General features: G+C 38.1%; 1 long non-coding RNA gene across 1 annotated transcript; it reads left to right on the forward strand.

Moving 5' to 3' along the window:
* Positions 1 to 34,081: 34,081 nt before the first annotated feature.
* On the forward strand, positions 34,082 to 111,651 carry LOC132440235 (uncharacterized). The gene is made up of 6 exons (XR_009522541.1): positions 34,082 to 34,294; positions 93,184 to 93,310; positions 102,309 to 102,362; positions 104,764 to 104,899; positions 105,154 to 105,259; positions 111,068 to 111,651. It is a non-coding gene; the product is annotated as an uncharacterized lncRNA (long non-coding RNA).
* Positions 111,652 to 144,179: the final 32,528 nt, after the last annotated feature.

The raw sequence follows: 144,179 nt of genomic DNA on the forward strand, positions 1-144,179 counted from the left end.
GAAAGGCAAGAAACAAGAGAGGCATGGACATATATACACTAACAAACGTAAGGTAGATAGCTAGTGGGAAGCAGCCTCATGGCACAGGGATATTGGCTCGGTGCTTTGTGACCGCCTGGAGGGGTGGGATAGGGAGGGTGGGAAGGAGGGAGGCGCAAGAGGGAAGAGATATGGGAACATATGTATATGTATAACTGATTCACTTTGTTATAAAGCAGAAACTAACACACCATTGTAAAGCAATTATACCCCAATAAAGATGTTAAAAGAAAAAAGAAGTTTTAAAAATTAAAATAATCTTTCTTCAGTCTGTGTAGAGAAAGGAAACTCTGGCTCTCAGTGTGCAGTCAGTCTATACAGGGAAGATTCTATTCTTCTTTTGTATTAAGTAATCAAACAGTTTAATAACATTTATTAGTCTTTAGTCAGGACTAAACTCCACAACTGACCTCCTTCCCCTGGTGCAACCACAAGCGGTGGCTGAGTTGTTAATACAGTCCTGCTCTGACATGCACATAATGAACGTGCCATGCCTGGAATTTTCTCAATATAGCTAGAAATTGTGTTTAGCAGAATTTTAAAAACAGAAAGACCCCAGCTTTTAATTATATAGGCAACTATATTTATACCAGCATCTGTATTTTATATGAAATTTCTTAAATTATTATTACAATAACATTTTAAATAATGAAGACTATAAAGCTAGATCTACGGAAATACTATATGAACCAATCCAGGCTCGAACCAAAGTGGAACTCAAGTGTCAAAATAAATCCCACTAATTTGATTCATTCATTTATTCATCAAACACAGATTGAGCAACATCTTTTTGCAACTATTCTAGGCATTGTGGGGGACCTATAAAGCTTACATCATCACATCCCATGGCAAAATGTAAAAAGTGCTTCTGGGAGGCATAAAGACAGTTCCTTCCCTGCTGCCCCTGAGAAGCCCCTTCCAAAGATTCTGATGACCTGGGAAACAGAGGTGAGGTCGTAGCTTCCTCCAGACTCTAACAAGCCTGTGCCAAGAAGGCATTATGACACCTTTGACCCAAAGATGGACGTCAACATGGATATACGGCTGGAGAGGAAAGCTGAGCTCACCTCAGGACAGACAGGACCTCTGCATGTAGAGCCAGTCCCTCAGCTGTTCGGCCCTGACCTCCCCTGGAATCCCAGAAGTTGAGAGAAATGAGACACCTCTGAGAAGCCATTACGAGAATAGAGAAGAATAGAAAGGCAAGAAAGAAGCCCTACCAATAAAATTAATCTTTCCTCAGCCTAAATCAAGACAGGATGATCTGCCTCTCAAGAGCTCATTCCATCCAAGAAGCAGAGAGAAGATGAAACACAAACTAACTCTGAGCTAAAAGAAAGAGGAGTAATGCTCTCTGAGGGGTGGCAGAAGAGGAAGGAGTAACAAAACGAGCCCACATTCCAGAAAATCCTGGTTTGAACTGTGGGAAGAAATAACACATCGGAGGGAAAAACAGAACAGCCCAAGCTGCCAATGAGTGACCAAGAGATTAAACAGCCTGAGGAACTGATGACAAGTAGATTTCCAATTACAGCAGTGATATAATTGAGCACACAGGATCACTCATCCCCAAAGACTAGAAAAGACTCAACTCAGTCTGAAGGCAAGTTTTTACTTTAGAACTCACAAGTTGCTCTTGCAAAAAATTCTGCCCCACCGTTTCTTCTCCAGCCAGATCAGATATGTGCCCCACAGACAGCCAGGAGGTGAAACGAGTGTCAGCAAGTACTGATGAGTGGCTTGAAAATCCAGCTTTTAGAACCTCTAAGTACAGAAGTCTCACACTCAAGAGAGGAAGATTAAAAGAAGTTGGGAGTGAAAGGACTCACCAGTTGTCTGTTTGGGCTGGGAATAGAAAGACACTGAAGAGCTGGAAGAGCAGAGAGAAGCCAGGAGTAGAAGTCTCAATGTTGGGCAGAATTATCATTGGCAATGGAAGGCAAGGCTGTGAAACACCGTGAGTCATAGCCTTAAAGTTAGAAGAGCCAAATCCACCCCACACCCCAAAATCTGCATTGCTCAGCTAGACCCAGCAAACAGACCCATGATCATCTTGTCTAGAAAAGCATATGATAGCACTCCCTGTGGGACATAATCCCTTTACTGATACTAGCTTTGACCCAATTCCATCCTCCCTTGGGTTTCCAGTAAAATCTTCTGAAACTGTAATTTTCAAAAAGTGAAAAACATGACTCTCATCCAAATATCAAATGAACATGTGTCAAAGATGTTATCCAACTTGTTAATTAATGAGGGAAACATTAAGATGGTAAAGCTCCTTCAAAGAGCATTTTCAGGATCTAGATTTTCATAAGCATGTGGAACAACATTTGAACAAGATCACGATGTTAAATACAAAACTGGCTAATGACCTAGAGAGCAATAAGCCATAACCTTTGGGGTTATCTATTATATTGGACAGAAATTATTTGCCAAATCTACATGTTAACATGTGACTTCATGAGTCTGGAAATTTTAATGAAAAATAATGGTTGGGATGAACAAAGCATATTCTCCTGCCTAAATACCCCTCGGGTGGAGCTGCTAAACTATGTCCCTAGATGATGTTAAAAGGACATATTACCTATCTTTCTGTCTTACTTCCAAGTTTTAAATAAGTTTTCTTAACTCCTTGGTGCTTTACTTTATAATAGAGCGTAGGCAAATCTCATTAACCACAGAAGCTAGAGAACCTCCCCTCCTCAAATTTTTTAAAACTGGACTGTCCATAGAAAATGTTGACCTTGGCCTTGACTGACTGGAAAGAGGAATGGTGTATGAGGAAAGAGAAGAAACTCCTGATTTGAAAGGTCACTCAGATGGCAATGGGAAACAACTAACCCCTGCTAATCTTAGCCATCTGCCGGCCTACCAGACCTTACTGACTATGTCACTCTTAAGTCTGGAATTCAGAAGGGGAAGTTGTTCACCTTCCTCTGTGCTGATCAACCACCTGAGTATAGTTCCCTCAAGATGGAGCCACTGCAGTTAGAAATCCAAAGGTATCCTCTGCAGAAGCAGCACTTCTCAGGTGGATGAGGTACAGACTACCCTTTGAGTGTGGTACAAAAAGCAACTCCAAGGATCCCTCAAAGAGATCAAGTGTTTAAATCAGTTGGTGTGGATCTCCAGACGTCTGTCCAAGAAGATGCTCTTGGTGCACCCAACTCCACATAGGACCAGGAGTAATTAACTATCTCACCTAGAACTTATACCAGAGAAAAGAACCCAGTATCTTTCAGTGAATATTGACCAAAACCAAAACACTTCCCTCCTTGACTCTTGGCTTTCATACCCTGTTTTGCATATGATTTTTTTTTAAGTATTTTCTGTTAGGACAAACAAAGGGTCAGTAAAAGACATTTCACACAAAGACACAGAGTTGTACCCTAGGAACAAGATTGAGACAGGTGTGAAAGTAAGTGCCAGGTATACAGAAGAGATTGGTGGTTCAAATGAATTTTGCCAAAGGATTTGCCTGGCATCTATTAGTTCTTGTACTGGCTTGAAGTGGTGGTAATATGAAAGGTACCTTGTTACTTCCTAAAAGTAAGACTCAAAACCACAATGAGGGACTTCCCTGGTGGTCCAGTGGTTAAGACTCCACGCGGGTTCAATCCCTTGTCGGAGAACTAAGATCCCGCATGCTGCATGGCAAGGCCAAAAAAAAGAAAAGAAAAGGAACCAAAACCACAATGAGATACCACTTCATATCCACTAGGATGGCTGTAATCAAAAAAACAGAAAGTAACAAGCATGATGAGGATGTGGAGAAAATGGAACCCTCATACATTGCTGGCGGGCATATAAAATGGTGCAGTGGCTGAGAAAAAAAGGCAGTTTCTCAAAAAGTTAAACGTAGAATTACCATAGCAGTTCTACTCCTAGGTATATACCCCAAAAAGTTGAAAACAGGTACTCAAACAAATACTTGTACACATATGTTCACAGCAGCACCATTCACAATAGCTAAACAACAGAAACAAACCAAATATCTATCAACCAATAAATGGATAGACAAATTGTGATATATACATACAACGGAATGCAACGGTATTCAGCCATAACAAGGAATGAAGTATTGATACATGCTACAATGTTGATGAACTTCAAAAATATTATGCCAAGTGAAAGAAGTCAGTCACAAAAGATCACATGTATGATTCCATTTATATGAAATATCCAGAAAAGGTAAATCCATAGGGAAGGAGAGCAGAACCATAGTTGCCAGGGACTAAGGGGAGAAAGGAATGGGGAGTAACTACTTCATGGATATGGGATATTTCATTTGGGGGCAAGGAAAATGTTTTGGAACTAGATAAAAGTGTTGTTTGTACAACACTGTGAATGTGCTTAATGACACATAATTGTACACTTGAAAATGATTGATTTTATGTTATTTGAATTTCACTGCAGTTTAAAAAAAGAGAGGAAATATCAACAATTATAAAAATAGTGTAGATTTCAAACAGAAAAGAGCAAGTTTACACAATGGCCTTCAAAACGTAAAAATACCCAGAGTAGGGTTTCCCTGGTGGTGCAGTGGTTAAGAATCTGTCTGCCAATGCAGGGGACACAGGTTTGATCCCCGGTCCGGAAGATCCCACATGCCGCGAAGCAACTAAGCCTGTGCACCACAGCTACTGAGCCTGTGCTCTAGATCCCGTGAGCCACAACTACTGAGCCCACGTGCCACAACTACTGAAGACCGTGTGCCTAGAGCCTGTGCTCCGCAACAAGAGAATCCACCACAATGAGAAGCCTGTGCACAGCAACAAAGACCCAACAAAGCCAAAAATAAATAAATTAAATTTTTTTTTAAAAAGAAAATACCCAGAGTAAACTAGAGTTTGGACAGAAGAGGGAGCAAGAAACACACAGACATACAGAATTTACATGAAAGAAAAGTTCTGAAAATACAATGATTTTTTTTTTTCCCCAGGATCATGTCACTACTCTCCTCCGTGGATGAATTGTTATATGTTCTAAAAATAGAATTTAAAAATAAATAAACTCTTCAATACCGAGAAAGAAATAGTGAACACTCATCGAATTTACAGCTTGAAGGGTTGGCCTGAGAGGTCATTCAGTCCAGCTGTCCTTATTATACAAACGGGAAAGCAAGAGAGACTCAGAGAGACTGCCTAAATGCCTTTCCCAAGGTCGCACAGCAGAGCTGGCGCTAGCAGCAGCCCACGGTTGGTTGGAGACCATGCTTTCCAATATAGAAGCTCCAATTATGTTCTCTGTGGTTTTATTTTTTTCTCTTGAATCACATATCTAAAATGTTTCCAGGCCTATAGCAAGTCAGTGTCAGCCACTCCCTCCTCAGCTTGCCAGTATTCACATCCAAGGACAATCAGGTTAAATTTAACATCGCTAGAGTAGCCTTACATGGAAAAGGCCCAAACACGCAGCCTAGCGTGTGTAAGAGATGTCAGCAGAGTACACCAGCGCACTCTGGCCTTATTCCTAGGGAGGGGATGGGGGATTGAGAGACTGTATGTATGTGCAGCCTACCTGTCAACTAGGGTCAACACATCCTTTGAGAGTCAGTCCAAAGGGCTTGACCTCCTCTCTCAGATCCTGTCATCCAGATCATTCCTTCCAGCCCTTGCCTTCTGCACTAGAGGGCTGATGAAGCAATTTTCCCAAACAATGACCATTCTCTCCCAAGCCCAGCTGTCTAAATAACGTTGCTGGGTTTTTTTCCCAACTGCATATATGTCCTGGGACTTCTTTTGAACTTGCTGGTGCATTCCCTTCCTCCCCTCCCTACACCAGTTACCAGAATGGGTCACTTCTTTATGGGGCCTCCACAGAAAGCAGAGTCTGCAGTAAACAGATATTTTGACTCAAGGTTATAATGCAGATAAGGAACGGTCACAGCCAAAGCATAACTTGAAAGTTTCCTACCCCAAGAGGGCTACCACAAACTGGATACCAGCGCCTCAAACACTGCTATTTAACTTTGCTAAAAGGGGCCATTTGTCTTCATTAAATTTTCAAACTTTTAGCTCCTGAAATACAGTTTTCTTATTAAATGTGGATTTATGTCAGTGCCATGAGGAGCACCTAATCCAGCATAATGTCGTGCCAGAAAGGCCTCTCTCCCCTAATTATTTAATTTCGAATAAAAGTGGGATTTTATTTTGGGATTAAGAGTGGGCTCTGGAATTAGAATATTCATGTTCAGATTTTGGCATCACTTATATCTATGTGGTCTTAGGCACCATACATAACCTCCTATGACCTCAGTTTGCTCATGTATAAGATGACATAACAATGAGCACCTACCTCTTCAAGCCACTTTGAGAAAATAAAAAGTTTGCAGTACATATGAGTGCCTGGCACATTCTAAGAGCTCAGTAACTGTTATCTATTGTTATCCTTCCCTAGGCGGGGCATGGTAATTACTCTTCAGTCAGGGAGAAGAACCCACCCGCAGTCAGGAGTACTCTACTGTTAATATTTTTTGGGCAACTGATCTTCAGGAACAGTTCATACACTAACCTGTCTGTTCTGAATTTCCACAGGCTCCAAAAAGATTCATGAGTTGGAGAGCCAGATCTACAGCCCTATGCAGATCTTATTCCCTTTCTAACATCCCAGAAAACCTCTGCTTGAATATCTCCAGCAAAAGGAAACTGCCCCTTGGCTGTCCATGTGACTTGTGGATGGCCTACTGTTTCTAATTTTGTCCTGTGGGTCCACCCAGCAGAAGGTACTTAGCCCTTCAAACACGTAAATACATTATCAAGTTTCTAGGCTGAATAACCCCATGTTCCTAAAGTGTTATCCCAGGGCCTGATTGATACAATCCCTTCTACAGGAACTCCTGCTTGTTAATACGCTTCAGAGCCGCCCAATTCCTGGATGGGAGGCTGCCCAGCTCTAAGGTGAGGTCAGGCTGGGGAGAGGATTGTAAAGAAAGCCAGAGGACCAGATCTTCTTCATCATTCTACCCACTAACGTGCACCCCCATCACTCTACGCTTCTGAGAATCTTCAGAGATATGGTATCAGCTTTTTTCAAACATTTCCTGAGTTGGATGAGATGTCAGTGATCTTGCAGTGGGGTACCCTAACTAAGCAATTTATCCTTTCCGTATAACTTTAGGAAGGGAGGAGAAAGGAAATACAGAGTGTTCAGAGAATATTATGTGTCAAGCTCCATGCTGAATTTTTTTAAATTGTATTTATTTTCACTATTTATTTATTTTTGGCTGCGTTGGGTCTTCGTTGCTGCGCATGGACTTTCTCTAGTTGGGGCAAGGAGGAGCTACTCTTTGTTGTGGTGCACAGGCTTCTCATTGCGGTGGCTTCTCTTGTTGCAGAGCACGGGCTCTAGGTGCGTGGGCTTCAGTAGTTGTAGCACGCGGGCTCAGTAGTTGTGGCGCACGGGCTTCACTGCTCCGCGGCATGTGGGATTTTCCCAGACCAGGGCTCGAACCCATGTCCCCTGCATTGGCAGGCGGATTCTTAACCACTGCACCACCAGGGAAGCCCCATGCTGAATATTTTTCATATGTTACTTCATTTAAATAAACAACAAACATAAGGGGCATTCTAATTACATTCCCCATTTTAAAGATGAGGAAACCGAGACTCAGGAAAGTCTAAAGCTTGCCCTCAATCACAGAGTGCTTAAGCAAGGGTATGAACTCAGGCCACCCAATATAAAGTCCCTTGTGCTTTCCTCTCTACCAGACCTGTCTTCCAGGGCTCATCTCAACTTGCTCAAGGACTCAGCTACTACACAAACTACTCACTTACACTGAGCCTGCAATTGCTGGCCTTGACTGGGCTCCACCAAGCTACCATAGTACTGAAATATTCCTCTAGACCAGGGCTCAGCAAAGCACAGCCTGTGGGCGAAACCTCACCATTGCCTCTTTTTGTAAATAAAGATTTAGTGGAACATAGCCACGCCCATTTATTTTCATACTGTCTATGGCTGTTTTCACACTGCAATGGCAGAGACTGTACGGTCTGCAAAATCTAAAATATTAATGAGGTAGCCCTTTCTTGCAGACAAAGTTTGTCAACCCTGCCCCAGACCCACATTATATTGACAAATATCTCATTATCCCATGGACAATCGTAAAACCACAAGCAACAGGAACAATGGAATCATAACCCTTTGTTATTTCTCTCATGGATCTTTCTTACATATATGTCTATAAGCTGGTACTTTTTCCACATTAACCATAATCTACTTTTCTAGGATAGGCTACACCACCTCAGAACTATTGTAACACCTGTTTCAATCTCTATTTTCATGTGGTAATTTCTCATTTGCCATAAGAGGTGGTGTGTGGACAGTGGTTTCTATTTTTCCAGCATCCAGGCAGTTACCTTTCCCACCGTGAGCAGCTTTGGTAGGACTTTCAGTCAAGGTGCCCTGCCCTCCTCTAACCAAAGATAGGCTTGAGACCCAAATGGCCCATTAGGACTCCTTTCCCACAATTTCACATCTGGAATATCATGACTCATGGACAGAAATTTAGTGAGAGTTGATTTGTACCTGCATCAGTGCCCTTCCAAGACTCTTCATTCCTGCTGCTCTGCAAATTGTCCTTTCCAAGCCTCGTTCTTCAGATGTAAATTCCTTTTTAAATTAAGTTGGCCAGATCAGTGTGTCACTTGTAACCAGACCCAGCTGATACAATAGGTCCATAAAAACCTGCAGGGTAGGAGAATTTGTCTCTAAGGAATCTGATTCCTTCTGAAGAAAATAGTACTAGGGGAGAAAGGTCTTGATTTGAATGTATAAAACCTTAGAAGAGGGCTTCCCTGGTGGCGCAGTGGTTGAGAGTCCGCCTGCCGATGCAGGGGACATGGGTTGGTGCCCCGGTCCGGGAAGATCCCACATGCCGCAGAGCGGCTGGGCCCGTGAGCCATGGCCGCTGAGCCTGCGCATCCAGAGCCTGTGCTCCGCAACGGGAGAGGCCACAGCAGTGAGAGGCCAGCGTACCGCAAAAAAAAAAAAAAAAAGATATTTTTAATTCAATTATCAAATGCAGAAACATATAAAGGAATATGAACACCATTTCACAGATATTAAATTAGTCCCAATAGTTAATGACAGTGATTTCCTATTGCTGACGTAATTTTAATTCTTTAGGACTAGCAGCTGATTTCTTTGTGACAACATAGTATACCATTAGTATTAAGCATCAGAGACTACCTCTCCATGGCTTCCACTTGGGGACATCTGCTCATCTGTGATGGCAAAGGCACAGGTGAGGGTTTTTAATGCCTTTAACATGTAACTGACAAGATAACAAAGCAGAGCTCACTACATCTGATTCTTGACATTCACACCAGAGGGTGTTTGGGGATGCTAGGAAGGTCCCCAAAGGAGAGAAGAAATGAAAATTTCCTCTGCGAAGGCAATTCCTGCATCACTTGAACTGTAGGAAAGAACTCTCCAGATCATTTAGCCCACCGACTATCTGAGGAAGGAATCCCCTTCAGAAAAAAACCCCTGAAAAATCACGTGTCACTAGAGCTGTCCAGGTGAATACCATCAATGATGGTGAGCTCATTACCTTTAAGGCAGCTTGATTGATTTTTAGATAGCACAAATTGTTAGAAACTTCTAACAACTCTGAATTGAATAAAACCACACACACAGAAAACGCTACTCCCTCTTCCTTGTGGCCATCCTTCACACCTACCTTGATCATACTTTTCATAGCCCACTAAATCTTCTCAACTCCTAACCTCACACCACAGAAGCTCCAAATCATTTTTAATGTGGATGCATTGAGTTTTTACTTTCCTACCTGTAGAGGTCAATCAGGTCCTGTCAGGAAAGGTATGGCTCACTGAAATTTAGTAACTTGAGGACAGTTTAACAAAGGGACCATTTACAAAAGTGTGAGCACAGGGTAGGGAAACTAAAAGGGATTGTACAATACCCCAGGGTATTACCACTCCAGGCTTGAACGAACAAGGAAAGCAGTTAGCAGAACTGGATACAGGGCCAGCCAAGTAAAGAGGATTGCCTGGCAGGAGCTGTAACCTTCAGCTTCAGAGGGCAGCCTCACAGGACAGGGCTTGGTGGAATAAATACCCCTCCCTCACTCTTCTCCTTGACTCTAATCTCCTGCCAGAGGTTTTCACTGGCTAAATGTAATTGGAAACTTGAGGGAAAGGGAGTGCATCAAAGCACTTTATACAAGTTAGATTCCTGGGGCACAGAGCAGAGCGGTGAGCAGACCTGAGGGGCAAATGGAAAATATCTAGCACAGAAGACATCTCATGTCTTGTCTGCCCAACATGCATTCACTTTTATTCTGGTAACAATACCTCAATTTTCTTCTAGGGAACCACTTCCCACCCACTCTCCTGTCACATGATTTAAGCCCAGTTGATCACACCTCGAACAGCAGGAGAGGTCATGTGACTCAGGACTCAGGCCTGTCCAATCAGCATCACAACCCTCTTAATAATAGTGATTGACTCAGAGATAAATACTAACTCAATTAAGGACAATGCAAAGCAAACACTGTTCTTCTGCAGGAGAGGAATGTTCTCCTTTCCCCCAGATTGGTGGATATTAGCCTGGAGCTACTGGAAGCCACAGTGCCCCCCAAAAGAAGAGCCTGGATAAAGAGAAAGTTAACTCAGAGGAAGGCAGAGCCAAGAGCAAGACTCAGCCCTGATAACATTGTTTGAGTTCCTGAATCCAATTGTGCCTGAAATCTACCCTGATTATCCCAGCCTGAAATTTAAATGATATTGAAAAGTTCCTATATTATAAAGACACTGTTGGGACATAAGTTCAAAGTCTGGCTCCATCACCTTCTAGCTAGGCGACATTGGGAAAACACTTCACTTTATGATCTTCAAGTTCCTTCACTTTAAAACAGGAAATTATAATGCCCTGCCACACTCCTAGGCTTATTGTGAGTACTAAACAAGACCACAGATTTAAAGGTCCCTTGTAAACTGCACGGCACTGTACGAATGTCATAGATTCTTCTTCAGGTCACCCCCACCTTCAGATGTGCCACACTCGGGACCTTGGTAATGCGGTGTTCCACAGTCAGGGGCACACAACATTCTAAAATTACTTCCAAGGCTGAGTAATGACGTATTGGAAAGCAGCTGTCAAGAGCAGTGGCAATCTCCACATTGCTAAATAGAAAAAAAAAAAAAAGAAAGAAAGAAATTAACAGAATCGGCTTTATTTTAAAGAGACAGACTGGAATCAGCAACTAAGAAATAAAATAATGAGAAAAATTCCACCGAATTAAAAACTATGTCTGAAACAATGTCAGGGCAGAGAAGATGAGAAACAGGCAAACTGAAGAAAAGTGGTTCATGCTCTGGGGTGCTGTGATTCAAGCTGCAATAGTCACAGCTGGGTAGCAACAGAGTCAAAATCAAAAACCATGGAACAGACAAGATGGAGTGCTTCCCTGAGGACAGAGAACTGTTGAAAGGAAAACCATGGAACAGACAAGATGGAGTGCTTCCCTGAGGACAGAGAACTGTTGAAAGGAAAAGCCCATATGTTACAACTATAAAATACTGGGAAAGAAATAAAGCCAGAGGCCAGCAAGTGCGGCAGTAAACCCAAGCTCAGAAAAACAGAAAGATATCAAAGGTTTCACTGCTGAAGCCAACCTGATGGTGAGCAGGGAAGCTGAGAGCACTTCACCAAGTGGCTAAACCCCATGTGGAAATTTCAAAACTGAAATGGGAAAAATCCAAAGCACAGCTAGGAAAATGTGTTACCACAGAGGCAAAAGAGAAAAACATATGTGCAAAATGCTTCAATGTGCTTCTCAGTAGCTCACCTCACAAATACAAATACCAGGCTTGGATAAAGCACTTGGCTTTTTGCTGGTCCAGCAACTCGATTCTACTGTAGATTAAAAGCAAAGAGCAGAGGAAAAATTAACTTGAATTTATAATCCATATGCCACGTGCACCATAGTTTACCAATGGACTAGAAACTGAAAGAAGGGTTAAGTCCAAAGGAAAGTGAAATCTTTCTTGTCCAACTGAAGAAACATTGCTCAAAAGAAATGTATATTTCAAAAATGATTTTCAGCATCTGAGCAAAGGACTGTGCTAAGTGCTACATAGGACGGGAGATGAAAGCAACATAGTCCTTCCCCCTGCCCTGCCTCACCCCCAAACAGCTAGTAATCCAGTTGAGAATGAAAATCCCACTAGACAAGACAGAATGTAGAATGGAACACAGTGAGTAAGACAAACCAGACTTAGGTGGCTATAGGGCAGGTTTCTGCTCAGTGAAAATCATGAAAAAAGAGACTCACATGACAATTTTCTTCCCTTGTTTGAGTGGGCAGAGGAAGTGAATAAATCAGCTTGAAAGCATTGGTTGATACTTTCCTCTGCCTCCCAACTACCCCTCCCCCAAACACAGCATCATCAAGTCCTGCCCCTTCCACATCCAGACTGTACCTTGAGTCCTTCTTCCCTCAATCCCTGTTGCTCCTACCCTTGTTCAGGCCACTGTACTCTCTTGCCCGGACCACCCAGATTATCAGCTTATTCCCATTCTCTTTCCCTTATTATCAGTCTTCTACCCAGCATCCGGAGTAATGTTTTTAAATGTAAACTAGAGCAAAACCCTTCCATGGCTGCCAAAACTACAATGAAGTATCAACTCCTTCAAGACCCTGTATCTTCCAGCCTCTGACCACTCCTTCAGGTTCATTTCCTCACTCACTCCAGCTTCACTGACTGCTCAGTTCTCTGAATGCCCCACACTCTTTGCCACCAAAATACTTTAGCATATGCTGTTCGCTGTCTGTGATGCTGTTCCCTCCCACTCTTCCCATAAGTCTTATTTGCCTGGAAGTCTCAATTTAAAAGTCACTCCCTCAGACAAGTCTTTCTGAGCCCCCACCATAAACTAGGTCTCAGAGCACCATGTACTTTTCTTTATCATAGTTGGTAATTACGTATTTATTCTGTGTCTGACTCCTCACAATACTAAAAAGCGAGGAAATTTTCTTCTTGCTCCCCACTATACACCCAGGTCCTAGAATAGTTTGTGGCACCCAGCAGGGGATCAGAAAATATTTGCTGAATGAACATACATGCTCAGCACTAACATGGTGTACAAGAGTAGAAATTATGTCCTCTTTATTCAAAGTGATTCCAATCTAATATATGCAAAACAAATGGAAGCAGAAAAAAATAGAAGAAAATCACATGGAGATCAGATTATATGGAAAGTGCCACAGAGGTGCATAGGCAGTCCATGTATCTTTTTTTTTTTTTTTTACGGTACGCGGGCCTCTCACTGTTGTGGCCTCTCCCGTTGCGGAGCACAGGCTCTGGACACGCAGGCTCAGCAGCCATGGCTCATGGGCCCAGCTGCTCTGCAGCATGTGGGATCTTCCCGGACCGGGGCACCAACCCATGTCCCCTGCATCGGCAGGCGGACTCTCAACCACTGCATCACCAGGGAAGCCCCCATGTATCTTAGAAAACAGAAAACACTAAATAAAGAAAAGGTATTCTTTTAGGTCATTTCTATCTTCAGGGAAATCCCCATGGAGTCATTGGTAACCACAATTTTCTACAAAGGTAGAACCAAAAATAAAGAAAAAAAAAAAAGCAAAATAAAACCCACCTACCTGTCCATAAGCAGAGACCAAAGGATCTCGGCTTACTAACCCAGGATTGCAACACACGGATAGCCAACTGTGCCAGCAGCACTGAAGCTGTGCTGGCCGCCAGTGCAGGTCCCAAATTTGCATCACCTGAGCAGTACAGAAATTAGAAGAAGAAAGTAACGCCAAAATTGGTTCCACTTGGAGACATAGCCTTGGAAAGCATCACACTCACACTTACAACAAGGAACAAGCTAGACAAACGGCAAATTAACAATTTTTCATGAACTCATCAGAAAGCGGAGGTCACGGAGCCAATAACCAACCCAGAATCTGAGGAAAAACAGGCATCCACAGGAAGAAACAGGACCCAGGCCTTTGCCTGGCTGGGACAAACACCTCTGGACACCACATAAGCCATTAGGAAGAATTGAGCTAGAAATGTTTAACAAATTGCTGAAGGCCAATCGTAGGCTTGCTAAGGGCTGCAGTAATAGGAAAAGCTGGGTGAACAGTATGTGGGACCTTCCTGTACTATCTTTGCAACTCTTCTGTTAAGTCTAAAATTATTTAAAACAAAAACTGATGGGGGACTCATGAACACTACTGAGTGTGGACAGAGGCAAACAGAAAAAAACATCTCATGGGAGGTCTCGCATCCCAGGCATGCATGGTACTCTCAAAAGAATATCCATGTAGATGACCTCACTCACCTAAACTATGAAAAAAAAAAAACAGGAATTCTAATGACTCAGCCCACAGAACCAACAACTATAAGTTCTTCACCCCTGAAAAACTACAGATATATTTATTTTGCATTCCTAGAAATTATAATAAAGGTTCACATCACATTAATGGAAATAAATTCAGAAGGGAGGTATGGGATGCATGGAGCAATGGGACGCAAAAAAACAGAACACCTGTTGGTAAATTTAAGTAAGAACTGACTATAAAAATAATGAGGATGGGGGCAAGGGGTATATGAGAACTCTCAATACTTTCCACTCAATTTTGCCATGAACCTAAAACGGCTCTAAAAAATAGTCTACTTTTTAAAAAAAATACATAAATGATAACTTTTTTGTACTGAAAAACAAAATGGAATTAAAATACTAGATAAAAATGGCACAGAAGATGGAAAAGCCTCTCACAGCAGACCATGGGAGGAGTATTTAAACGAAGTTAAAGCATTCTAAAAATACTAATCTTGTTCAGGAGGAAGACAGAAATATTGATTTACTATAGACTTTGTTAAAAAATATATGATTAAGTACTTCCGTTTAAAACTCAGGTTCAAGATGGCAACACACACACTGAATCTACAGATACAAATAGAACAACTTCCTCTGAAAAAACCTGAAAACTGAGCAACTTCTATAAATGGGGCCAAGGAGAAGGCCCACAGGCAGCATGTGGGAAGCGCTGGGACTCAGTCTCGGCATAAACGCCACCCCTACTCCTCCCCCACGCCCCCTCCCCGCCCCAGTCAGGAGGGAACTCAACAGCCAGAGTGTCTCCGAGGAGCAAAGGATCTGAACCCCACACCAGGCACCCCAACTTCCAAGACCTGCACCTGAGAGGCGAGCCCCCAAACGTCTAGCTTTGAAAACCAAGGGACTCTTATGCCCAAGACCCACAAGGCTGTAGCGACGTGAGAAACAGCTTTTCCGGGCCTGGTGCTGGGACTCACCTGCTCCAGGGCCCTGTGCGGAGCAGCCGCTGGGCGCCCAGACTTTGTGGTCGGGAGGCTCGTCTGCTTGTCCTGCAGCTTCGGCCTGAGGTCAGGCCTCTGATTTGACACACATCTGGGGCCTTAAGGGAGTGCTCTCTGCCTGGGAGACTGGCGGGCGCTGTCTCCAGACCCGTCCTCCGCCTAGCCCAGCCGGACACCAGCTTAGCGCCTGAGAACATCCACCGCCTCCCAGAAGGGAGCTCCTACGCGCCTCTGCTGCCCAGGGCGGTCTTTGCAGAGGCGGCCAAAAGATGCCCCGTGATCACCTGGCTCTGGGAGCAATTCCCCATTGGTCAGAAAAGTAGCCAGACCTTAGAAAGGTACTAAGCCTGCCAGGTCTCAGAGTTCGTAATGGTGGATAGTGGTGGAAACTCAGGATGCCAGAGCTCAGGCTTCCCTAGGTAAACACTTGCTTTCTGCATTTGTCAGCTTGAGTGAAAGGCCCTGCATGCTTTTTGCTTTGCAAACTTTCCCTCATCTCTCAAGTTGCACCCCTTCAAGAAGTGTTCCCTGGCCCCTCAGTCTGGGCTTCCACAGGACACAAGGCACACCTGAATCTTAGTCCTTTACCACACTGGATGTGTTACTTTACCTGATTCCCAATTAGACTGAAAGACCCCTGAGGGTAGAGGCTAATTCTTTTTTTTCTTTCTGTTTTTAACTTATAGTTGATTTATAAGTTTCAGGTGTACAACATAGTAATTCACAATTTTTAAAGGTTGTAATCCATTTATAGTTACTGCAAAATATTGGCTATATTCCCTGTGCTGTATAATATATTCTGTAGCTTATTTATTTTATAAAGAGTAGTTTGTACCTCTTAATCCTCTACCCTATCTTATGCCTCCCCCCAACCCTCTCCCAACTGGTAACCACTAGTTTGTTCTCTGTAAATCGGTTTTATTTTTTAGACTCCACATATAAGTGATATCATACAGTATTTATCTTTCTCTGTCAAACTTATTCCACTAAGTGAGATACCCTCCAAGTCCATCTATGTTGTTGCAAATGGCAGAATTTCATTCTTTTTTATGGCTGAGTAATATTCCATTGTGTATATCTACCACCTCTTCTTTATCCATTCATCAGTTGATGGACACTTAGGGTGCTACCACCATATCTTGGCTATTGTAAACAATGCCACTATGAATGTTGGGATGCATATATCATTTTGAATTAATGTTTTTGTTTTCTTCAGATATACAACCAGGAGTGGAATTGCTAGGTTATATGGCAGTTCTATTTTTAGATTTTTGAGAAACTGCCATACTGTTTTGCACAGTGGCTGCACCAATTTACATTCCCACCAACAGTGTAGAAGCATTCCCATTTCTCCACATCCTCACTCATATTTGTTATTTGTGGTCTTTTTGATGAGCTATTCTGACAAGTGTGAGGTGATACCTCATTGTGATTTTGATTTGCATTTCTCTGATGATTAGTGATTTTGAGCATCTTTTCATGTGCCTGTTAGCCATCTGTATGTCTTCTTTAGAAAAATGTCTGTTCAGTTCTTCTGCCCATTTTTTAATCAGGTTTTTTTTTTTTTTTTTGATGTTGAGTTGTATGAACTCTTAGTATATTTTGGATATTAACCCCTTAAGGGTCATATCATTTGCAAATATTTACCTCCATGCAGTAGGTCATCTTTTTGTTATGTTGATGGTTTCCTTTGCTGTGCAAAAGCTTTTAAGTTTAAGTAGGTCCCATTTGTTTATTTTTGCTTTTGTTTCCTTTGCCTTAGTCAACAGATCCAAAAAAATATTGCTACAATTTATGCAGAGGCTAATTCTTAATAGACTTTTTATTCCCAGGTCCTGGCACAGCTTGTTTGTGAATGAAAAAGAATTAGACACTCCTTATGAATCAACAGAAGATAACTCTATTTCTTAATAAGGCTCCGCACCCAATTTGTGTGGGTTTTTTCCTCACACCAAGCAGTCTTCCAACACCAGCTGGGTGTCCTACAATTTAACTCAGTCCTAACACTATCTACCTGGAGATAACATCAGATCCCACAAGTTAAGTGCTCAGTCCTACAAGAGTGCTGCCCCCCGCCCCGCACTTCAGATGCAAGTTCAGTTTGTCACTAGTGCTTCTGACAAACCAGCTATAAATTGGATGTTTCAATAAACCCCTCTCTGGGTTCAATTAATTTGCTGGAGTGGCTCACAGAATTCAGAGAAATGTTTTACTTACCAGATTACTGATTTATTATAAAAGGGTGTAACTCGGGAACAGCCAGATGGAAGAGATACATAGATAGGGCAAGGTATACGGAAAGGGCCTGGAGCTTCCATGCTCTCGCCAAGCACATCACTCTCCCCAAGTCTCCCCATGTTCACCAACCCAAAAGCACTCCAAACTTCACTCTTTGGGGTTTTTATGGAGGCTTCATTACATAGGCATGATTGATTAAATCATTGACAACGGATGATTCAACTCAGTCTCCAGACCCTTTCTCCTCCCAGGAGGTTGAGGGGCAGGGCTGAAAGTTTCCACCCTCTGTTCACACAGCTGCCTCCACTGGCAGCCAGCCCCCATCCTTAGGAGCTTTTCAAAAGCAACCTCATTAACATAACAAAAGACACCTTTATTGCTCTCTTCACAGAAAATTCGGAGGATTTTAGGAGCTCTGTGCCAGGAATAGGACAATGACCAAATATATATTTCTTATTATAAAGCACATTATCACACTTAATAATTACCATTACCACAAACAACATAAATTAAATGTTCTTAAGTCTTCATGGTCAAATTTTTAAAGCTGTTCTGAATTGCAGATCATTTGTAAATGAATTTCTTTTAAATTAAGAGGGTATTGACATTTCCTGAAAGGAAATTGACATTTCCTGAGAGGGTATTGACATTTAAATTAAGAGGGTATTGACATTTCCTGAAAAATGTTTTCAAAAATTTATCTGTATGTGTCCTAGTTGCATTCATTGTGCTAACAGAAATACCCTACATGAATTCTGTTTCCAAAGTTAATTTGGCAAACATCTGCTACAAGAAAATGGTCCAGCTGGTTTTTGACATGTAGTGACAATAAATAAGTGGCCCTTTTCACATATTGCATGGTGTTTGCTGCAGTTTTCTATTAAAGGGATGTGGTTTTTAAAAGAGAAAAAAGACCACTTAATTTCATGGCCACCCAAGGCACATGGAAACATGTGACTCATGTGTCTAAACGCCAGACCACTCTTCATAGATTCAAATGGGGTCACATTGCCAGTAATATCTCATATGTTACTGACCCATGTCTCTTATAATTTAACATCACTTACCACATGCCTTACATGTATTAATCTTTTCAACAACCCTATATAGTAAGTATTATCTCGATTTCCAGAGAAATAGTCCACAATTATTAGTTAAGTGGTAGAGCATCTGACACCAAAGTCCATGTTCCTACTGTCCACACACTCTCCACACCAGTGGTTTCTCCACTACCAGGTTTCATGCCCAGTGGACAAGGCCTTCTCTGTGCAAACTTGCATGAGGGCACCTTGTCATGCGTCTGAAGCCCATTGTCAGTCCCCTCCCATCAGACAGAGTGGCACATTTGTACCCACCCTGCAAGCTCTCAGGCACAGAAGAACCATCCAGAAGTGCAGAGGATGCCTCTCTCACCCAATCCAGTGTCCCTCTTTTATATCCAAACAGCAGTTTACCATAGTATCTCTCAGAGCATCTTCTGAAACACTTTCAACTCTGCCTCAGATCCCTCTCTCCGTATGCCGGACCAGAGGACTAAATCTAAGACAGACACTGCAATTCTCCTTCCCAAGGAGCAAAGGTTTTTATCCAAAACCCAATAGCAACCTGATCAGTGCACACTGAGCTGGGTTAAGAGGCAGGCAAGCGCTGAGTTATCATAGGAAATGTATCCAGACAGAAAACGCTGTATTCATCGAAACTCCTTCCATGAAGAATGTGACATGTGGTTGAGAGGAATAGGTTAAAAAGTCACTTGGAGATGGTAAGATCCCACAAGGGTGTGTAAAGGTGGTAGTTAAATGCCTGGTAAGAAGGGGTGGTGGTGGTGGGGCGTCTGGTTAGCCTCTGAGTTTGACTTGTTGGGGGAGGTGAACAAGCTTGGGGCTAGATGGGAAGTGTTCTTGTCAAGGGCTAAGAGCTGAGGGGGGTGGGTCTGCCTCTCCCACGAGGAGTGCTTAACCTTTCCCCAGCTGAACAGGAATTTGAAGAGGCACCATACTGAGAGCCTGAGAATGCCATACAAGCCTGCCCTATAGTTTCCAGCAGTAGGTGTGGCCTGGGCTGCTGCTATGATTCCTACCTTCCATATAACTATTTCTGGAAATGTTTAGCTTTCTTAAATTTAACTCATTTTGTACTTTCAATATTTATAGCACCTGCTTTAAATAGAGCCCTAGGCTATTGTTGTGAGAACACAAAAAACATTAGCATCTGGGAAGCTTCAAATGAAGGAACAAAACTATTACATACAAAACACTTAAACAACATAAATGCTTAACTTAAGTAACATTAAATAACACTAGTGAGCACTTAGTATATCTGACACTGTGCTGAGTGCTTTATATGCACTATCTCATTTAATGTGTGTGTGTGCATGCGCACGCGCGCACACACGCACGCACACACACACAGAATACCTTGAGGTAGGTACTAGTATTATCTCCATCTTACAGGTGAGAAACCTGAGACTAAGAGATATTAAATAATTTGCCCAAGGTCCTCCATCTAACAAAGAGCAGAGCCACTAGAAGTCAGTATGTGAAGGAGATCCACCAAAAGGTGTGGGCAGAACTCAATGGAAGGGATAAGAATAGAAGAGCTGTTGAAGAGGGTCAGAGTGAAAGAAAGCCAGGAAGACAAGACATGCAGTGGAAACAACTTGAGTAAGAGTGCAGATGTCAGAATAAAACTCTAGAATCCAAACTATGACCTGCAAGACAAATCCAGCCCACCATCTGTTTTTGTGCAGCTTAGTTTTGCAAATTAAGAATGGCTTTTGGCTTTTTAAGTGGTGAGAGGAGAGGGAGGATCAAAACAAGAATAATATTTGTGGTGCTTCCCTGGTGGCGCAGTGGTTGAGAGTCCGCCTGCCGATGCAGGGGACACGGGTTGGTGCCCCGGTCCGGGAAGATCCCACATGCGGCGAAGCGGCTGGGCCCGTGAGCCATGGCCGCTGAGCCAGCGCGTCCGGAGCCTGTGCTCCGCAATGGGAGAGGCCACAACAGTGAGAGGCCCATGTACGGCAAAAAAAAAAAAAAAAAAAAAAAAAAAAATTATTAGTACTAAAATTAGAAAAAAGGCCATAGTTTATAAAACAACAAAGAGGGAAAAAAGAAAATATTTACAAAACATATATCTATCCATTAAATAACTTTGATTTAAAGTATATAAACATTTCCCACAATAATAAACAAACAACACAATTTTTTAAATGGGTAAAATATTTCAACAGATATTTCACCAAAGAAGAAATGTGAGTGGCAGATAATTGCCTGAAAATATGCTTAAAATAATTTTACTCATTAAGAAAATTTCCATTGAAACCACAATGAGATACCACTACACAGCTTAAAAAGTAGCTTAAAAAAACAAACACACAAAGGAAAAACAAGTGATACAAAGAGTTTACAAGGTGAAGTGCCACTGGAACACATACATTTCTGGTGGAAATGCAAAATGTAACACTTTGGGAAAGAGTTTGGCTGTTTCTTCTAAAGGGAGACATAGGGAATTCCCGGGAGTTCCAGTGGTTAGGACTTTGCGCTTTCACTGCAAAGGGCGTGGGTTCAAACCCTGGTCGGGGAACTAAGACCGCACAAGCCAAGCAGTGCAGCCATAAATAAATAATAAATAAATAAAAGTTAAACATATGATCCAGCAATCCAAGCCCTGGGTATTTAGCAAAGAAAACTGAAAACACACGTCCCCACAAATGTTTAGAGCAGATTTATTCATAGTAGCCAAAACCTAGAATGAAGCCAAACATCCATCAACAGGTAAATATATAGATAAATAACACATGGCACATCCATACGATAAGATTCTCAGCAATGAGACAGAGTTAAACGAGCAATAAATAGAACCAAACTACTGATATATGCAAAAATATGGATCAACCTCAAAAACACTATTGTAGGTGAGAGAAGCCAGATACAAAAATCTAAGCACTATGTGATTCTATTTGTATGACATTTTATAGAAGGCAAACTACGGTATAGGGGTTGAAATCAGATAAGCGGTTTCCAGGATCTGGGGCTGAAGGAGTCAATCAGCGTTGCCTGGTTTTGAACTTTATGTGAATGGAATAATATAGTATATCTTTTTTCAGGTCTGGCTCCTTTTGGTCAGCAGTACATTTGTGATCTTCATCCATATTCTTGTACAGAGATATTATTTGTTCATTCTCATTTTTATAGTATTCTATGCATAACTATGCCATGATTTACTTATCAAATTGACTGCTGGTGTCACATTCACATTTTAAAATTACAACATAATAGCCTAATTGGCTAAAGTTCTTTTTTAGTTAGATTCTTAAAATTCTTAGTTTTAAATTCTTATTTAAGTCTTAGTTAAGCTCTACAAAATCTAAATGGGATTTTCCTTACCAAGTCACCTCTTAAGCAGATATTAAAACTCAGTATATATATCCATACCATGCATTGATTTTTTAATGAAAAATCCCCTTGATCATTTGGTCAGTTTGGGTTTACCCCCAAATATTATCACATCTGATTTGCCAGTACCTACCCACTCCTAGATTTTCCCCCATCAATGGAATTTCTTTCTTCTTCATGGATTTTCTAATTTAGAGCTGGAGATACTATCACCCTTCCCATTTATGACAGTCAATAATTTCAGAATATTTGTCTATTAGATTATGGTAGTCTTGGCCTTCTCCCCAAACATCATCAAGATACTCCCTGAAGGAAAAGAAAGAGGAGTGTTGGTTGTCAGTTCACACACAGTTTAGATGATAAGGGATTCTGCCCCAAACAATGACCATAATTAACTAGGGTAGCTGAGATAGAAGGCAAAACCTGTGAGTACATTACCTTCAATTACTGTGGTAGATGGAGCCACAGGTATATGAGTTAATTTTAAATGAAGAGGTTCTGGCAGGAGTGTGTTTCTGAGTCTCCGAAACCTGCACACATCAAGGTAACAAGGATAGGTTTAAACTTGGTTGAGTATTGAGTTTTTGCATTTTATTGTTGCAGTGAAAATCATGTCATGAACACTCCATTTATTTCTCTACATAAGGATGTTCCTAATTAATCTGTTATTCAAAAGCCACCAGTATTATATTAGTAGCTGCAATATTTCATGACACTGACTAAAGCCCAGAAGCAGGTTCCTGTGGCCCAATTAGGTTTTTTAAAACCTTTTACTCAGCGGGATGCTGCCTACCTGGATCTTTGAATGAAAGGAGATTAATGAAGCTGCAATGCAGATGATTATATTGAAAGTGATGAAGAATTTATTAGAAAGACAATCATCACAGGCTGTACAGTATATGAGGCATAAAACTGCTAAAAGTAATGACAGAGTATAGTTTAGGCAAGTAATGGGCAGTAGTGCTACAAAAGGAGAGCATGGAGATATATTATTTAGTAATAAAGTTCTCATAAAAATTGAAATATGAGGTGGAAAGATTAACACGGTCATAAAAGTCATCTTTAATGTTCATAGCCAAGTTCTGGCTTTTAGAAAGAGTAAACTGAATTTATGCTTGTGACAACATGTAAGTCAAAATGCTTATTTATACATTACATGCAAATGACTGCAGACCTTTGGTTTGCAGTTACCAAAGTAATGTTTAGTAGCATTTAAATTTATTACATTAACATTGGATCAGGAGCTGTATTTCTACCTGCCAAATGACTAACATTTGTAGGTCCTATCATCAATAAATAGACTATAGTTCACAGACCCCTGCACTGCTAGTCCCAAATCAATGAACAAAAGACTTCACTTTTTGTTTTTCCACCTTAAACTGAATATAGATGTGTTCTCGTTTACTCCATCCTAATATTCTAATATTATTGACACAAACCTTTCGGTCTTCTGGTATGTTTGCTTCCACGAAGGGGATGCATAGTGCTCTATTTAAGAGCAAGGGCTTTTGATGGAAGTAGACCTAAGTGAAAACCCTAATAACCAATTACCAGCTGGGTGACCTTAGTTCAATGACTTGATAACTCTGGTCTCATTTTTCTCATCTGTAATAGGGACATAATAATACCAGTCTCATGGTATTATTACAACAATTCAATAAAGTATATAAAAATGTATCTAGCCTATGGTAACTAACTCAATTATTATCATCATAATTATCAGTATCAATACATTCTGGGAGTTTCCATAATAGAAAGTGGCATCAAAATTCTTGAAGGAGAGGCAAAACATACCTTATTCTTCACATAGTCTCATCTCAGCTTCATTTCTAAAGTTAAAGGTCTGAAGGTTAACTTGTGTCTAGTGAGGTATGTAAGTAAATTGACAGCCATTTGGATTTAACACAAATGTTTTATAAAAATGTTTGTCTTTTACGATTTCTTAGAAGTGGGTATAAAATTGGAGCTGTAGAATAAAACCAATCTGAATTTTGAGAAAACATAAATATTTACAAAACATTTTATTCTGAATTTGAAACCTTTCCTATTTCATGTCAATCACGTAAAGAATGGGAATAAGATTTCCATTTTAAACACAGTAGTAACAGAGGCCTTAATAAGAAAATGGCATCTGAGTAAAGGCCTGATAAAAGTGAATATATAAGCCATATGAAACTCAGAGGAGAGATTTCAGGTAAAGGGAATACCAGTGCAAACACCCTAAAATGCAAAGGAGGGTGTGGTCAGTGGAAGTAGTTCACCATGGTTGTAGACAATAAGTTGTGCATTGTATACAGAACATCTTAAATCAATAATAAGACTGATTAAATGTTTATTATCTTCATGAACTGACAAGTGTAAACAATATCAGTGATAAAATACTCCTCCCTAAAAAAAAAAAAATAGTCTATTGATCTAAGATCTAAACAACTGCTGTGGTTTCTATCGAGCTCAATGGCCTGCTGCCACTGGCCCATCTTTGGAAACATACCAAGAAGGAACAGCACAGGACAAGTGTGTCTGGATCAGATTGAATGGGAACAGGAGCTGTAGATGAGTGGGTCAATGATCAATAGCGTGCTTAGAATATGTACGGCTTTGTAAGCTCTGTTTGGACTTGAGCTTTTACTCTACAAGATGGAAAGCCATTGGATGGGTTAGAGTAGAGGGTTTTCAAGATATTACTCATACGGGCTTCCCTGGTGGCGCAGTGGCTGGGAGTCCGCCTGACGATGCAGGGGACACGGGTTCGTGCCCCGGTCCGGGAAGATCCCACATGCCGCGGAGCGGCTGGGCCCGTGAGCCATGGCCGCTGAGCCTGCGCATCCGGAGCCTGTGCTCCGCAATGGGAGAGGCCACAACAGTGAGAGGCCCGTGTACTGCAAAAAAAAAAAAAAAAATACATATTACTCATGTTTTCAACACACTGATTGCAGTATTGAAAATAGACTTCGGGAGGGGAATGTGATAGTTATGAAAGAGAAAACTGAACTAGATGGTGATTGTTCTCACTACATCCTATTCACGCCACCGATGAAGGATGAGTCCCATACCCTAAATAGTACAAAATGGCTGAAGATATGACATTCAGCTTTGAACAGATGAGATTGACGGCAGTTTATTAGTCAAACATACTCATAACCTGGGAGAGGAGGACTCCACACACTATGCAGGGCAACACAAGAGTTACAAGAATCAGCAGGGGCTGTTGAAGGCAGACTTTGTAGTAACCAGAGACAAGTGGACCACCCCCATTCCAGTTCACATCTTGAGGATGTGATTGGTTTGTCTGAATAATTTTGCAGACTGACAGAGGAGTAAAATATATTAGGTTCAGATCCAGATGGGGTACAGCTGGTCTGGTTAACAGGGGAACTACCTGGGTGTGAAGTCTTTCCCACTGAGCATGGAGCATATTAGCAAAAGCAGAGGAACTCACAGATAAGCTTCTGGGGCTCTGTGATACTCAAAGATGTCAAGGAATACAGTGATAGCTTGGGATAGAAGTAGAATTGGTGAAATTAGTAAGAAAAGAATTGATGCAGAATATATTTTGAAGGTAGAGCCAACAAGAATTGTGGAAGAACTGGATGTGGAATTTGAAAGAGAAGAGTCAAATATGACACTAAAGTGTCTGACTCTAGCAAATGAAAAGATAGTGTCGATTACTGAGAAGGAAAACTATAGGAGTAGTAGTTCACGCTTTATCCACACAATTAAAAACTATGTAGATGTACAAAACATAAACTTTTAGTGTACTTATATGGAAATATCTCAAAATATAGTAAGTGAAAAAGCAAGGTACGTGGTATCCAATATAGCATTTAGGATTCATGTTTTAAAAGGGAGAGAAAAAAATAGATATTTGAACTTGCCAGGACACACATTTTAAAAATTTATATGAAGTGTGTAGGAAGCAAAAAACAAGTAATAATAAGAATTACCTGTTAGAAGGAGAGGATAGAAGTTAATTGGGCAGAGATTGGGAGCAAAAGAGGAATATATTCACTATAGTTTATGGTTTCTGATGTTTGTACAATGTGAATGTATTTTTTTAGATAAAAATAAATGCTTAAAAAGATATAGGGAGAAATTCTGTTTGAAAAATGTATATAGCTGACAGTCCCTGATACAGTATCTCCACATATATACCACTGTCTCTTGAAGAAACAATAATAAAAGGGAAAGACAAAAATAAGAAAGAGATGAAGGAGGAGGAAAATAAGAAAAGCAATTACAATAATTATAACAAAAACAATAACATATTAAAACTTAAGACTAAGGAAAAAAGCAGAAACTAATTACTGAATTATAAATATGGCAACCCATTACCTATTGCCATAATTTGGAGATGGAGTCCCAGGAACAGGACTGATAAAATCAGACTTTGAAGTAAAATTATCAGCTCATCATGTTTTGTCCTGAAAGATGATCACCTTTTAAAAAAAAGAAATAAGGCTGATATCACATGGGGGGTTGGTAAAAGTTTAACAAACTATTTGGGAATGTTAATTGCAGCTGTATGGCTGATTAGTAACATGCAAATGTACATACTTCCATTGTGGCTGATTTCAAATTACCAACATGACCTCATATTTCTTCGCTGCTCTTTCTTTCTTTATGTAGGTACAAGTTTCAGACCTTTATCATTTTCCTTCTTTCTGAAGAACTTCTTTTACCATTTCTTTCAAGGCAGGTCTATTGGCTACAAATTTCCCCAATTTTTGTTTGTCTGTGAAAATTAATTCTCTTTCATTTTTGTAGGATAATTTTTCTGGGTACAGAATTCTAGATCTTTGGGTTCTTTCTCTCAAAGTTTAAATATTTCACTCCAGTCTCTTCTTGCTTGCATGGTTTCTGAATAAAAGTTCTATATAAGTCTTATCTTGTCCTTCTATAGGTAAGGTGTTTTTCTCTTTTAAGATTTGCTCTGTCTTTAATTTTATGAAGTTTGAATATGATATGCCTAGCTTTTTTTTTCTTTTTAATTTATTCTTCCCTCTGTTCTGAGTTTCCTGGATTTGTGGTGTGGTGTCTGTCATTAATGTCAGGAAGTTCTCAGTCATTATTATTTCAAACATTTCTTCCATTCCTTTCTTCCTCTGCCATCTGGTATTCCCATTATGCATTATGCATTACACCTTTTGTAATTGTCCCTCAGCTTTTGCATATTCTGTTCTTTTTCATTATTATTTCTCTTTGCATTTAAATTTTGAAAGTTTCTATTGACATTTCTTCAAACTTGCTGATACTTTCCTCAGCTGTGTCCAGTCTATTGATGAGTCTATCAAAGGCACACTTCATTTCTGTTACAGTGTTTTTGACTTCTAGCATTTCCTTTTGATTCTTCCTTAGAGTTTCCCTCTGTCTGCTTACATTATGCATCCATCTTTGCATGTTGTCCACTTTTCCCATTAGAGCCCTTACCGTATTTATTAGTTATTTTAAATTCCCTGTCTGATAATACCAACATCTCTGCCAAATATGAGTCCAGTTCTGATATTTGCTCATCTTATCATGCTGTGTTTTTTGTTGTTGTTGTTTGTTTGTTTTTTGTCTTGTAGTCCTTCTTGTAATTTTTGTTAAAGGCTGGAAATGATGTACTGGGTAAAAGGAACTGAGATAAATTGGCCTCTAGTGTGAGGATTTAAGTTTACCTGACTGGGATTTAGGTTGTGCTTACTGCTTGCTCTAGCTGTAGGAGTGAGAGTTAAAATTTCCTCTGATATCCTTGTTTTTGTCACTCCTGTAATCTTCAGGTTTCCTTAGATACTTCTTAAATGAGGTCTGAGACAGGCAGTTCTTTCACTTGTATTTCCTGTTATTATACAGGAGTTTAAATGATGTGGTGGTAAGGTGTGTGGGAGAGGAAGTTTTCTATGGCTGTATGGTAAGGTCTTGGTCTTTTGGTGAGTCTGTATCCCTGCCTATGACTTTCAGTGGTATTTCTCAATTTTCTTCCTCTTAGGTTGAACAGGAAGCCTAGAGAGGGCTGCAGGTGGGTGTTCTCTATTTGGTCACACGTTGTTCTCATTCTTTCCTTTAATTCTTTATATATGCTTTCCCTTTAGTTCTTTTTTTTAAACATATATATTATAGCTTCTTGTTGACTACTTTTTTCCTGTGTGAGCACCATACTTTCTCATTATTTTACATGTCTCATAATTTGTATTGAAACCTTTAGAGTTTCCTTAATGTATCAGTTTTGGAAATCAGAACTCCCACTCAAAGTTTGTTGTTATAGCTGTTTGTTTTTTAGTGACTTTCTTGTACTAATTCTATAATGTATATATTACTTTCCTGTTTGGTCACTGAAGTCACCACTCAATTAGCTTGATGGTCAGCTAATGACTGAACAGATTTCTTTAAATATCTTTAAATATCCCAACTTTCGCCAAGGGTCTCTCTATGTGTATGGGGCATACCTTTAACTCTTAGGCAGACATTTTCTAACTCCACCTTAGACTTCACTTCTGCTTTTGCAGAATTACCAGGTCAGATGAAAGGAGAGCTTAGGGCCTTCTGGGGCCTTTCCCAGGAATGTACACAGCCTTTGTGTGCACAGGCCTATGCATACAAAGTGATCTTCTCATTTTCCCAAAATATGCTGAAGTTTTTCAAAGCCTCTGGTTGTTAGGAGATCACCGACTGAAACCCCCCCACTTTGACCAGGGCCAGTTACCTGAGTTGTGTCACAGCAGGAAGTCCAGATAAGGAACATGGTGCTGAAAATTAACCGGGAGAATTCGGGAGAGCTCAAAAGAGGGAGGAGACAGCCAACCTCCCAGAATACTTCATGCTGGAATCCATCTTGGCTGAGAGACGCACGTGCCACCAGGTAGGACCCTGAGTCACACTATGGGCTAAGCAAGATGATTGGCCAGAGGCAACCCAGAAAGTAATCCTCCTACCATAAAACCTGAGACTGCAAGCCACATGGCAGAGCAGTTCTCCTAGTTTCCCCTACCCTGCTGCTCTCTGCCCGGTGCCCCTTTCCTATACTAAAGTCTCTTGTTTTGTCAGCACGTGTGTCTCCTCAGACAATTAATTTCTGAGTGTTAGACAAGAGCCCACTCTCAGGCCCTGGAAGGGGTTCCCCTTCCTGCAACATTTTGACATCTTATTTCCCAGTTTTTCCTTTTAGGTTGTTTGGTGAACTTCTTATTAGTCCCAATGTTACTTCAGACAGATTGACATTAAACAATTGTCATTAATTTTCCTTGAAACTTTCCCTGTAGATAGGCTTGTTCATACAAGGTAAGGACTCTGTCAGATCATATCAAGACATGAGAATAGAGCTTTTCATAGACCTGCCAGGTAAGTCAAATAGTAATAATTCTATGTGTGGGGGGCTTTTGGGATACTTCAAATTGATTCTGCTCCCTCAAAAGTTGCTGCTAGATTGGTGGCTTTCCAGCTATAGTAGTTGTAAGGCTGTTCCATTTTCAGGACTACCACAGAGTTAAGGACAGGGGGATAGAGCAGGTTAAAGCCCTACAAGGCTTGTTCTTCATTTAAAGATTCAACCATTTTTCTTGGATAATCATTCCCTGGATTGTTGAAAATCATTGGTTAATTTTCAGGGTTCTGAAAATATTGATTTTGACAGTTTTTGCCGGTGTTCTCATTACTTCTATGGAGGAGTATATATTTGGAGGTCCTTACTTGACATACCTTTCATTAGTCAATATATACAAGAGTGTGTCCCCTGCCAGTGAAGATGATATAGGTAACAGAGCTGTTTGAAGATGGAGAATAGAGTATTGTTTTCCAAGGAGAGAAATATCTCCATAGCCACTCTCTTGTGGCCCGAATTCCATGAAGTTTATTTTATTTTATTTTTTAACACCTTTATGGGAGTGTAATTGCTTTACAATGGTGCGTTAGTTTCTACTTTATAACAAAGTGAGTCAGCTATACATATACATATATCCCCATATCTCCTCCCTCTTGCTTCTCCCTCCCACCCCTCTAATTACAATAGCCAGGACATGGAAGCAACCTAAGTGTCCATCGACAGATGAATGGATAAAGAGGATGTGACACATATAAACAACGGAATATTACTCATACGTGAAGTTTATGAAACACGGTATGCTCTGCAGCTTCTGATGCCCAGCTATACTTTGCTATTTTACTTGAGTAAGGAGGATAGCTTTCACTCTACTCTGACAGAAAAAAGAAGTACAGCTTCCTTGTTTCTTTATGCACTAGAGAAACCCAGGTTATAAAGAACACACACACACACTTGCTTTCATTTCAATATTGTAAATATAAAATTGTATCATAACAATGGGAATATGTTATTTTAAAAGCAACAGGTATGAACATATCATTGTCCCAGGGAGTATAATAGAAAGGAGAATTTTCCAGGGATCTTTGTTTTGAAAAATATAGTGATACTAGGAGAGAGTTCAAAAGTCAGGGAAAGAGAGAAAGGAGACTTCCCGGTTGGCTTCATGATTAAATATATTTATCTCCTCTCATCAACCCTGAGGCAGAGAAGAATGAAAATTAAACTCTGCCTTTACACTTTACTTCTGTTACAACACTCCTCAACCCAACCCTTCTTGCTCTGTTCATCCAAATCCTGCCCATTTTTCAAAGTGCAGCTCAAATCCTGCTTCTCTTGTAAAGTATTCCCTGACAATTTCATCTGGAAGCAATTTTTCCATCTTCTAAACTTCCACAAGACTTATTTTCCATACCACTCATTCATTACTTATTATTTACTGACTGGTACAGATGTAATATTTTCTGAATTGCTGCAGCTATTGTAGAGACTTTTTTTTATCCTTTTGTATACACTACATACATAACTTAAAGGAAGCACATCTGTAATGCTTACAGTATGCCAGATACTGTTTTGAGAGCCTTAGAGATATTAAAAGCTCTAACTACTTTACGAATATTAGGTAGCTAATAATAGATATTTTACGTGTGTATATATATTTTTGTGTGTACCCAAGTAAAATATATGTATGTATATGTATATGTGTGAGGTATATGTATATATGTATGTGCATATATGCATATACTATATATGTATATATGTGTGTGTGATTATATATGTATATATGTATGTGTTTATACTTATACATACACGTATTAAATCTTGTTTTTCTCATATGAATATCATATTGTAAAATTGAAATAAAACAATATTTATTCAGGAGTTTACTAAAAGACATCAATAAATTGTTAATAATTACAAATTTATTATTGAATTTATGTTATTTTTCTCACTTCTATAATAGATAAAGGTACAGACTGATAAATAAGAAACACAGTATATCTTAGTATTTTCCATCTTTGATGAAAATTTTAGAAGGGGAAAAACCCCATATATTATATTTAGAGTAATACAAAATTGGATTTTGTTTCTGAAATTAGGATCCTCTTATTTTTATTCGGCAGACAAAACGTGTTGGTTTTATTTCTCTGAAGGAAAAAAATGTGTACACAAACAAAAACTACTTGACAATTACCTAAGAGTCCTCCTAGATTCTAGTCCAGCATCACCGTCAACTAGCTCTAAGTATTAACCTTTCTGTTCCTTGGTTTCTTCATCTGGAGATGAGGGGCATCAGTTCAATTAACAGTATTATCTCCATTTCAAATTTCAAAATCCATGTATGATTTTGTCCATATAGAAGACAGTCTATTCAAAAGGATTTTGAACCATATCTATCATTAGTTTCTACAGTTATACAACTTAATGTAATCCAGGCAAAAATTTCCATTTCCAGAAGCTGATAAAGATGAAGTGATTAAAATAAAATTATAGGAATCTATCTATACCTACATTACCCTTTTGTAGGTGTAAATATTTCCTGAATTGACATCATGCTGAAGATAATGCAAATTATTTAGAGCAGACAAGCAGGAAAATGTCTTTTAAAGTGCTTGCCTCTGTGCTAGGTATATCCTTGGAAAAATCCCACATTTATTCTGGACTAATGGATACTCTACCATTTTTAGGTGCCTTTTCAACATCCAACAGTGAACGTATTGCTTTCTGTGCAGTTCAGTCAAATACAATCATACTTATACCACTATTATTCCATACTTCTGGATTATGTGGCTTTGAATTTGAAAGATATTTGTTAAAAACGTGTTATGAAACAAAGAGATGGCAAGAACATATCTCCATGCCTATATCAAAAGTCAGCCCACAGCAAAGAAGTCTTCAAACTCATTTTTCTTTTTTACATTTTTTGTTAAAAAAACAGTGACTTTGAAAAAGGAACTAATTTTTTAAATTAGTAATGTTCTGTGTTGTGTTATTAACTAATCATCTGGAACTATAGATTATTTCCAACGAAACAGAAAATCCAGAGTGAGGGTCTAAGCTAGATGAACACTCTAAGAATATATATATATATTATATATATATAATGCATACATAAATACATACATATGTATGCACATACATATATATTCTTAGCATAATATATATAGTAGGATATATTATATTTCATTATATATTATACTCTTAGAATTTTGAATATATATATATATATATATATATATATATATATATATATACACATACACACACAGACACCTCCAGACTTAACGATGATTCAACTTAAAATTTTTTGACTACTATGGTACAAAAGCAATACACATTCATTAGAAACTTTAATTCGAATTTTGATGTTTTCTCAGCTATCATGCAATATGATATTCTTCTTCTAATGCTGGGCTGCCACAGGGAACCGCAGCTGTCAGTCAGCAAGAGGATCACAAGGGTAAACAACCAATACACTTAAAAATATTCTGTACCCATACAACCATTCTACTTTTCACTTTCAGTACACTGAAACTGTTTGCTACACTACCTCCTAATTTTGGAACTGCTAAACACAGAGTTGGGAATTCTTCCTAGATTAAAAGTACTGCCTTGGCCTTGTGCAATTATACTGTTTAGGTTGCTGGACAAATCCAAGGATAAAACTGGCCTGGACCTAGTGATGGGCAATTCCAAAAGCAAGCTGAATGTGAAGTGCACTCACAGAGAACCTTAGTGTTAAAGAGCCTCTCTACTTGGGAATGGCTCAACACTGGGAAAATAAACCCTGGTTCAGCTGTAAAGAGAGCACATCCTTGGCCGTTTTTCCCCCTTAAGTCCGGAAACTGATGATCTGGTCAGCTTAGGAGAGGGAGAGAGGGAAGGAGGGAGGGAGGAAGATGAGAAAGAGAGAGAGAAACCTGTTAATAGCTGGTGCCAATTTAAAGAGAGAAGGAAAGGGCTTATTATATACGTATACACTAATATTATTCTTAAAGCTAATTCTGATAAATCCTTCGGGAAAGAAAGAGATGCAGCCATCTGTTAATGCGGCTTCAGCTTCTTGGTTTCCAAATGTTACAGCTGTCATCAGACCAGCCATTCCACCTGGGGCGGGGCCAGGAGGTTAGAGGTTAGAGTTGGGTTAGGGTTAGATCTGTCCACTAAGGACACAACTAAACAGCAACAAAATCTTGGGGCGACCCCTCTCTCTTTCCTCGAGTGCTTTCGCTAGCCGGTCCTACTTCCCCACTCCTTTGGGAGTTTCCTTTTCCATTACATAGGCAAGAGGGCGAGAGGTCCCAGCTTTCATCATTGTGAGTGGTTTGGCTGGGTGTGTACGTGCGAGTAACTCTGTGTGTGTGTGTATGTGTGTGTGTGTGCGTGTGCGTGTGCGTGTGTGTGTGTATGTGTGTTGGGGGAAAGTGGAGCTTGCTACAAGGGGCTTAGAAAAACTAGTCGCCAATTTAAAATATTTTCGGAGTGTTTGAATGATATCTTAAAAGCTAATCCCACTCTCAAATTCAGCGAAATGAACAGCACAGATAAGGAAGATGAAGAGGGTGGAAAACCCAAACAGCGGAATGGAGCTGTCCATGCCGCGGGAGTGACAGGGGAGCGCTCAGAGGAAAGCAGCTCTGCAGAGAAAGTCACTCTGGCTCTTCTCTCTCGGTCCACCAGCCGGCGACGCTTCTTCTATAAAAGCATTCCTAGAAAATAACCCTAAAACCGGGAAGGGTAGCGATCGTTGAGCGCAGTTTCCAGGAGCCGGTCCCCGAAGCCGGTAGAGGTCCCTCTCCCCCCGCGGCTGGCGCGGAATGTGGCGATCCGGCCCGGCGCGGGGGATGACTTCTTGCGGCCGGAGCTCGGCGGCGGAAGCAGCTGCTGCAGCTTGCAGGTGTGGTGGGGCCGGCCGAGCTGACCACGCACAGACCCGGCGCGGCGGCACTGCGGCTCCGGGGCAGCCGGCGCCGGGGACATGCGCTGATTCGATCCCTCCGGAGAAGGTAAGCAGCCCGGCTATTATTAGCGTCGGCCACACTGCGCAGTGCTTTCTGCTTGGTGAGTAATGGGGTTTGCAATACAGAGGGAAGACGGGGAATATCCCTGCCGCCTTCTGCAATGGGAAAAGGAGCAACAACTGGAATTGAAATTGAAATGTTAATCAGCCAAGTGCTTGAGATTATTGGAGGAGCGGTGTTACTGGGCAAACAAAGCAGGCGGTCAGCCTCTGTAATCTTAAGATAATCAACCATTGCTATGCCACACTCGCTTAGATATTGAAGAGGATTCAGAATGTAAAATAATTTGAGTTGCACTTTTACGTTGCTACCTTCAACCTTCGCTTGGTTAATTTCTGGTTTGCGAGCAGCAGGTTCTTGTCAGCAGCCTGGAGAAGTAATCGGAAATCTTCCCTCTCCTTTTGCCTTCCTCAGTCTTCTCCCTTTCCAGTTATCAGAATGGGTCTGCACATCTCAACGTCAAACACACCCACTTCAATACTGAACCTTTAGAAAGAATCTCAAATTAGAGGAGAAACTTACCTCCTGGAGTTCAGCTTGGGTTGAGCAGCACTTGTCCCCACTTCTCCGTTCATTTACCATCTTCTCTTGTCAATCATTTCGTTGATTTCCCCCCCACCCCGCTCCGGGGATGCTGTGCCCATTAACAAGCCAGCTCTTGTCAGCTCCTGTCCACCACCTCTGTTCTGTGACTGATTTTTCAAGGACCCAGAAAGGGCATTGCCTTATACCACGTTTGGACTATTATCTGTGTCCTTCCCCCAAATGCATGGCATGAAAAATCCTTTAAGCCCAGTACCAACATGGTTTCCGATAACTCCCTTCATTGTAGTCACTGCAGCTACCAGATGGGTTTGGAGGACAGCAGAATCTGTTGGGGTGTGAGAAAGAGGGCTATACCTACATATTTTGCTCCACGTGCATAAGAATAGGTGGAAGTAGAAATGCGAATGTCAGTCTATCCCGTTTTTCTTGAAGCTTTTTTAGTCCAGCTAGGTTGTGAGATACCTAGCTGGGTAGGGTATGGGGCAAGTCCTCCTGCAAAAGCAAGCAGTGTGTTTGTCCTAGGATTCCCCCAATAACCTCAAAAGAGTTTCCAGAGAGGCTTTTCCCACAGACAGTCAGAAAGCCAGGGGAGGTGGCCAAGGTAAACCTCAGGTTATTTGGGCATCCTCATGTTAGTCTCCCCTTTTAGGGGTTCTGACCTAGGATTTCCCCACAAACACCTTGCTGCTGAGCTCAAGTGCCCATTCTTGTTGCCCACCTAGGGATGTACAATTGAATGATATTCTGTGTAATGGTGAAGATTGCTATGGTGGGGATAGCAAATGTGCCACTTCACCAACAGAGAACAGTTGCAATAAGCCAGACTGCGTGGTGTCTGTGTGCCAATATTCCATTTAAAAAGAGATTTGTTATCTTTAAATCTGAAATTAAAGATACAGTTTGACTCAAAAGGCCATGGATTTTATTTTAACAAATTAAAATAGGAGATCAATGAAAAAGAGGGCCAGGGTTTATAGCTAACCTTCTTACCTTCTTTTTATTTATTTATTTATTTATTTTAGGCTGTGTTGGGTCTTCATTTCTGTGCAAGGGCTTTCTCTAGTTGTGGCAAGTGGGGGCCACTCTTCATCGCAGTGCGCAGGCCTCTCACTATTGGCGGCCTCTCTTGTTGCGGAGCACAGGCTCCAGACGCGCAGGCTCAGTAGTTGTGGCTCACAGGCCTAGTAGCTCCGCGGCATGTGGGGTCCTCCCAGACCAGGACTCGAACCTGTGTCCCCTGCATTAGCAGGCAGATTCTCAACCACTGCGCCACCTTTTTAAATATTGCTTTTAGGACAAGATACTGGTTCTGAAAAATCATGTTACTTCTATTATATATCATTATTGTTTTTCTGATTATAAATTCTATATTTATAAATACACTTTGGAAAGATTTGAGTTGGTTTCTTTGTCTCTATCTTCAGTACATGAGGCAGAAGGAGTGGAGGGGGGTGGGCAAATCCCACTCCAAATGGCCCACTCAAAGAACTGTTCCCCGGACCATGCAAACCTCTGGACCGAAATTTTTTTGGCTGGTTGTTTTTATTATCTTTAAATGTGGTTTGGGTTTGAAATATTGAATTTTCAGTATTCTAAAATTTTGACTCAGGCACACCAACTAGAAGAGAGAACAAAGAACAAGAATAGCAAGACTATTTTCCACCTTTCTTACCTAATTGTAAAATATTTAATTATATGAATAATTATTCTGAATAATAAGTGAAAAACATATTAAAATAATTCATTTTTAAGAAAGTAGCCCAAGGTTTATGAAATACAGGTTAGCGCAATTGATCTTAAGTACAGTAAAAATTTCTGTAATTTTAAAAGGTGTTTTTATGTTGAGTATTAGTACATGAAAATACACTAATGATGGTTAGAAATTGAAATGTCTGTTAGTTGGTTTCTGAAGAAACTGAATTCTTTGGCAAGAAATGGGACAGGATTAAGGGACTGGAGCCGCCAAAGCTGGCATCATACCTGCCAGTGATTTTATAGGTGAGATGGATGCATTAAGTTGTGGATTAGGGTTGGAGAAACCTTCTGGGGAAGAAAGAAAACAAGATAGAAAATATAATTTGTTATTTTAGTGCAACTAAGATAATTAAATTTAAGGTATTTCTGAATTTGGACTTCCTTATATTTAAACAATTTCTGAGGAAAGTTTCTAAATTCAAAGCCCTAGGTAGAAATAGTTGATTTCCTAACCGAAACTGGTTTATGACTCTATTTCCTTTTTTAAAAACATTTCCCAGAGAAAGGAAAAATTAATTGCCCCGTGTTAAGGAGGAGTAATACCAAATAGAAGGATGTAGGCTATTAGATGCTAAATGAACTGTAAGAACTTTTTTGTCGATTTCACAAGACAGAATTGAAATCAATCTGTTGCTTTCCAATCACGTAAAAAACAACATTTAGTCTGGTGGGTGGTCAGTGTTATCAGTAATTTAAGACTTGAGTACCGATTTAGGATTCAAAGTTGCCCTCTCCTTACAAAAGGCATTTTCTGGTGCTGCATTACTGCCATTAGCTACAATTGAAATAGACTTATCCTGAGATTTTGAAAAACAGAAAAAGAAATAGTAGGATTAATAAGGCTTTGCCTCCACTGAGAATGGGTAGAAAAAGTGCTATTTTGAAAGTTATCAATGGCCTCTTAATTGCCAGATTTCTGCGCTGTTTCAAACTGTTTTTATTGTTTGTTTTTTTTTTTTGCGGCACGTGGGCCTCTCACTGCTGAGGCCCCTCCCGCCACGGAGCACAGGCCCCGGACGCGCAGGCCCACCGGCCACGGTTCACGGGCCCAGCCGCTCCACGACACGTGGGATCCCCCCGGACCGGGGCACGAACCCGCGCCCCCTGCCTCGGCAGGCGGACCCCCAACCACTGCGCCACCAGGGAAGCCCTCAACCTGTTTTTTATGTCTTTATTTTTAAGTTCTCTTCTAAGTTCTGTTTTAAAAATTTTACTGCTTAGTGTTTTATTCACTAAAATAGCATTTTTAATTGAAGTATAGTTGATGTGTAATATTATATAAGTTACAGGTGTAAAATATAGTGACTCAATTTTTAAAGGTTATACTCCATTTATAGTTATTATAAAATATTGGCTATATTTTCTGTGCTATGCAATATATCCTTATAGCTCATTTTATAATAATAGTTTGTACCTCCTAATCTCCTATCCCTATACTGTTCTTTTTTTTTTAATTAAATACTTGTGTTCAAAAGTATTATAATAAGTAATATATAAAGAGATATCTCTTTATCTAGTTTCTCACTAATCCCCTTAAATTACCTCATGACCAGCCTAGAACAAGTGATATTTATTTGTAGTTTGTGCCTCATGATATCACGACTATATGTCTTCATTTGTTCCTTTCACTCACCCTGCTGCACGTTGAAACCTTGCTCACATCATACACTGCCTCTTCCATGAACCCTTCCCCATACCCACCTTCTTTCTCATTTCAGATGTGTTTCTCCCTTGTCTAAATTCCTATGGCACTTTCTATTTTGGTCTGTCCTTTAGTTTGAACATGATTTGCTGTTCTAAAATAACCCTAGAGAGCAGAGTCTTTGACTAACAACTTTTTATTACCTGCAACTCATAATACAGTGCCTAGCTCTGTATGTTCCAAGTAGTTGTTCAGCAATTTGATTTTAGTGAAGAAATTAGCTATTATTTTCCGGGGGTGTATATCCACCTACTCTAATATCCAAGTTAGGCTCTAAATAATGTGTGCAAGTACATTTTAGTTTTAAATCCCTATATAATAATATAGTGAAAGTACATTCAAACAGTTATGTTCAACAAAAGTTATTGTGAGCTTACATGCCCTTAAGTGGATATTGGCTCATCCGCATCAAACAGCATAGTAAGCATTACAAAACAAAACATTAAAGAAGACATTGTACCAGCTTTCAGTATGCTTTCATTCTACTGAAAACAAGTAAGCAGGGGAAGATGTCTTGCATAAATAAGTACTAGTTTTAAAGCACTCTGCTAGGTACTTTCATCTATGGTATATAATTTCATCCTTCTACTGTATGCTAATTTTACACTGAGACTCAGAGATCTTACCTAAATGGCAGAGATTCTTTCCACATTAACATGCTGTTCTTTGAAGTGTTAACGAGTGAAGGAAAACTATAAAAACATAATCAGAGTAGTTTAAAATTGTTTTGTGATCAGGCTTTCCAGCACTTTTTAAACTTTTGGGTCTTAACATCCCCTTGAATAATTCAATAAAGGCTATGCATCCACTCCCCTAGTACATACAAAACACACACACATAGAATTTTGCCTGTAAGTGCAGGTGTTTACAGACCTAATAAAGCCCTCCTTTGCAAATGCTTTAAGGACATCTACGCTGGGCTCAGTTTTTCTTTTTGCTTGTTCTATGCTTAATATTTATTTTTGTACCTATTAAAATTAAACAAATTGTTATCTGTTATAGAGATATAAACCTAAGCAGCTTCGTACTTTACAACTTTTCTTTTTGCATTTTTGTATTCTGTTCTTCTGTCTCACACAAATATAAAAATTTATATAAATGAGATCAAATAATACTTTTTTGTGAAGAGAATGCTTAGAATTTATTCTTAACGATTTTTCTATATATATCACACGTCAGTGTTAGCTATAGTCATCGTGTTGTACATTATGTCCATAGTATGTATTTATCTTACAATTGGAAGCTTGTACCTTTGACCATCTTCCTACAATTTCCCCTCCCCTGACCCTCTGTCTCCTGTAACCACAGGTCTGATCTCTTTTTCTACGATTGTTTTCTTTTTTTTTTTAGGTTCCACATATAAGTGAGATCATATAGTGTTTGTCTTTCTTTCTCTGACTTATTTAACTTAGCATAAAGCCTTCAAGGTCCATTTCTGTTGTCTCAAATGGTAGCATTTCTTTGTTTTCTTATAGATGAATAATATTTCTGTGTGTGTGTGTGTATGTACATATGATATGTATATATCTATAAATATATAAAACAACCTCTTTACCCATTTGTCCATCAGTGGGCACTTAGGTTGTTTCCATGTCTTAGCTATTATAAATAATGCTGCTATGAACACGGGGGTGCAGATATTTTTTGAGTTAGTGTTTTCATTTTCTTTGGATATATTCCCAGAAGTGGAGTTGCTAGACATATGTAGTTCTAGTATTAATTTTTGAGGATCCTCCATACTGATTTCCATATTGGCTTTACCAGTTTACAATCCCACCAACAGCACAAGCGTTCCCTTTTCTCCACATCCTCACGAGCATTTGTTATCTATTGACTTTTTGAGGATGACTGTTCTAACAAGTGTGAGGTAATATCTCAGTGTGGTTTCAATGTGCATTTCCCTAATGACTAGTGGTAATGAGCATCTTTTCATTTACCTGTTGGCTTTTTGTGTGTCTTCTTTGGAGAAATGTCTATTCAGGTCCTTTGCTAATTTTTTAATTGGGTATTTTTTTTTTTGCTGTTGATTTGTTTGAATATTTAATTTATTGTGGATATTAACCCTTATCAGATATATGGTTTACAAATATTTTTTTCCCATTCTATAGGTTGTCTTTTCAATCACTTTGTTGATTTTGTTTTTGTTTTTCTTTGCTGTGCAGAAGCTTTTTAGTTTGATGTAGTTCCATTTGTTTATTTTTTATTTTGTCGTTTGTGTTTTCAGTGTCATATCCAAAAAGTCATTACCAAAGCCATGTAACGAGCTTTATTCCTATGTTTTCTTCTGGCAGTTGCATAGTTTCAGGTCTTACATTTGAGTCTTTAATCCAATTCAAGTTAGTTTTGTGAGTGGTATAAGATATTGGTCCAATGTCATTCTTTTACATGTGAGTATCCAAGCATCCCAGGGTTCCCTTGTATGTAACTTCTCTCTTTCCTCTTGCTGGTCTTAAAATTCTTTCTTTGTTTTTGACTTTTGATGATTTAATTGCAATGTGTCTCAGTGCAGCCCTATTTGAGTTCAACCTATTTGGGCTTGATTGGGCTTCATGGATCTGGATGTCCATTTCTCATCCTAGGTTTGGGAAGGTTTCATCCATTATTGCTTTAAATATACTTTTTTTCCCTTTCTCTCTCTCTTTTCTTCTTCTGGAATTCCCATAACATGAACATTGTTTAGTTTATTGTGTGCCATAATTTCCATAGGCGTTCTTCACTCTTTTTATTCTTTTCCTTTTTGTTCCTTTCACTGGGTAGTTTCTAATGTCCTATCCTCCAGTTTGCTGATTCTTTCTTCTGCATGGTCGAATCCACCTTTGAAACTTTCTATTGAATTCTTCAGTTCAGTTATTGTATTTTTAAAATCTAGTGTTCCTGTTTTTTTGATGTTGCTATTTCCTTGTCAAACTTCTTGTCTTGTTCATGCATTGTTTTCCTAATTTCACTTAGTTGTCTGCACTTTCTTGTAGTTCACTAACCTTCCTTAGGAGGATTATTCTGAATTCTTTGATAGTTCATAGATCTTCATTTTTTTAAGCTCAGGTATTGGAGTTTTATGACTTTCCTTTGGTGGTGTCATATTTGCCTAATTTTTGTGATCCTTGATTCTACATTGGTATCTGCATATTTGAGTAATTGGGCTCTTCCTCCAGACTTTACTGGGTATTATATTCAGTAGTAGTAGTAGATGGGGCTACGAATTAGTTTCGTGGCAGAGAATCAGAGCCTGTATAGGACCTGGCTCTGGCCAGGACCCAGAGCCTGTATAGTTCATTGTTTGGGAACCCATATCAGGCCAGAGTGTGCACTTAATTCCCTGGTCAGGTGAGGACACTGGTTTTGCCCTGCAGATGGGGGAGGCCACAGGCTGTGCTGTCTGTTCAAGTGCCACTGTATCTAGGGCTGTTTAATGGGCTGTACAGCTTCCCATGCTCTCTGGTTAGGTTCCCCAGTTGGACATGCTGAAGGCTGTATTCAGTGATGAGTAGGGCTATGAATTAGATTTCCTGCCTGGGTGCAGCAGGAGAAGCAGCTCTAAAGCCAGTAAAGCTCTTTGTTGTCTTAACTCAAGCTGATCCACACCCCACGTTCTGTGGCTGAACAAGGCCACTGGCTTTGCTTTGCAGACTATCAGCTCTGCCTACCCTTCTCTAGGCTTGAGCACTGCTGGGCCGCACAGTTTCTAGGAGTTGTCACCAATCCTTCTAGTCAGATGGGCCGCAGCACATCCACAGCAGATGGGATGGGGCTAGTCCCAGTTCCTTTGCCTGGGTGGGATGAGGAGGGGCCACTGCAGGCTACTCTTAATTTCTCAAACAGGCTCCCCAGTTGGGAGGAGCTGGGAGCTACTCTCAGCCTTGGATATGAATTAATCTCCCTGCCTGTGCATGATACAGGATCCCTCCACACCTGGTACTGGCTCTGCTTTGTACCAGAGCCAGTGATGAGCTCTGGCTGCCTGCCACTTGGCTGGAGCGGCTGGACCACGACCGGGCCAAATAGCTTCCAGGATTTATTGCCAGCCCTTTCGGTCAGATGGCCAGAAGACACTCTCCACAGTGGGTGGGCTGTGACTCTGCTCTTTCCCTGGGTATGGGCAAACCAGGCTCAAGGGCCAGATGCATATCAGGTGGATCTGTACCCTGCTGAGTTCCCTGGTTGTAGTGCCCTGCCAACCTGGCTCTGTAGATAAGCAAAGATGCCAGCTGTGATCACTACTTGGGCACTGCAGGTATGAATTCCATCTGTCACAATCCATGTGCTGGCTGTTGCATGCCCCTTCCCCCTTCATCACAGTCCAACTTTTAGTGGTCAAACCCTGCAGGTTTCCCTGCAATCCCAGTGGAGCAGATTAGAGCAGTGGCTCCCACAAAGCAACCCCAATGCTAGTGGTGGTGCTTGCTGTCCCCCAGTTCTCTTCTCCTACTGGAGGAACCAGAGGTTCAGGGGAGACCTCACCCATGGTGCTCCACTGGCCTGGGGGAGGGGCAATGTGGTCAACGTGTAGCTCCTTCTCTCACCCTTCTAATGCAGTCTGTCTTGGTCTCTGTAGTGCACGGGGGTGCTTCAGCCTCACCTCCATGTTCTAGGATCCTCTCAAATAGTGTCCTGTTTCCAAATAATTGTTAGTTGTTCCTCCTTGGGGGGGGGTGCGGAGCCAGGAATGACCTTGGTGATGTCACCCCACTCAGGGCTTACTTTGACAATATGTGTGTCCTTTATAGCCCAGACATTTCTGGTACTTGAAATGAGGTTCTCCTTTTATTGTTCTCCCTGCTTTTGGACCTAAAATGGGAGGTCTTCATTAGCACTGGCACAAAGGCTGCTGAGATGACTAGGAAGCAAGTGCCAAGGAGAAGAGTGAATCAAAGAACGTTGATTCATGGAAAAGGAATCCCAGAAGGAGCTCTAAACGTTACACATGCCAAATGATTCATTCAGGGTTTTCCAATCAAAACCATTTTTACAAAAAAGAAACAGTTCTCAGACTTAGAGTACTATACTGCCAAGTATGTAGAAGAACATTGCCAGCAGTTGAGTGGTGTGGTCTATTGTGAAATATATTCAGTTTTCTTAGGATGGACATATGTCTACTTCAAAGTTACTATTTCTTTCTAGTAATGCTGTCTACAGTAATATATTTGTTTTTGCCAAGTTAAGAAAACAATGACATCCCTCCCAGGTTCTAAAACAATTACCAGCATAAAAATACATTAAAATTTTTAGCTGATACTTACGGAAACCAGCACTAGCTAGCATTCCTACTGATGCTAGTATTCAAAGAGAGGCGTGACAAAACCATTAATCTAGAAAAAACCGGGTTGGAAAGATGGAGAGAAAGAACTCAAGAGGACTACTTAAGCTGTTGATTTCTTTACATGTCCCCAAATATGGTAATAACCATATAAGCTCCTAAAATAAGTGCAATTTTATGCAAACTTCATAATACGCCTAGTAAGAGGTAAATTTTTACTTTATTTTATAGTATATTTTTATTTTGGTAAAATGTCCCATAATGTAAAATTTACCATTTTATCCATTTTAAGTGTATCATTTATTGGTATTAAGTACATTCACAATGTTGAGCAACCATTACCATTATCCATTTTAAGACCTTTCTTATTATCCCAAGCAGAAACTGTACTCACTAAACAATAACCCCTTATTTCTCCCCTCCCCTTAGCCTCTGGTTAACTCTATTCTATTTTCTGGGTTTATAATTTGCCTATTCTGACTACCTCATATAAGTGGAATCATACAATATTTGTCCTTTTGTGTCTGGCTTCTTTCACTTAACATAATGTTTTCAAAGTCCATCCATGTTATAGCATGTATCAGCATTTCATTGCTTTGTAAAACCACACAATGTATAGTGGTTTTTAGTTGCAAAACACTTTTAGTACATTGTGTTTCTATTATATTAATGATATCTAGCATATATCACTACCATATTACCTTTAGTAGATGCTCAGTTATGTGTACTATGAGTGAGCCATAATTTCATTCAGTCAAAACCCATTGATAAACATTTATTAAATTCCAAACAGTTTTATGATTTCAAGAAATGTGGTAATGGACATAGAGGTTCATGTCTTTATGTGCTGGAGCTTTTACTTTTGATGGAAGAATTCTTGGAGTGGCGTGGAATGGTATTGTTGGGTCAGAGATTATGCAGAAACATTTATAATTGGAATACATACATTGACTATAAAAACCATAAACTTCTTCAACAGATAGTATTCCTGTATTTTATGTAACCATTTATGACTATCTTAAAAATGAATGCAAGTAATATAAGGGAATCCATTTAATGTGATTTGAGCAAGGAAACATTCTCACTTTTTTCATTTCTAGTTCATGGAAGAAAATTCCTATACACAAGTATTGAAATATTTCAAGTCTCTGGATCACACATTTCATCATTTCAAAAATGTTAGAGTACATCACGGATGTCAGTCAAGTCTTGTAACAACACTGTAGAAAACTAGTAACATTTATAGCTAGTTTTTTTTTTAAGCTTCAGCAATGGATCATTTCCATCCAGCCTAATCTGAAATTTTAATTCGATTAATTTTTAAAATAAAAAAGATTAATTTTTAATCTAAAACTATTTTTAGTTAATATTTATGTACCTGCATTATGGTAAATATTTTATTTTATTTTATTTCTTAGTTTCTCTTTAGAGTATCTTTTAAAATTTATTTTGAAACAGAATAATTTGAGCCCAAAGATGAGAATGTCTCATTTCAGCTAAACTAAAGAATGTTGGAATAGCTGAAGTATGAACACAATTGGCAAAACTTTTCACTACCCTCCTTAGAAGAAGACTGTTTTGATTTGCATGGTCCCAAAAAGCAGAAAGAGATAACTTGCTGGGGATTGCATCCTGCTTTACTTAAATTAGACATTAACAGGCTAAAAGGGCAAGGGTGAAGCAACATGTTTATAACATATTTTTGAAAAGCTACTTAAAGGTGAAGGGTTGCAAGAACACAGACAGACACACCCTAGACATTTCACAACAATATTTTAAGGTATGCCTTTTCTTTGGTTGATAGGGATGGAGGGACCTATTAATAAACATTTCTCCTATTTTCTTTTGTCTTTATTGCTGTCTAATCAAACCCTCATTAAAAAGCAGGCATAAAACAAATAAGCATTCTGACTTTTGCCTGAATAAGCAACAACAAGCTCACATCTTAAACAATAGACTGCAATGGCTATGAGACTGAGGATCCTTGGTTATTGCAACAGTAGCGGCAACACAACCTGTTTTGTTCCTTCTGTTGTATACTGCAGAATCTGAGTAAATAGAGAGAAGTCAGTGATACCTTTAGTGCCATTTCTTACACTCCTCTCCATGATCTTTGACACTCAGGTTCTCTGGTAATCTCAATGTAGTGAAAAACAACCAGGATGCTAATACCCTCTATCCATTCACAAAACTTAATGCTTCTGAGACTTGCAGAAATAATGTTGAATCTGAATTGGTGGTACCCAATAGAGTCACTAACAATAATCCATCAGACTCAGCAAATCCAAATTCAGATTTAAAGGCGTCAAATTTTAAAGATTACGAAGATGTTAAGATTTCATTATTTGTTATATATGGTCATATGTAAAAATTTAGAAAAGTAAAATTATATGTATAGATTTTTAATTATAAGCTATATTCACTGGAGAATTAATGCATTTTTAAAAGGATTCATTCTGAAAAGATTACATTAGCACTTTTTTTAAACCACTACCCTCAAAAATAAATTGTGACAAATCATTGTTCATCCAAGTTTATCTCTCATCTCAAGGAAGTGAGTTGTTCTTGGCGAAATTGCTTTCATCTAATTTGTGCTTTCCTGCAGTGGATCAAGCTGAAATGAAATGGAGCTGACATTCTTAACTATTATTACGCGCCCACATTTACCAGAATTACCTAATGATCAGTACCGAAGAGTTTTATAATAAATAAATATGTATGTCCTGAGAGTCTCCACTGATAAAAGTTAGTTGAGACATGGCTGGTGATCCCGTAGAAGAGATATCTAGATTATATTTCTTACATCATCTCCATATTAGAAAGCAATCCAGGATTGCAAAGCAAGACATGGAATGGTAGCATTTGGTGTATTTTATAAATGTTTAGATTTCTAGGGAGCTTATTGGTATCATATATTATGGTAAGCACTCAAATGTAAACTGTTACTTTAAAATAGTAAAATATCAAGAACGTAAAAATCTCTGCAACTTAAATGGTCAGTTTAGTATTTGGCTTTATTACAGGCATTTGCAAGATATTTATTAAACAACCAAATGAACCAATACCATTTAATTTTGAAAACTGCCTTCCTAATACAAAAGAATTGGTATTCTACACAAGCTCCTTGTGATTATTTTTGTAGGTGTGGTGGGAATGAATTATGGATGGCACTACCCTTTCTCCTGTTTCTTGTCTGAGGTTTTGGTAAGGTGGAAATTAGAGGTGATGGACCTTAAAGTTTGAGCAGTTCAAGACACTCAACCAGTAAGTCAGAAAGAGAAAGACAAATACCGTATGCTAACACATATACATGGAATCTAAGAAAAAAAGAAAATGTCATGAAGAACCTAGGGTTAAGACGGGAATAAAGACACAGACCTACTAGAGAATGGACTTGAGGATATGGGGAGGGGGAAGGGTAAGCTGTGACAAAGTGAGAGAGTGGCATGGACATATATACACTACCAAATGCAAAATAGATAGCTAGTGGGAAGCAGCCGCATAGCACTGGGAGATCAGCTCGGTGCTTTGTGACCACCTAGAGGGGTGGATGAGGGAGGGTGGGAGGGAGGGAGACACGAGGGAAGAGATATGAGAACATATGTATATGTATAAGTGATCCACTTTGTTATAAAGCAGAAACTAACACACCATTGTAAAGCAATTGTATTCCAATAAAGATGAAAAACAACAACAACAGTGAGTAGAATTCAAATAAGTACTAGTAGATATAAAAATAATAAAAAAGAAATTTTGGCACTAAAAAAAAAAAAAAAAAAAGACACTCAACCAAGCACAGTCCATTTACCCAGGACAAGAAAACATATGATATTACTCTTATTTTTTCAACCACAATGGATTTGAACTTTTAGAAAATTGAAAATGCAAGATACAGATTTTATTTTTTTTAAGTTATTTATTTATTTATTTCTGGCGGCGTTGTTTCTTCGTTGCTGTGCATGGGCTTTGTCTAGTTGTGGGGAGCGGGGGCTACTCTTCGTTGTGGCGCGCAGGCTTCTCATTGCGGTGTCTTCTCTTGTTGCAGAGCACAGGCTCTAGGGCATGCTGGCTTCAGTAGTTTCGGTGCACGGTCTCAGTAGTTGTGGCTCGCGGGCTCTAGAGTGTAGGCTCAGTAGTTGCGGCGCATGGGCTTAGTTGCTTTGTGGCATGTGGGATCTTCCCAGACCAGGGTTTGAACCCGTGTCTCCTGCATTGGCAGGCGGATTCTTAACCACTGCGCCACCAGTGAAGCCCAAGATACAGATTTTAATAAGAAAATATTAGGCAACAGTTCTCTTATCTCTATGTCTTTTTCTATCTCATTGATTGTGAAGAATACAATCATAGAGAAAGCAAAATCTACATCAGTTGAAAATTTTTTCCACCTGCATGCATATTAGAGTGGATGTGTAACATCTTCACAGGGTTTGTGAAATCACTATTTCACCACAGAAATTAAATATGACACTAAAATGATCTGACACTAATTAGTCCATTGAATAAGGGGAGGAGGATTGGCATTTGGTCATCATTTAGAAGAAAAAAAAATCATTAACCTGTTAGGCAAAATACTTGTCTTTAAATTATCCCGTAATAAATATACTAGAAAATGAAATCAAATGGCAGTACAGTGTTATGAAAGGAAAGCAATTGGGTTGATCTCAAAGTGAGTGAGTATAAAAATCAATGTTTTTTGTTTAGTTTGTTAATAATTTTATTCTTAGAGCTCCAAGGCAGCTAGCTTTTGGTCATTTTTAAGATCAATCAAAAAGTTCTAAACATTATTTTTAAGGTATGCAGATCACTAGGCCCTCCCCGCCTCCTTTCTCTCTTTCTTTTAATTTTTAAATTTATTTTGGGGAGTTTTGGCTACCATTTATGTTCTAATCATGTTTTTCCGGAAGTGAATTTGAACTTTGAACCTCACCTAGTTTGAATCCTGCCTCTATTGTTTTCTATCTCTATGACTTAGGGTAAGTTACTTAACCACTGTGAATTGTTTCTGGATATTTAAAACAGGGAAATCACAGGGTTGTTGCGAAGATGAAAGAAGATAACATAAAAGGGAACTTATTGCAGTGTTTGAGACATAGTAAGGGTTAGTAAATATTTCCAATTTTTATCTTTCTAATTCTTGTGAGCAGTTTACAATGAGATCTCATTACCACAGATTTTCCCTAAAATTATGAACCTTTTCCTACCCCTCTCCATTTTAAACCAAACCTTGAAATGACTGAACCTCATAGGAAGATGTCTCAATGCAGGTAATCCCAGTAGCAGGAGAGGTTGAAGCTACCACAATGCAAAGTTATCAGGCTCTGATCTGGCAGTAGCTGTGGGAATTAGTCTTAGCTTCTATTTTTAACTCTGCAAGGAGTTGATTGGATGACCTGGGAAAACTCAGTTGGCATCTTATTTTCTTTCTGAATTTCTTTCTGCGTCTTATTTTCTTTCTGAATTGTACCATTTGTCTAATCACTCTTTTCACTGACTCATTATCAGAAATGATATGAAGGTTGTTGAATTAGGGTGTTGATTTCAGAAGTAATGTTATAGAAAATGGGAATTGTTCCCTTTCTTAAAAGCAATAGTTGACAATTTTATTTTATTTTTTTCTGATACAGTGTTGAAGTTCCTGGGAGAGGGCAACTTTAATTTATAAAGAGTCGTTAACATTCACTTCCTCTAACAAAAGCCTTTAAAGGTAATACTACTAATTATCTGCCTTGTACCCCAATCTTTTTTTTTCATGTGTAACTGTTGAAGTTTTTTAATGTTAATCAATATCATTAAGTTGTCCAAAAAGGAAAATTAATCTGTTACTCCATTGTACACCATATACAAAGGAATCTTCTTGGTATATGATATCTTTCTATTTTACTGAATCTCAATGAATTTAGAGAGTACATGTAAGAATATTAATATTCAGAGTCTTATTCATAAATGTGCACTACTGAGTAGATTCAATCACTAGCAACACCTTTAAACTGAAAGCAAAAATAGAGCCTCAATTAACGTGAAAACTTTAGTACCAGAAACACCTGCCTCTAAAAACTACACTGTTAGTATACAGACGAGCTTTAGTATGATAACCATTTTGTTGGGCTTTAAAAGCACATAATTTTACATTTTTTTCTTATTTGACTTTTTATCATTATGTGGACCATTTAGGTCTAAGGAAAAAAGTACAAAAACTGCCTAGAGCCTTCCATTTAATATGTAAGCCATAGTTGTCCACAAGAGAGAATTTTGTGGTAATCAACAACTCTAGCCAAATCGGCAATAATTTATTTCAGTTGGTAGAGTCTAATCATGTGTACCTAACTATGTTCTTTTAAGTAAAAAGTGTAAAACATTTTTAGTAGTAAGTTTGTCCTGAATTTCCAAATCAATATTTTTAATCCCTGTTTGAATACTGAATTCATTAGCTATTCACCAAAGGCTTGAGGCATAGATTTTGGGCATAGTCTGCTTCTAAGATGAGTTGTAGCAAACAGTCTAAATTCCTGTTTTAAATATACATGTGCATACACGTATATTATGCAAAAATTTATATACAGACATTCCCCGAATTACAACGGTTCGACTTACCGATTTTTCATCTTTACCATGGTGCGAAAGTGATACTCGTTTAGTAGAAAGTATAGTTTGAATTTTTTCAAAGTATACTTCGAATTTAGAGTAGAAACTATACTTTTCCCAGACTACTGATAAGCAGCATGATGCTCTCTTGTGATGCTGGGCAGCAGCAGCAAGCCACGCCTCCCACTCAGCGACTGGATCACAACTGACACACTTAACAGCCGTTCTGGTTTTCACTTTCAGTACAGTATTCAATAAAACAAATGAGATAGTCAACAGATTATTATAAAATAGGCTTTATGTTAGATGATTTTGCCCAACTTTAGGCTAATGTGAGTGTCCTGAGCACCTTTAAGGTAGACTAGGCTAAACTATGACGGTTGGTAGATTGGGTGTAGTATAAGCATTTATAATTTATGATATTTTCAATTGATGTTGGGTTTATCAGGATGCAATGCCAGAGTAAGTTAAGGAAGATCTGTACTTTATGTGTATTATATGTATTAATTATATTTAGCCAATTATGTGTGTAAATATATATATGCATATATATGCATGTATATATGTCTGTTTTCATGAACATTTGCCTTCTATTTCAAATATTTGATTATATTTATTTATTTTTATTTTTTTATTTGATTATATTTAAAATAATCAGACAAGTTCTTGGAGAAGCATTTGAAGAATCTGTGTTTCCAGAATCAACTTTTGCAAAGAAAACTTAGTTTTTCACTAGGTGTTTATTTTTCAATAGTTAAAAAAATATTTTTAAAATTTCAAAGTGATTCTTTAATATATGAATACGAATATGTATTTACTTCAGGCACTATATATGTGATTTATACATATGTGTATTTATATATATTTAAATGTTTTTAAACCTGATCTTCCTGGGTTATAACTACTATCCAATTATGTGAGAATAGTGATATTGTTGCCTTTCAGCTTGGAACATGCTTCTGTTTCATTTGATTATATTTTATCCATTAAGTGCTCTGGCCTTCCATTAGCTCTTTTGCTTTGAGGAATACATTTTATAGTGCATTAGAAATAGTCTTCTATTTTTCATGCCATAATTTTCCAGTGTCTTACAAAATCCTAATTTGGAATGTTCTGACTTGAATTGTGTCTCAGAATAGAGACTTTTCCCTTTTGGAATCATCAGATCTGTTGGTTAGGTACAGTATTTCTTATTTTTTCTGTTGGAGAGAGGGAGGAAGGAAACTGCCCTATGGAACTTTCCAGTTTTTTTTGTTTTCTTACGCTTATACCAAAAAAATGCCCTCTTCTAGTAAAACTAGAAACATGAGTGTGGCAGCTACATAGTTCCAAATGAGGACAACCTAATATACTGTAATTTTTTCAAGTAAGAGAATAACCCAGGTAGTATACTATTAACTAGATTTTTTAAAATAGCCATTTGTTGATTAATAATTCTATTCTTTTTCCATTCTTAGTTTCATAACAATTTTACACAAAGGCTTATATTAACAAATGCCATCAGTTGTATTGTTGGTTTCCTCCTGCTTTCTGATTAGTTCTATAATTTAAAAATGCTTAAAGTCCAGACTTCTCAACTAGAAAACATAAGCACAGTAAAAGCAGTGTTTTTAAAATTAATTCTGGAATACATTTCTTTTGATGGTAAAGGCATATAAGATTACAGATGTGTATGTTTGGATGCTATATAAATAAAAGTAATATGATTAATCATGTATTAATTTATACTATCAGAAATTCCCTCTAAATCCTTTGTAGGACACAAATATTTATGACATTTCTATATTGTTCTCAGTTTATTATTTTAATGAAATATTATACAGGTGGTATTTCATAAAAAACACTGCATCAATTGTAATACTAGTTTAGGAATTTTAATTTGGTATGTAAATATACTAACTTCTGTTGAGATTGCTATAGCTTAGGGTCAAAATGAATTTGAAGGTTATTAGTGTTATTATTCTGGTTTTTATTAGCTGCTGTCTCAAATTAATTATAAAGACAAAAATATCCCTGGCTTTCTGCACTATTAATGACATACTGAGATGTCTCTTGGGTATCAGTAAATGATATATTTTAGAGCATAACTTATGAAATGACTTGCCAGTTGGCAGACCACCTTTGACAATAAAATATATTTGATAGTCTACCTTTGCAAATTCATTGCACCACACAAATGTGATCTTGGTAATTGACATATGACTATCAAGCTTCAATCATTCTCCATAATATTCCTATTACCAATTATTAACAGAATAAAGGGGAGATAACAATTCTATAGTATTTATTCAGATTTTTATTTAAACTCAAGTATAATCTATATTTCTATAGTGCATTTTTTATCTAACACCTCACTTAAGCAGAAGGAAGTGTTCTAGAGGTTTGTTATCAGCTTTTAAATGAAGTAATCTTTAACTATCTTTTATTTAAAAATACTAAAAAAAGTTTCATGGTCTTTAATTAAATATAAATATTGGAATTGTCTATGAAACTTTTTTTTTTTTTTGTCTATGAAACTTTTGAAATGGTCAATCACATAAAAACATAGGGATATCCTTTAAAGCAGGGGTCCACAACCCCCTGGCTGTGTTAGGGACCCGGCCGACCAGCAGGAGGTGGGCAGCGGGCGAGCTAGCGAAGTTTCATTTGCTGCTCCCCATGGTTCGCCATCGCCGGCATTACAGCCTGAACCAACTATCCTCCCCCGCTCACCCTGTTGGTGGAAAAATTGTCTTCCACGAAACCGGCCCCTAGCTCCAGAACTGTTGGGGATCACTGCTTTCAAGCATATGAATTTCTAATATATTTATTTAGGTTATATATGCTGAACTACTTTTTACATAATAGCTCATAGGTAACCTTCACTATTAAGTATTTTATGATGCTTAGAATCGGAAACAATACAGAAACTAACAAATTAAAATTGTTTTTTGTAAAATGTCAAGTGAGAAGAGAAGAACGTTAAATAATAAATACAGCATATTCACAACTTGGTTTTGAATATCACACACATAGAGAAAAAAGACCCAAAGAAAATTTAAAAATTACTTATCAATGGTTAACTCAAGAAATAAGAGAGTCAGGTCAGGGTGACCTTTACTTTCTCCTGTTCTTATTCTGTATTCCCAAATTCATTGCAATATGTATGTACTACTTTTAGAACTGTTTAAGAAGAAATGTGCCAGTTTGGATAATTTTTTTTTTAACATCTAAACATTGCCGAGTGTTGTTAAAATGTTCAGGTTTTATGTAGCTTTCTGGAAGATCTAGCTGGCCATAAAAAACTGAATATATTAGAGGAGGGGGAGTTTTCCCATCTTGAAATAATAATGATAAATAATATTTTTAAAGCATTAAATAATTTTCAAAGCATTTTTGTATACATTTTCTCCTCAGACCATCCTAACTCTCTAGAGTTGGTAGAAAAAGGATTATACTCATTTTGCCCAGGGTGGGGAGTTTGAGGGTGGGAATTGAAATTCATGAAGTTTAGCAAATTGCCCATTTAAGCCGTGCACAGTTATTAAGTGGCAGGGCCAGAATTCTAACCTGTTTCATGCCATGGCCAATCTAGTGCTTTCCTCTATGCTGTAGGAACTGGACATATTTAAGAGGTAAGCACAAAAATGGAAATAGGTCTGAATCTTGCTTTAGTTACAAATTTGCCTATAGTCCTCACTGGAGCCTGAACCAGGAAAATCTATATGAATTTCTTTCTTCAACCCAAAGAAATGGCCATGTTAAATAATTCCTAGGTTTAATTTTAAAATATCTATACTGTCTGTTTTTTCACCATATTCCAGTTTGTGTATTTTGTGTCTATCAACTACTCCAAAGAACCATGCTTCCTACCTAAAGGGTTGCATTGCTTAATAAACAAACATTGACAATTCTGATGCTAACCTGAATTAAATAATATACCAATCATTTATGAGATCTGCCTTAGTATTTTTACACTCCTGAAATATCATCTCTATAACCTGCTTTTTAAAATAGTCTGACACCTACCAAGTACTCTTTCACTTCCTACAAGAAATCAAGAAAAAGAAAGCATTTGTGTTTTTAATTTTAGTGAAGGGTTCTTGATTTACGAATTAGTCATTTAGTGTCATTTGAATTTCAAGTATGTCTCAAGTAGTGGAGGTTCTTTCTGTATGACTTCTCCAGAGTTTTCACATATATATCATCATTAATTTCATCTTTCACTTGGGATTAGTAAAAGAAAAGGTTTATTTACTACTATTTCTTAGTTTTCTTCATTTCAAATATTCAGTGCCTTATCAAAAATAATATTATAGTCTTATTACTGTTCATTGATAACAGATAATACCAAGAAATTGTGATTCTGGTTTTCAGTTAAAAAAACAAAACGAGAAACTAAAGAAATAATTACTATAACAATTTTTTCTTCATTTAGCTAATCAGATATTCACATCAGTGAGTGTTAGATTTTGAGACTATGAATCCCAATACTAAATGTTTTATATATTCAGAGAAGTGAAAAATAATAATTATTATGCTTCCTCTGTGCTAAATACTGTTTTAAAACCAATTGGAATCCCCCCTCACAACAATCCTAAGATGTAGGTACTCTTTGCACCTATTTTACAGCCGGACAAACTGAGGCACAGAATGATTAAATTATTCATGGTCACACAGCTAGTAAGGCACAAATACAATATTTAAAATCAAGTCTGTTTTTGTGAGAGTCCACATTCCCAACCCCTGTAATGAAAGCGTGTGATCCCTACTATTTGCTATATACCCATTTACTTGCTTTGTGGAAAGAAAGGGAGTGAGGGAAGAGGAGGGAAAGGGAGGGAGGGAAAGAGGAAAAGAAGGTGGAATGGAGGGAGGCAGGAGAATTGTCAAAATTCTGCCAGTTTGTTGATACTGTGTGTTATTTCTTATAATAAGGTTGAAATTAAGGACTTGTCGAGATTTACCTGGAATAAATAATTTTAAATTTCCTTAAGGGAAGTCTCTGGTAATATTATCAGATGGAGACAGCAAGTGAATTTCTGTTTAATTCTATTCATAATTAAAATGCTATATCAGGCTCATATTTGGAACAAACACAGTTCTGGTAATTCTCATAGTAATAATTCTACATTTTCTTAAATTTGTTATCATTTTTTTCATCCTCAACACTCTCGGCTTAATTAATTTTAGTACCTACTCTTTTTCAAAAGTCCATAAATTTTAGTTAGGCTTAAATCATAGGAAAATTGAAGAAAGTTTAGAGCCTGTAACAGAAGGAAACCCCCCCCTTCCCACCCTGAGAGCCCAGCTCTGTCCATTTCTATTAGAGCTACACCACCAAGAAAGGAGGAATTATTCTGATTGGTCAGATTTATGACACATTCTATTACATAGGGTGACTGTATTTGTTTAGAGGTACACAGCAACAGTTCCACATTTCTTCTTGTCCGTTGCCTGGTTCTGTGAAAGCAGGTAAGTGGAGTGAAGATCCTCAAAACCTAGACCTCAGTCTCTTGTTTCTGTTCCATTCCATTCACCAGGGTGAGCTTAATCCAGCAGAAGAGTGAGCTCTTCTGTGTTTCGCTGGATGTTTCCATGCAGATGAGTCAAGTTCCATTTTGAGCCTGGAAAATCTTGCATGCTCTCTCATCAACTTCTTCCTTTTCTGAGTATGTACTCAGAAAATGGTAACATGCCCCCAGTAAGCCTTTACCACAGCTCTGACTCAGGGTTATTAGGAAGTAATTCCAAATCTCAGACATGTTCTGTATTTTAATCAACAGATAATTTGTACTTTTAGTTAACATTTACTCTCGATTATTCACGTGTTCTTATACAGTTGGAACCTATTTCTGTCTTCATGTGCTTAAACCTAGGATGAGTACGGATTTTAATCAAGATAATTTAGAAACTTTATTAAGTGTTTCTTATGTGGCAGGCACTGTTCTAGGTACTGGTGATAGAGTTTTAAACAGAGTGGTTACAATCCACACTCTAAGAAAGGGTACTTAACATTAAAATTCAAAGAGGAAAGATGTACAGAAATCATACGCAAAAAACAAGAGTCAGTTTAATATGCATGGTTGGCATCTTGGGGACAGAAGAAGTCTAACACAAGGAGTTTTACAAGACTGATGATATATAGTCACTTCAGTTGAACTTTGTTTTATTTAAAACAAGCAACTTTTTTCAAACCAAGTAAAAAAATTATTGACAGTAATTGTGCAAATTTATAGCTCCTTATTTTAGTAAAGAGAGGGTGCTTTGACTTATGATATGAGGCAATTTCAGTATTTTGATAAACTAACCTTCAGCATTTTAGAAATTAAGCTTTTACATTGATGGAAATTCTGATAATTGCCCATCAGTTTTATTTCAGGCTTCCGAAATTATATTTTCCAATTTTAAATGAAAAACTGGCATATTATCTGTTGACACTACAGTTCCAAGTCTTATCATAGGAAAAGGTGGGTGAGAGGAATCCCCAGCTCAAAATCCTATCCAAATTTGAATTCTGAAAGTCTTTTTTTCATTGATTAGTAGATGTTGGTATCACATTATTTGCAATGACAGAGGATATTGTCAGGTGGTTATTAGCATTCATTGCAGCACCGGCTTCTGAGAATGTAGTAGTTTTTTTTTTAAACCACGTTGTCTCCTCTTGATCCATGACTCCAACTCTAAAAATATCTTGACTCATTCATACATCATACATTCAAGAAATAATTACTGATCGCATATACTATTCCAGATACCAGGCTGGTCACTAGGGAGTCAAAATGACTAAGACACAGGCTTGGCTGTCAAGGAGACCCCAATGTAGTGAATCTTTGCTTCTTACTCTTCAAGTGGCATTGATCCTGTGTAATCAGAAGTAATAGGGAATTAAGTAGCATTCATATTGTAATTAAATGTAGATAGAGCCAGATGATTTTCCAAAATCAGGCTTAATCAGAGATAGGGCAAGAATGTTCTTTGGGATTTTTCCTTGATGAGCATTGTTAACTATCCTTGAGATGCAATAATAGAAGTCACTGAGTAATTTATCAATTTGGTTTCCTATGGGAACCAGGATGAAGGACGTTTCCTCCTTTAGTCATTGACTTTCTACAGAGATAGCGAAGGCGCTTCAACTTCCCCAGACAAGAAATCACCAGTAAACAGCAGTGATGGTAGAGGTGGGTTATTTACTACCATGGGGTTGAGAATATTAGTGAGCTGCATTTTGACCACTTGTCAAACATTTTGACATCTTGGAACAGAAAGTGTTATTTAAATATAAAAAGCATTTTCTGTTGAATTGTTGTTAGTCATCCCTATGAGGAAATGACCTATTAAGTAATAGATGGGGAATAAGATTGATTTCTGCTAGAGTCCTTAAAGTAGCTACATGTTTCAATTTGTGGGTGTTTTTCAACCATTTGTAAGTTACCACAGTAAAAACCCCATGTAAAAAGCTATCTGAATTTACTTTCCAGCATTCTTTCCTGGGCTTTCTCTATCTTTCCCCCTCTCCCTCTGTCTCAGATCAGGAGAGCAATGGGTCTGAAGCTTTAGCGAGAATCAGAAGGCTTGTCAAAACAATGATTTCCGGAGCCTCAGCTGGGAATTTGCATTTCCAACAAGTTTCTAGGAGAAACTTCTGCTGCTGTTACTTATTTGATGAACCACTGCTCAAGTAAAAGGAATGGGAATTTAGGAAGTAGAAAGAGGGAGAGCTATGAAAAGCTGAATGAAGTCAGCCTCTGATTTTCTTCACCAAGCTGCCCAAGCTATTGGGAAGATCATCACTAGTGCCCCAGGGAAGCGTATTGAAAGTCACACCAATTAGAATGGGCATCATCAGAAAATCTACAAGCAACAAATGTTGGAGAGGGTGTGGAGAAAAGGGAACCCTCTTGCACTGTTGGTGGGAATGTAAATTGATACAACCACTATGGAGAACAGTATGGAGGTTCCTTAAAAAACTAAAGTAGAATTAACATATGACCCAGCAATCCCACTACTGGCACATACCCAGAGAAAACCATAATTCAAAAAGACACATGCACCCCAATGTTCATTGCAGCACTATTTACAATAGCCAGGTCACGGAAGCAACGTAAATGCCCATTGACAGACGAATGGATAAAAAAGACCTAGTACATACATAAAATGGAATGAACTTGGGTCATTTGTAGAGACGTGGATGGACCTAGAGACTGTCATACAGAGTGAAGTAAGTCAGAAAGAGAAAAACAAATATCGTATATTAACACATATATGTAGAATCTAGAAAAATGTTACAGATGAACCGGTTTTCAAGGCAGAAATAGAGACATAGATGTAGAGAAGAAACGTATGGACACCACCGGGGAAAAGCAGGGCAAGGGTGGTGGTGGTGGGATGAATTGGGAGATTGGGATTGACATGTATACAGTAATATGTATAAAATAGATAACTAATAAGAACTTGCTGTATAAATAAATAAATTCATTTAATTTAATTAAGAAAAAAAGTAATTGGCCCTCCTCTGAGTAAGTGATTGGCCGAGGGCATCACGTAGAACACTCTTGACTGTCCTACTCTTAAGCCCAGCTTTGCAGTGAATGAGCCATTTAACCTCTCTTTACCCCAGTCTTTCTCAGATTCAAAATAGTAACAGTAATTTCCCTTCCCTCTTGTTAAAAAACAAGACAAAACAAAAATGCAAATCCTGATGGTGATTTCCCTTTGTGGAAAATTCTTTGGATTTATCCATCTATTTCTCTGATGTAGTAAAGAAGAAATTTAGCAAAATTTCTCTCTGTCCATAAAGATTTTAGGCTTTTAAGCTTAACTCTTTAGTGAAAACTCCCAAATGCCTATTCTCCACTGCCTGGGGCTAGACATTTCCTTGATTCTGTCTAAGAGGTGGGGAGCCACAAGGGAACAAGTACTTAAAGAGACTCTAAAAAGCCCTATCTATTCTGCACCCCCTTCACCACCACTAGCTCTCCAGTTTATCCACTGCTCTTCTCACTCTTTCCACACCAGCAACACCAGCCTCTTACCTTGTACTTTCAACACTCAATGTTCTCCCATCCAAAGGCCCTTGCATTTACGATTTCATCTTCTGGAAATGTTCTAGAAAAGTAGTCCATACACATATAAATAGAATATGATACTAGAGGTTATGAGAATAGATAGGGTATGACCCTCCAGTTTCTGGTCAAATGTCACCACATCAGTGAGACCTTGATCATCCTATAAAAAACAACTGTTGTGCATCCCCATGCAGGTGCACACATTAACCTACACATGCTCTATTCCATCTCTGATATATTTTTCTCCATATGTTTGTTCCCATCTGCCAAACAATACATCAGTATTTTGGTATTGGTTTATTTTCTGTCTCTTCCCTAGGTAGAATGCAAATTCCGTGCAGGTAGAGTCATGGTTTTTTCCCTGCAGAACCTACAACCATCATTGACACATAAGAGTCGCTCAGTAAATATTTCTAGAGTGAAAAAGAGAAAGGTGATATATCCTTACGTTAGATTATCCAGTGCAAATTTTGGTATCTTTTGCATTACTTGCTCAAATGATCTTATACTCCAGTCATACTTACCTATTGGCAGTTCTTTAGAACCACCATTGCTCTTTATGCCCTCTTGTCTTTTTTAAAATTTAATTTTATTTTTTTAACATCTTTATTGGAGTATAATTGGTTTACAATGGTGTGTTAGTTTCTGCTTTATAACAAAGTGAATCAGCTATACATATGCATATATCCCCATATCTCTTCCCTCTTGCGTCTCCCTCCCACCCTCCCTATCCCACCCCTCTAGGTGGTCACAGGACATATATACACTCACTACCAAATGTGAAATAGATAGCTAGTGGGAAGCAGCCACATAGCACAGGGAGATCAGCTCTGTGGTTTGTGCCCTCTTACTTTTTAAATCTTGCTGTAGCCTCTGCCTAGAATGTTCATTTCTGAAACCTTTTTGTTGTCTTTCACACTTCTACATTTCCTTCAAAACACAAATCAGGTGTCCTGTTCTTCAAAAATATTTCATGATAAACTCGTTCTTTCTCTGTGTCCTCCTTCCCACCCTGGCACCCTATCCTGGCACATATCTACTCATTATGTTATACTATTCTGTCCAGTTGAAACCCCTCCCAGCTTTACCAGAGACCACTTGAAAGCAGGGACTGCTTCTGACATCAAAAGCACAATGCCCCAATGCCTGGCATATGACAGCTACTCATAAATGATCAATAAATGAACAACAATCCACCTTATTCTTTTTTCTTATCATAAGAAGCTACCCTTCATTGCTTTAAACTTCTAAAATTGCCCTGAGGGATATAATAGTAATGAGTGTTCCTGAAAATCAAGAGAATGGGCACTTACGATACGTAGCTTGAAGATCAGCCAAGTGAAAACTGGAATAGCTCTCAAACAAGGAAGAGGAGTGAGGCATTCAAGCTTCTTTAGGAGTAGCAAGTAGCAGTGATGCTGGTGTTCACACTGCCATGAAGAAAACCACTGCCATGTGAAGCTCCTAACACGAGTAAATATGTAGTATCTCTGAGGTATGTGATAGTAGATCATGACAAAACTCTTCAGCAACCTTGTTTCTGGATTTCACCTCATCCAGCATCACTTGGTGTATGTTGAGGTAATGCAGAAATTTTACTAGGTAATTAGTCTAGGAATTATTCCTCTAGGGTAGAAAGATGCTATGTTACTCCAATCATGTTGCTATAACAAAATACCACCAACTGGGTAGATTATAAGAACAGCAATTATTGCTCACAGTTCTGGAGGCTGGGAAGTCCAAGACTGAGGTGCTAGCATGTTTGCCTTCTGGTGAGGACCTTCTTCCTGGTTCATAAGCTGACACCAACTCCCTGTGTCCTCACATGGTAGAAAGGGCAGGGGATCTCTCTGGAGCCTCTTTTATAAGGCATTAATTTCATTCATGATGGTTCCACTGTTACGACTCAAGCACTTCCCAAAGGTCCACCTACTAATACTATCACATTGGGCATTAGGGTTTCAACATAGGAATTCAATGTATAAAACATTCAGACCATAGCAGATACTTGGGACTCGAAGCTTGTTCTAAACTTTATAGCTGGGAAGACTCTGTGAAGCTAGTATGTGTGGCTGAGTCATGAATGTTTGAAGATGATAAAAGACCCATCCCAGCAGAAAAATCCTACACACAACTGAGAAACCACTGGGCATTGTGAATGAGTGTATGCCTTGGCAGAAAGATTTTACAGCTGTTCCTCCTCACATATATGAATTATGCATGATATTGCAAGAGGACTTTTTAAATATGAGCAATTTGGAGCAAAAATGACAGAAAAGAGAAATGCAAAGAAACAAGGTGAGTGAGTATTGAAAGGCAGAAGTGTATATTGGTAGGCCTGGAAATCAACTGTGAGTAATTTAAATTGATTAAATGTAGCATAGAAAATGTACAAGAAAAGGTTGAGGGGATCAAATTAACAGGCAAAAGAAACAATTTTCTCAACAGTAACATTTTTGCCAGATCAAAGTGAAAGCAGTCCATAAGAGATTGAGAAAATGAGTATATTTTCTCATTCCTTTGTCATGTGACCAAGGAATAAAGTAATTCCTTGGTCACATGACTAGATCTAAGGTGAAAATTAGAACTTTATCTCCATATAAGGAGGCAGTCATTCTTAGGAAATAACATTTAATTTGAACAAAAAAGAGGAGATCAGAGGCATGAACCAAGAGATAAGAACTTGTCTCCCTTATTCGTAAACTATGGGGCCCAACTGTCGAACAATAATCAGTATCGAGGCTGCAGAGAACAAAGTTGTATTTGGGGTCTTAATAATTGCAATCCTGGACACACAGATTCAGGTAAAACCCAAAGATGTTTTATGGAAGAGAAAGAGTCAGGGACTTATAAAGATGAAAGGTACAAGGTTGTTAAAGCTGTCTGGCAGGCATTATGATTGACTCTGATGCAGGAAAGGAAATATTTGTCCTTAAGGGATTCTCTGTCACAAGTTATTTTAGGGTAAGGGTCCGATAAGTATCTTGAGTTTCTGGAACGTGGGCAGATGCTCTGGATGCCTGTGTCAAAGCAATAGGTAGTCAAAGTTCAGATTCCATCTCGGCTGAGATGTGCCTAAGTCACTTCCGCAGTGGCTTCCTCAGAGGCTCCATTTGAGAGAGCGCTCCCTACCAATAATGACTTCATTTCTGTTTTCCTTTCACACAACTTACCTTCACTCCTCAGATTTGTTGGGAACTGATAAGCATATTCTCACCATAGTACTTGTTGTTGCTCACTTGCATTAGAGTGTACCATATCCAACATCAATAACTGATAATATTGAGTTTTGTTGTATTTTTCTCAAATTCAGAGTTATTTATTTTAAAGCATCAGTAAGCAAACTATGGCCTACAGGTCAAATCTATTCTTGGGCTAAGAATGGTTACTGCATTTTGAAAAGGTTGTAAGAAAAGAAAAAGAAAAAAAGGAAGAATATGTGTTCGAGACCTATGTAGGTCATAAAGACAAAAATATTTATTACCTGGAGGGCTTAAATTTAAGGGGACAAAGTTGATATTCACATTCATTATATATATATGAATAAATATATTATGAATATATTATATGAATATATATAATATATATTATATATATGAATAAATATATTATGAATAACAACTGAATATAATAAATGTATATACTGAATGCGAAGGTTTATATATACACAGTTAATTATAAGAGAACAATTTTGTCTTACACATTGTAGGATTTCACACCCTAAAGGGTGGATTTCTAGATAAGAGAAAGATATATATTTACCAGTTTATAGTTCATTGAGGACAAGAAGGAAGAGGATTGAGGCAAGTTCACTTCATTTTTGCAATTACAACATTACAGAGGAAAATGAAGTAAAAAATGTGAAACAGAAGCCTGATTGTGGAAGATGCATGAAGGGAATGAATAAGGCAATGAAAGGGTATAAACTACTTTGAGAGCTCTGATACCAGGAGGAAAGTGGAAAGTAGTAATGTATGTCCCTGCAGGTATTTGTAGATTGTCTTACACTCTGAGATTTCTCTGCTGCTGCCCCTCCCCTAAACAACTGTCAGAGAGGATTGGAGCTCTAGCTTCACAGCGCTTGCTGACTTTTCAAGAGAAACTTTGTACAGATAGACTCACAGACATACTTAAATAGATATCCACAGCTCTGTTGGATGTGTAGTATTTAGCTTCTTCGGTCTGTGAGTGAAACATTTCTAACATGCTTCCCCTACTCCAATGGCCACAGGGCCACCAGTTTTCAACCTGTTTTCTCTGTCCTGTTAAACACACCTCTTTTTCTAGCAGCTGAATGGGAAGGAAGACCCCCCCCCTTCAGTTGTTATCTTCCTCGAAACTGTTCATTCTAAACGAATTCTCACATTTCCCTTCCTAATCTATCTACCATCTCCCTCTATGTCCAAACTCCTCCTGATAGCCAAATTTATTGAGCGCTTAAATGTACACCAATTACCGTTTGTCAGTGGCATTTAACCCTCACACATATTATCCACATTACACAGGTAAATATTGAGACTTAGAGAAAGTAAGAAACTTGCCAAAAGTTGCACACTTAACAAGTGACATGTCTAGGATTCAGGCACAAAAGATTTGAGCCCAGAGGCCATGCTCTTAACCGTGAAGTTAAACTCTGGGAAGAAGTTAACACCTGTTCAAGGGAAATGGAGGGTCCGATACCAGCTCCCTTATTTATACCAGCCGCCAGAGGGGAAAGTTTAACAGAAAAGTGTTCCCATTTAATTTTTCTATTTCTTTAACCATTGAATTAAACAATAACACATCCTTCTTAAATGTAATCTCTCTTTGATTCAAGCTTTCTGATTATTTCAGAAACTTCAGTGCATAGTTTATATCTTCATAATATTTTTCTTTAATTTCAGAACTTTGTGAGAAGGAAAATACTATTTTCTTTTAAGTGATTAGATAATTTTGTAATATTCTATGCTAAAAAGTATACTTATAGATATAGTATAGTACATATAAAATTCTATGTATTTAATGTGTACTTTTGTTAAAGCATTGTAAAATAACAACTGAATTGTACTCAAATAAATACATCATTATTCCTCAACATTGACTTAATGTGCACTATAGTTCATATTTTTTTCTGATTAGTTCAGAATTATCAAATTAGAGAATTACCATTTTGAGACTGGTTTTTACTAACTCTAACTTCCATGTTCCTAATGAATAAACTAAGCTTTATTTATCCTTAATATTTTCTGACCTCTTCACTTCAACTGAAATCTCGATTGTTTCAAATGATTCCCTTACCATCTCCACCACAAATTTAGCTTTCTCTTTCTCTAGTGTAAGAAGAGCCAGCCTGCTTCTTACATTTATGCCACTTTCTGATTATTATTCTATAATCTCTGTATTCCCCTAATTTTAACTTACTGTTAGGAAGTAAAGTTGGCCCTCTCTCTATTCAAACCACTCCTGTATCCTCCAGAACCAGTGCCCACTTATACTTTGCTGAACGAGGTCAACTACAGTTCACCAAGCTTACCATTTTTTAATTTTAATTAATTAATTTTAAAATAATTAATTTTATTGAAGTATAGTTGATTTACAGTGTGTTAGTTTTACGTGTACAGCAGAGTGATTCAGTTATACATATACATATATCTATTCTTTTTCAGATTCTTTGCTCATATAGGTTCTCATAGACCAAGCTTACCAATTTTATAGTTTCATTGCCTGTCTTCATCTGTGCCATGACCTCATTTCTCATTCACATCTCAAAATTAAACTTTCAGAACTCTATTGCAACAACGATCAGTGGTCTAATGAACTTGTATAAGATGACCAGAAGTTGAAATATTGTAAGCATTAGTAATATAAAAGTCCAACTATTGTCTGTTCTGCAAATGAATATATGTTTAATACTAAATATATGTTTAATACGAAAAGTTTCACCATGGTAGTGTGAGTCTTTCCAAAATTTATTACATTCCTATTATATGCCAAGCACTGACTTACTCTTTGATTTCATTTTTCCCCCCATTTTGTTTTCCAAACACAGAATGACAACTTGGTGAAAAAAACCCTGTGGTATATACCAAATACCAAGATATGCATCCTCTGCCCATCCTCATTTGTGTATTCCCACTCATCCCATCATAATTAGATTCTGCCACTTTTCTCCTCAGCCCTATAACAGTCTCATGTCTACTCACTTCCCATCTCTTCCCCATTTTTAGTCTCAAATACAGTTCATTCATATGGAACGTCACCTGAATGATGTTCATTACTGATGGCTGCTTGCTTTCTTAAGAATGCTTAAAAGATGCAGTGTTGGAAGAGAAAACTGTCACCACCTGCTGACTTGTGCCCAAAGTCTCAGAGGCTGAAACTTCTGCTTTCATAAATGGGGAGGCCCAGCACAGAAGTGAAATGAAGAAGTGCCATAAAAGAGCTTATGAGCCTTTTAAAGACTCCCCAGGAAATATACACACACACATGCATGTACACAAGATGTGCAGTGTGATTTCAGAGAAATTCTCAGACACCTCATATGTCTTGAACACTGGGTAAGACCTCTGCTTCCAGACGTTCTAAAATTTACTCTTGAATATTGCAACCCAGAGAGCTGTGTACTTGGACCAAATTACTTATATTCCTTATAGTATTATTTCTGGCAAATTACCCCATCTGCTTTTGGCTTGCATAAGAGACAATTACAAGAATTTCTTTTCTATCTATTCGTAGAGGTCCTCTTCCATCACATCCTTTATACAAAGACTATATAAATGCACATAATGTCTTACATATTATTTCACAGGGTTAACAGATACTTGGTGTCCAATGTAGAATAACATGGACTATGGGCTAATAATGTTCTATAAAGAATAAAGTAGTTCTTTGTAAACTAGACTGTTTATATATTTCATACACACTCTGTTTCCCAGTTATTCTCTCTTATCACTTAATAAATTCTTTTGATGTCTTTTCTATATCATTTGTACTAAAGCGAAACATAGCAAGATGTTTCTGATTGCTCCATACCTGGACAAAAGTGTTAGAATGGAAGCCTAGAGGCTGTTATGGTGGTAGCAGTCATAATGAAAATGAGAGAACCCCTAAATGGATGTGGTTTTCCTGCTTCAATTACCTGGAGATTGTTTTCCAGTGCTGACACCAGGATGTTCTGAATTTTGCTTTAGTGAAAGGAATTAGTGTTTCCTCTACAGTTTTAATTATAATTTTGTTTCCTCTAAAATTGCTATGTAATTTCATTGACCATTGAATTAATACAAAGTGAACTCCTTGGCCTGGCTCTCCAGGCACTTTAACTGTTCTAACCTATCACTGCGGCTCCATCACCTCCCCTTATCCTACGCATGGGCCTGTGCTGCCATCAAACTGCACAAACCTCTCTTCTCTCAAGTGCTGGGGAGTTTTCTAATCTCTGTGTCACTTTTCATTCTGCTGATTACGTCAGGAATTGGATTTTTTTAGATGCGATGCATATTAAATCTACTTTACATGTATAACATGCTTATATAGTTAATAAATTTGACAAAAAATTATTAAATGATACCTAATGATGACTATGTCATAAAATCACATATATATATGCTTTTTCATATATATTTATGTCTTTCAACACTAACCTCACCCTCTACATCCTCATAATACTTAAAATATGCTTGCATTATGTTTTCCAGGCCATTGCATGTGGTACTCTCTTTGCCTGGAGTTCTCTCCTTCCTCCGTTCTTCTACTTGCCACCACTTCCCCATGTAATGACCCGATTTGGAGAAGACTTGTTTCTGCCCCTCTTATGGGTTCCCTTAGTACCCTATTCTAAGCTCTATTAATTCACACTGCATTGTAACTCCCTGTGCATTGTCTTACTTCATCATTGTGTCCCCAATGCCTATACAGCACCTAACGTTTGGAAAGTACTCCAATAAATGAAAGTTGGTGACATTGAAATACATGTATAACTGGTTTAGAAGAGTTAAATGATAATTGTTATTGAAAGTCATAAAGATACTTACACCTTTGACCCAGTAATCCAGGAGTCAAAAATTCAAATGCTTTGAGGGTCAAGCAAGTAATCTAAACGTGCAATGTTGGCCTGGGGGAAGGCAATGGGGAATACAGGTTACTGTACTTGCCTCACCTAAACACATTCAGATTTACACTTTTATAAATACTGTCGACACAAGCCAAACAAACCATAACCCCTGTCTCATTCTAAAGGAACAATTCTGTAGAGGAAAAAAAATATTCGTAATAATGTTTTTTGTGAATCTGTCTGTAATAAGGAAAAAAATGAAGACAAATAGCTAGTAATAGGGATCTGACTAAATTAAATGTAGATTGTATCCATTAAGTATCATGTATTCTTTAACATGAAAATAATCCCCCAATCGTAATACATGAATAATGCTTTCGTTATTGGAAATAGTGAAGGAATAACACAAAACCCTGTGTTTCCTATAATTGCAACCATGTAAAAATGTACATCCTTGTTTAAAAAAAAGTATTATGCAAAATGAAGATAACTATGTTAGGGTGCTCAGAATAGAAATGATTTTTTTAAAGTTCAGCATTTACTAATGCCATCATTTTTCCAATCCCAGTCTCTGGAGAAAACTTTGGCAATATCTCTTGGAGTCTTAGAAGATGATACCTAGCAAGCAGAACAAGGTTACTTTGGGTAAAAGCTGAAGAATATGAATTGTGGGCTGAGCTACAAATAACCTTGTCATAGCAACCTCCAAAGATTTCATAGAAAAGGCATGACTTGGATTTCTCTGTTGTTTTTTTTTTTAAGGAAAATGACTAACAAGATCCCTTTTGAAACAGTTCTGATACAGTGAGGGATAAGATACAATAAGTTTGATAAAGAGTTTTGTTGAGAAATTGGGATAAACTGGCATAACCTTGAGATCAGAAGTGAGACTCCCTAGTGTAGCCTTAACACATTTTTTTGTGTGTGTGTATTGATTAGTTTTCAGTGACGTAACACTTATGTGATGCCAATCTGCCTTCCCTGCAGATAATAATTATTTATTTAATAATAAAATATTAAGAACAATATAATATTCTATAATGATAATAATGGTTATTATAAGTAAAAAAGTTCAATTCTCCTTGTTAAGAGACATTTAATATATTTCTCTGATTCTTTATAAAGGCTTGATTATCTGTTCTCAGGGTTCTTCTGTGATACTATATATAACCTCCTGGAAACAGAGGACTGTGGAAATACTGATAGTATCAATAGAAATCATTGTAACTCTTTCCTTGGAAAGGCCGTATTCCATCAGTCTCATTGCCTCATTTGTTAAGCTGAATCACCATCCTAAGTGACAGATCTTTTCAGTGTCCAAACTTCCTGCAAGGATTTATGTATTAACCCCATTCTGTTTGAGTTTAGATCAGGAGTGTCCCTTAGGTTATTTTATGAACCCAGGTTTCCTGTAGTTTGCAAAAGCTGGCCCAGCCCACTGGCAGAAAATCTACTTCTGATAGCATAGTCCTGTGGTAACAACTTTGGTATCTTGCACAAATAAGCAGCCTTGATATAGGTCCATGTGGTTAAGGAGGAAGACATTGTCAGTAATTACTTTTATGGGGGAAATTCTAGTTAGCAATTTTTTTCCAGTTCGAGGTAAACATGTAAATCTGGGCTTATCAAAAATAGCAATATATCCAAAGTATCATTCTCAGACTACACACAAATTTTTGACTCTAGCTTTCTGTGTAACATTAGAAAAACAAACAAACAAAAAAGCGTAGTCAAATCACCTGTTACCTCAAAATAAGGAGCTGTGTGGCAGCATCAGGAAGCATAATGAGTTAAGCCAGAATTAACAAGTAGCAGGGCTGAGTGTGAAACCCCTGCAGTTCAGGCCTTATCATTGAAACTGGCACCTCATTGCCCTTACAAGTAATACCTGTTCACTCAGTTCTTGAAACAATCAAATATATACCATAAATATCATGTTTCTGCTAACACCTTTTGATGTTTTTTGAAGCCACTGGTAGAACTAACCTTTTTAACCATCTGCTGAGGACAGAAGTCATGTTATAAGTCAAATGGAACTTTGAGTTCTATTTACATTTCTGAACATTTGACCACAAAATTAAACCTCAGATTCTTAAAAGAGGAATTCAGTCTTCTGTGTAAGTGGAATCTGTCCACTCGTTCATTCAACATTTACTGAGCTGCTGCTTCATGTAGAACGTACAAGTGGGTTAAAAAATGTTTGAGGAGATTACTGTCTGGGTAGCCATCCAACTAATCATCATTCATGCTGAAGTTTTGAATCAGAAAAAAAAAAAGATTTGAACCAATATTTGTTAAATTTTGCACACAAATAGCCCTAGGGAGCACAAAAGGGAAGACTTTTTCCATTGAAAAAATGTATGACTTTTCTGAATAAATTAATATGTATCTTAATCATCTGTGTTTCAAATGAGGAAAATGTTAATTTAACAGAATCATTCTGTAAAACCCCTACTGCTTTGAATCATATGAAAACTTGTTGCTAATTTGAGGCTTTCAAATTTAAAGTCATAAGATAAGTTGATCAGTCAATAACCTTGAAATTTAGGAAAGTGACTGACATGGACTAGCCAGGACGTTTTTTGCAGTAATTTGATTTATAACTCTGCCCTAATCACTCTTAAAAATCAGCTAGACAGTAAAAAGTTGTCTACCTTCAAACCTCTTGATGAAGTTTTGCAGATTAATCTGAATGAGTTTAAAATGTGATGAAAGGATGGAGAGCATCTAAATTTAGTTTCTGTGGATAGCCACATGCAAAAGAATGAGACTAGACCACTATCTTATACCATACATAGATATCAACTCAAAATGGATTAGAGACTCCAATGTAAGACCTGAAACAATAAAAATCCTAGAAGAAAACATAGGCAGTATTTGCTTTGACTTTGGTTTTAGCAATATCTTTCTGCATATGTCTCCTCAGGCAAGGAGACAAAAGCATAGCTAAACAAATGGGACTATTATCAAGCTAAAAAACTTCTGTACAACAAAGGAAACATCAACAAAATGAAAACCTACCAAATGGGAGAAGATATTTGCAAATCATGTATTTAATATCCAAAATATATAAAGAATTCATGCAACTCAACAACAGAAAAGCTAACAATCCAATAAAAAAATGAGCAGAGAAACTGAATAGATATTTTTCCAAAGAAGGTATATAGATGTCCAACAAGCACGTGAAAAATGTTCAACATCACTAATTATCAGGGAAATGTAAATTAAAAACACAGGGTGATATCACTTCACACCCATTAGAATAGCTATTATCAAAAAGACAAGAAATAACAAGTGTTGGAGAGGAAGTGAAAAAAGTGGAACCCTTGTGCACTTTTGGTGGGAATGTAAATTAGTGCAGCCACTATGGTAAATGAGATGGAGATACCTCAAAAAATTAAGAATAGAACCATCATATGATCTAGCTATTCCCCTTGTGGGTATTTATCCAAGGAATACAAAAACACTAATCTGAAAAGATATATGCACCCCTGTGTTCATCACAGCATTATTTAGAATAGACAAGATATGGAGACAGCCTAAGTGTCCACTAATGGATGAATGGATAAAGAAGATACACACACACTTACAATGGAATAATAGCCATAAAAAGATGAAATCTTGGCATTTGGGACAACATGGATGGACCTTGTGGGTATTATGTTAAGTGAAATAAATCAGATAGAGAAAGACCAATACCATATGATTTAACTCATATGTGGCATATAAAAACAAGCAAAACAAAATGAATGAACAAACCAAACTGAAACAAATAGATACAGAGAACAGAGTAGTGGTTACCAGAGGAGAAGGGGGTGGAGGGAGGGCAAGATGAGTAAAGGGGTCAACAATATGGTGACAGATGACAACTAACCTTTTGGTGGTGAGCACACCATAGTGTACATAAATGTCAAAATATAATATTATACACATGAAACTTATGTGTTATAAACCCATGAAAATATAAAAAACTAAAAATTTAATAAATTTACTTTAATTAACTTATGAAACAGCAACATACTTTGCCCAATTTACTTAGCTTCAGAATTTTCATTTGTACAATTTGAACTAGAAGTACCATTATTCGTCTTTTTTTTCCCTAAAATTCTAAGACTAAATTGTTATTACAATGTCTTCATAAACTTATTAATAGAATGCTTTCATAATTATCTCACATAAATATTTAGATAAATAGCTATGTAATAGCTGAATTTTCTCAAACTGTTAAAGTATTATTTCTAAAGGTATTTCAAGTTAAGAAGGATTAAGCTGCACAGATATAATGTTTAATGATATTTCTCAAGTGATAAGAACTTACTATCAGAAGCATGTAATATATTAGTACCCTCATTATGGAGTTCAGATTCTCTCTTCAGCAGAAAATGCTCAGGGCATATGTGAGTGATGATTTATTTTTTTTTTCTATGCCTATATTCTTATAGCATTTCTTATCATGATCTCATTGTGTAACTGCATTTAAAGTGTGCTCTTAGGGACTTCCCTGGTGGCGAGTGGTTAAGAATCCACCTGCCAATGCAGGGGACACGGGCTCGAGCCCTGGTCTGGGAGGATCCCACATGCCGCGGAGTAGCTAAGCCCGTGCGCCACAATTATTGAGCCTGCGCTCTCTAGAGCCCACGAGCCACAACTACTGAGCCCGTGTGCCACAACTACTGAATCCCACGCACCTAGAACCGGTGCTCTGCAACAAGAGAAGGCACCACAATGAGAAGCCCGCACACCGCAACGAAGAGTAGCCCCCGCTCCCCGCAACTAGAGAAAGTCCGCTTGCAGCAATGAAGACCCAACGCAGCCAAAAATAAATAAATTAAAAAAAAAGATGATTCTTTAATAAATAAATAAATAAATAAATAAATAAAGTGTGCTCTTAAGCATTTGCCAATTAAAGAAACTCAACATAAAGACCCAAAGACCCCATCTGAGTTTGCTAAGTGATGCAGTGTTAATAAAACTGGCTCATTGGAATCTAGTGTGTTACAGGAATTTTTGCACACTTAGCTCTTCAACTGATTTGGTTTGGATTCTAGTCAAATTACTTGGCACCTTGGTTAAGTGGGCTTGTGAAAAATACCTGATGTATACAACCACTTCATATGGAGCTAATAGCTATGTGTTTGCTAAGTATTTTGTGAGAAGAAAAGATCAGAGAGCAAAGAAAGCTGGATTTCCTTAAAAGCCCTGAACTGTAACATGTATGTAAAGACTGGGTAATTACTGGGCAGAAACAGGCCTGCTAGTAAAAGCCAAATATATGCAGCTCCCTTCTTTTGCTGAAAATCTGTCCTAGTTTCATGTTAAATTATATATTAAAAGAATACTGCATTTTTCTATAATGAAACTATAGAAATTTTTTTTTATAATATAGACGGTATGTTTCTGACCAAAGACTCTACATCCACAATATATGATAAAAGCAAAGGTATAATTACAAAATATCATACTCAACTCATTTAAGTAGTAAAGTATATTCTAAACCTCATAATGGACAAATATAGGCACTGTGAGGTGGTTATATAAGTCTCCAATATATTTTAAAAAGGTATATATCATGTTCAAACCAATTTCTACTATATCTTAAATTATAAGTATATGAAATGAACACATTAACTTTAATTACCACTTATTTACACTAATATAAGTCTGTTCCCCAACAAGAAAGATGTACATATGTATATGGGTGTTTGTATGAGTTAGATAACTGGCATCTTTTTAAAAACTGTCCAAGAAAGTTTGAAGTAATGAATTTTCATGTAGCATGAGGAGGTAATCAAAATCATTCTCCCATATTTCCTTAATTCTAAGGTGCCATATGTTGTATATGACCTTAAGTTAGTGAAACCTTTTTTGGAAAGAAAAAGCAAGTACACCAAATGTGCACATTAGAAGGAAAATTCTGGTTTTATACATTTTATAATGAAAAAAATGAAAATGGAATACATATTTTTATTTACCTTAGAATTAAGTTTGAATTTAAGCTTCATTTCTACAGTAACCTTTAGAAATTTTTATTATGCAGTCTTTCTTGATGATAATTTGTAATTTGTTATGATTGATTTAGAATTTCCAAATTTCCATCCATTTTTAGAATTCAAAATTTTGGCTAAAACCATCAATTATTTGAAGTCCTCTCTCAATCTAGACTGCGCATGAGGCCAGTACCTGAGCTGATCCTCTAGAGAGCTTCATGGAGAGTATAATAAGGGGAGCCCTTGTTGAGTAATTTATAGTTGATTAACATCCTCATGAATTGCTCCCAACTTTATTCATGATTCTGAACACTTGAGATAATTGAAATACCAAAAGAATGAGTATAAAGCTTTTAGGACGAATGGATACTTGAGCCTACTCACAGTCTCTTTGAGGCAGAGGCTCATTTTGTGCATAAGTGTAAAGAAATATATTTTTGGAAAAATAATTCTAGTTCCAGTTAGAAGATGGTGAACTCGGAGATTTCATTTATCACTGCTCAAAGTGTTTAGAGCCATTGAAAACATTTCCCCCTAGACCTTGACATGATGGACTTATTTTAATCAGCAATTACAAAAGTTGACCAAGTGCCAGGCATCAGTGAGTAGATTATTGGGCAAAAATCAGTTTTTTCCCCTTGTACAAAACCTGGATGCATCCTGTCCAAGGACAGACTTAAACAGGCAAGGGAAAGTTTATTCAAAACTATTGCAATTGGAGAGAGAGATTAGACTAAACTCTGCTGAAACAAAAGGTGGGAGAGTTTATCAGTTCTGGAGTGAGCTAGTGGACTGGTACTGGAGGACATTAGGAGGAGACTGGTTAATGTGATTAGGCCATCTGTGTTTGCTAATCAGCACTTATTGAAGTTAGACTCTTGCCCTCCCACAGAGGATGCGGTGCTATCTTTCTTGATGATTACATTTTGAAAAATGGCTCCCATGTACTTGAGAAAGACATTCCTGGGTTGTAAATCTGGCAAGATTACTAGAAGAAGATTTATGTGTCAAAGGGGTGAAAAAAGAATTTGTATGTTTTTTAGAGTAAATGTTCTAAATAAGGGGAGGTCAAGGGCCTATAAGTCAGGAAGAAACCTGTCTAAAGTTTTATTAAGCTGAAAGGAATGTTAAGGCTGTCTTGGTCAATCTAAACCTTGAACACAGCTACAGATGTTTGCCAACTCTACAGAAAAGCCTACAAGTACGGCAAGCTCCTTTACCTTTAATCTCCCATCCTCCCTAATCTGATTTAGATATTTCACTTGTGTTGTCACAGGCTTACCAATATCACAGAATTTATCAGGTCAAATTGCAATTTTTTGTCTGTTTACTACTCTTGACACTAGACTATAAGGTACCTGAGAACAGGGGTCCTGTTTACATTTGTAACCACAGGACCTACTGTAATTCCCCTTACTTCAATTAATGCCTGCTAAAATAAACTGAATTCTAAAAAATTAACAGAAAAGTAGCTGAGATAGGAAATAAGAATGTGGGAATTACAAAAAAATGAAGAGTCTTTAGTTTAGTAAAATGAAGATGGTAAGGGAATATGATCAGAAGCCATATATTCCTAGAAGGTATGAAATTTTCTAGTAAATCCTAGAAAACTAGAAGTTGACCACACCCAGTGGAGAAAGGAAAGAGGGCTCACATTTAATGTACACCATATGGTAGACACTATGTTAGCATATCAAATTTAATCCTTTATCTGTGAAGAAAGCACTGCAAACCCTATTTTATAAGTAAGAAAACATACCTGGAGTGGCCATATACCACCTACCAAACAGTGAACCAAGATTTAAACACTCACCTTTATGGCCCCAAGTCATAAAGCTATTAAACTTGGCTGCCTTGAACATAAATTATAATAGTTTAAGTTTAGGAGAGAACAATGATCAATACTTTTAACTTTGCATATGAGATGATATCCCTAAGAAGGGATCACCCTCAAAATATAAATAGAATCAATAAGTATCAGATGTATCTTTAAATACTAGAGACAAGCAAGGTTGTAAAGAAAACTGGTGATGTTTGGGGGTAACTTCCAAAACTTTTGAAGGTGGTGTCACCACAAGGAGACTGTCTCTTGGTAGCACCATCAGCTCTGCTTCTGGATTGGATGGATATTGAGATGACATTAGAAGTGCTCTTCTCTTAGAGTTAAGACATTCTCTGATTCTTTAGTAATGAAATACCTTTGATTCTTTGCTTTATCACCAAAAAAGATTGTTTAAAGGAACAACCTTTCTGTTTTTCCAGATACACACTGGGAATGCTATTTACTAACTCTCACTACATGCTAGAGATATGATGGTAGTCCCCTTATATATCCCAGTATACCGTACAGAAAATATTAAGGCTTCTGGCATCAGCCCCATATGGTTAAATAAGCTATTTAAAGGAGGATATTCCTGAACTGGAGAGGGATGTCTGGGACAAGAGCAAGCAGGATGGAGAGGATTTAATCAACAATTTAGTTTTATCTGGAAGCCTGATAAAATTCAAATACCCGTGTCTCGCTTACATGGGACTTATTTTTCAACATAATATGGCTTGACGATTTTTCTTAAGAATTTGGGATGAGAAGGAAAAATCAGTAATTTAATCTAGTCAATAAAAGGAATACTGATGTTCCTCATATTTCTTTGAAATCCTTTGGTAAATTTCTTGACTTGTCATCTGACTGATTTTTACCCTTTTCTAGAAAAACATACCGGGAGGAAGTAAGACCTAGTGCTTTTCTAGTGTACTCCTGACATTCTTCCAACTCTTCTGGAAAACATCATTCTATCACTTATATTCCTGTAGAACTGTAAGCTAAAATGAAGAACCCTCTTACACAGCCTCTTAGACAAAAGTATCACGATATTCTTACAAAGACCCTATCCAAACAGACATATTGAAAATAATTATTAGTTCATCATCATGCCCCAACCAGACTGCAAGGTTGCTTCGCAGCAGAATCAGGCACCCTTAACAGGAACATGCATGGGAACAATGGTGAAAAGTGATTGAGATCTTACAAAGGCAAATTCTTTGAATTAAATCTTTGTGAAAAGACATCATGGGGAAAATGAGTTTTTTAACCTAAGAATTGTTTCATAGCTAAACATCATAGCTAAACATCAACCACTTTCCATAGAATAGATAGAACAATGGAACTTTTAGTCTTTACATAATTTAGGGCACTTACAAAACATTATCAGTGTTAGCTTGAAAATGAATAATATTTCTGTGTCGTCCCATTATCTTTAAAACTGTATAGATATATAAAGGAAGTTACTTACAAAAATAAATACTACAAATATATTTGATTAACGACATGTTCTATTTTTATGTCATACATAATTAGACTATAAAAAATTGTATTCTTTTAAATTTGAACAAGATATAAGTATATAATATGTATACATACATACACACAAACATGCATTATCTATCTAATTCCCATTTCCAGTGGAAAAAAAAGAAAAGAAAAAGCCTACAAAGCATTGTCGCTTTGGGACTCCTAGATTGAGTAATTTTTACTAGTTTGACTGAATGGGCTGATTTGATACTACAATACCTGTAAAGGCACTAACTTGCTTCTATTAGTAAATGGAAGAAAATCCAGTACGTATGGGCTCTCTTGATGCAATATGTAAACACCCAGCAAGTTCAAAGAGTAAGCTGAACACCCTGGCAGAAGACCTCAACTTTGACCCTAGTCCCATCTCTGGCTTGGACAATTCACTTAACCACCATAGACCTCATATTCCTCATCTATAAAAGGAGGCCTCCAAGATTATTTTCAGCTCTAAACTTCCTAAAGTTCATGTTCATCAACTCTAAGTAGCATCACTCTTTTTTCTCATAGAAGAATTGTTTCTTTTACTGCATTGGGCATTTGACTACTGTCCTTATGTAAATATGAGAAGTAGCAGGCTTGTTCGCCAATACATTCACGTATCAGGCAGCAAATTTTCAATACTGGCTTTTTCTTTGCTTTTTCTTCATGTCTGATTCCATGTTGCAGAGCTGATTTTTAGTTTCTGGAAGTTAAAAACATGCAGGTGCAGATATAATATGCTGCAGCCATTTATATCACCAGGCATAATGTTTTAAAACAACTGGCTTTTTTGCATAGTCTTTAGAAGAGGGTTAGATGAGCGCTTCTGTTTTCCTTTTCTTGAGAAGTTTTATAACAACACCAAAAGGTCATCTTTAAAATGTCAGACAAGATTAACAACAAAATCTTGGAAGACAGCCAGCCCACCAAGGAAACAAACCCAAAGGACTATTTACAGATACAAACCTTAAATAAGCAACAGAATCCGAGAGTGGGGTGAGGGCAGGGGAGAGAAATACTTTGTAGCAAAGAAATACTTTCAAGAGATGCCTCAGGGCATTGAACTGTTGGAAACCAGTAGCAGTAAACAAACCTGGCCCACAGCAATTGCTAAAGGCACATTCATGAAGAAGTTGGAAGCAAGAAGTCTAAGATCGTGAGTGAGAGAAGCAGAATCATGAGCCACACACACACTGGGTTCTATATGCTATTGTTAAAACAAAGAGAAGTTGATGTAAATATTTTAATTGCAAGGAATTGAAAAAGTGGTTTTCAATCCCACTGGTTGATGCCAGGCCAGGTTTTTGATTATACAACTGAGGATGTAGCTCTGTAGTCCTGACAGCTGAGTAGTAGAGAAGATGCTGTTTTCTTCCCACAGAAATACCACTTCTGGGCTTCCCTGGTGGCGCAGTGGTCGAGAGTCCGCCTGCCAATGCAGGGGACACGGGTTCGTGCCCCGGTCCGGGAAGATTCCACATGCCGCGGAGCGGCTAGGCCCGTGAGCCACGGTCGCTGAGCCTGCGCGTCTGGACCCTGTGCCCTGCAATGGGAGAGGCCACAACAGTGAGAGGCCCGTGTACCGCAAAAAACAAAACAAAACAAAAAAACAACCACTTCTCCTACTAACAATTCTAAAGGGAGAGAAAGCCTTTAACAGAGAACACATTGAAGGAGAGTCACAGTTATTTAAAACCAGAAACTGAAATATTGATGTAAGAAGCAAGTAGGTTTAGGAAGAGAGCAAGTTACAGAAATTGATAAAATCTTTGCACTTTTAGTTGAAGTTTTTTTAAATTATAGACAGAAATGGAGAATTCTCTGCAATTAGTATTTTATCCAGTATTCAAGTAAGTGGCCTATTAGTTTAGTAGGATGAAAACTATCTTGCTGGCAAATGTGGAAACTAATACTGAAACAAAAATATAAGGCAGAGACATATTTTTGTAGCAAAGGATTTCACCAGCTTTGTCAAGGTTGACACCAGAATCATATTATAGTTATACTTAATATAAATGTTAGATTATGAAATACATAAATGTGTATTCAGGAGAAATAGTCAATAAATTGTACATAATGTACTACAGTTGTAAATGTTAGGTTCTTTTCAATGAGTACTTTATAGTGTTTTTGCGATCTTTTTAAAGAGCCTAGTTTTTAAATAAATACTATTTCAAATTTGGGGAATGAGAAGTTTAAAATAAGATGAACCAGATTTCTACAATCCATTTTCTGATGCTTAAAGTGGGCAGACTACAAAATGGAGCATGGCTGAGGCCATGTGGTAATCAGTGTGTTCCTTGCACTGTTTGAATTATATTATACATCCGTAATATGCAGGGGCACAGATCACTCATAGGTTATGCTTTTTAGGCAGACTTTTACACACGAATAATAACTAATTAGAATAGACCTTAGCAAAGCCGTGATGTTTGCTTGTTTCATCAAGCTCCACTTTCTGAGTTTCCCCTGTGAGTCTGTTTATTGCTCTGTCTTCTCTATTCCCTAATACCCTCTGCACAACACTTATGCCCTCAAGTTCTCTTCCCTCTTACACATCATCAAAACTTGCTTTTGGATCATTCAGGCTGAGGTAAAAATGACTATGATCTTAAAGCACAACCAGTATTTGAATTTTAATGGGAAAAAAAGATCTAAGGTAAAGGGATGAGATTCAGAGATAAAGGGATGAGAGTTGAGTGCCAACCATGAGTTAGTAGATGAGAAGACATTTTTAGGCATCAAAACTTTTCTGCATCTCTAATCATAATACTAATTCTGCAAGCTATATAGTTGGAGACATGCAATCATATGAAAGGCTCAAGATACCAGAAAATAGAAACCAAAGCTATTTCTTCTTAGTTCATAAATAGGGTGTAGGTTTACTAAAGAGGACATTAAAATTGCTTCCTGTTTCCTGAACCCAATCCATCCAGCAAGGGAAAGGAGTTGAGTAATGTGGCATTTGAGTTGGTTAATGGCAGGGAGAATTCAGGTGGAATTACAGATGTAAAATGGATATCAGGATGTTATTTGTGTGTATGTGTCCATTGTGTATGTGTATAGAAGCCACCTCTGTCATCTAGGAAAAGACATTTAAATCTTCCAGAGTTATTAATTCACTGAGAAGAAACGATAAACTTCAGCATACTTTTGTTGCTAAATTAGGTCATATTTGAGGGATGAATCAATAAAAATGATTTCCTTGAAAGGTCTCTCAAGGCTATTGATTTTTTTATGGCACTGGTATGCAAGGGGGTTGTTCTGAAAGGACACAAACAGGTAATACTATCTTTCAAGAATTTTGGTAGTAGTAGTTGAGCAAAAACTACAGTATGATAGAAAGCAGTTAGTTTTCTTTGTCTCATATACAGAGTTAAAATTAAAAAATGAAAAGACCCTATGTTTTATCATTTTATATTTAACACTTATCTACATAAGTGTTAAAACAAATTGCTCTTACTACCCATTATGATTATTAAGGTACCAAAAAAATTCACTTTGAAAACGATTCCTGAATATGGATACATTTTGTATTCAGAATCACATGGAAAAAGAAGCCTCTTAACTTCCATGGGCCAGTGTCCCATAGTTATTGATCATTATTCATGGGAAATAAATTAATTTTCTAACATTCCATCATTTGCTATTTTTTTAACAAAAGATGGATTTTATTGTTCAGCACAGGGAAATATAGCCATCATTTTATGATACTTAAATGTAGTATAATCTATAAAAATATTGAATCACTATGTTGTACACCTGAAACTAATATAATATCGTAAATCATCTATACATCAATAAAAAAGAGATTTTAGTTTTCTTATCAGCTGTTCTGTTCTTTGTTAAGAAGTGAGGAAAAAAACACTGATTCTAAGGAAGTCAGATCCTTGATTTGCCTGATGATTATGAATATGAAAAAAGTGTTCTCTACAGAACAGTAGCTCTTAATCAAAAAAGGCCGGCTCTAACGTATTCTACAAAGAAGAGTGCGCCAAGGTATAGCAATCCTTTTTGATTTTTTTGAAGTTTAAACAAATAGTGTACTCTGCATGAATTTTATCTTTCAACTAAATCATTGTACTGTGGAATTTATGATGTTATAGTACTAGTTTACGAAGAAAGTGTAGTAGGCTTCACATATCTCCATATCTTATATTGATGGCATTTAAATTCTAATAGCGAACTGTTATCGTTTCATAAACTAGGAGAAAATTGCGCTGATAACAAGCAGGAGAAGCTGGCAGAACCAATAGATTTTCCACTCTATCTTTCTATTCTCCATTCCAAGAGCATCTTACATAAATCCAGGACCTCTCAAGCAGCCAGTTTTGCCAGATGGTCTTAGGGTTGGTTGTACCCATATATGTATAATCCTGAACTTCTCAAGTAAGGTCCTTAGAGAGCATAATGGCTAAGAGAATTGGTGCTGATACCAGACCTGAGTCCAAGTACTGCCTATGCCCCTAACTAGCTGTGTCACCTTGGAGAATAACTTAAGCCCCTTAAAGGGATTAGATTTCTCACCCAGAAAATGGTATAATAAATGCACCTACCCCATATGGTTAGTGTGTAACTTAATGTAACTTGAGATGGTGCATGTTAAGCATTAGCACAGTGCCTGTGTCTTGTTAGTAATACCTGCTTTTATTATTAATTATTCTCTTTATATTCCCAGTTCCAGCTAGGTGCCTAACATATAATAGTTGTTCAGCAAATATTTACTGGATTGAACTAGCTCTGAAATTTAAGCATTGGGTCAACAGCAAAGTAGTCACCCCACCATCATTTCTCCCACAGAAAGGGAGAATAGATGGAAGCCAGCCATCATACTTTCTTTTCTTATTCTAAAGTTCCCATCCAGCCCCAGCAATAAAATAATCTTCCTGAACCCCAACAATTTCAAGAATTTTTCAAATCACACTATTTGAAAATAGTTGGGTTGCCCTAATCTAATATGTCCCAGTACCTCAAGGTCACCAAGCTTATATTAATGAAGTCTAGTTAAGATAAATGATTACAGTTAGTAAACCAACTGCTTATGAGCTCATTGGGCTTTTGAAAATTTACTATCTGCACTTCACAGAGACACAAGTATTTTGCTTTTGTAGGACACTCAACAGTCAAAGTAGTCTTTTAAAAAGCACAAATCCGATGCTATTATTGCACTGCTTCTAACCTCTAAAGGCTATCTATTGTAAAGAGATTAAGTTTTCAACTACTTAGCCAGGCTCACAGGGGCCATGTGCTCTGGTCACTTGCTACATCTTTCCCTGACCTTCATGGGGTTCGAGGCACAGTTGTCTTTTTCAGTCCCTCAGATGCAACAATCTCTATTTCTTGCTCTCCCAGCTTTAGATTGGCTAATCCTTCTACCCAGACCAATTTCCCTCTGTTCATTAAGGTCTCGGTTCAAACGCCACCACTAGTATCTTGACCAAAGAGACCTGCCTCCTCAGTGCCTCTCCATCCCATTGTCCAGTCGTATTTCTGTCGCTGTACAAAATTTATGTACATGTTTACTCTGTTTTCCTCCACCAGTGGACATTTGCTTAAGAGCAAGGACTTTGTAATTTTTTGCTCACCACTGAAACTTCCAAGGCTTGCAGCAGACACTGGCACATAGAAGGTGTGTAGGAAGTCTGTATCTAATAAATGAATAAATATGTGAATGAAAAAAACTGTAAAACACTAACACAAGAATATTCTTCTTTCAAAAGAATAATGAAAAATAATTTCATTTAATAAGAGTCATTCTTAGTTACTGATATATAACTTAGTAGTTCCCATTCAATTTAAAATGTTCCATTTTTTTTCTGATACTTCACAAGTCATTAACTAAATGTTGCTCAGTTTTAAGGCCAATCTGTGAGACATTATTTAACTTGTCTACTCTAAAGTTCCAGCATTAACTCAGGCGGGGCTTCACCAAGTACTGATCATGTGACCTTGGCCTCTCATTGCCTCAGTTTTCTCATTTGTAACATGGTATAATAATAGGCTTATTTCATACACCTATGAGGAGGAAAACTATATATGTGTGTGTGTGTGTGTGTGTGTGTGTGTGTGTGTGTGTGTGTCTATATATATGTATTTAAACAGTGTCTTAGAATAGTGTCTGGCACATGATAAGCATTATAGAAGTATTGACTGCTGCTACTAGTACTGTTATTATGAGAACTAACTTCCACTGAAGATAAAGGAAACTCATAGAATGTTAGAAATCAGATTAAACACAGAAAGCCAGTAAAATATACCAGGACAGAAGTTGATGCGAGTGTAAAAGCATAGAAGAAAAAAAAGGGTTTTTGTTTTTCTTTTTCTTTTTTAAAGAAGGAAAGAGCCTAGAAATAGGACAAAAACTATTCATTGGCTATGCTGACATGGAGATCGCTGGTGACCTTCATAAGTAAAATTTCAGGACAGTGGGCAGAGAGATTATGGTGAGAGAAGTCAGGTGGAGGTAAATTAGACAGTAAATGGGACGTGAGGAAATGGAAACAATATATGAAGATAACAATTTTGAAAAGTTCAGACATGAATTGGCTAAAGAAGATATGCAGGGATTAGGGGAGGAGGGAGGCTTTCATGTTACACGTATAGTTTTTAACATTTTAAGTTGGAGTTACTAGTCTAGAATGAGGTTGAATTTTGGCAAGAATCATTCATAAGGAGTAGATGGGTTGTAGAAAATGCAGTGCTGTGAAGTACTTGAGAAGATGAGAGAAAATGAAATGCTATCTGTAGTGCACGTGGCCTTTTAACTTTAACTCCTGTAGTGAAAGGGAATACAAAGATCAATGCAAATGCTAATGAATTAACGGATTTGGCAGTGGACTATTTACTGACTTCTGTGTTCTTAATGAGTTATGAAGCACCTCACCAGCTCAGAGTGAAGGAAGTAGAGAGGATGGAGGAAAATTTGAGGAGGGTAGGTAAAGCTTCTAAGAAAATAGTCCTTAAGGAGAATTAGAAAGAACTTACTGTAAGTCAGAGCAATATTTCCAGTCTTGAAAATCCATTTGAAGTTGGTGATTATTAATTTATTGGAATACCAATTTGCCCTGCCACATGATTTTTCTCCAGCTACCTGGATATAAGTTACACAGAGGCAGGAAAGAGTGAGAGATAACAATCGAGGAAATACAGTTAGTATTTTTTTTACCTTTTTCCACTTCCCTGCTCCAACTCTGGGGAGCCTTCATGGACATGGCTGCCCTCCCAGCCTCCAGCAGCACTCTGTTATCAAAGAACTCAAAGAAATGGAACATAGATTTCCAACTTATTAATTTAGCAAAATCAAAAATTATATATATAATGTCTTCTGTTGGCAAAGATTTTTGCAATATAATTTGGTTCCATCTTTTGACAAGTAATTTGGCAATGTCTAGCAAGATAAAAATGTTAATAGCTTTTTACACATTAATTCTAATTCTGGAAGCTTATGCCGATAAATAATTTATAATCCAGAAAATTATTATATAAAAATGCTCATTGTCATGTCATTTGTAATAACAAAAAATTGGAAACACCTTTAATTGTTAACAGTAGGAAAACAGTTTAGGAAATTATATCCACTTAGTAGAAAATTACACAGTTACTATATTATAATTACAAGATGATGGAGCAAAATAGAATAATGCTTAATAAAGAAAGGATGAAGAAAGCTGACCTAAAATTGTGTCTTCCTTATGACAGTAATTATGTAAACATATCAATATTTATTAAAACTTAAAACCAAAATAAGGTTTTAAAAGCTCTGTACCAGTAATGGGGATGTAATATTTGTTTCAAAATATTTTTTAACATAACTCTTATAATTTTGTTTTGTCTACTCCTTTTCTTAAGAATTTCTGATTATTACCTCATTTTTCATTTATAGTTTCAAATAAACTCAGCAATTTTATCATCAGAGAAGATTAGACTTATTTGACAGTTCATAATTCCAAGTTATTTGGTATAAAAAGGCCATATACACTTGTAGGTCCTTTCAAAATAAAATTTCGAGATTTTTTTGTTTTGCTTAGTCTTTCCTAGTATGGAGATTAAGCAAACTACCTAAAATTGCTAGCCATTCTTTTTTCATTTTTCTCATTTTATTCATTTATCTTGCCCTTCACAGGAATGATAACAAATGAGTCTGCAGTTGTATCTGCCAATTTCTTAAATCCTCTATTATCCACATTATGAAATCATACTAATATGAATGCTTCCAGCTTCCAGAGCTCTTTTGTTATTATACTTTAGCATTCTGTATGAAGTATCTTATGTAAGTGTAAAATTTAGACTCAACTTCTGGAAGCTTTTGATTTCTTAGTTCAAAAATGAGAGAGATCCTTAGTTCAGCCATATGATTAACAATTATTTGTATAGTAAGAAGCTCCTAAATTATTGTTTTATGGATACCTGGCAGTTTTCTTGCCATTTCTCAGAAGTTCTCTATTAAACACATTCTGTCTCTTTCTCTCGCTCTCTCTCTCTCTCTCTCTCTCTCTCACACACACACACACACACACACACACACACACACACACACATTGTGATTAAAAGCACAGACTTTGGCATCATGAAGTCTAAGGTTCAATTTCCAATTCTGTAGTGTCTGGGCCACCTCACTTTAGGCAAGTAACCTAATGTCTCTGAACCTTGTTATTTTCATCTGTAAAATAGAGATTACAATTATATCAGACAATCCTCAAAACATCCGTAATGATTTTAGAGTTTCAGAGTCAGGTACAAGCAGGCACTAAGTAAATGGCTAGTGCTTTTATTACTTTATTATTATTTAGGTCTTGGTTTTCCTTGAGTCTGTGAGTCCCCATAATGAAATGTAATTTCCAGTAGATTGAGTAACACCTGTTTTCACAAAAAAGTTTAACTGAGTTCATTACTTTCTGTGCAACCCAGATTAGTTTTCTGCCTTTTCTTCTGTGCCATATGTAGGTGTTCAATAGATTTATTTAATAAATGTACCGATGCATGAACACGTAGATGAATTTTTAAATGCTTCTTTTTGAGAAGGTAGAACAAATGTGACACGGTAGAACAGATAAGAAAATAGTCCATGGAAAAAATGTCAAAGTCATGTATGTGCCCAGGGCCAGCCTAAGAAGAATTGTTTTTTTTTTTTTTAAGGAAAAATGTGTTGAATAGCTTATTTTAATTATTTTTAAAAGTTAAGTACAGGGACTTCCCTGGCGGTCCAGTGGTTAAGACTTCGCCTTCCAATGCAGGAGGTGTGGGTTCAATCCCCAGTCGGGGAGCTATGGTCCCACATGCCTCACAGCCAAAAAACCAAAACATAAAACAGAAGCAGTATTGTAACAAATTCAATAAAGACTTTAAAAAGTGGTCCACATCAAAAAAAAAAAGTTAACTACAAAAATTTGCTGATGATTTACATATTTAGGACCAATAAAATAATGTGAGATTAGCTGTACTAAAACAGAATGTTGAGCTACATTCACATTAAGTGACATTATATAGTCTAAATTTATGGAAAACTTCTGAGATGGCTGAAAAAAAGTAAGATGGTGAGTGACCTTTGAGCAGAAAAAGACAGAAGGAGAAATGGCCTTTTCTACATTCTCTTGTGCCTCTAAGTAAAGTGCATGGTAATCTAGCTACAAAGCTATATGTCATTTGGCTTTAGGCATCTACTGTGATTTACCTTGTGAAGATCAGATTTTGCCATGGAGAGGATTTGTAAAAATATCACACGTTCCAGTACCATTGGCAACCACAGCTACCAAAAACTCCAATTTAAATTGATGAACCTAATATCAGATGATAGTATCATTTCCTTGTGGGTGTTCTGGGAAAAGGTGGGTAGGAAATGTATAAAAGTGAATACTTTATTGACTGAAATAACAATTCATCATTTTGAAAACATAAAATACATTAAAGTTGTTATAGCATCATACATTAATATTTCACTGTATTTTAGACATTGTCTACAATCAATGTTTTCTGCCCTTTGAAACAGAACCATGCTTGTGGTATGCATTAATCATATAAAAGATTAAACACTAAAAAGAAATTCAGCCTTTAAAGACAATTTGCTTTGATTTATTCAGTGGGTTCTCCTAAAAAGTTAATACCAAGAATTATTGCTTGTTAAATTGGAGTTACAAATTCTTTCAGAGTTACTTAGTATTTTCTTTAATATCAGTATCAAGGAAGGCAAAGCAAATTTACATATTTATTAGGAAATACAGGCACATAATCATAAAACAAGAAAACACAACATTTTTGTAGACTTTATTTTTTAGAAGTGTTTTAATTTTACAGAAAAATTGAGAAGATAGTATAAAGTGTTTCTATATACACTATACCCATTTCCCTCTATGATGATCAACTTATATTAGTATGTTACATTGTTACAATCAATGAACAAATATTGATACATTATTGTTTACTATAGTCCATACATTAGTCCAGTTCCTTAGTTTTCACCTAATGTCCTTTTTCTATTCCAGGATTTCATCCAAAACATCATATTGCATTTAGTTACCATGTTTTCTTAGGCTCCTCTTGGGTTTGATAGCTTCTCAGATTTTCCTTGCATGACCTTGGCAATTTTGAATAGTTAGGTTTGTGTAGGATGCCCACTACTAGAATTTGTTTGATGCCTTTTTCATGATAATATTGGGATTATGTGTTTTGGGGAGGAAGACCACAAGAGTAGAAGGGTTATTTTGTCAGATCACATCCATTATGAATGCTGAGGTCGACCTTGATCACCAGGCTGAGGTAGTGTTTTTCAGGTTTCTCCATTGTAAAATGACTGTTTTCCCTTCTCCATATTGTACTTTTTGGAAGGAAGTCAATATGCTCAGCCCACAACTAAGGAATAGAGAGTTATGCTTAAGATGGAGTACTACATAAACTATTTGGAATTCTTTTGCACTGGAGATTTATCTATTCTCCCGCATTTATTTATGTATCCAATTATTTATTTATATCAGAAGAACTCATGGATTTTTATTTCATACTTTGGGTTATAATCTAATTCTACATTAGTTACTTTGTTCCTCAAATTGCTCTAGTCCTGACCTTTGTGAACTCTTTTCAGTTCAGTGGCTCGTGTGCCACTCTGAGGTATCCCCATCCTATATATTTTTTTGGAACTTCCTAACTTTCTGACACTATAAGATGGTCTTGTATATAAATCTTGTATATTTACTGCCCCAGTCCTAGAATCAGCTATTTCTTCAAGGATAACTAGGTCTTTTCAGTGGAGAACAGTATTAGACAGCAGGATCTGGGTGTGGGGTGTGCTAATTGCTGCCCGGATGTCATTGCTTCTAGGTCTTCTCAGCTGACAGAGCAAAGAGATAGTATGTGTGTACATTACCCATGTATATGCACATATCTATAAGTATCTCTCTACATAACCATGTGTATTAAGGTAATATGAAGCAATATTAAGCTAAACATGAATGTATATTGATGTTTCCAACTTTAATCTGTTACCACATAGATCATCTTAGCCTCATCTCTTGCTTATCTTTAACTTTCAACTCCAGCAAAACACTTGACTTTTAGAAGTATGAAAATCAAATTGTAGCTACTTTGGGAAGCCACATCATCTAGCAGAATAATTCTTAAAGGGCAAGGTGTATATCATCAAATTTTAATTTACAGTCAGCAGTGCTTTGTAACATCAGTAGGCCTCCAGACCTCTGCTTCCAAGAAGATGAAGTAGCCCATTTCTCCCAGGTTCTTCCACTTAAAACTAAAACCCTGAACATAACAACAAACAAACATAGGAAGACACTGAAAGGTGGAAATGAGAAGGCAGACTTAACTAGGGACTTTGGGACTTGAGGAATAACATGGTGATGAGTCCCCTGTGTTTCCTGTTGCTTCCCATACATCCTGGAGAGGGTATTACAGGAACCCCCAATCAATAACCACCAACAGAACAACAGACAAGAAAGCTTCAAAAAAGAAAACACAAAACCCCCGTTCCCCCTAGCCAAGGTATGAGGAAAGGGGTTGCCAAAGACAGAAAACCATTTGGGCAATAATATACACACTACTCGAGCCAAGTGCCAGTGGAATATTGCACCCGTCCCCTATGTCCTGTGGTTTCAGTTGGGCCAAGCTAGGATTTGATCTTCCACACTACCCCACTCCTGCCCTCCAGAAGAGGCAGCGCTCTGATTCGCCACCAGGGCTGTTTCAGTGTGGTGCAATGGTGAGCTGAGCCTCCACCCCTTTGCATTAGCAAAGAGACTTTCAAAGGTGGTGCCTGACAGGCTAGTTAACACTGGGCTGCCCTCACACAGTCGTGGGGTCCAATGGTGGGACTTAGCCTCTGTCTCTCCCCGACATCAATAAGAATAGGATGTTACAGGTTGGAGGGAGTAGGCACCCCACTAACCCCCAACACATGGTGTCAGTGAGACCCAATGGGGTGCTGAATCCCCATAACCGTCCTGAGGCAGTAAGACAGAATGAGATGGCACAAGCAGGGCTAGTTGGCAGTTCTCTTCCTCTTACCCTGGTGTCAGTGGGGCCAGCAGGTAGCTGACCCTCTACCCACATCCGGCATCAACAAGAAGGAATGAAGTGGGAGGAAGGAAGCAAACACTTCACTTCTCCCCTCCCCTGGTGTCAAGAAATGTACTGGGGAGATGAACTTCCACTCCTACTAAAAGGCAACACAATGATATTAATGTTCCCACTTTTGGGGGGAAGGTGTCAGAAGGGCCAATAGGATAGCTGAACTTCTACTTGATCTGTCTTCAGTGAGACAATGTAAGTGCCCACTTTTGCTGGGGTATTGACAGTAGGGCCCAATGGAAATCTGTATGTAACCCCTCAGTCCTCATACTACACCTCCAGTAGGATGACTTCCTTCTAAAAAGTAATAATAAATTAAATGGGATACAGAGTCATATAATAACTCACAATGTTTAGAATACAATTGAAAAATACTCATGGCACCAAGAACCAGAAAGTCACAGAATAAATGAGAAAAGACAATAAACCTACACCAGCACTGAGATAAAACATCTATTGAAATTATCAGACAAGGATTTTAAATAAGCTGTCACATAAATGCTTCAATTAGCAATTATGTGTTCCTTGACAGAAATGGGAAAAATAGAAAATGTAAACAAAGAACTAGAAGTTATAAGAATAAAAACAAATGAGAACAGTAGAACTGAAAAATACAACAATCAAAAAACTTTGCTCAAGAGTAGAGTGGAGATTACAAAGCATAGAATCATGAACTTAGAAGAGATCAATAAAATGTCCCAAATGTACAGAGAAAAATAGACTGAGAGGTAGAGATGGGAGAAAAAACAGGATCTCAAGAACCTGTAAACAGTAACAAAAGCACTAACATTCATATCATCAAAGTTCCAGAATGAAAGAAGAGAGCAAGTAGGACTGACAAAGTATTCAAAGAAATAATGACTAAAAAGTTCCCAATATTTTAGAAGACATAAGCACAAATTCAAGAATCTGAGCAAACCCAAAGAGGAATAACACAAAGGTATCCTTGTCAAGACGCGTCATAATTAAACTTCTGAAAAGTAGAGACAAAAAAAATCTCGAAAGTGCACAGGCAGAAACAATGCATCACTTATTGAGAAACCAATTCCAATGACAGCATATTTCTTGTCTAAAACTATGGAGTCAGAAGCATTGACATAACATTTTTCAAGTACTAAAAGAAAAGAACTCTCAGCCACAAATTCACACTTTTTATATCCACTTTCTTGTTTGACTTATATTAATGGACTACTAACTCATCTTTCTATATCCGGGCCTGCCATCACACTTCTCCAAAAATCTAGTCACTGTATTTCCAGAGTGATCTTTCTGAAAAAGAAACAAATTTTTCTTATAAAAATACCTGATTGTGTTATGAAACTTTTCTCTCTTCTAAGTTACCAGGTAAAATCCTTCAATGGATTCCCATCTTTCTTGGAGTAAAATCTCACATCCAAACTCTCTTTGTCCTTTTGGGCTGCTGTAAGATTATCCTGCAGGTTGGGTGGCTCATAAACAACAGGAATTTTTTTTCTCACGGTTCCGGAGGCTGCAAGTTCAAGAATAGGGTGCCAGTATGGTCAGATGAGGGCCCTCTTCTGAATCACAGACTTCTCATTGTATCCTCACATGGCAGAAGAGCTTAGGGAGCTCTGTGGAGTCTCTTTAATAAGAGCACTAATACCAAAATCATTTCCAAAAGTCCCCACCTACTAATACTATCAGCTACGAAAATTAAGATTTCAACGTATGAATTTGGAGGGGAACACAAAGACTAGACCATAGCACTCACTATACATACATGGACCATGCATGATCTGGCTTCTACCACCCTCTCCATTGTCTTCTTTTCTTACAATCCAGTGAGCATTTCCTTTTTTTTTTCTTTTTTTTTTTTGCGGTACGCGGGCCTCTCACTGTTGTGGCCTCTCCCGTTGCGGAGCACAGGCTCCGGACGCGCAGGCTCAGCAGCCATGGCTCACGGGGCCTAGCTGCTCCGCGGCATGTGGGATCTTCCCGGACCAGGGCACGAACCCGTGTCCCCTGCATCGGCAGGTTTACTCTCAACCACTGGGCCACCAGGTAAGCCCCAGTGAGCATTTCTTATACTGATTATGAATGGAACTCCTTTCTGCACTGATCCTTAACCATTCATTTTCTGGCAACCATGAATTTATCTTCTCTTTTCCTCAAAAATTCACCCTTCATTCATATTACATATCCATTTCAATTGCCTTCTACAGGAAGCCCTACTGATATCGCCCATATACTACTGTCCACAGCATGAATTAAGGTCTTACCGTGTCTTCCTATAGCACTCTGTAATAATTTTTACAGTAACTATGGGTTTTCTTATTTGAGTGTCACAATACATTGAATTCTAGGTGGCACGATAATGATTTTAGTAACAGTAACACTGGTGCCTAGTTTAACCCATAACATACTTCAGGTGTTCAATAAATGTTTGTTGAATGAATGAATGTTTGAATGAATGAATGGTCAATTTGAACTCTTAATCATGTTACTTTTAAAAAATCCGTTACAAGATACCCACAGTTTTCCAGAAGATTAGGGACTTAGGATCTTAAACTTGATTTAATAGAGGAAATTTTTACTCATACATCATGCTTAAATACCTCAAAGTAAAACCATAAACCCAGGAATTTAAGGTTATCCATTTGGACTTTCAAGCCAATAATTAATATCTCCTGCCCCGACTGTATTAGATGGTTTCAATGCTCCACTCATATCTCCCCAGCACTCATCATTCCAGTATATGCTGATAGGATCATGCTGCCACCTGCAATTATCCACCTTAGGGCAGGCCAGAAGTGTGCAGGAGTTAATGTATCTGGGTGTAGCTTTCAACCAAGGACAGAGGGGACTGGAAGATAAGTACTTCAAGTTTCTCACCGATTCTTGGGATAACTCTGAGACATGTTCTGTAGAGTTTCACAGAACTCCCCTGAAGTACTGGCAGCAGTTCCCTGCAGGAGTAATTTATTCAGTAATGCACCTCTGTTGGCTTCCTTCCATGCCTCCATATTCAGTTCCCACTCCACTTCTGAGTTTTCTGGAAGCACCTCCCAGATGAACAGTTTGCATTCAAATTATTTCCTCAGGTTCTGCTTCTAGGGGAATTCAATTGATAGCCTCCTAACGACCCAGTGCTCCTTACAGAGCCGTCACTGGTACAAGTACCAAGGCACGGCACATTACGTATCACTCCTCCTAAATCCTAATATTTTTAAACAGATAGGAAAGAGCATGACCTTGAAGAGAAAAAGAGTTTATATGAGGATGGCCAATGGATAAAGGGAAGGAGAGACAGTGCCATTTGCTTTCCATTAATGATAGTGTGTAATTTATGGGCAGATGGTCTAACAGGTGTGACTATAATTTGAGGAGCCTGCTCCCTTGGTTACAGAAGACTGCTATTGTTATTATTATGGAACCACAACCTCATGACTTTATTGTTTCACTTGATGTAGCCTTTTCCTTTACCCTTAAATCTTTCTACATCACTGAATTGCAGCCAATAGATTTATTTTCTCCCTATGGCTCCATCACAAAAAAAGACACACATGTGCGCGCACGCGCACACACACACACACACACACACACACACACACACACACACACACACACACACACAGAGTTTTGTGTATGCCAGTGCTAGAAAAGACAAGCTCATGGTGCATGTATGCAATGGATATTGTACATTACAGGTCTCTGTGAAATAGTCTTCTGCAGGTTCCTATGTTTATTTTATGAATAATTAACTTTAGTAAAGTTAATTTCCTGAAGATCTTGATGAAGACTGAAGAAAGGAAGTAAATTGTAAAGAAAAAGACTTAGAAACTTGCCCTTTTTGCCCTCTCTTTGTGTCTTAATGAACAAAGGATAACTGGGCCTTTTTTGAAGTCTTTGCTTGAGTTGAAGACACAAAATGCAACCTGTACTCTTATCATAATATGTTCAGTTTATGAGCACACAAACTTATAAACCGTGAATTTCCCTAAAGTTATTATACCATTTAGAAGATGTTTGCTTGGACATTTACTTAAAACCAAACAATTGAGGTCTATGTGTCCAAATAATTTCCTTCTCTCTTGCTTGTCACCATTTCAGTTTCCTGAGTTTCTGGGAAGGCCTGGTTTCCCCAAAGGAATGATTTCTGGTAGAAGTCGGAAGGTCTGACCCAAGAAAAAAACTCCAGTATAGCCAATGAATTGAGGACAAGAAGGTTTCCAATCAGGTAGGAACATTTAATCTCATACATTACAATCATCTTAAGTAAGGTGTGCTGATAGCTGGATATGATTTAACTGCTTGGGAAAAGATGCATATATATTATATAACCTACCCCACAAGGAAGCTGTTCTCAATTCCCTTAGAGGGTGTGGTGTTTCTCAGAGAGTGCCTTGGGGGAAAATGAATACAATAACAGTATGATGCTTCTTTTTTTTCATTTTTAGCGCATTGTTGCCAAGTACACTTGGTGATCTTGGTGTCTGTGGTTTAATCCCAGGAGGTTAGACATGTGGAACAGCACATTAACCCTCTTTAGTATTTTCTCCCAAGACAAATCATTTTTATATGTTGTCTCCATGGTCTTCTAGTTGCTTATCAAAATTAAGCATCAAGTCTTCTAAGTGAGCAATAGCCCCAGTCAGTGTGAGGAAATCAGCTTGGTTCTTATTGGGGCACAGCTTCTTGGTCTTGGCACAAAGTGAGTTCACATAGGGAGTTAGAAGGAGGAGAATGGGGCATGCGAAAGGGGAGTTCTGTGTTCTCATTTACCTATGCATGTTGAAACTCCACTAACAGCTTTATTTTCATTAGCAATTTGTGATAAAATCTTAGGGTAGGGCTTCCCTGGTGGCGCAGTGGTTGAGAGTCTGCCTGCCGATGCAGGGGACATGGGTTACTGCCACGGTCCAGGAAGATCCCACATGCCGTGCAGCGGCTAGGCCCGTGAGCCATGGCCGCTGGGCCTGTGCGTCCAGAGCCTGTGCTCCGCAATGGGAGAGACCACAGAAGTGAGAGGCCCGCGTACCGCAAAAAAAAAAAAGAAAAAAAAACATGCAGTAAAGATATGGAGACAGATAAACCAAATTAATATGTCAGAAATGAGTATACATTTTATATTATTCTGTCATAAGTATTTCATGTTTTATATATTGTCACATCCTTTTTTATTATTTTTTATTTAAGTATAGATGATTACATTAATTTCAGGTATACAACATAGAGATTCAATATTTTATAGATTATACTCCATTTAAAGTTATTACAAAATAATAGCTATATTTTCCTGTGCTGTACAATATATCCTTGATGCACATTTACTTTATATGTAGTAGTTTGTAGCTCTTAAATCCATACCTTTATCTTTCCCCTCCCTCCTTCCTTCTCCCCACTGGTATCTACTAGTTTATCTATATCTGTGAATACGTTTCTATTTTCTTTTATACATATTCATTTGTTTTATTTTTTTAGAGTCCACATATAAGTGTCAACATACAGTATTTGTCTCTCTCTGTCTGATTTATTTTACTAAGCATAATAGCCTCTAGGTCCATTAACATTGTTGCAAATGGCAGAATTACATTCTGTTTTCATGACTGAGTAGTATTCCATTTTATACATACACCACATCTTCTTTATCCACTCATCAGTTGATGGACACTTATTTTGCTTTCATATCTTAACTATTGTAAATAATGCTGTCATGAACTTTGGGATGCATGTATCTTTTTGAATTAGTATTTTTTTTTCTTCAGATATATATCCAGCAGTTGAATTGCTGGATCATATGGTACTTCCATTTTTAGTTTTTTGTGGACCTCCATACTGTTTTCCATAGTGGCTGCACCAGTTTACATTCCCACCAACAGTGTAAGAGGGTTCCCTTTTCTCCACATCCTCACCAACATTTGTTGTTTGTAGACTTTTTGATGATTAGCTGTTGGGACAAGTGTGAAGTAATATCTCATTGTGAGGGCATGTTTTAAGTCAAATAAATGCTTGGGATGATTTGGGTTTGTATTATTCAGTTTGTTGTCATAACAAAATACTACATCCTAGGAGACTTAAAAAACATGAATTTAATTTCTCACACTTCTTGAGGCTGAAAGTCTGAGATCATGGTGCCAGTATGGTTGGGTTCTGGTGATGACCATCTTCCTGGCTTACAGATAACCAAATTCTCACAGTGTGTCCTCACACTGTGGAAGCTCTGTGCCTGTCCAATTTCTAGAAGAGCATTAATCCTATCATGGGGGCTCCATCCTTATGACTTCATATAGAGCTAATTACCTTCCAAAGACCCTACCATTTAATACCATCGTGTTGGAGGTTAGTGCTTCAACATATGAATTCGGGGGGGATACAAACATTCTTTCCTTAACAGATTTATTTTATTGCAAAATCCAAAAAGCTTTTCATTTGAAATTGAACACCACTTATAGCACTACATGTAAATTATTCCTAGAAATCATTATGTCAGTATTGTCCAAAATGAACCTATATAAAATTATCTGTGGTGCTTCATTAAAATGCAGGTTCACAGATGCAAAATCCATGTTTTTACAAGCTCTTACTCACATTAATATTGGGCAACTATTGCTTTATTTATTTATTTTAAAGGATTTCTTCATCGTTTTTTAATTTGAATTTTTTAATTTTATTTTTTTATACAGCAGGTTTTAATTATTTATCTATTTTATACATATTAGTGTATATATGTCAATCCCAGTCTCCCAGTTCATCCCACCCACCCTCCTTGGTGTCCTTACATTTATTCTCTACATATATGGCTCTATTTCTGCCTTGCAAACTGGTTCATCTGTACTATTTTCTAGATTCCACATATATGTGTTAATATTCAATATTTGTTTTTCTCTTTCTGGCTTACTTCACCCTGTCTGACAGTCTCTAGGTCCATCCACATCCCTACAAATGACCCAATTTCATTGCTTTTTATGACTAGTAATATTCCATTGTACCACATCTTCTTTATCCATTCATCTGTTGATGGGCATTTACATTGCTTCCATGACCTGGCTATTGTAAACCGTGCTGCCAGGAACATTGGGGTGCGTGTGTCTTTTTGAATTATAGTTTTCTCTAGGTAAACACCCAGTAGTGGGATTGCTGGGTCATGTGATAGCTCTATTTTTAGTTTTTTAAGGAACCTCCATACTGTTTTCCATAGTGGCTGTATCAACTTACATTCCCATTAACAGTGTACAAGGGTTCCCTTTTCTCCACACGCTCTCCAGCATTTATTGTTTGTAGATTTTTTTATGATGGCCATTCTGACTGGTGTGCAGTGATTGCTCATTGTAGTCTTGATCTGCATTTCTCTAATAATTAGTGATGTTGAGCAGCTTTTCATGTGCCTCTTGGCCATCAGTATGTCTTCTTTGCAGAAATGTCTATTTAGGTCTTCTGCCCATTTTGGGATTGGGTTGTTTCTTTTTTTTAATATTGAGCTGCATGAGTTGTTTATATATTTTGGAGAATAATCCTTTGTCCATTGATTCATTTGCAGATATTTCTCCCATTCTGTGGGTTGTCTTTTTGTCTTCTTTACAGTTTCCTTTACTGTGCAAAAGCTTTTAAGTTTCATTAGGTCCCATTTGTTTATTTTTGTTTTAATTTCCATTACTCTACGAGGTAGGACAAAAAAGATCTTGCTGTGATTTATGTCAAAGAGTGCTCTGCCTATGTTTTCTTCTAAGAGTTTTATAGTATCCAGTCTTACATTTAGGTCTTTTAACCATTTTCAGTTTATTTTTGTGTACGGTGTTAGGGAGTGTTCTAATTTCATCCTTTTACATGTAGCTGCTGTTCAGTTATCCCAGCACCACTTATTGAAGAGACTGTCTTTTCTCCATTGTATATCCTTGCCTCCTTTGTCATAGATTAGTTGACCACACGTGCGTGGGTTTATCTCTTGGCTTTCTATCCTGTTCCACTGATCTATATTTATGTTTTTGTGCCAGTACCATACTGTCTTGATTACTCTAGCTTTGTAGTATAGTCTGAAGTCAGCCAGCCTGATTCCTCCAGCTCCGTTTTTTCCCTCAAGATTGCTTTGGCTATTCGGGGTCTTTTGTGTCTCCATACAAATTTTAAGATTTATTGTTCTAGTTCTTTGAAAACTGCCGTTGGTAATTTGATAGGGATTGCATTGAATCTGTAGATTGCTTTGGGTAGTATAGTCATTTTCACAATATTGATTCTTCCAATCCGAGAACATGGTATATCTCTCCATCTGTTTGTGTCATCGTTGATTTCTTTCATCAGTGTCTTATAGTTTTCTGAGCACAGGTCTTTTACCTTCTTAGGTAGGTTTATTCCTAGGTATTTTATTCTTTTTGTTGCAATAGTGAATGGAATTGCTCCTTAATTTCTCTTTTTGTTCTTTCATTGTTAGTGTGCAGGAATACAAGAGATTTCTGTGCATTAATTTTGTATCCTGCTACTTTACCAAATTCATTGATTAGCTCTATTAGTTTTCTGGTGGCATCTTTAGGATTATCTATGTATAGTATCATGTCACCTGCAAACAGTGACACTTTTACTTCTTGCCAAATTTGTATTTCTTTTGTTTGTTTTTCTTCTCTGATGGCTCTGGCTAGGACCTCCAAAACTATGTTGAATAATAGTGGCAAGAGTGGTCATCCTTGTCTTGTTCCTGATCTTAGAGGAAATGTTTTCAGTTTTTCACCGTTGAGAATGATGTTTGCTGTGGGTTTGTTATATATGGCCTTTATTATGTTGAGGTAGGTTCCCTCTATGCCCACTTTCCAGAGAGTTTTTCATCATAAATTGGTGTTGAATTTTGTCAAAAGCTTTTTCTGCATCTATTGAGATGATCATATGGTTTTTATTCTTTAACTTGTTAACATGGTATATCACATTGGTTGATTTGCATATTTTGAATAATTCTTGTATCCCTTGGATAAATCCCACTCCCACTTGATCATGGTGTATGATCCTTTTAATGTGTTGTTTGATTCTGTTTGCTAGTATATTGTTGAGGATTTTTGCATCTATGTTCATCAGTGATATTGGTCTGTAATTTTCTTTTTCTGTAGTATGTTTGTCTGGTTTTGGTATCAGGTTGATGGTGGCCTCGTAGAATGAGTTTGGGAGTGCTTCTTCCTCTGCAATTTTTTGGAAGAGTTTGAGAAATATAGGTGTTAGCTCTTCTCTAAATGTTGGGTAGAATTCACCTGTGAAGCCATCTGGTCGTGGACTTTGGTTTGCTGGAAGATTTTTAGTCACATTTTCAATTTCAGCACTTGTGTTTGGTCTGTTCATATTTTCTATTTCTTCCTGGTTCAGTCTTGGAAGGTTATACCTTTCTAAGAATTTGTCTATTTCTTCCAGGTTGTCCTTGGCATAAAATTGCTTGTAGTAGTCTCTTATGATGTTTTGTATTTCTGCAGTGTCCATTGTAACTTTTCCTTTTTCATTTCTAATTTCATTGATTTGGGTCCTCTCCCTCTTTTTCTTGATGCATCTGGCTAAAGGTTTATCAATTTTGTTTGTCCTCTCAAAGAACCAGCTTTTTGTTTTATCATCTTTGCTATTGTTTTCTCTGTTTCTATTGCATTTATTTCTTCAGTTCCTTTTGATGTAAGTTTAGGTTTTTTATTTGAGATTTTTCTTGTTCCTTGAGGTAGGATTGTATTGCTACAAACTTCCCTCTTAGAACTGTTTTTGCTGCATCCTCTAGGTTTTAGATCATCATGTTTTTGTTGTGATTTGTCTCTAGGTATTTTTTGATTTCCTCTTTGATTTTTTCAGTTATTTCTTGGTTATTTAGTAACATATTGTTTAGCCTCCAAGTGTTTGTGTTTTTTTACTTTTTTCCCCTGTTATTTATTTCTAATCTCATAGTGTTTTGATCAGAAAAGATGCTTGATATGATTGCAATTTTCTTAAATTTACTGAGGCTTGATTTGTGACCCAAGATGTAATCTATCCCAGAGAATGTTCCATGTACACTTGAGAAGAATTTAATCTGCTGTTTTGGGATGGAATGTCCTATAAATATCAATTATGTTGGTACGTTTAATGTTGTCCCAGTGGTCTCTTAGGCTGTCTTAATTTCTTTTCATTGTTTTTTCTTTATTCTGTTCCATTGCTGTGAATTCCACCATTCTGTGTTCCAGGTCACTTATCCATGCCTCTGACTCAGTTATTCTGCTATTGATTCCTTCCAGTGTATTTTTTATTTCAGTTATTGTATTGTCCATCTGTTTTTTTGTTCTTTAATTATTCTAGGTGCTTGTACTTTAATTCTTCTAGGTCTTTTTTCAACAGTTCTTGCATCTTCTTGATCTTTGCCTCCATTCTTTTTGAGGTCCTGGATCATCTTCACTATCGTTATTCTGAAATCTTTTTCTGGAAGTTGCCTAGCTCCACTTCATTTAGTTGTTTTTCTCGGGTTTCATTTTGTTCCTTCATCTGGTACTTAGTTCTCTGCCTTTTCATTTTGTCTGTCTTTCTGTGAGTGTGGTTTTCGTTCCACAGGCTGAAAGATTGTAGTTCTTCTTGCTTCTGGTGTCTGCCCTCTGGTGGATAAGGCTATCTAAGAGGCTTGTGGAAGCTTCCTGTTGTGAGAGACTGGTGGTGGGTATAGCTGGTTGTTCCTCTGATGGGCAGGGCTCAGTAAAACTTTAATCTGCTTGTCTGCTGTTGGATCGGGCTGAGTTCCCTCCCTGTTGGGTTTCTGGCTTCAGGTGACCTAGTGCTGGAGGCTACACGCTCTTTGGTTGGGCTAATGGTGGACTCCGGGAGGGCTCATGCCAAGGAGTACTTCCCAGAACTTCTGCTGCCAGTGTCCTTGTCCCCGTGGTGAGCCACAGCCACCCCTGCCTCTGCAGGAAACCCTCCAACACTAGCAAGTAGGTCTGGTTCTGTCTCCTATAGGGTCACTTCTCCTTCCCCCTGGGTCCTGATGCACACACTACTTTGTGTGTGCCCTCCAAGAGTGGAGCCACTGTTTCTCTCAGTCCTGTTGAAGTCTGCAATCAAATCCCTCTAGACTTTAAAGTCTGATATTTTGGGAACTCCTCCTCCCATTGCCAGACCCCCAGTTTGGGAAGCCTCACATGGGGCTCAGAACCCTCATTCCAGTGGGTTGACTTCTGTGGTATAATTGTTCTCCAGTTTGTGAGTCACTCACCCAGCAGTTATGGGATTTGATTTTATTGTCATTGTGCCCATCCTACCGTCTCACTGCACCTTCTCCTTTGTCTTTGGATGTGGGGTGTCTTTTTTGGTGAGTTCCAGTGTCTTCCTGTTGATGACTGTTCAGCATTTAGTTGTGATTTTGGTGCTCTTGCAAGAGGGAGTGAGTGCATGTCCTTCTACTCCACCATCTGGAACCAATCTGGGCAACTATTGCTTTAATTGTTAAAAAAAAAAAATTCAGCAATCAAAAGACAACATAATGGAAATACATTGAAAATGCATATTTATTTAATAAAGAAGTAATTATATAATTATTTGAACATTCAAATTGTTACATACTTAATGTGAAGGTATTAATAACAATATAGTACTGACTACATTTTTAAGGCATCCAATAAGCCACTGTGGTTTAGTTTTATTATTGCATCTTAACTACAAGGTGAGTAATAATAGTATTCTCAATGTTAATAGGTGGAAATTGAGATTTATATGAATTAACTCACCTAGATAACAAATAGAAGATCAAGCACATGAATTCATGATGATGTAGATCTGATTCTATTTCATATGCTTGGAACCAGATGGACAAGAAAGTGATTGAAGTTATTTGGAGATCTCAAAAAAAAGTTTTGCATAATTAATTAAGTTATCCTTATTACTTATATGCATTTTTATATTTCATTGTAATGTATTACCATCACCCAAGACACAACTTCAAATTTGCAACCTTGAAATATGGTCTTTTGGTGACTGGTGCCAGTATTTTGAAATTTAGCATCTTGAGAATCTGTGGGAGAGTAATGACTTTAATTTTCCATAGAATCAACAGATTTCTTTGGTCAACCAACATAAATACTGAAATTTGCAAATTTCTTGTAGGCTAGATCTAGCATATATTTTCTTCTCATTCGAGAAATACAAAGAGGAAGTGACTGAAATTTTTGCTTTTATAAATTCTGCCTATGGTATGCAGAAATTCTATGTGGCAATAGTAGTTTCAGTTGTGAACTCCCATGCTTTGATATTTTAGACTGGAGTATATCTTTTGGAGCCTTGGTTAGAAATCTGAAACCCTCATTATTTCTGCATTTGTTAAACTATGTCTTTTGTTCCACTTGCAGACCAAGTAGTTGGCTTTGATAAAACTTGATCTACATTCAGAGATCTGCTCTGATCTTGGCTTTCTAAATGGTTCATCCTGGGGCACCCTAGAATGTTTGAGAAGATACTTTTAACCGGCTTCTTTTTTTTTCCTTTTAGCTTGGCTGTTTTCATTTATATACCTGAAACTTTTGAAGTTTACATTTGCTCTAAGACTGAAAAAGTTTTGAAAAGCTTTGTATTCATGTATTTGGCATGATTTTCATGAATTAATGCTCTTATTTCCAATGTATAATTTTATTTAATAATTTCTTATATATATAGAGAGAGATCTAGATAAATCTGTATCTGCATATATGTGTGTCCATGTCTTATAAAGAGAATTTGCTGTCTTAAAACAGAAATACTGGGTATGTTTTACCTATGTTTACTCACAATGTTTTGTCAAGATCAGAATTTAAAAGTGATACTTCTGTATCTGTTCTCTTTGAAAATATGTTCATTGAGGGATGTAGCCTGAGGGCATCTTGAAAACACAGTTTATTTTAGGATTCCACATATAAGCAATTCATGGAACTAAAAAATAAACTCTAGTGTTATTTTTGTATTCTCAAGCCACTTTCTGCATCTCAACTTTTAATTTATTGGCATTCATGAGATTAAATTAGTGATGCTAAATCATGCCTTAAACACACACACACACACACACACACACACACTATATTTACATCATTCTTCTGTGTCTTTATATCTACTATGCATTCCACTAAAGCACCTAGAGGATAAAAATTGGAATTACTTTTCCTAAATTGTCTATCCAGCTTGCATTCTACTTCCCCAACTCTTTTGGACATTTTCAATATTTTTCAGATTCCCACCAGTACCTTGAACCCAATATGTGTCAAGTGAAATTCTTCTCTTTCTCTCTCTTTTTTAAGTGTGATCCCAGAAGTCTCACCAAGAGATGGTGTTGATTCTTCTCAGTGCAAGAGGTAAGTTGATTTCCCATGGAGTTCTCCTGTATAAATCAGTATTAGGGTCTACTTGGCACCTTTTGAATTTCCTTCTTTGGTTTTGGTAACAGGAACCTACCTGAATACAATTTACTTAGACTTACATGTAGAGGTGTTTATGAAAATAGAGCAGTCAGATCTCATGCTCTGAGGAACATAACTGTCCAATGATGCTAGTTGCTGCCCCTGTGGATTCACCACTGCACTAACACTGAGACCATATATTCTATGTCCTGTTCCTAGCCAATGACCGAGCACAGAGGAAGTCCTAAGGTGGACCCATTTCAGTGAAAAGCAGGGCTCTTCCAAGGCACAACTTTGTCTTGAGAGCACTCAGCTACCCAACCCCAGCATTCTTCAAATTGTACTGTAATCTGCGACATGTCCTACAATAACCTTCATTCCAATCACCATTTTCTTACACGAGATTGATATTTATATCATAAGCTGAAGATTCTTTCCCCTTTCTTCTGCTGCCCCTCCATCCCACTTTCATCTCTAATCCCATATTGACTTCAGCATCTTGGAGAACCCACACTAATGTAAATGGAAAATAGAATAGTTCAAGAAAACTGGTGGTAAAATGAGGATTTGAGATTGATTCACTATCTACTGTGCTGGTGAAAAGTACATCATTCTGACTAGTTTTGGGGCATAGACAGTTCCAAACACAAGATGATTACCCACTAACTAAATATTTCCCTGTTTAAGATGCAGGGAAATAAACTCGTGGAGGGAAATATCCTTGAAGTTGTAAGTGATTCTGGCGTTTGTAAGATATGGTGGGAACTATGACTATAAATAGAGCAGAGTTGTTTGTTACTGCTAATCTGTATTGACTCTTTGTGGAGGGATAATGAGAAACAAAGGGCAATTAGCAAGCAGTTAGAGACCTCTTTAGTAACTTACAAAACAGCCCTTACCTCCAACAGTAAAGGCTGAGCAGTATACCAAAGATCTGTCAGAGTGGAGATCAAGAGATATTTGAATACCCTGACAAGGCAGATCTTAACACCTTTGAACCTGAAAGTAGGGATGGAACTTCTGGAGGAATGTCTGAGAATATGACTCTGCAGACTCCTGAACACTATGAGTTTAAAGAGATGTCCCACATTTTTTCATCCAAAGCTAGCACTTCTCCTTTTGGAAGACGTTGCAAAAGCTTGTCTACCATAAGGGACTTGTGACCTTTCAGTAGCTTCCAATACCACTTTTGCTGGCCCACAAGCTGAGGACTAGTTTAAATCTCAGCATAACTTGGCTAAGGATGTACAAGGTCTGATAAAAGAGAAAAGAGATTACATATTGGAGAAATTGCAAAAATAGCTAGTGAGTACAAGAAGGAGTCAAGGAAGCAACCCTGGAATTGGATTTTAATGGTGTTGATCAAGGGGTCTGGAGTTTAAGACTGGCTAAGTCATGACCCATTGACTTGGAAACACAATTTCTGGCTTTAGAATGGCTTTCTAAAGACATGGATAAATCACCACCTTGGAGGCAAACTCTGAATGGACAGAATGCTGTCCTTCCAGATGTAGTGTTTGCACTAAATCAGAGCACATGCTTTATACGGCACCATGTCCCCAGTAGTTCCAGGAAAATTGGGACGATGAGTAGGTGTACAGAAAAGTCACCATAATGGTAGGAGTAATCAATCTTGATCAGTAAGAGGGATTAGGGCTGTTTTTACAATATGCAGTCAAGGAGGAAACCATATGGAACACAGGTGACATACTTGAACACCCCTTGATACTCCCTGGACCCATGGTAATAGTGTCCAAACATACTCTGAAGACTTGGCCTAAGAGCTGTCTAATTGACAAGAGCTCAGAACCTCAGAAATGAAAGTTTGAGTCACCTTGTCAAGATGAAGTGATGGTGCGAAACAAGGCTTTGTGAATAGTTCCATTTTTCTGCAGTGTCACAGCTTTCCAAGCAAAGATTACTAGAAATCTGTGTAAAGCAGGGGTCTCCAACCCCCGGGCCATGGACTGGTATTGGTCCGCAGCTGTTAGGAACCAGGCCTCACAGCAGGAGCGAAGCTTCATCTGCTCTCCCCATCTCCCCATCTCCCCATTGCTCGCATTACTGCCTGACCCCCCCCCCATCCGTGGAAAAATGGTCCTCCACGAAACCGGTCCCTAGTGCCAAAAAGGTTGGGGACCACTGGAAGGATAATTGGATGGTAAACAGGCTTTGGGAATTACAGATTATGCATTGCTCAAGTGCCATTTGCTTGCATTCTAATGTAATAAATCTGGACTCCACTTTTTTATCTCCCCCAGAGCAGAGCCATTTGATTACAGTTAGAAGCAGCATAAAGGGGACTTGTTTATGCTGTACAGTCCAAGTCTCTCATCTCTTTCTCTCTCTCTCTCAGTTACTCCACCTCTCAGAGAGGAGGAACATCAGAAGTGCCAGCCACCCTACATAAGCTCCAAGTCTCATCCTTTCAAAGTTCCTTTCCTGTAGTGCAACTTCTGCACATTCAGATGATCTCTGGTCCATTTTATCAGGTCAGTTGTATTTAGAACTGGTACTGGAGAAAGGGCAAGGATGAGTACCAGTTGTAGCCCTGAGACCACTTGCAAAGAGAGGGACTGTTATTCATCTCACTAACCTTCCACTTTTAAGGTTCTCTTTGGGAAGATAAGCCCATAGGAACCATGGTGGAGCTGAGCCACCAAGCATCATGGAGAAATGGATATATGTAGCACAGGGATGGACTGGGGTAACCTTAGAAACATGACACTCAGATCTCCTATTACAGGGATCATGATTGACTGATGGCTCCAGTTACTGTTACCAGCACAGGACAGAGCCTGGTATGGCCAAGAAAGCGGGCCATTCCTGTGAATACAAGACTGCCCCAACAGGTGAGTTTGGCTCTAGGATGCCCCATTGGCTTTGCCAAACCTTTCTTGGAACTGCAATGTAGTCTGAGACTCTTCTTATTCATTCTACCTTCCTTTCCTCTGTCCTTCCATGGATATCAGATCTACATCATGTTTTGAAGGTTCTCCTTTCTTTCTCAAGCTCCTAGGCGTTAACAGATCTCTTGCAAGTCTGATCCCTTCTTACCATCTGCTTTCCACAAATGCAAAGTTACTCAGAGTATAAATTTATGGAGCAGCTCCAGGGAATCCAACATGGTCTTCTCTTATGCACCTGATGGCACTCAGGAAACATTTCTTAAACACTTTCTGAGTGAACATTTGTGGGAGTGTGCATGAGGCCAAAGATTAGCAGCCATCATTTATTGCTCTTGCTACATTACTATATTTTCATCCTTTGTACTAAGTAAATGTAGCCAGCCTGTATGGACAGAGGCAAGAAAAAGAAGGACTCTTTATTTTAACAGTGAGTGAAGATAGCAGTTGACTCTATAGATGGATGCTGAGAGTTGTATTCTATAAAGGAAAAAAGATTGACCCGTGTGGACAACATTTGTCACTTAGTAGCATAATGCAGAAACATTTCCCTATAAATAAATGTACACATAAGTGTAGTATTGTCAATCAATCTGGTTTTTTCTTGTTTTTAGAAAGCATAAGGGATTTTCCCTCTGATTTGGTTGAGAAGAAAAGGAAAACGAAAGAAGGCAAAATAAAAACCCCAAACAGTTACTAAGCAGTTTGCAGTGACTGTTTAATATTACTACGGAACAAATTATTTGGGGGGAGCTTGTAATCTACTCTGGGAATTTGTTCATAGATACATAACATACTCATGTATCTCACGCTGCTGTTTACACTGAGTAAGCTATTGATTAGAACCTCCAAAATTCTCTCAAGTTTGGATACTCATTGGTGTCACATGGGGAGTTTTAAAAATACCCATGCCTCAACCACACCTCTAGAGATTCTGCCTCAATTTCTCTGGATGAGTCTAGGCATTAGTATTTTTAAAACTTTCTTGGATGTTTCTAAAATGCAATTAGGATTAAAACAATTGGTAACATGTAAAAGAGAGAGAGAGAGAGAGAGGGAGAGAGAGAGAAAGAGAGAGAGAGAGAGAAACTGAATATTCCATCCATTTTCTAGATCAGTGGAAAGTTGTATATTCACCTGAACTGTTTGCAGAGGTGACAGTAGCAATTATGTTGCACTAGGAAGGGTTCAGAGGCATTTCCTTGTCATGTTATTTCTTCATCGACTAGTTCACGTTACACTTTATCTCAGTCTAAAGACCCATGCCATCTCCTTTAATTGACTACATTCAAAGCCTCAGTGTTGGTCTCACTGTAACTCTGTCAGGGTCTTTCAGCCTAGATTACTCATGGTTACAGGCTTTAAAAATTATGGCTTTTATTCATATCCTTTGAAACCATATTCTTAAGTGGTTAGTAATTTTATTTATACTTTTTTAAAGTTCTCTTTTTCAATGAAAGAAGTATCGCATTGTGTGTCAAAAGAAATTTATGGAAATAAACCTGACCAAATAGTAAGTCAATGCTCTGGATTAGACCGCAGGGCCCTTTGCTCTCCATTCTGCTGCTAACTCACTGAGGCATGAGGCTAGGGTATGGCTTTGATGCCCTTCACGGCCTCTTTGGATTAATCCTTAGCCTTAATGCCTTAAGACTCAGTGAGGTGCAACATACCAATTCCCACATGTCCCGTTTCCCTTAGTGATGGGTTAGTTTTTGATTCATCATTTCTGCAAGTATCGTGTCAAATGGGTCGATAAAACATCAATGTTAGGACAGTTCATGTCCCGGTGGTCAGCTAGTGCCCACATGCTGAGAATTAAGTGGCGAATCACAACACAAATGTCCCAAGACATAAGAATTAGGCTGTATCGACACGTTTCTCAGATGAAGCAAAACAATAATTTCTCACCTGCTACATTCCATTGCTGGATTGCTCAGTCATTGCATAGAGACTTCTGCTAACAATTAATACAGTCATAAAAAAGGGAAAATAACAGGGGGAAACATGCACACAAACTGAAAGCAGATATCTGCATGCTGTTGTCCCACAAGTTTAGATCAACCCCACGTCTGCCTGGAAACTTGTAAATAGCATTCATAAGTGATGTTATCATATAAAGTGTGGTGGGGAAATCACAATGGTGCCTATTTGTACATTCTGGAATTAATATCTATGTGCAGATAAGAGAACAATAAAAATACACGAAACAAATGTACACAGGGGAAGGTAAGAACTGAACATGATCCAAATATGTCATACTGTGGAAACCTTAGGGAAATAAAGTTTTTTGGGATACTGGCAGACAGCATAGCTGCTGGAACCAGGATTTTGAAGTCTTGCAGCTTGGAAATAATGCTTTCAGTTAATAAGGGTGTGTGGGTGGAATTAAACACACCACTCCCACTACTGTAGTCAGAATTATGTGCCTCATTTCCATGCACGGTCCTGAAAATAATTCTTGCAACTAAGTAGCAGACTGTCAGATTTGTATTGATCAAATGTGAAAGCATGCGAGATCTGCATACCCTTTGGAGGGCTGGCTGACACTGTGTCTGCCTTGCACATGGTAGAGAGTGTACAGCCAAAATATTGAGTGATTCTCATTCCTTGTGGTTCATTAAGATAAGACAAAAAGGGGTGAGACTCACATTTTCAGTTCCACATCTCTAATAGAGAAATGTCAATGGCTGGTGGCAAATTGGAATGACAAAAGATTACCCCTTTTTTTTGTATTTCCAATGGAGATGCAGCGTATGATAAAAGTGTGTGTATAATCTAGTGTCAAAATCCAGAAAAATAATTCCAGACCCAGTTTAGTGATATTGTCTACAATTCTCTATGTTAGTCTGACATAAAGATTCTTTCTAGTGTCAGGGGGAGTGTCTCATGAAAAATTATAATACGTGTAATATAGAATCATCTAAAAGAAGAGGCACGCTACTTCGCTGATTATTTGAAGGGATGTTTCATAAATAGACAATTTAATAGGAATGAACAAAACTCCAGTGGCTATTTGCATTATAATATTTTCTTTTAGGGTGGAAATAGTTTAGTACGGTATGTGGCTGGCCAAGACATTGCACCTGAACTGAGTGTGTAAGCCTCTAAGTCAACTAATTCCAAAAAGGAAAAGCAGCAATATATTATTCATTCATTCATTCACTTATTTTCTACTTCCTCAGAATTGCCATTTTAAATAGCTTTACAAAGCACTGTGGATACAAAGTTAATAAAAATAATGACTCCACTCTTGAGGAATTTTCAGACTAGCAGAGATAAAACATAGACATGCAAACAATCGACTGTAACACAATGCAGCAATGGAAAGATGGAAACAATTCTGTCTAGGATCCTCCAGGAAGGGTTCACAGAAGTGATATCAGAATTCTGTCTTGAAGTGTGGATGGCAGTGAGCCAGGTTTAAAGGGGAAAGTCATGCTAACAAAGAAATTACAGCTAAAAAATGTAACTAAGAAACATATTTTTAAAATCTTAAGGTATAATAGAATGACACTTTCAAAAACAATGATAAACAGTAGGTAACGGATACATCTGAAATCAGTAAGCAGCTTGGAGCTCTGTCTTTTCAGGCCATGCTGGATAGTCTACTGCATTTTGCCAAAATCAATAAGAAAGTAAAATCTTTCATTTCATTCAGTGGTAAAATTTCTCCTCCTTAATGCCATGATTTTCTTCCATCATACACTCATTTTTAATAGCAGCATCAATAGAAACACTGTTTTGGATATAATTATACAAAAACACAATATTGAGAGCCTGCCAATTATATATTTAAAATTTTAGTTTAATGGAAAATAATTACTGGACTTCGAATTTCATCTCTTGAATTAGATTCTTAATGTTGTTTCTTAACAAGCATACAAATTCAAGCAACCTATTTACTGTGTTCTTAGAACCTTAATTTAGTAATCTTTAGAAAGGAGGTAATTTCCCTGAAATGGAAGAGACAAATGCTCACTGGATCATGCTTTACATTGAAAATGTAAAATGCTATAAATGTGAATGTGGCATTATTATAATAATGATTATCTGTGATATCAATGCTTGTCTATTGAGGTAGAAGTAGAATGAATGTCCTGTTAATGAGAAATATATTCTGCTTAGCTTTGCCTTTTGGAAGAGAATGGGGGACTCTTAAGCAAAACTATCTATTTTCTTATCTTAGGCCTACTAATTACTAGTCATGTGACAATCAACTTACCTTTCTGAATCTCAGTGTTTCTCATATGTAAATTGTCAGCGGAAATAGCTAACACCTATACATGTAATATCTTTGCATTTACAATATGATTTTGCATATAATAGTTGGGTAATTTACAACAAGCATATTAAGTTAGCAATTGTATAATCCCCATGTTTCTGTATTAAAAACTGAACCTCAAAAAAAGTGTATCACTTGTTGGAAGCCACAGTTTAACAGCTCAGGGAGAAGAATTTTTACTTCTCTCATTTGTTCTTGTATCTTAGGTTCTTTTTTTTTTAACATCTTTATTGGAGTATAATTGCTTTCAATGGTGTGTTAGTTTCTGCTGTATAACAAAGTGGATCAGCCATACATATACATATATCCCCATATATGGGGGATCTTGCCTCTCCCTCCCACCCTCCCTATCCCACCCTCTAGGTGGTCACAAAGCACTGAGCTGATCTTCCTGTGCTATGCGGCTGCTTCCCACTAGCTATCTATTTTACATTTGGTGGTGTATATATGTTCATGCCACTCTCTTAGGTTCTTTTTAAATACCATGTAGTTGCCTTACTGAATTCTAGTTGCACTACATTTCTTCAGGGCTGTGAGGAGGACCAAATGAAATAATATATTGAGTTTAATTAAATTAATGCCTATGCATAAGGCACTGTTACTGTTTTCACACTAGAAAATAATATACTTGTGCTTATTTCCATGTATATATGAGACTTTTCATATTCACTTTAAATTATATGGTTAATATTTTATTCCCCCAAATTATAATATAAAATAAATGTTATTCTGGAATTTTTATGCTGATGATTTTTTGTAAGTATAGAAGATTTTAATTCTATTCCAGATACATAAGATAAGGCAGCAATGCCTTGCTAGTTTGAGTGTTTTAGGAAAGAAAAAGCCCATTCAAACCACAGTTGCTCCTAGTTCACACACTTAGGCTTTCATTATAAGCTATGGCATCCTCAAAGAATTAGCTGTGCGCAAGGAAGAAATCTTCATTCCCTGAGAATAATCAACTGAATCACCCTGGGATAGGAAAACATGAGTGAAACAAGGATTTGAGTACTTTCAAGCCCAGTATTAGATTTGAGGACCCTTGTCTGCCTACACTAAGGGATTTTAAACAAAAATGTATCCATTTACCTTAAGAAGTACAAAGTTTATTTAAGAGCCCCTGATTTCTTTAGAATACGATATGAGTCTCGGCATTGAACAGAAACGTGATTTTGCAACATGTGTCCATATGTGGTTCACGTACTCCACATGTGTTCTGTCAGTGGGTCCTGTGACCTCGCTGTGGATCACATGTGTTTTACATATGCTTTGTATGGTTCACATCTGTTTTAAACATTTTTTTTTCCTGACAGTAGACACTCTTGTTATATTACCATTTGCTATAATAATTAAATTCAAGGAACTGAACTTGAGAGCGTTTGTGGGGGAGGGCATTTGTTAGTTTTGATTTATATTTGGTGCTGTATTCAGTGATACCCATTATAACTGCTTATCGTATCTCTTTGTAGGCATACTGTTGCTGCGTTTAACCTCACTGAAGCCAGACTAATCCAGAGATGTTCTTAGCTTCCTGTGACTCATATGAAGGTTATCATTTTAGAAGAGACCTTGAAAACATACTCTGGATTTAGGGGGGAAAAAAAACTCTGACATTTCCAAGAAGAAAAGCTTTTTTTAAGTTTTATATTGTAGATGCAGAGCTTAAAGCATTTAAACACATACAGCAAGCAATATAATATGAATCATGTAACAAAAGTTAAATTTAAGTGAAAACCTTTTGTGGTATGTTGCAGTCACAAAAGAAGATACAAAATTAATGTGGACACCTGCTTGTTTTACTTGTATCAGGAGAAAATAAAATTCATTGTCATTTAATGAATTGCTTTCTGTTGTAGCACACTTAATTATCTCTTCCTGTAACCCCAAGAAGTATCTTTTCAAACTCACAGCTGTATCTGAATAGGGGCTACCAACTAAAGAGGTAAGCAATACTTTTTATTAATTACAGTGTATTTGTTTTCATCTGTCTTTACGGAACATTGTAAAATTAGACACCTGCCCCTTGAATAAAGCAATACCGAGCTTAATGAAGTCTGAGAAACAGTGACTCTATTTTGTATCTTTTCTTGATGTGTGGATGTAATGCTCATTAATGTTAATAGTTCTTGGAAATAAATGAAGCATATTGGATTGCTGCTACCTTCTCCAAACACTAAGTAGGAACGTGTTGCCCCCCAGCCAACAAGGTACCTAATGCTCAGTTGGCCAAATGTTAAAAGAGATTTGGTGCTGTAGGCGATTAAATCCATAGTCTGCCCCTGTGGAACAGGCAGCCATAAATAAGCATTTAAAAAGAATCTCAGCCTTTAATGAAGAACAGGGGAATTTTGATCAGTAATCAGAAACAGGTTTGGAGGTACAGGGACAGTGGCATGCGTATTTTGATTTGGTGCATAGAACATGCCTTGTTTTAGAAACATTCCAAAGAATGGATCCCAGTGTACTAGTAAATGTTCAGTGGGTTTTGAAAAGTTGAAGAATTTAGAGTCAGCCATCTAGAGTAGAAAGAGGAATCCTTAATTAAAAATAAATGGTATAGAATGAAATGAGACAAAGAACAGGTACACCAGAAAAAAGGAAAATGTATGAAATACGAAGTGTAGCAATTCTAATGCTTGCAGGTGCTGCATATGAATGTGTGTATATATTTAGAAAGAACTTTTAAATAAAAACGAAAACATGCTTTTATCTTATAGTTTGTAATAACAAGCACATTAATGCAGTGTATGAAATCAACCCAGCTAATGAGGCATCAGAGTTCTCAGGAGGAAACACAGTTCCATTCCCATATAGTTAAATGTACTTAAAACATACTAGAAAAACATTAAAAGCAAAAGTAGGTCAGAGGAAAAAAGTAAGAACTGGTAATGGAAGAAACACATTTAGACGGACAAAATGTATGTAGTTTAAAATACTTCATCTTGTAGTATGTAGTTTAAAATACTTCATTCATACTTCACTTACTATCCTAACTAAACTGAATAGTCAAAACTTGTCATTTTTTTCCTTCTGCTTGGAGTCAGTAATCACTCCATACATCTTATTGTGTTTGAGATTGAAATTCAATGAGCTGTGGATTCAGAGATACAATGTAAGGCAAACAATGTCTAAATGTGGAGAGGTGGTGGAAAGTGGTACCAAGAATTGGTAAGGCTGTCCCTTTGCTTCACACCATGCAGCTGCCCATCATACTTTCAGAGATGATCTCTTATAACTCTATTGATGCCTTGTTGGATGGGGTGGACATAAAGGTATTTCTGTTATTTATCATCATGCTAACTTGTACGAGACAAATGACCAGCAGTATGTTGTCAATGTATGAAAGTCATGGGCACATCCAAAACATCATGACAATGATGAGTCTGCCCCTTGGATCTTATTCCCAGAGTAACCAAATCTTGACAGTGTACCTCACTGCTTCCTTGATACTCCCACTAAGTATCTAATAGTCATCTCACATTTAAACAAATTCACAGTGAGATTTCTGATTCTCTCTGATTCCCCAAACCCCACCCATCCCACAATTTTGCCAGCTCATTAAAGTCAACTCCATCCTCCCTTATACTCATACCAAAAACACTGCAGTTGTCCATAACCTCCTTGTTTCTCTCAAACCCATATCCAGTCTATGAACAAACACCCTTGTTTCTGTCCCTCAGGACTGTATACTCAGAATACAAATTCTTTTACCATCTTAATCATTGCTATCCTCATCCAAGATATTATCATTTCTTGCCTGGATTATTGCAACAGCCTTCTAATTGCATTGGCTCTTGCCCTCTTTCAGTCTATTTGCAACACATCAAAGACACTTTTTGTAAACCATGTTTGATGATATTCCTCTACTCCAGTTCTTCAATGCTCTCAATGCGCTGAGAGTAAAAGCCACATTTCTTACAAAAGCCTGCATGATCCCATGTCTTGGAGCTTCACAATCATTCTTCTTTCCTCATTTTGCTCTAGACATACTGGCTTCTGCAATGCCCTACACACCAAGCATGACTTTGCTACAGGGTACTTGCACTTACTGTTATTTTTCCTTCAAACACTCAGGGCTCAAATATGCCCATGGATTATTCGCTCTCTTCCTGTAGGTCTCTTCTCAAATGTTAACTCATTGGAAAACTGACACTCCCTAACTTTTGCAGTTTTTCTTTGTAGCATGTAACTTCACCTGATACAGCATTCATACATCCACAGTACCTACCATAGTTTCAGGCACATAGTATTTATTCAGTAAACTTTTATCAAATGAGTTAATTCCCTCATCACAAGTGGAGAAAAATAAAACCCTGGAAATCTTATCAAGTCTCAGCTTGTCACAGAAAACTACAGACTAAAGAGGTAGAAAGTAGTGTCCATACAACACAGCATCAAAGAGAAGAGCTTTAGCTATTTGTTCTCAGGACTGTCCAGAGGCTGTTGAAGGACACTCAGTGGAAAAACAGGCATCAGACATTCTTCACACGCTTCCTCTGTGCTAGTGATTTTTTTTCCTGAACACATAGAAGATTCAAACTTTATGAGGTAAAGACTACCGTCATCTCCTTTTCAATAGTGACCAAGGACTTCCAAGGTACAGAAATATTAAATAACCTGTCCAAGGCACTTGGTCAGAAAGTGTCAGAGTTGGCGTTGAAACTAAGGCAAGCAGGCTTAGGACCTTCTCTCTTAAATACTGTGATATATTTCATTGAATACTTTTGTGGTCAAGAGGACTCACACATTTCTCACTTCTGACTTAATAGAATTTCTGGAATTTCAAATCTAAGTAATTCGGAAATTATTGTGACTCTGCCCGCTAGGCCCTGGCACCACCCAGGATTCTGTAACGCTGTAAAACTCACAATATGTGATGGGACAGACACCTCTATATCTTTTTTTCTTATTGAAGTACATTTGATTTACAATGTTGTGTTAGTTTCAGGTGTACAGCAAAGTGATTCCGTTATACATATATCTATATCTATATCTATATCTATATCTATATCTATATATATATATATATATATTTTAGATTCTTTTCCCTTATAGGTTATTACAAAATATTGAGTAGAGTTTCCTGTGTTATACAGTAGATCCTTTTTGGTAATCTATTTTACATATAGTAGTGTGTATATATTAATCCCAAACTCCTAATTTATCTCTCCTCCCAATGCTAAATAGATCAAGTCATGGACAGTCAACTTTAAAAAGATATTATTCTCAATAGGATGATTATACCCTTAGGCTATGAGCTTAAATGTCTTTGCGTAATCCATTTGTTGTAGAGTAAGACCAGGCCCATTTGTAAAGTTTTGACTTTAACCACTTTCAAATTAGAACTATTGCATTTCGAGAAATTCTGTGATTTACATCTTATACATTTTATAAGCCCAATAGAATATCCCATAGAATTAAGACACTTAATATTTATATGAGAGGTATAGATTTTTTACTCCTATAGTATTCAATATGCTGTAATATTAGTTTGTATTCACAGGTATATGTCGGTGTGGACAAATACCACAGATGCACGCTCACACACACACACACACAGTAGACACACATGCTTGCATTTCTCCTTGGAAATATCTGACAATGCATACAAGGTTAGATAATGTGTTTGCCATTGGAGTTTGGCCTTTGTGCTTGAAAATATATTTATTAGCTATGAGAAAAATTCCTGAATTCAACTTAAGAAAAGAAAAATCTCTTTAATTTTAGTTTATTCTCCCTTACTCTTAAAGATAGAAGACAAATGAAAGTTTATAGCATGATTTTCCCTATGACTAAACTGAGGTACAGAAAATTTCAGTGGCTGTGCAAAAGGTATACTGTTACTAAGCAGCAAAGAAAGAACTTGATAGTTGGCGTGTTGCTTCCCAGTCTATTGCTTTGTGAATGTGCAGATCAAGAGAGCAGAGACAAGTATTTATCTTAAATAACCAAGCCGCAGGCTTCTTAGAAACAGATAAAGGTTCTTTATGGCTCCCAGGGGTCCTTTGTGTCACTATTATTGTGTCAGATTATTTCTGACCCTTCTTTAATTTACTCACTTAATTTTTTGTATCTCTTTTTATATAAAATGAAACACTGACATTTCAAAAAATGATTGTATCAAATGATAGTATGTTTTGAATATAAATGTATATGTACAGACAGATAAATAGATAGACAAATAGATCTCATTATTTCTACTACATTGATAGACATTTAATATTCAAACTCAGAATCGACGTATCTGGGGAGAGGTGAGTCCAGGGGTAAACAGATGAAAATAAGCAGCCCTTTCCTTTTCACATCAAAAGTAGAAAAATCCAGTCTTTTCTTCTAATTTTTTTCTTGTTCTTTTGACAGCAGTCCATTTCCCATTATTTCAGGGCTGGTTGTTATACTAGTCTTTATTTTTTATATTCATAAACTCAGCTTTTATACTTTTCTCATAGAAAACACTTCACTCTGCTTCTTTTGTGGATTAACATTTAAAACAAAAGATGAACAAAGTAGGAAGTAGGCTCGTTTATACGCGATCCGTCCCAGTTTATTGGTGAGTATTCTAAGCTCTGAAGAGCTTTTAAGAAATATAAGCTCTTAATGCTAAGATCGCTATTGTGTTAACAAATACTTTTCTATAAACTCAAACTCCCCAGCTGTATGAAACATCACTTTATTTATTTTTTGGTTTTAAAAAAATTTATTGCAGTCAAGACATCTATCTTTTAAGATGATGCATTTTGAATACTTAGTTGGGTTAAGCCTTATTACTTTGGTCTAATAAACAGAGAGATGAAAATTGAGCTGCTGGATGAAGCCCTAAAACTCTGACATTTGTGTCACTTGCCTCAGCCACCTGGTTGCCTACAAAGAGATCCTGACCTTTGTCACAAAAGCATTGCTGTGGGGATTAAATAACGAATAGCTGCAAGTGATTTTGAAGGGCAACTCGGGATGACTTTTGGGTGTTAGTTTACCCTGGGTGCCCAAAGAACAATCCAGTGCACTTGTACTGTGGCGTCAGACTTGACTCCTAGCAGGTAACCAATATGCTTTATTTTGATTATAGTAGGAGGCCAGGAATAATAACAATACTCTCTTAAGGATGAAATTATATTCAGTCCAAATAATGGATGAACTTACAATTCTGGACTTTTCTTATTGTTCTCTTTCAAAGTAAAAAAGAGTTAGAGAAAGCCAAAAGATGTTCATTATTTTTTTTAATTTTTATTTTACAAATGCCCAAGCAAAAGATTATTTTCTTGGGCTAGGGTTTTGTTATATTTTTTTCTTTAAAATGTGAAGAGCAAGTGCCTTATTAAATTAATTGAAAAGGCTGATGCAGTTTTTCAGTGTAGACTCCATAAGGTTTTGTCAGCAGATTGGGTATGAATTATTGTATATGCAAAATGATATGGACAACTAATTATTTGAATGGTAAATATCAGTCAAATAATGAAACTGCTTTAAAATATACATCTTAAAATTTAAATAAATTTATTCACACCAGTATTTTTTTTTTATCTTCAATTGTAAGAGAAATTTGTTAACAGTGATTTATCCATTTTGTTGGAATATATTTGCCATACTTATTCTTGAAATAGGTTTCCATTATTCACAAGTAAAGATAATCCTGTCCATTCCCCACTGCCCATCCCCCCAGCCCAGGTTCTCATTATCTCACACCTGGGCTATTGTCTATTTCTCACCAATCTCTCCCCTTCCAATTCTTCCTAGACAACATATCCACTCTGTCTTTTATCATCCCATTTATGTGACCTCTCCCATTTTCTAGAGGATAGAGTTCAAAGCCCATATTCTTGCCGTGAAACCATTCTACATGCTCCCTTTCTTTATCCTCCTAATTTTATCTTTGCTTTTATTTTTCTACATAAAGCTTTTACTCCAGCCAAATGACTTTATTAATTAGTCCTCTTGTCCATTAATTCAATAACTATCTACTTATTATCCACTCCATGTAAGATTGTGTTTCTTATGTCTGTGATGATTCTGAAGGATGCAAGGCAGCAGCTCTCTGACCTGCTCAGCTATGAACATGCTCTCTCCAGTCAGGAGTTATTCACCTGCTCCTTTCCTAGTTTCACTTGAAGACTTCCCTGGAACATTCTAGTCTTAATGATCAGGCCTCTTCTACATATATAAAGACTGCATCACTATATCAGTACATTTGCTCTATCAGTTAATCCACAGAAAGACAGGAGCTTATGTTTGTTTCTAGCCTATGAAGGCCCTTTACAGTATCCTTCATATAATACAATCTTAATAATTATTGATTGAGAGGAAACATAAGGAAGTAAAAGAGAATATGTTTTAAGTCGGACACAAGCGTGAATCCTGTTTGTGCTCCTGTCTAGCTGTGCTTAGGCAATTTTATTTAATCCTTCTGAGTGATTTTTCCTCATTTAGTAATGGGCATGATAACTACGCCATAGGGAGCTCTGAATGCTAAATAGTTAATCACCTTTTCTCTTGATGATGAAGAGGAACTAAAATTAGAACTTGTGAATTTATTCTTTGGATAATCATTTTTTCCAAGGAAAGATTACAAAAGAATCATAATCCATTCCTGCCACAATCAAACATGAATTGTCTTTCTGGTTTATGTATATGTTTAATATTTACATATGTGTGATTGCATTATGGCTGATTTTCTTTGAAAATCAGAAGGTCTGGTTTTAATATTTGTCCATAAATAGAAGAAACAAATTTCTACTTGCAAGTGTCATTAAGCATAGTTTTCAAGAGACTGAAGATTTGTCTGTTTTAATCATAATTGCCTAGTAACAAACTTCATAGCAGAATATTAATGAGTTCAGATAATATCTAACTTTTTCAATGGCTCCATTTGTGGTGTAGACAGCTAACGTCACTCAGGAAGAAGTGGGTCTACTTATCTGGATTGTGGAGCAGCATTTCCACTGCATATGCCATAGCCCAGTCCTCCAGGTTTTAGAAACCATAGGTCCTGACACCTTGCAGCTCTCAGCAAAGGAAACTGTCACCATAGGAAATTAAAGTGCCAACCCCTCAACCAGAGAGAACCGTCATGGTGGTTAGTTCTGCAAGCCACCTAGCTATTTCCTGAGCTTTTATAAGGAATGGTACCTTGAGACCGCAAACATGGTAGACACTTAGCATCCTTCTCTAGGGCCTGAAGCATCACAGTGTCTGAGGGTTGTGCGAGCAACTTAGGGACTTGTAAAAGGTTCTCAAAAATGCAGAAGATATAGATGCCTATGAGAGAAATCATTAGCAAATTCACTATTTTTCTCACCTCAGAAGGGGAACCAACTTGGACAATTATGAAAAACAAAAGAATAACATTTTAGATTTGGGTAAGATACAAATTAAGCAGTTGATCGAGTGCAATCATTATGACTATCTCTTATTTGCTTTCTTCTTTTTTGTTGTTTTTAACAAGTCTTTAAAAAAATTGTGGCGAGATGTATATAACATAAAGTTTGCACATGGTTGTGCAAGTCACCACTATCCATCTCCAGATTTCTTTTCAGCGTCCCGTCTTGTACCCGGTCAACAATATTTCTCCCTTCTTCCCTCCTGATTCCAACCTCTGCAAACCACTCTCCTTCCTTCTGCTCTATGCATTTGACAGCTCTAGGTACCTCATGTACTGGCTTTCTTTTCTTCACCTTTCACTCCTAAACATATACATTTTTCAATGTGTTGTCTTTGGGAATGTGGACTTACTTACAAACCATTTGCTAAGAAGTGCTGCAGCGCAGTGAGAACTCCTATGCTGGTGGTTTGATCTGTGCCGGTGGTTGATCAGCCCAGCTTGCTACTGCCTCTGCGGAGGGTGGCTTGGTGGGCCGGCCTCGTGAGCGGCTCCTCAGGTTTACTTTGAGAGACTGTATGCGACCCTGCTGAGGCAACCTTTGGACCACAGATGCCCATGCAAAAACTTTTACCATTAGAGTGTAATGGAAAGCAGATTTTAACATTCAGGGAAAATGTGATTTCAGAAATATTAAAGATCTTTATGTGGAAAAGGCATCTTTTTAACTGAGTCCCCACAGGAAACACATTTCCCCTTGGGTGTTATGTAACATAAGCATGGTTCGGGCTTTGAGATAGAGTTCAGGCAATTTAATGGGGGACAAGCAACAAACTCAAGCTATCCAGACTTGAACTTGAAAGAAATACAGATGGAAAAAATATAAAATGATCAAAATTTATACAAGATTGCTCTGATCAGGAAATCAGTTCATCAAAAGCAATGGTTTGCAGAGTATTTATAAGTCCATAATTTGAAATATTCCTTTCTCCATAAGCTGCCTTTTAATACTTCATTGAATGATAAATCAAGGCAGAATACTATACGTAATAAATTCCTACAACTGACTAATCCTTTCATAATTATTTGTGTGTATAGAGAATAATGTACTGCTCTGCAGAGAATACCAGGTTTGAATTTACTTAAATTTCCTTATTAACATAAAAATTGGAAAAATATGTATTCATTTGTCTTTGGACCATCTCTTGGTGTTATTATCTCTAGCAATAATAATCATAATATTGTATACACTACTCATAATTAAATCACTTTTTTCTTTTCATTTATAAAATGCTGAAGGTTTTGCACACTCATTTCTAAATATACAGATGTCAAGGCTAAGGTACTACAAAGTCATTAAAACTGAATTTTTATTCATTGATCTAGCAGGAAGCAGTTTCCCCTGATGTCAGTGAAAGAAAATTACTGTTTTTTTCTCTGTGACCCTTCCCAGAGAAATAAACTGGCATTTGCATATTGTAAACAGCCAAACAGCATCTTTTAAATATAAAACTTTACAGTCAAGTGCCAGTAGTTAGATCTGATATGAATTTTCTGATGAGCATTATGGTATAATGTGTAAAATGCCAGGAAAACAAAGACTTATAGGAAGAGAATTCCTCAAGGGAAACCAAGCTCCAAACCTGTCAATCAAAACCTCAGGCACATTTCTATCCCTATATCCAGCCAGTGGTATTGCTACTGAGCGAGAAAGAATATAAAATCTGAATAACTGCACGGCACACGGTTGACCTTTGTTACGACCTCTGGCTTTGCATGTAAACAATGTCTTCACAGGGGAGGAATCATCAGTTTGGAGGCAGAGAATTTGAAGAAACATCTTTGCCAAACATTTGCCTATGCCTATTTCCCATCATTCCTCATATATCCTGAATGGTCTTAGAGTTATAAGTATCAGTTAACTGCTATAGTACCTGCTTTGTACGTCACGTCCACTCTAAAATAAAAAGCGTTCGTAATTTTTTTAATCTTTATCCTTATCTTTCTCTCTTTTTTTTGAATTTAATTTTGACTGTAATGATCATGCCTAAAAATATCGATAATATTTTCATGAAATATTGAAGAAATACATGTCTTTCTCACAGACAGGCTAACATTGCAGTTCCTGTTGGTGAGAAATTTGGGGTCCTATTATGACAACCAAGCAGGGTTTGCACCTATCTGTCGCTTATCTTTCCAGCTGCAATGATTTTCTCATGGTTGCAAGCACAACAATGTATTTTTTTAAACATCTTTATTGGAGTACAATTGCTTTACAATGGTGTGTTAATTTCTGCTTTATAACAAAGTGAAGCAGCTATACATATACATATATCCGCATATCTCCTCCCTCTTGCATCTCCCTCCCACACTCCCTATCCCACCCATCCAGGTGCTCCCAAAGCACCAAGCTGATCTACATGTGCTATGCGGCTGCTTCCCACTAGCTATCTATTTTACATTTGGTAGTGTATATATATCCATGCCACTCTCTCACTTTGTCACAGCTTACCCTTCCCCCTCCCCATATCCTCAAGTCCATTCTCTAGTAGGTCTGTGACTTTATTCCCGTCTTACCCTTAGGTTCTTCATGACATTTTTTTTTCTTAGATTCCATATATATGTGTTAGTATACGGTATTTGTCTTTGTCTTTCTGACTTCACTCTCTCTATGACACTCTCCATGACAGACTCCAGGTCCATCCACCTCACTACAAATAACTCAATTTCATTTCTTTTTATGGCTAATATTCCATTGTATATATGTGCCACATCTTCTTTATCCATTCATCCTATGATGGACACTTAGGTTTTTTCCATCTCCTGGCTACTGTAAATAGAGCTGCAATGAACATTTTGGTACATGACTCTTTCTGAATTATGGTTTTCTCAGGGTATATGCCCAGTAGTGGGATTGCTGGGTCATATGGTAGTTCTATTTGTAGTTTTTTAAGGAACCTCCATACTGTTCTCCATAGTCGCTGTACCAATTCACATTCCCAACAGCAGTGCAAGAGTGTTCTCTTTTCTCCACACCCTCTCCAGCATTTATTGTTTCTAGATTTTTTCATGATGGCCATTCTGACTGGTGTGAGATGATATCTCATTGTAGTTTTGATTTGCATTTCTCTAATGATTAATGATGTTGAGCATTCTTTCATGTTTTTGTTGGCACTCTGTATATCTTCTTTGGAGAAATGTATATTTAGGTCTTCTGACCATTTTTGGATTGGGTTGTTTTGTTTTTTTGTTATTGAGCTGCATGAGCTGCTTGTAAATTTTGGAGGTTAATTCTTTGTCAGTTGCTTCATTTGCAAATATTTTCTCCCATTCTGAGGGTTGTCTTTTGGTCTTGTTTATGGTTTCCTTTGCTGTGCAAAAGCTTTGAAGTTTCATTAGGTCCCATTTGTTTATTTTTGTTTTTATTTCCATTTCTCTAGGAGGTAGGTCAAAAAGAATCTTGCTGTGATTTATGTCATAGAGTGTTCTTCCTATGTTTTCCTCAAGAGTTTGATAGTTTCTGACCTTACATTTAGGTCTTTAATCCATTTTGAGCTTATTTTTGTGCATGGTGTTAGGGAGTGATCTAGTCTCATACTTTGACATGTACCTGTCCAGTTTTCCCGACACAACTTATTGAAGAGGCTGTCCTTTCTCCACTGTACATTCCTGCCTCCTTTATCAAAGATAAGGTTACCCTATGGAAATGGGTTTGTTTCTGGGTTTTCTATCCTGTTCCATTGATCTATCTTTCTGTTTTTGTGCCAGTACCATACTGTCTTGATTACTGTAGCTTTGTAGTATAGTCTGAAGTCAGGGAGCCTGATTCCTCCAGCTCCGTTTTTCGTTCTCAAGATTGCTTTGGGTATTTGGGGTCTTTTGTGTTTCCATACAAATTGTGAAATTTTTAGTTCTAGTTCTGTGAAAAATGCCAGTGGTAGTTTGATAGGGATTGCATTGAATCTGTAGATTGCTTTAGATAGTAGAGTCATTTTCACAATGTTGATTCTTCCAATCCAAGAACATGGTATATCTCTCCATCTATTTGTATCGTCTTTAATTTCTTTCATCAGTGTCTTATAATTTTCTGCATACAGGTCTTTTGTCTCCTTAGGTAGGATTATTCCTAGATATTTTATTCTTTTTGTTGCAATGGTCAATGGGAGTGTTTTCTTGATTTCACTTTCAGATTTTTCATCATTAGTGTATAGGAATGCCAGAGATTTCTGTGCATTAATTTTGTATCCTGCTACTTTACCAAATTCATTGATTAGTTCTAGTAGTTTTCTGGTAGCATCTTTAGGATTCTCTATGTATAGTATCATGTCCTCTGCAAACAGTGACAGCTTTACTTCTTCTTTTCCGATTTGGATTCCTGGAGGGTTTTTATCATAAATCGGTGTTGAATTTTGTCAAAAGCTTTTTCTGCATCTATCCAGATGAACATATGGTTTTTCTCATTCAATTTGTTAATATGGTTTATCACATTGATTGATTTGCATATATTGAAGAATCCTTGCATTCCTGGGATAAACCCTACTTGATCATGTTGTATGATCCTTTTAATGTGCTGTTGGACTCTGATTGCTAGTATTTTGTTGATGAGTTTTGCACCTATATTCATCAGTGATATTGGCCTGTAGTTTTCTTTCTTTGTGATATCTTTGTCTGATTTTGGTATCAGGGTGATGGTGGACTCATAGAATGAGTTTGGGAATGGTCCGCCCTCTGCTCTATTTTGGAAGAATTTGAGAAGGATAAGTGTTAGCTCTTCTCTAAATGTTTGATAGAATTCTCCTGTGAAGCCATCTGGTCCTGGGCTTTTGTTACAAGTATCTAATTTCTATTTTCCACTCTATGCTTTTTATAGTCTATACTGCCCTCTGAAATATTCTTTCTCTCGTCTCTTCAGTGACAATCCTAGCAATATTTATAGCTGAACTCCTCTCTGAAGCTTTCTTTAATGATTTCAGATAAGTTTAATAGCACTTAATAGACTTAATACTACTTTTGCTCTTGTTCTAGATTGTGTGCTTGCATGTACAAATACATAAATTGCTTTTTAAATCAAATGTAAATTGCTTGGGACCAAAGGATATGTCTTCTTTTAACCCCTGTAGTCCTTTTAATGCTAACTTTCATTGTAAGACTATGAGGAGTCTTATCTCACTAAAAGCCATCCTTCTTTTAAATTATAAGGAGATGTGGTACCTATATACAGTGGAATATTACTCAGCCGTAAAAACAGAGTGAAATAATGTCATTTGCAGCAACACAGATGGACCTAGTTATTATCATACTAAGTGAAGCAAGTCAGACAAAGAGAAATATTATATGATATAGCTTATATGTGGAATCTAAAAAAATGCTACAAATGAACTCATTTACAAAACAGAAATAGACTCACAGACATAAAACCAATTTATGGTTACCAAAGGAAAATGAGAGAGTTGGAATAAATTAGGAGTTTGGGATTAACAGATACACATTACTGTATATAAAATAGATAAGCAACAAGGACCTACTGTATAGCACAGGGAACCATCCTCAATATCTTGTAATAACCTATAATGGAAAAGAATATATGTATAAATATTTATCACTGAATCACTTTACGGTATACCTGGAACTAACACAACATGGCAAATCAGCTTCAATAAAAATTTTGAAAAATAAAAAAATTAAGTACTGAGTACTAAAAAAATAAATAAATAAAATATAAGGTGTCTTTCTAAAATGAGAAGTAGTCTGTTCATATTGATTCGAACCTGAAATCCTTGCTAGCTGTGATAGGACCCTCTTTGATGTTACCTGTTCCTTCCTTCCAACTTCATCCCAAACCTACAATTGCTATTGTGCTCTTGTGGCCAGGAATTGGGTGTCTTACAGCACACACCAGTGCATATGTTTATAGGTTCATCATCTCCCTGTCCTGTCAATCCTTCTCATTCACCTATTAATTCTTTTTTTTTTTTTTTTTTTGCGGTACGTGGGCCTCTCACTGTTGTGGTCTCTCCCGTTGCAGAGCACAGGCTCCGGACGCACAGGCTCAGCGGCCATGGATCACAGGCCTAGCCACTCCGTGGCATGTGGGATCTTCCCAGACCGGCGCACGAACCCATGTCCCCTGCATCGGCAGGCGGACTCTCAAACACTGCACCACCAGGGAAGCCCACACCTATTAATTTTTAATCGCCTTTTAAGATTCAGGTCAAGTAACACTTCTTCATTGAAGCCTTGCCCCTGGAGACACATGCATTCTGCTATGAGTAACATCTGTCCTCTGATAGTGCCTGAGCTTCCTTCCCCTCTGTCTGGGCCAGCTTCATATTACACAGTATTCTAAAGTACTGTCAACGTCTCTTCTTTTCCCTGGGGCACTGTAAACTCTTCAAGGAAAAAGGGCTGTGTTTTATCTGTCCCTGAATTCCTTGCATGTGACAGAGGACCATCACATGGTAAGCAGGTAACAAATCACATGAGAAGTGAGGTGACAAGGAAGCTGAATGACTGCTTCTCAAGTACATTGTGGTTTACTGCCTGGGGCTGAACTTCACTTACATCTTTAAGTAGGTTAATAATGATGACCCATAAAATAAGTGAATGTGTTTGTAAAACTGTAAAGTGCTATCCAGCACTGGTTAAATTTTAGTATGCGTGAAACTTTATCAAGGAGCATTGAATTTTAAATTGATTTTATTATGAATATGTACATTGTTAGGCCAAGTAGTGATGAACCTCACTGTTTTTTGCTTTTTCAGACTGTTTCCTTGCCACAGGTGATCACAGGCTTAGGCAAACCCAGACCGTATTTAGCTGTTGGCCTTCTGTTTCCCTTAACACAGGAGATGAATGCTACCCCCTTTTCCAGCTAGCTGCATGTGGAACAGTTCTGGCTTCAGTCCCCTGCCACCTGCCAGCTCTGGGCTCTCAGGGTGCTCCTGGGAGAATCATAGGAATGCGGATGAACCCCTGAAAGAGACCTGATGGTGCAGAGAAGGCATCCGACAGAGGATCATGAAGCAGAGAGCAAAGAAGTGGGGTTGAAAAGAGGGAGGTATACGCGGAGATTGTTTTTCATCTCAAAATGTGCCATTGTATTCTACATTCTCCTTGAAACATTTCAAGGGCTCCATTTGCATATATTAGATGCTTACTTCTTTTCACATCATGTTCTCCATTCCTACTGAATTACGTGTCAATCTATGAACTGTTTCTCCTTTGTACTTCTGTCACTTTAGTACATTAACAATTGCAAGTAGAGGTTTTCCACAGTGTGTTTTCCTCTTGGTACAACTTCTTTTGAATCTATCCTGTGTATACAGAAAGATCTCAAGCGTGTGGGCCAGTCAGAATGAAGCCAAGCCCGCACTGGTGGAAGTCTACATTCTAGAAGGGCTCCAAAGACACAAGGACACACAGTTGCAGTGATTACAGTACTCAAACCTACCTAGATTAGTTGCAAAGATACTTCTTTAGCACTATTTTCACATTAATTCTATTATTGTTTAAATATAATTGCGTTTCTCTAGTTGATGTAAGTAAATCCTTTGCTTAAAATATTTCATTTTGTTTCAACTGTTAATTTGTTCTCTGAAATGAGTGTAATAAATACAAGTTTTTATTTGTCCTAACAATTAAAATGCATGGATTAACCCCCAGCTTGTACAAATGCAGAATCATTACTATCCCTAACAACGTAAAACTCTGACAAATTAGATATCACTATTTCTTAAGGAAAATTGATCATAAGATAATTTTTGGACCTAAAAATCTGCATTTGTCTCAAGCACATTTAACATGCATTCATGGGAGAAGGATCATCTTTTTTCTGTTTCATATACAACTCTGTTAAGTGGATATCTTATGTTTTCTTACATTTCCTGCATATAATTTAAAGGAAAAAAAAGCCACCCAAAAAGAGAATAGAGGGAATGAATGTCTCAATCCTTTTTTAATTGTATCACTGATTCTTGGGGGGGTATAGTGTGATAGCTTCTGTATTTTCTCTACTCCCTCCCTCCCCAATTTTACTGAGTTGTGGTTGACTATAACATTGTATAAGTTTAAAGAGTACAACATAATGATTTGATACATGCATATAATGTGAAATGATTACCACAATAAATTTAGTTAACATCTGTCACCTCACATAGTTGCAACATTTTTTTTGTGAAGAGAACTTTTAAGATTTACTCTCTTAGCAATTTTCAAATATACAAAACAGTATTGTTAACTTTAATCATTATGCTGTGCATTACATCCCTAAGACTTTTTATTTTATAATTAAAAGTTTGTGCCCTTTGACCACCTTCAACTATTTCCCCTACACCCCAGCTCCCACATGTGGCAACCACTGATTTGATGCCTTTTTATGAGTTTTTTCTTTTCAGATTCCATTTAATTGAGGCCATACACTGTTTGTCTTTCTCTGATTTATTTCACTTAGTATAATGCCTTCTCTACTTTCTTGATGACTTGGTTATTTGCCCTAATTTAATAACAACAAAAAATGTTTATTGAAGACCCCTGTGAATATTAAGACTAAATTTACAAACTGTCTCACACGTTTACAAAATGTCTCACAGAGTTATTTAACTAATCTTTCTATTGTTTACACGTATTCTAACAACACATTTGATTCCCAGTTGATTTTCAGTTTATTTTAGTGAATTTTCTGGCCACTTTGGCCTCATAGTTGTTGATGAAAATAGTCTGTAAAAATTGAGAAAAATTATTTATCATTTTTTTCTGTTTTTTTGACAAATCTGTTCAGTCCTACATGCCTCCGACACTGGTATTTATTGATATTTTTGTTATAGTGCTTAAAGAATTTGTGTACCTTCTGTTAATGGTGATATCACCACCTTGCTACAGAATTAATCTTGTCTTCAGTTAAGCTGTGAGTAAATGTGGTACAGCAGAAATGGGTGGCCTTTTACTCTGTTCACACGTGAACATGTGAACAAAAAAACGGAAAGAAACACAGTAAATTGTTGTTGTGACTGAAGTAACTTACTATGTAGGTCTATGAGTTTTAATTATTTCTTCCTTCTGGGATTCTACTTGCTTACTTCTTTTTTTCTTATACAGGATATGTCAGCATTTAGAGCCAATTCTGTTCTTCAGTGATGTGAGAGAAATATCAGTTTAAACTTATGTCACTGGTTGCAGCAGGGGATTGGGACCATAAAAAAATGATTATGAATTCGGTAATATGCCTTGCATAAAGTGGTCAGAAAAGATCTGGACTTTTCCCAAAGACTTATAGAGCCTGAAAATAAAGCCTGGTTATAAGGGAAGAGAACTCTAAGAAGACAAACTTTCAGTTAAACTAAAATGAAAATAGCTACAGAAAAACATTTTAGCCAAATAAATCTAGCAATATTTTCAGAGTTTCAGTTTCAAAAAAAAGAAAAACAAAACTAAAGAACAATAAGAGATATTTTTATATGTAAACCTGAGAGATGTGGCCAAATGATACTTCTTGGAAAATATGTGTGAATTTCTTATTTGATAATTTATATCAGTATGGACTCATGGATATATATTTTATTCTAAAGGGTAAAATCCAATGCTATCATATTAGTTTTGTTCTCATATTGATTATTAAGAGCTTCTACTCTATATTTAAATAAATATTTTAGAAAAAATAAACTACGTAAACCATTCAAGTAGCTGGAAAAAAATGACAGGCATGAAAAGTGTTTAAAGTAATTAATAATAAAGATAACAATTAACCAAATATAAAATATTTATAATTGAGAATTATATATATAAGAAACAATATAAGAAAACTAAATCCAGTGCTTTAAAGGGACCAAAGATACATTCTATGTAAACCAGGTTTTTATAAAGGCTATTAGTTTTGCGATTTGAAAGAGACTGAGAAACCATGCGGCTACTAATTATAATCTGCTGTGAATAAATTTGAAAGATAATATTATATGAAAAAAATTTCAGACACACATAAATGCTGAAATCAAATTAGGTCAAATTGAGAAACCAGAATAGACCAATGACTATAGAAAATATGTTAGAAATTGTACTTTATGCCTCTACTAAAATCTCTCCTTCTCCACCAGATCTACTGTGACCACTATTTAAAACTGTAGCCCCTCTACTCATTTCTTCTTTCTCAAACCCCTAGACCTTGCCCTACTTTTAATTCTCTTCAGCAGTATTTATCAATGTCTAAGATACTATACTGCTTACCTATTTATTATGCTTGTTGTTGACTGTCTCCCTCACTAGAGTGTAGTATCAAAAGGTCAAAGCTAGGGCTTCCCTGGTGGCACAGTGGTTGAGAGTCCACCTGCTGATGCGGGAGACGTGGGTTCGTGCCCTGGGCCGAGAGGATCCCACGTGCCATGGAGCGGCTGGGCCCGTGAGCCATGGCCGCTGAGCCTGCACGTCCAGAGCCTGTGCTCTGCAACGAGAGAGGCCACAACAGTGAGAGGCCCGCGTACAGCAAAAAAAAAAAAAAAAAAAAAAAAAAGCTCAAAGCTGTTTGTCTGTATTGTTCACTGATATATCCCAAGAATCTTGGACATTTTCTAGTATATAGCAAACATCAAAGGTTTTTGTTGAATAATAATAAAAAAATGAATGAACATAAAAAGCATTCCTATTAAAGTGAAAAAAATATAAGAGGCATGTTACACTACTATTATTACATGTTACTCTGGAGGTCTTAGACTATTATGACTAGAAAAAATATAAATCCATACATATATGTATATGGCAATTCATATATATAATTTGTAAATAATTTTGAAAATTATAGTTAAAACCTCATGTTTAAAATAGAAATAACAATCAAAATAAACCACAGAATCGTACCCAATATAAAAAAATACAAAGTTTTGGTGAAATGTATTTTAAAAGCCTTTAATAAAAAGTTCTATTATGTTTCCGGATGAGAAGATAAAATTTCGTAAGAAATTTCACTTCTCTCTAAATTACTCTAAAAACATTAAAAACAATTACAATTAAAATCACAGTATGAAATTTCATGAGAGTTAACAAGATGATTATAAAATTCGTCTGCAAGAGTAAATAATAGACCTAAGACTCAAGTCAGAAAATCCATTAAAAGACAAAGATACTAAGATTGAATTAAGCCATCAAATATTTGAAAAATCCCACTTAAAATCAAAGTGATGTAGATCATTTAAAATGAAAGTACATACTCAGATTTAACATGCAAGTATAAAGAAACAAAAAGGCTCTTAGGACGAATCAAGCTTCAAAATGTGTGTCTCACTATGAGGTTCCTTCTAAGCAGACATGTCCAGCACATGTCCATGTTCAAGAAATGGACATATTTAGGGGTGCAGGACCCCCATCACCATTTCCGCATGTCTGGTTGAATTGAGGATGTATTCTAGATCCAAGGGCAATCAGTTCTCAGGCAAATGTGTGGCTTATGAATGACATGGGTATGATGAAATCATGAATGAGATCAATCAAATTCTCTCTCTTGGTATATTGACCTAGAAAAAAATGAGTTAATGGGGCAATAAAGCTAAAAAGGTTCTATGAAGAAGAGTAGGGGCAAGGTCATAATGAAACGTACACTGCATAGGTAACATGAAGGACAGGAAATTAAGAAGGAAGTGGAGGGAAAGGGAAAAGATATTTTGAGGAGGGGATGAGGAGTTGGATAAGTAGACAGAATCAGGAAATGAAAATCAGAGAGAAGCAGAGATATGAGAAAAATAGCAAATGACCCACAAGAGATTTTAAAAATTAGGCATTCATTAGAAATTCCTCTATTTCTAAAGCAGGGGTCAGTAACCTACAGCCCACTGGCCACATACAGCCATCTCCCTTTTTTTGTACTACTCACAAATAAGTAATTTTTTTGCAGTTTTAATAATTTAAAAATCAAAATAATAATATTTAGTCATGAATTAAAATATATAAAATTCCAATTTCAGTGTCCATAAATGAAGTTATTAGAACATAGCCATACCCATTTGTTTATGGATTGTCTGGTTGTTTCTATGCTACATTGGTTGAATATTTGCCTCAGAGACTTTGTGTGTGTTTGTGTGTGTGTGTTGATTGCATCGCTTTGCACTGATGCTTGGTGCACTGCAAATTGATGAGATGCAGTTAAAACTCAGTGTTTTTAGGCATGATGTGTGACAGGACACATATATTCGAAGATGAAAGGTGTAAAATCTTATAAAAGATCATCATTAAATTTTGCAGTTTGCAAATGATTTTGATGATAGGGATCGTTAACTCTGAGTCCAAATTCAAGGAATGCTATCCCCTCAGAAAAGAACTCTTCTCATTAGTAAACTTGTATTACAAAATTTTATTCAACTTTTATTAAATTTTGAGGAAATTTATTTTCTCTCTTACATAAATACATAAATATCATCTTCAATTTTGAATTCTTTCTGCAAAACCTTAAATGCTGAACAGAAAAAAAAGTGGTTTGTTTTGGGGTTTTTTTTTTTTGTAGTTTTACAGAAAACCCCTGTGAACCTCTGCTGTAAAGGATTTCCATTTTGGATTTCAATGCACATATATGCTCACAGTATGTCTATGATGGTTAATTTTGTGTCAACTTGTCTGGGCCAAGGGATGCACACATAGCTAATTAAATACTATTTATGGGTGTGTCTGTAAAGGTTTTTTTCCGTCTTCCACCTTTAGATTAATATAGAGAGAAGTGACATATATTGGTCCTGTTTCTCTGGAGAACACTGACTAGTATACATCTTTTGTTTGAGAGAAATTCAGGAATTTTTCTTGAGAAAGATAAAAGGAACAACTACAAAATTAGGAATGAGTGACAAAAGTGTTGTCTAAAATGTAAAAATACAAAGCACAATTTATTAGATAAAATTAAGTGAATAACTTCATAATAAAAAGTTGTAGGTACTAATAAATGCATAATAGTAATGACTCCATGTTTTACATAAAGAGTCAATTAGAAAAAAAGACAGATTTATATAAATAACCCTTTTGTCAGAAATTAATACTTTTTTTACTTGCAACCATTCAACTAGACAAAAAAATAAGATAGAAGAGGACTTCCAAGATGGTGGAGGAGTAAGACGTGGAGATCACCTTCCTCCCTACAAATACATCAGAAATACATCTACATGTGGAACAGCTCCTACAGAACACCTACTGAATGCTGGCATAAGACCTCAGACTTCCCGAAAGACGCCCTCAGGCGACCTACACACAGAGGCGGGGCCAAATCCAAAGCTGAACACAAGGAGCTGTGTGAACAAAGAAGAGAAAGGGAAATCTCTCCCAGCAGCCTCAGGAGCAGTGGATTAAATCTCCACAATCAACTTGATGTACCCTGCATCTGTGGAATACATGAATAAACAAACAATTCCAAATTGAGGAGGTGGACTTTGAGAGCCACTGTAGAATTGGGGTTTGTTTTCTGCATCTAATTTGTTTCTGGTATTATGTTCATCTTACTTTAGTATTTAAAATTTATTATAGTATGTAGATTTGATTATTGATTAGGCTGCTCTCTGCCTTTATTATATATATATGTGTGTGTGTGTGTGTGTGTGTGTGTGTGTGTGTGTGTGTGTGTCTGTATGTGTGTGTGTGTGTATTTCTGTATCTGTTTTTCTGAGTGTATATGTGTATGCTGCTTTGTGTGTTTTGTCTGTGAGTTTGTATGTGTATGCTTCTTTCTGTGATTTTGTCTGTATAGCTTTGCTTTTATGATTTGTCCTAGGGTTCTGCCTGACCATTTCTTGTTTTTTTTCTTTTAATTTAATTTTTAGCACTTGTTATCATTGCTGGTTTGGTTGCTCTCTTCTTTCATTCTTTTTCTTATTACTTTTTAATTATTTTATTTTATTTTTTTTTATCTTTCTCTCTTTCTTTCTTTTTTTTCTATTTTTCTTTCTTTCTTTCCTTCTTCCTTTTTTCTCCCTTCTGAGCTGTGTGGCTGACAGGGTCATCATGCTCTGGCAGGGTGTCAGGCCTGAGGTAGGGGAGCCAAGTTCAGGACATTGGGCCACCAGAGACCTCCCAGCTCCACATAATAACAAATGGCGAAAGCTTTCCCAGAGATCTCCATCTCAATGCTATGATCCAGCTCCACTCAACGACCAGCAAGCTACAGTGCTGGACACCCTATGCAAACAACTAGCAATACAGGAACACAACCCCACCCATTAGAGAAAGGCAACCTAAAATTATAATAATGTTACAGACACCCCAAAACACACTACCAGGCACAGACCTACCCACCAGAAAGACAAGATCCAGCCTCATCCAACAGAACACAGGCACCAGTCCCCTCCACCAGGAAGCCTACAAAACTCACTAAACCAACCTTGGTCACTGGGGGCAGACACCAAAACCCATGGGAACTCCGAACCTGCAGCCTGCAAAAAGGAGACCCCAAACACAATAAGTTAAGCAAACTGAGAAGACAGAGAAACACACAGCAGATGAAGGAGCAAGGTAAAAACCCATCAGACCAAACAAATGAAGAGGAAATAGGCAGTCTACCTGAAAAAGAATTCAGAGTAATGATAGTAAAGATGATCCAAAATCTTGGAAATACAATGGAGAAAATTCAAAAAATGTTCAACAAGGACCTAGAAGAACTAAAGAAGAACAAACAATGATGAACAACACAATAAATGAAATTAAAAATGCTCTAGAAGGAATCAATAGTGAAATAAATGAGGCAGAAGAATGGATAAGTGACCTGGGAGATAAAATAGTGGAAATAACAACCGCAGAGAAGAATAAAGAAAAAAGAATGAAAAGAACTGAGGACAGTCTCAGAGATCTCTGGGACAACATTAAAGGCACCAACATTCGAATTATAGGGGTTCCAGAAGAAGTAGAGAAAAAGAAAGGGACTGAGAAAATATTTGAAGAGATTATAGCTGAAAATTTCCCTAATATGGGAAAGGAAATAGTTAATCAAGTCCAGGAAGCGCAGAGAGTCCCATACAAGATAAATCCAAGGAGAAATACAAGACACATATGATTCAAACTATCAAAAATTAAATGCAAAGAGAAAATATTAAAAGCATCAAGGGAAAACTGCCAATAAACACATGAAAGAATGCTCAACATCATTAATCATTAGAGAAATGCAAATCAAAACTGCAATGAGATATCATCTCACACCAGTCAGAATGGCCATCATCAAAAAATCTAGAAACAATAAATGCTGGAGAGGGTGTGGAGAAAAGGGAACACTCTTGCATTGCTGGTGGGAATGTGAATTGGTTCAGCCACTATGGAGAACAGTATGGAGGTTCCTTAAAAAACTACAAATAGAACTACCATATGACCCAGCAATCCCACTACTGGACATATACCCTGAGAAAACCAAAATTCAAAAAGAGTCATGTACCAAAATGTTCATTGCAGCTGTATTTACAATAGCCCAGAGATGGAAACAACCTAAGTGCCCATCATCGGATGAATGGATAAAGAAGATGTGGCACATATATACAATGGAATATTACTCAGCCATAAAAAGAAACGAAATTGAGCTATTTGTAATGAGGTGGATAGACCTAGAATCTGTCATACAGAGTGAAGTAAGTCAGAAAGAGAAAGACAAATACTGTATGCTAACACATATATATATGGAATTTAAGAAGAAAAAAAAATGTCATGAAGAACCCAGGGGTAAGACAGGAATAAAGACACAGACCTACTGGAGAACGAACTTGAGAATATGGGGAGGGGAAGGGTGAGCTGTGACAGGGCGAAAGAGAGTCATGGACATATACACACTAACAAACATAAGGTAGATAGCTAGTGGGAAGCAGCCGCATGGCACAGGGATATCGGCTCGGTGCTTTGTGACTGCCTGGAGGGGTGTGATAGGGAGGGTGGGAGGGAGGGAGATGCAAGAGGGAAGAGATATGGGAACATATGTATATGTATAACTGATTCACTTTTTTATAAAGCAGAAAGTAACACACCATTGTAAAGCAATTATACCCCAATAAAGATGTTAAAAAAAAAAGCATCAAGGGAAAAACAACAAATAACATACAAGGGAATCCCCATAAGGTTAACAGCTGATCTTTCAGCAGAAACTCTACAAGCCAGAATGGAGTGGCAGGACATACTTAAAGTGATGAAATGGAAGAAACTACAACCAAGTTTAGTCTACCCAGCACGGATCTCATTCAGATTCAATGGAGAAACTAAAATCTTTACAGACAAGTAAAAGCTAAGAGAACACAGCACCACAAAACCAGCTTTACAATGAATGCTAAAGGAACTTCTCTATGTAGGAAACACAAGAGAAGGAAAGACCTACAATGACAAACCCAAAACAATTTAGAAAATGGGAATGCGAATATACATATCTATAATTACCTTAAATGTAAATAGATTAAATGCTCCAACCAAAAGACATGGACTGGCTGAATGGATACAAAAACAAGACCCATATATATGCTGTCTACAAGAGACCTACTTCAGGCCTAGGGACACATAAAGACTGAAAGTGAGGGCATGGAAAAAGATATTCCATGCAAATGGAAATCAAAAGAAAGCAGGAGTAGCAATTCTTGTATCAGACAAAATAGACTTTAAAATAAAGACAATTACAAGAGATAAAGAAGGACATTACATAATGATCAAGGGATCAATCCAAAAAGAAAATATAACAACTGTAAATATTTTTGCACCCAACATAGGAGCACCTCAATACATAAGGCAAACACTAACAGTCATAAAAGGGGAAATCAACAGTAACACAATCAGAGTAGGGGAATTTAACACCCCACTTTCACCAATGGACAGATATTCCAAAATGAAAATAAGTAAGGAAACACAAGCTTTAAATGATACATTAAACAAGATGGACTTAATTGATATTTATAGGACATTCCATCCAAAAACAACAGAATACATATTTTTCTCAAGCCTCATGGAACATTCTCCAGGACAGATCATATCTTGGGTCACAAATCAAGCCTTGATAAATTTAAGAAAATTGAAATCGTATCAAGTATCTTTTCCGACCACAACACTATGAGACTAGATATCAATTTCAGGAAAAAATTTGTAAAAAATGCAAAAACATGGAGGCTAAACAATACACTACTTAATAACCAAGGGATCACTGAAGAAACCAAACAGGAAATAAAAAAATACCTAGAAACAAATGACAATGAAAACATGAAGACCCAAAACCTATGGGATGCTGCAAGAGCAGTTTTAAGAGGGAAGTTTATAGCAATACAGTGCTATCTCAAGGAAAAAGAAACATCTCAAATAAACAACCTAACCTTACACCTAAAGCAATTAGAGAAAGAGGAACAAAAAAGTCCCAAAGTTAGCAGGAAGAAAGAAATCATAAAGATCAGATCAGAAATAAATGTTAAAGAAATGAAGGAAACAGTAGCAAAGATCAATAAAACTAAAAGCTGCTTCTTTGAGAAGATAAACAAAATTGATAAACCATTAGCCAGACTCAACAAGAAAAAAAAGAAGACTCAAATCAATAGAATTAGAAATGAAAATGAAGAAGTAACAACTGACACTGCAGAAATACAAAGGATCATGAGAGATTGCTACAAGCAACTATATGACAATAAATTAGACAACCTGGAAGAAATGGACTTCGAAATTCTTGGAAAAGCACCACCTTCCGAGACTGAACCACAAAGAAATAGGAAATATAAACAGACCAATCACAAGCACTGAATTGGAGACTGTGATTAAAAATCTTCCAACAAACAAAAGCCCAGGGCCAGATGGCTTCCTAGGCAAATACTATCAAACATTTAGAGAAGAGCTAACACCTATCCTTCTCAAACTCTTCCAAAATATAGCAGAGGGAGGAACACTCCCAAACTCATTCTAGAATGTCACCATCACACTGATATGAAAACCAGATAAAGATGTCACAAAGAAAACTAAAGGCCAATATCACTGATGAACATAGATGCAAAAAACATAACAAAATATTAGCAAACAGAATCCAACAGCCCATCAAAAGGATCATACACTATGATCAAGTAGGGTTTATCCCAGGATGCAAGGATTCTTCAATATATACAAATCAATCAGTGATAAACCACGTTAACAAATTGAAGGAGAAAAGCCATATGATCATCTTAATAGATGCAAAAAAACTTTTGAAAAAATTCAAAACCTATTTATGATAAAAACCCTCCAGAAAGTAGGCATAGAGGGACCTTACCTGAACATAATAAAGGCCACATATGACAAACCCACAGCCAACATCATTCTCAATGGTGAAAAAGTGAAACCATTTCCACTAAGATCAGACACAAGACAAGATTGTGCACTATTACCACTATTATTCAACATACTTTTGGAAGTTTTAGCCACAGCAATCAGAGAGGAAAAATAAATGAAAGGAATCCAAATAGGAAAAGAAGAAGGAAAGCTTGCACTGTTTGCAGATGACATGATATTATACATAGAGAATCCTAAAGATGCTACCAGAAAACTACTAGAGCTAATCAATGAATTTGGTAAATTAGCAGGTTACAAACTTAATGCACAGAAATCTCTTGCATTCCTAGCCTCTAATGATGAAAAATCTGAAAGATAAATTAAGGAAACACTCCCATTTACCATTGCAACAAAAAGAATAAAATACCTAGGAATAAACCTACCTAAGGAGACAAAAGACCTGTATGCAGAAAACTATAAGACACTGGTGAAAGAAATTAAAGCTGAGTGATGGAGAGATATACCACGTTCTTGGAGTGGAAGAATGAACATTGTGAAAATGACGATACTGCCCAAAGCAATATACAGATTCAATGCAATCCCTATGAAACTGTAAATGGCATTTTTCACTGAACTAGAACAAAAAAATTCACAATATGTACAGAAACACAAAAGACACAGAATAGCCAAAGCAATCTTGATAAAGAAAAAAGAAGATGGAGGAATCAGGCTCCCAGACTTCAGATCATACTACAAAGCTACCATAATCAAGACAGTGTGGTACTGGCACAAAAACAGAAATATAGATCAATGGAACAGCATAGAAAGCCCAGAGATAAACGCACATACATATGGTTAACTTATTTTTTATAAAGGAGGTGAGAATATACAATGGAGATAAGACAGCCTCTTCAATATGTGCTGCTGGGAAAACTGGACAGGTACATGTAAAAGAATGAAATTCTTTTTCTTACCAGGTGCTTCCGTGGCCGCGATTGTGGTCTGCCTGACAAACTCTAGAGCTAAAGGGAATCTCAACGTGAAAACTTGCCTCCAGGTTAGGCCCCTAGTAGCCGTGCAGAAAGGGAAGTGGGCAGCTGTTTCCATAACTTCTTAGTCGCTTATATGCTTGATGTGAAAGCAAGTACACTTTGGAGGACTCCTAGGCCTCTCGGGTATGCATCACTTTCCCTCCAAGTTCACTGAGTACCTCCAGACCCCCGTGGGCCGGCTGAGCCACTTCGAGACCCATTGCTTGATACCTCGGAGGCCCTCTGTGCCGGCCGAGTGATGGGCAGCACACTGTACGTTCCTTGAGGAGAGCTACATTTCCAGAGTCCTCGAACAGCCTCAGGACAACATTTCCGGTGAGTCCGACTTTGTCATCGCCCTTGTGTGAGCTGCCATGAGAAAACAGTGTGCTTTGAATACTTCGAGGACCTCGTACCCGAAGTCCCTCTGCTCGAGGAGAAAGTCAGCATCTTACCGTGCGGTATCGCTAACGGCACACCCAGCAGGAACAGATGCCTGGAAGTAAGGCCTTGACCTGCCGTGCAGAAGCGGAGGCGTGCAGCAGTTTCCATGAGGCGGTGGTCTCTGCTCTGGGTAACTTCCACGGCAGCAGAGTTTTCTGGACACCTAGGAGGCTAGCGTGGGCACCCTGCTCCCGGCAGGAACCCTGAGTACACCCAGGCCCACCTGGGTCTGCTAAGCAACATCCGGGCCCGTAGCCCTTTAGAGCCCCTCTGTGTATGCCGAGCGTAGGGTAACGCACTGCACTCTCTTTGGGAGCAGCTTAATTTCCTCAGCACTCGCACACGTTCACGAACACCGTTGTGGCACCTCCCTCATGGCGTCGAAGTCTTACGCATTGCCTGAGTCTGAGCTGAATACCGATTAACACTCGGCTTCGCATTCCATCTAGTAGCTCCTTCCTGAAGTCACCGTGCCTCCCAGAGATAGTCGGCGTGCGTTGTTACTGCCATTTAAGTAAGTCCTGCTCTTCCTGTGACACTGCAGGCTTTGGAATAGCCACAGGCCCAGAGGAGCAGCTGCGGCGTTCCTTGGTTGAGGCAGTTCGCTTGATGCAGAACACCCTACTTCGAGAAGTTGATTCAGGGGAGGAAACACAGGGTAACCTGTGTGTCTTTAGACTTGGTAGAAACCACAGGGGTGTATGCTGAGTGTGCCCATGGAAACGGGGGCCTGCTGGAACTAGCCTTGCTTTCCCATTTTGAAGGCTGCATTCATGCTGCCTTGAAGCTACCTGACATTCCCTGCTCTTGACAGGCCTGTCAACCCTGTAAGAATGCTTCGGGGAAAATTAGGAGTCTGTTCTGTCTAAACCAGGTGCTTCTGCGGCCGCGGTTGTGGTCCGCCTGACAAGCTCTAGCGCTATAGGGAATCTCAACGTGAAAACTTGCCTCCAGGTTAGGCCCCTAGTAGCCGTGCAGAAAGGGAAGCGGGCAGCTGTTTCCATGAGTTCTTAGTCGCTTATATGCTTGATGTGAAAGCAAGTACACTTTGGAGGACTCGTAGGCCTCTCGGGTATGCATCACTTTCCCTCCAAGTTCACTGAGTACCTCCAGACCCCCGTGGGCCTGCTGAGCCACTTCGAGACCCGTTGCTTGATCCCTCGGAGGCCCTCTGTGCCGGCCGAGTGATGGGCAACACACTGTACGTTCCTTGAGGAGAGCTACATTTCCTGAGTCTTTGAACAGCCTCAGGACAACATTTCCGGTGAGTCCGACTTTGTCATCGCCCTTGTGTGAGCTGCCATGAGAAAACAGTGTGCTTTGAATACTTCGAGGACCTCGTACCCGAAGTCCCTCTGCTCGAGGAGAAAGTCAGCATCTTACCGTGCGGTGTCGCTAACGGCACACCCAGCATGAACAGATGCCTGGAAGTAAGGCCCTGACATGCCGTGCAGAAGCGGAGGCGTGCAGCAGTTTCCATGAGGCGGTGGCCTCTGCTCTGGGTAACTTCCACGGCAGCACAGTTTTCTGGACACCTAGGAGGGTAGCGTGGGCACCCTGCTCCCGGCAGGAACCCTGAGTACCCCCAGGCCCACCTGGGTCTGCTAAGCAACATCCGGGCCCGTAGCCCTTTAGAGCCCCTCTGTGTATGCCGAGCGTAGGGTAACGCAATGCACTCTCTTTGGGAGCAGCTTAATTTCCTCAGCACTCGCACACGTTCACGAACACCGTTGTGGCACCACCCTCATGGCGTCGAAGTCTTACGCATTGCCCGAGTCTGAGCTGAACTCCGAGTAACCCTCGGCTTCGCATTCCATCTAGGAGCTCCTGCCTGAAGTCACCGTGCCTCCCAGAGATAGTCGGCGTGCGTTCTTACTGCCATTTAAGTAAGTCCTGCGCTTCCTGTGACATTGCAGGCTTTGGAATAGCCACAGGCCCAGAGGAGCAGCTGCGGCGTTCCTTGGTTGAGGCAGTTCGCTTGATGCAGAACACCCTACTTCGAGAAGTTGATTCAGGGGAGGAAACACAGGGTAACCTGTGTGTCTTTAGACTTGCTAGAAACCACAGGGGTGTATGCTGAGTGTGCCCATGGAAACGGGGGCCTGGTGGAACTAGCCTTGCTGTCCCATTTTGAAGGCTGCATTCATGCTGCCTTGAAGCTACCTGACATTCCCTGCTCTTGACAGGCCTGTCAACCCTGTAAGAATGCTTCGCGGAAAATTAGGAGTCTGTTCTGTCTAAACCAGGTGCTTCTGCGGCCGCGGTTGTGGTCCGCCTGACAAGCTCTAGCGCTATAGGGAATCTCAACGTGAAAACTTGCCTCCAGATTACGCCCCTAGTAGCCGTGCCGAAAGGGAAGCGGGCAGCTGTTTGCATGAGTTCTTAGTCGCTTTTATGCTTGATGTGAAAGGAAGTACACTTTGGAGGACTCCTAGGCCTCTCGGGTATGCATCACTTTCCCTCCAAGTTCACTGAGTACCTCCAGACCCCCGTGGGCCTGCTGAGCCACTTCGAGACCCGTTGCTTGATCGATCGGAGGCCTTCTGTGCTGGCCGAGTGATGGGCAACAGGCTGTACGTTCCTTGAGGAGAGCTACATTTCCAGAGTCCTCGAACAGCCTCAGGACAACATTTCCGGTGAGTCCGACTTTGTCATCGCCCTTGTGTGAGCTGCCATGAGAAAACAGTGTGCTTTGAATACTTCGAGGACCTTGTACCCGAAGTCCCTCTGCTCGAGGAGAAAGTCAGCATCTTACCGTGCGGTGTCGCTAACGGCACACCCAGCATGAACAGATGCCTGGAAGTAAGGCCCTGACCTGCTGTGCAGAAGCGGAGGCATGCAGCAGTTTCCATGAGGCGGTGGCCTCTGCTCTGGGTAACTTCCATGGCAGCACAGTTTCCTGGACACCTAGGAGGGTAGCGTGGGCACCCTGCTCCCGGCAGGAACCCTGAGTACACCCAGGCCCACCTGGGTCTGCTAAGCAACATCCGGGCCCGAAGCCCTTTAGAGCCCCTCTGTGTATGCCGAGCGTAGGGAAACGCACCGCACTCTCTTTGGGAGCAGCTTAATTTCCTCAGCACTCGCACACGTTCACGAACACCGTTGTGGCACGTCCCTCATGGCGTCGAAGTCTGACGCATTGCCCGAGTCTGAGCTGAACTCAGAGTAACCCTCGGCTTCGCATTCCACCCAGGAGCTCCCTCCTGAAGTCACCGTGCCTCCCAGAGATAGTGGGCGTGTGTTCTTACTGCCATTTAAGACAGTCCTGCTCTTCCTGTGACACTGCAGGCTTTTGGGTAGCCACAGGCCCAGAGGAGCAGCCGCGGCGTTCCTTGGTTGAGGCAGTTCGCTTGATGCAGAACACCCTACTTGGAGAAGTTGATTCAGGGGAGGAAACACAGGGTACCCCGTGTGTCTTTAGACTTGTTAGAAACCACAGGGGTGTATGCTGCGTGTGCCCATGGAAACGGGGGCCTGGTGGAACTAGCCTTGCTGTCCCATTTTGAAGGCTGCATTCATGCTGCCTTGAAGCTACCTGACATTCCCTGCTCTTGACAGGCCTGTCAACCCTGTAAGAATGCTTCGCGGAAAAGTAGGAGTCTGTTCTGTCTGAACCAGGTGCTTCCGTGGCCGCGGTTATGGTCCGCCTGACAAGCTCTAGCGTTATACGGAATCTCAACGTGAAAACTTGCCTCCAGGTTAGGCCCCTAGTAGCCGTGCAGAAAGGGAGGCAGGCAGCTGTTTCCATCAGTTCTTAGTCGCTTATATGCTTTATGTGAAAGGAAGTACACTTTTGAGGACTCGTAGGCCTCTCGGGTATGCATCACTTTCCCTCCAAGTTCACTGAGTACCTCCAGACCCCCGTGGGCCTGCTGAGCCACTTCGAAACCCGTGGGTTGCTCCCTCGGAGGCCCTCTGTGCATGCCGAGTAATGGGCAACACCCTGTACGTTCCTTGAGGAGAGCTACATTTCCAGAGTCCTCGAACAGCCTCAGGACAACATTTCTGGTGAGTCCGACTTTGTCATGACCCTTGTGTGAGCTTCCGTGAGAAAAGAGTGTGCTTTGAATACTTCGAGGACCTCGTACCCGAACTCCCTCTGCTCGAGGAGAAAGTCAGCATCTCAACATGCGGTGTCGCTAACGGCACACCCAGCGTGAACAGATGCCTGGAAGTAAGGCCCTGACATGCCGTGCAGAAGCGGAGGCGTGCAGCAGTTTCCATGAGGCGGTGGCTTCTGCTCTGGGTAACTTCCACGGCAGCACAGTTTTCTGGACACCTAGGAGGCTAGCGTGGGCACCCTGCTCCCGGCAGGAGCCCTGAGTACCCCCAGGCCCACCTGGGTCTGCTAAGCAACATCCAGACCCGTAGTCCTTTAGAGCCCCTCTGTGTATGCCGAGCGTAGGGAAACGCACTGCACTCTCTTTGGGAGCAGCTTAATTTCCTCAGCACTCGCACACGTTCACGAACACCGTTGTGGCACGTCCCTCATGGCGTCGAAGTCTGACGCATTGCCCGAGTCTGAGCTGAACTCAGAGTAACCCTCGGCTTCGCATTCCACCCAGGAGCTCCTTCCTGAAGTCACCGTGCCTCCCAGAGATAGTGGGCGTGTGTTCTTACTGCCATTTAAGACAGTCCTGCTCTTCCTGTGACACTGCAGGCTTTTGGGTAGCCACAGGCCCAGAGGAGCAGCTGCGGCGTTCCTTGGTTGAGGCAGTTCGCTTGATGCAGAACACCCTACTTGGAGAAGTTGATTCAGGGGAGGAAACACAGGGTACCCCGTGTGTCTTTAGACTTGTTAGAAAGCACAGGGGTGTATGCTGCATGTGCCCATCGAAACGGGGGCCTGGTGGAACTAGCCATGCTGTCCCATTTTGAAGGCTGCATTCATGCTGCCTTGAAGCTACCTGACATTCCCTGCTCTTGACAGGCCTGTCAACCCTGTAAGAATGCTTCGCGGAAAACTATGAGTCTGTTCTGTCTGAACCAGGTGCTTCCGTGGCCGCGGTTATGGTCCGCCTGACAAGCTCTAGCGCTATACGGAATCTCAACGTGAAAACTTGCCTCCAGGTTAGGCCCCTAGTAGCCGTGCAGAAAGGGAAGCGGGCAGCTGTTTCCATGAGTTCTTAGTCGCTTATATGCTTTATGTGAAAGGAAGTACACTTTTGAGGACTCCTAGGCCTCTCGGGTATGCATTACTTTCCCTCCAAGTTCACTGAGTACCTCCAGAGCCCCGTGGGCCAGCTGAGCCATTTCGAGACCCATTGCTTGATCCCGCCGAGACCCTCTGTGCCTGCCGAGGGATGGGAAGCACACTGTACGTTCCTTGAGGAGAGCTACATTTCCAGAGTCCTCGAACAGCCTCAGGACAACATTTCTGGTGAGTCCGACTGTGGCATGGCCCTTGTGTGAGCTGCCATGAGAAAACAGTGTGCTTTGAATACTTCGAGGTCCTCGTACCCGAACTCCCTCTGCTCGAGGAGAAAGTCAGCATCTTACCGTGCGGTATCGCTAACGGCACACCCAGCATGAACAGATGCCTGGAAGTAAGGCCCTGACATGCCGTGCAGAAGCGGAGGCGTGCAGCAGTTTCCATGAGGCGGT

This window comes from Delphinus delphis, chromosome 17, assembly GCF_949987515.2.
Source record: "Delphinus delphis chromosome 17, mDelDel1.2, whole genome shotgun sequence".
NCBI classification, from domain to species: domain Eukaryota; kingdom Metazoa; phylum Chordata; class Mammalia; order Artiodactyla; family Delphinidae; genus Delphinus; species Delphinus delphis.